Source organism: Micropterus salmoides, unplaced genomic scaffold (genome assembly GCF_014851395.1).
Source record: "Micropterus salmoides isolate LMB-PRFRI ecotype aquatic unplaced genomic scaffold, ASM1485139v1 Ms_hic_scaffold_21, whole genome shotgun sequence".
NCBI lineage: Eukaryota > Metazoa > Chordata > Actinopteri > Centrarchiformes > Centrarchidae > Micropterus > Micropterus salmoides.
The window spans coordinates 5,358,383-5,501,949 of record NW_024041262.1 but is presented as its reverse complement, the minus strand read 5'-3'; the positions used below and the strand labels follow the sequence as shown (position 1 = coordinate 5,501,949).

General features: G+C 41.4%; 6 protein-coding genes and 1 long non-coding RNA gene across 11 annotated transcripts in view; 3 read left to right on the top strand and 4 right to left on the bottom strand.

Annotated features, from left to right (window-relative positions):
• The window catches only part of LOC119915714, a 7,193-nt gene extending 3,895 nt beyond the window's left edge, over positions 1-3,298 (bottom strand). For 2 of the 3 annotated variants that reach the window (XR_005446992.1, XR_005446994.1), the window contains exon 1: positions 1-3,298. This exon is cut by the window's left edge. This is a non-coding gene — a long non-coding RNA (uncharacterized LOC119915714). The other variant, XR_005446993.1, reaches the window with a different exon arrangement.
• A 114-nt stretch (positions 3,299-3,412) lies between these two features.
• On the top strand, positions 3,413-6,306 carry LOC119915713 (sulfotransferase 2B1-like). Its single transcript, XM_038735419.1, has 6 exons — positions 3,413-3,637; positions 4,201-4,412; positions 4,518-4,644; positions 4,872-4,966; positions 5,080-5,260; positions 5,489-6,306. The coding sequence occupies exons 1-6, from the start codon at positions 3,499-3,501 to the stop codon at positions 5,596-5,598; spliced, it is 864 nt and encodes a 287-aa protein (XP_038591347.1). The 5' UTR covers positions 3,413-3,498; the 3' UTR covers positions 5,599-6,306.
• A 2,229-nt stretch (positions 6,307-8,535) lies between these two features.
• Positions 8,536-9,614, bottom strand: LOC119915712 (leucine-rich repeat extensin-like protein 5). The gene is made up of 3 exons (XM_038735418.1): positions 9,504-9,614; positions 9,234-9,296; positions 8,536-8,954 (listed from the first exon to the last, which is right to left on the bottom strand). The coding sequence occupies exons 1-3, from the start codon at positions 9,556-9,558 to the stop codon at positions 8,623-8,625; spliced, it is 450 nt and encodes a 149-aa protein (XP_038591346.1). The 5' UTR covers positions 9,559-9,614; the 3' UTR covers positions 8,536-8,622.
• Positions 9,615-23,388: 13,774 nt separating this feature from the next.
• On the top strand, positions 23,389-67,428 carry wu:fj29h11 (protein NO VEIN). Its single transcript, XM_038735417.1, has 47 exons — positions 23,389-23,409; positions 27,199-28,517; positions 29,653-29,848; positions 29,937-30,316; positions 31,589-31,714; positions 31,799-31,996; positions 32,853-32,993; positions 33,569-33,829; positions 34,789-34,972; positions 35,078-35,244; positions 36,181-36,324; positions 36,441-36,619; positions 36,757-36,926; positions 37,210-37,434; positions 37,596-37,705; positions 38,399-38,614; positions 40,514-40,640; positions 40,749-40,962; positions 41,095-41,242; positions 41,653-41,827; positions 41,979-42,156; positions 43,051-43,177; positions 43,331-43,450; positions 43,912-44,062; positions 44,161-44,273; positions 45,685-45,835; positions 46,036-46,284; positions 46,867-47,079; positions 50,133-50,314; positions 50,498-50,681; positions 53,569-53,711; positions 54,826-55,007; positions 57,498-57,757; positions 57,835-58,072; positions 58,168-58,348; positions 58,958-59,084; positions 59,274-59,360; positions 59,993-60,178; positions 60,315-60,598; positions 60,824-60,969; positions 62,498-62,582; positions 63,564-63,678; positions 64,627-64,758; positions 64,838-65,053; positions 66,136-66,277; positions 66,413-66,569; positions 66,652-67,428. The coding sequence occupies exons 2-47, from the start codon at positions 27,210-27,212 to the stop codon at positions 67,063-67,065; spliced, it is 9,432 nt and encodes a 3,143-aa protein (XP_038591345.1). The 5' UTR covers positions 23,389-23,409; positions 27,199-27,209; the 3' UTR covers positions 67,066-67,428.
• Positions 67,429-70,701: 3,273 nt separating this feature from the next.
• bsk146 (brain specific kinase 146) lies at positions 70,702-87,129 on the top strand. The gene is made up of 5 exons (XM_038736665.1): positions 70,702-70,984; positions 79,935-80,202; positions 80,306-80,508; positions 82,000-82,191; positions 82,272-87,129. The coding sequence occupies exons 2-5, from the start codon at positions 80,031-80,033 to the stop codon at positions 83,010-83,012; spliced, it is 1,308 nt and encodes a 435-aa protein (XP_038592593.1). The 5' UTR covers positions 70,702-70,984; positions 79,935-80,030; the 3' UTR covers positions 83,013-87,129.
• A 7,031-nt stretch (positions 87,130-94,160) lies between these two features.
• Positions 94,161-103,939, bottom strand: si:dkey-94l16.4 (retinoic acid-induced protein 1). Of its 2 annotated transcripts, none has more exons than XM_038735594.1 (6): positions 103,711-103,939; positions 99,958-102,503; positions 98,519-98,612; positions 98,062-98,111; positions 97,841-97,912; positions 94,161-96,856 (listed from the first exon to the last, which is right to left on the bottom strand). In XM_038735594.1, exons 2-5 carry the CDS (start codon positions 102,496-102,498, stop codon positions 97,865-97,867), a joined length of 2,733 nt encoding a protein of 910 aa, XP_038591522.1. In that variant the 5' UTR covers positions 102,499-102,503; positions 103,711-103,939; the 3' UTR covers positions 94,161-96,856; positions 97,841-97,864. The 2 variants fall into 2 exon arrangements, with proteins under 2 accessions (XP_038591522.1, XP_038591523.1); XM_038735595.1 differs by having other exon boundaries at positions 103,854-103,938.
• A 1,614-nt stretch (positions 103,940-105,553) lies between these two features.
• LOC119915641 (myosin phosphatase Rho interacting protein) lies at positions 105,554-134,686 on the bottom strand. 2 transcript variants are annotated; one of them, XM_038735264.1, is made up of 21 exons: positions 134,545-134,686; positions 134,371-134,455; positions 134,087-134,259; positions 133,481-133,925; positions 129,247-129,370; positions 128,166-128,270; positions 123,547-123,603; positions 122,892-122,960; positions 122,696-122,785; positions 121,886-121,995; positions 120,872-121,439; positions 119,296-119,433; positions 117,504-117,563; positions 111,656-111,803; positions 111,331-111,448; positions 110,284-110,443; positions 109,969-110,082; positions 109,730-109,816; positions 109,443-109,605; positions 108,758-108,843; positions 105,554-106,541 (listed from the first exon to the last, which is right to left on the bottom strand). In XM_038735264.1, exons 1-21 carry the CDS (start codon positions 134,546-134,548, stop codon positions 106,470-106,472), a joined length of 2,976 nt encoding a protein of 991 aa, XP_038591192.1. In that variant the 5' UTR covers positions 134,549-134,686; the 3' UTR covers positions 105,554-106,469. The 2 variants fall into 2 exon arrangements, with proteins under 2 accessions (XP_038591192.1, XP_038591193.1); XM_038735265.1 differs by lacking the exon at positions 117,504-117,563.
• Positions 134,687-143,567: the final 8,881 nt, after the last annotated feature.

Below are 143,567 nucleotides of genomic sequence, written 5' to 3'. Positions count from 1 at the left end.
TGTATCAGTCAAAATTATCACAATTACACATTTTTCAAAATTGCTCAGCCCTAATAACAGTATAATTACTTACAGTGGGTTTATTTCAGCAAGAATGTCTTGGGAGTGACCAAAAGGTAGCCTTGAATGAAGTATGACACCTGTGGCACGTAGTCATTGAGATCCTCTGGTTTCACCAACAGACATGTAGTAGGACTTTTCCTCACAAGATGGTAACTCCGTAGATGCTCCACATAGTACGATGTAAAACACTACTATACCCATAAATCTTGATATGTTCAGTCTTGCACAGTAAAGCTAGGTAGATTGATGAAAGTGATGACTTACATCTTCTTGGCAAATTGGCAAGAGTCCAATACACACCACAGACTTTGTGTTTTTTCCTGGAGGTCCCCAAGGGATTACAAATTTCAAAGTCGTCAATGTACAAGGTTATGCATAAACTAAAATCTTGACCTGAGAGAACTGGATTACTTTTAAAGTAGTCACCATCCAGACATGACCTGTAGTGACCAGACTGTTCAACTGGTTTGTTTACTCTCAATACATGCAGTATTTCTTCTCTTTTGAGTAGATCAGAAAGTAATTTTAGAATAGGGACATAAACAGTATGAGACCTTTGTGTACTCAAAACATATTCAACAGATTCAATGACAGAAAAGTTTTGTCTATAAAATGACTGCCTTTTATATTCTGTGCCTAGAGGTCCCTCTCTTGAAAGCAAAGTGAGTGGGTTTGAACTCTGTAATGCTTCAGTCAACGATGATGTCAATTCCTCAGATGTGCAATTATGCACTGTCAAAATATTTTCAATTGCCTGCCTTGTTATTTGTCCAGCACCTTCACGAATATCAAGTAAGTCATCCACAATTTCTTGAATTGCTGACTTTGACACATGAAGGACTGCTTGCAGCCTAATTAAAAGGAATGCAATCCGCCTATGAATGGACTTTTGTACAGGCTGAAATACAGGTTCTGGCAACAGTAAATCTGGTGACACTAAATCATCCCCTTCATCGTTTACAAATGACTGACGGTCTGAATGACAGTCTCTCGATTTCTCAAATGTCTCTTTAGATGAAGAAAATATTGCTTGATATTGGTTGGAGCTGAAAAAGTACAAAGTTCACAGTGTATTTTAGCAACAGGATTTGATCCTTTTTTGTGCTCCTTTATATGTTTTGCAAAATCCACATGGGATTGGAGGACTGTCAGACAGTTTGGGTAAATGCAGCTCAAGCCCCGTCTTTCACGTCCACGACTGTCTTTGTAGTGACTCACTACTGTTTTACTGCCAAAACATACAGTACATTAACTGAATAAAGTGTTAAAGCCTTAGCCATTTGAACTCAAAACATGACGAAAACAATCTGTACACAATTATACGAAAAAGGTACTCCTATTTAGGAGAGGTTATAACACAACTTCAACACACACTTCTACCACCTTTCACAAACATAGACAAGGCAAATATTGACAATTTCTTGATATTACAAACATTAATTGTGCATTTTCTTTTTAACCTATCATTTGATGCTTTGGCGATTTATTTTTTATGTGATCGATTTTGATTTTTACCTTCACCAAGGAGGTTATGTTTTCATGCCTGACCCTGTCCATCTGTTAGTTTGCAGAACTATGCAAAAACTAATAAACAGATTATCATTTTTAGGGGACTGGTATCTATGCCTGTAAAATCTAGCTAGGCTCCTTACATGCTTGCTAATAACTGTTTAAGCTGGGTCTCCAACACTGATTTGTGCAGCTGTGTTCATGAGGGAAAGGGAGCAAGAATGTGCTGCGCCAATGCAATCAAATTTTAGATTTTAAATAGGCCTAGTAAAAAAAATTAACGATTATCAATATGTGGCAGTCTGCGTTGATATTGTGGCGCCACAAATAAATTACATATGGGAAACACTGATTTAACAACTCGCCACTGCCTGTTAAAACAGATGCGGCAGATCAGAGGCTGCGGTTTTAACGTCACCGCACTCTTTCAAAAAAAGGTCAAAATCAACTAATACAGATATCTTCACCTGCTCAGCTCTCTCTCTGCTCTTCTCACAGCGCGTCTAATTCCACAGTCCTACTTCACAGTGAGATCGTGAAACACACGATGGCGCCAGTAAAGTTTACCTTCCTCCCGCTGTTTTTTTTTTTTTTTTTTTAATTGGCAGGTTAAGCTGGAGCTGAGTATAAAGTCACTAATAAGCGAATAACATTGCAAAAGAAACTCGTCACAGATTAGCTAATAATGTTAAGAATGCCCAAATCCTCTTAATTTTGCTGAAGCAGCTAACATTAAGTTAAGTAGCAACTCACCTGGTCAAGGCTAATTTCTGAAATGCCGACGCTTCTCCACCCACATCGTTGGATCAGGCCATGTCTAATTACTGAAACAACGTTGGTAACGTTACGAGCCACGGCTAATTACTGAAACGTCGACTCCACTCCACACATCGTTGGCACGGGCCAAGTTAATTACTGACACTCTATAAAGCAGCTAACTCAAACATTCAAACAACTACCAAGCGCCATAACTGTCCTTTTTTTGAGGGGTGAATGTCATAAAAGATTCTGCTTGTGTTTCTTCTTAATAAAAGTAAAAAGTGACATTCGGACTAACATTTACGTTAAACACTGTAAAGTTGGGTTCACTGCTCAACACTAACGTTACATGCATTAATAAGCTGCTCTGAACTATCCTGTGTTCAGAAAGTTTCATGACAGCGATTCGTTTCTTCATAACTAACGTTAAGTTAATTGACTCATTGAATTGGGTTACAATTATTATAAATGACAGACTCACCTTGCTTCTCTTGCTCCAATCCGAAAAGACCCGCTTTTCCGCTGCCAAATCTCATCCAGATCTTTCTGGAAAAAACGTATTCATCCGCTGCTTACCTGCTCACCATTGTCAGTAGGCTTAATTTGCGTTCCTCTTCTTCTCTCAATGGGGAATTGCAATTGGGTGGTACGCCTCATTAATGTGTTACAAAAATCAATCAGCATAGATATTAGTCGTATATCAGATCAAGATAAAATATTCAGGACTATTTGCACCGCGCATTAATACTGTCGCCACACCGGGGTCATGGTCACTTTTTAAGAGATCCGGTTACCATATTCCAACTCACACTTATAAATTAAACTGACACATTGAAATTTACATTTCACTGAACTGGCTTACAAACCTGAGTTGAAATAGTGATAACTCATTAAATTAAGTTGAAATTTCATAACTTATTATGTTAAGTGATGGTAAATTATAGAAAGAAGTTTCTATAACTTATTGATCCAATCCTTTTTTACAGTGTATCACATTCCTTACTATTACAAAATCTGTGCCTCCAGGGCAAGAGAGAGAGAGCGAGGGAGGGAGGGAGAGAGAAAGAGACCGGAAGAGAGCAGAGGATCCAATCAGAAAGTCAAGTCGAGGTCCAACAGCTCAGTTGGAAGTTGGAGCTGCTGGAATTCTGCTCATTGCTTTGAACTATGACTGAGGCAGAGTTGTACACGCGGTACAAGGGGGTCTATGTGCCTTCAGGTCTGCACCCTCCACAGAGCCTGAAATACTACGAGGAGTTCACTTTTCGCCCAGATGATACTCTCATCGCGACGTATCCCAAGTCAGGTGAGTCCTTGTTCTACGTGCGCACCAGTATTGAACATACAAACATCTTGAATAGGGAGGGGTCTCACACACAGTCTTGATGTTAAAGAATATTAAAGATACCACCCGGGGCCGTCCAAACGGCGCTGGACGTGCGCGGTGATTTCCCTCTTAACTTTAGTAGGCGTGCCTTTTTTCCCCTTTTTTTTTTTAAAGAAATGCAATTGCGTAATTTGAACACAAGCTCTGTTGCCCCCTTTATATCCACGGTTTAGACTATACGCCTATCTGATGGTTTTTTTTGTCCCAACAACCTACACTTTCACTTTCACTTTCATTGATTTAAAAAAAATTATCACATAAGTTGTTTTATTTTGTCCTAAAACCACCTCTATTATAGCAGGGAAAACACATCATGGCAGCTGATAATGTTACTGTCATACTTTCCCCCTGTGTTCAATAAGAAAGGAAGCTCACACGTGTCACATTCTTATTGCAGACTTGTGGAAGTGCTGTGGTTTTCAGCCTGCCTAGTCATTAGTGTAATTTTACATTTAAGAGAACCTCTTATGTCCGTTGTTTAGGTACGACCTGGCTGCAGGAGATTGTTCCTCTGATCATGAGTGGAGGAGATCCAGCTTCCGTTGAGACTCTTCATAACTGGGACCGCGTTCCCTGGCTGGAGGAGAGCCGGGCCTGCATCCTCAACCTTGAAGCGAGACCGTCACCCCGTATTTTTACGACACACTTCCACTACAACATGATGCCACCATCCTTCTTTGAAGTAAAGCCAAAGGTAAATCTGCCATATAGTCTAAAGGAATCATGTCTTCAAACAAACAGTATATTTCGAAGACCGAAAAGGGTTGAATGATTAATGGATGTCATGTCATCACTGCAGGTCATCTACGTCATGAGGAACCCCAAAGATGTGTTTACATCCTCCTTTCACTATTATGGGATAACAAACTTCCTGGTACACCCCGGCCCACAGAGCGACTTCCTCCACAAGTTCCTTGATGGAGACGGTATATCTAATGTTTACACCTATGCAGTATACAGTATTTATTCCTAATACAAAACACATCACAGAAAGTGACAGGAACCCTCAACTGAACTGTATTTTATGAAACAGCTGTGGTCACACAGCTGGACAGACCATGAGGTTTAATGCAAAGAATTAACCTTATTAACCTTACTTACATTATATGTAAAGTTATAATGTATGATAAAGGAAACTGTGTTTTGCTTCTAGTTATTTTTGGCTCTTGGTTTGACCATGTGAAGAGTTGGCTGAATGCTGAAGATAAAGAGCGCATACTGTACATCTCCTATGAAGAGCTGATAATGGTGAGACCTCCTAAAATCGCTTTTTCCAAACAATTCTGACCTGACAAGAATACACAGTCACACTGTGAGAATCACTGTATGTATGAGATAGTCTGTGTTTCTCTCTTGTGCAGGACCTGAAGGACTCTGTGGCCAGAATCGCTCAGTTCTTGGAGAAATCACTGGACACTGAGGTGATAGAGAAGATAGCAGACCGGTGTTTGTTCAAGAACATGAAGCAGAACAAAATGTCAAACTACTCCGCAGTTCCTTCTGAATTCATGGACCAGACAAAGTCAGAATTTCTCAGGAAAGGTCAGTTTACAACAATAACACAGTACACGTTAAATTCCACTGTTACTGGATGCAATCTATAGAGCCAAACGACATTTACTGGGAATGACCGCCTATAGAATATTACTGTACACACACTATACAGTGTAACACATTACTATATTTCTAGTGAGCAAAGTCATCATTTAAAATTGGGCCAGCTTTCCTTCAAATGTAATCTGATTCCTCTTTTTGCGTGCTGTGTTTCAGGAATTGCCGGAGACTGGAAAAACCAACTAACAGCGGCAGAAGCACAGCACTTTGATGCTGTTTACAAAGACAGAATGAAAGATGTCAAATATAAGTTTGCATGGGATTAAAATAAATTCACTGAAAATTCTTAATGGAAATCATCCCACCATACTGTGATGTAGTGTTGTAGTACTCGAGACCGGTCTTGGTCTTAAGACCACATATTGATGGTCTTGTCTCAGTCTCGGACATTGAGGACTCGGGATTTTATTTCAAGACCATAACTTTGGGAATATCAATAAATTGCTTTTGACTATCTGATATGTTAACAACCTAACTTTGATTGGAAGTAAAACAAATTGCTTCAAATGCAACCAATAACCCTAATTAACGACGTCACCCCTCCCTGCGATGCTTACGTTGATTTCAGCTCTTAGTGTTTGTATGTGGGTGTTTTAATGGGAATGTGGATCTTTCAGATCAATTTGTGAAGTACCTATGATCTCGTTCCACATTGTATTGCATGCCATGCAATGCCCTCCCTCGGTCTTGGTCTTGGATCAGTCTCAGCCCCTAAAAGTCTCGTATTGGTCTCGATAAACTCTGGCCTTGGTCTTGACTACAACACTACTGTGATGCACAGAAACCTCTGAAGATGCAGTTGATTTACTTCAATTTAAAGGCCATAATGATCTTATTATCAATAACTATAACAGTAACTGGTATACATATATATATATATACCAGACGTTGTGTATCACATACTCACGAGTACAGAAAGAGCATACTAACACATGTTAATAAATAAACAAATAAATAAACAGTTGACCTTTTTACTCTTCCTGAAACAACATTCCCGAAAGGGTCATTCTTTGTTACACCATGAACACATTCATCTAGCTGAGCTTGGAAGTTTATGTTTTAATCAACTACTCTGTTATATGTTGAAAAAAACCCAGGATTTATAAGCATCCTGATTTTTCTTTTTTTTCCTGTCGACCCAACAACCTACAGAACCTCTTACATTATGTTAAGTATTTTTTATTTGCAGTCCAGTGGAGAGTGCTGTCAGTCAGTTTTATTTAAATAGGGTGTGTGCGCTACACCTATTACATACAGTATAAAACCCTGAAAGCACATTTTAAACATAACAGAACCTGTATTATGCATGTACGATAAATAACCTGATAACTTAATAAATGTTATAACTCTGCACTGAAATGATTGGACTGTTTTAGTTAAGTTCGTCAAAGTGTCATCCCAACAGTCCCGTGTTTCACAGTTTAAAAGGCCAAAAGAAGCAGCAAGGGAAGCCCCTCAAAAGAAATTAGTTAATTAACACAAGACAATCTCTATTTGTAGTTTGTTTTCAAAAAGCTATTCCCTATGGTTCCTTAATAGAGGACGTAGCAGCATTGTTGGCCATTTGTTCAAATGGTTAATTTGCTCAAAGTTAATTTGAATTCCAAAGTAAGCACGCTTTCCGATGAAAATGGAAATTCAATTTTCAACAAACATCAAATTGTACTATCCATATTGAGAACAGGGATGGACAAGAGCAGGACCCATATCTCTGGCTTCCCAACGAACTGAAGTCCAGTTTCAGCTCTGTGTTGGTCTCAACCGGCTCCTCAGAAAAATATATCTGGTTCGATCTCTGATGTCTCACAATCAAATTAAGTTTACTTACTTGCCTTATAAATTGAAATTTGGCAATTTATAGTTCCCAGATTGTTACACCGTTATCCCTTAACTTCACATCATGTTCCCTTGTAACGGCCCATGCTGTACTGGTACTCTATTAGTATAAAAAAAAGGCAATATAAATTGGGAAGAATAAAGCGTTACCCAGATACCAACTACTCGACAAGCAGAACAAAGCCAAATTAAAATTGTTCCTTTGTATTTTTCAACCATAGTTGGTCAAAAGGAGTACTTTTTACTGTTTGTTTTTGGCTGTGCGCCTTTTGCTTTTAAACAGAAGATAATTTCAGCCTTCAGCTTGAGGGTGAATGTTTCATCAACAGTGTAAGAAATAACAGCTAAACTGATCTCAAATGTAGCCTACAGCCCCAGTTGCACCTGTTGTCACAGGACTATAATTTCAGAATGACATGTGCACAAGGGCATCAATTTGTGTTAAAAAGTGGTGGGACATAACGGCTCAGATTAGAGGTGTGATGATACACTTGGATCAAGAGATGCGACGAAGCGCGAGAAGATTTTTAACACCATTTTGAAGAAATAGTAAATGCTGAAATAAATGAGCGGGGGTTCTGGGTGTCCTCCCCCAGAAAGTTGTAGCATTAAACACTTCATTTCCTTCAGTCTGACATTCTGTTCCAGTTTATGGTGGAAATGTCTTTATATAAGAGGGAAACAAAATTCAGCTGGCAGGCAGCATTTTCATAAATATAACGCAGTACTTACCAGCTTTATTTTAGCTCAAGTCACTTTTTTGGGACAGTGCACATTTGTTTTGTCTACAGACAACATAATGGGTGCTAGTAGGCTACTACGCATGTGACAATGATTTGATATTAGCAGCTTTTGGCTTTGCTCAGGTCGCAGTTATTTGTGACGTGTGTGGATCGGCGTTGACATTTGGACTGAGCATCCACCCCCCCCACACCTTAACTAATCATTTCATCTGGTAAAGACCTGTGGCCATACGGTCATTTCTTCTGCGTTTGTCTCGCTCTCTTCTCCCTTGAGAAGCAGCTGTCAGAAACTAAACCTTGCAGGTGCAGTAATGTCACAGCAAGCAACATGTGTGATAGAGAAGCAATAGGCAGACTGGAAACTCGCCAGCTCAGTCAGTTAGCGTCCAAAATACAAGCTGATCAACATGAGCTAATCAGACAAGGATTTAACGGCACCTGCCATATTAGTAGTCTTCTGAAACTTTGTGGTTAGTATCCTGGCAGCAGCAACCCTTTGAGCTGAATTTATGCAATTGGCTAAATTCAGAAAGCTCTCCTGGTTTAAACAGGGATTTGTTGGAAACCATAGGCTGTTGTCAGTGAGCCTTTTCATTAAATCTCTGAAAAATAAGGAAACAAAAATCAAGTTCATAGTTTTATTTAAAGCAGAGGCAAAAAGCAAAACCTTGGATGCAAGTGAACTCCTGCATGGTTCCTAGTCCCATACTTTTATGGCTTCTTGATGAGAGGCCACCAGATGCCCTTTTTGGCCCAGCTTGGCAGAGTCGCCGGCTCCGCAGTGGGCCCGCCCGGCGTGGTCGTCGCCGGCTCCACAGTGGGCCCGCCCGGCGTGGTCGTCGCCGGCTCCACAGTGGGCCCGCCCGGCGTGGTCGTCGCCGGCTCCACAGTGGGCCCGCCCGGCGTGGTCGTCGCCGGCTCCACAGTGGGCCCGCCCGGCGTGGTCGTCGCCGGCTCCACAGTGGGCCCGCCCGGCGTGGTCGTCGCCGGCTCCACAGTGGGCCCGCCCGGCGTGGTCGTCGCCGGCTCCACAGCGGCCCTGGCTTTATTGCAATATGACAGAATATGCAACTGACTGCATCCATGATGTTCTAGTATGTACATATTTTATTTGCATGACTGATGTAGACAGCCATTCTAGACGTCACATGGTGTGCTCAGATTAACTACATTGAGATTATGAACTAAGGCGCTACACCAACATGCATTTTACCAGTAGGGTTTCGTAGAATCTTCTCCTGTAACATCTCACTGCAACAACTCTGTAGTACAAAGCAGTTACTGTCAGCCTGACGCTCTGAATATATCACAAGTGTTCTTACCTCTTACTCTCCTCTGCAGCCCATCATGTCTTTCATTTGGGCCACCAACTGGCAAACAAGAGCCTATGGACAGTGCACTCACTGTTAATTTATGTTTGTGCCGTTTCAAAACACAGATCAATTTGTCACAGTAACATTTCAGGAATGAACAAACTTTTAGAAGTTACAGCAAGGCATTGGCTTCTCATAGCAAAAACATTTTGGCTCAAACATAACTTTACAACTACCAATTTCTTCAACACATGCTTCAAACAGAAGGAATATAAAAACCTTTAGCAAGAAAAACAGTCAGCACGCAAATAACCAAGACCTGAACAGCTCCCATTGCTTCAGTCACCAAGAGGAAATGCTACCTGTGCCACATGTGAGGGTTAAAAAGCCCATCATGCTGGTGACACAGCTGTTGCTGATCAGCTCTAATTGGCTCTCACCTCAGAGGAGTCAGTGGGCCTGTCTCACTTCATCAGCAACATGTGAACCTGTACAAAGTGCATATAGGGTACGTGGGGACTTTGCTGTTGCTGCTCTAGAAACAACATCTAGTGATATTGAAAAGTCAGCAGGCGTTTCTCATTTCTCAGTGTGTACCTCCTCTCTTGGCCTCGGCTGTGTGCCTTTTGCCTGTGAACAGGAGATCATTTCAGCCCTCAGCTTGATGAGGGTGAACGTTTCATCATCATCAACAGCAAAAGTTGATCTCAATAACTTATAATATAAATTATGAATAAATTATAATAATAACAATAATAACTTTTGTTCAGAGAAGATGACTTTCAGAGATTGTTTACCATAAATATTAATGGTGGCATATGTTGACATCAATTTAAGAATATATCAGTCCAGATAACTGGATTGCTCCTTTGGACCAGCTGCAACTCATGTTAAACATCAACAGGTTGTTCATCAAACAGGCAGGCAGGAGAGTCTTAATATATTTGACATTTTACAACAAACCTGGACCACACAAATGAAATATTATTTTGATCCTTTACAAGTACATCCCTTACCGATGACCTTGCTCTTGTTTCCTTTCTGAGTGGAGGGATAGAAGCTAAAAAAATACTTTGATATGACTAACTTGAAATTCTAGCTCAAGAGGACTGTGGATACTTTCCTAAGTTAATATGTGAGGAGAGAAAGATTTTTCAGCCAGGAGGAATGATTAGAGCCACCAAAAACAAACATAGCTGATTGATTTTAAATAGACTCTGAAATGAATTCAGCAAAAAAAACAACAAAAGAAAGTTGTGCCACATAGATGTGCACGTCAAGTTAGTTACAGCTAATGGGAACAGGCGGCATTTATTTAATTCAAACTGGCCAAAATGGCAAGCATGTTTATACTGTTAAATAATAAATGTAAATGCTATAGCGCCTTTCTAGTCTTTTGATTGATGGCTGGGAGCCTAAGTCAACTGCACATCAGCAAGGAAATAACAAGCAAGTTGCATAGCAAGTTGGGGTTCAGTGTCTTGCCCAAGGACACTTCAACATGCAGCCTTGGTGAAGCCGGGGATTAAACCGCCGACATTCTGGTTAGCGGACGACTGCTCTACCCACGAGCCACAGCTGTCCCAATATGGTGATGGTGATGTTTATGTTCTCCTGATTTTCCTCCCCAGCCAGCCACTGAAAGCTTTCCAGATATACTGTGAATGTTTTCAAACAAGAATTGATGTACATAATTGGGAGGAAGTAAAAATCATAACATGTTTTGTGATGCAGATCGAAGCACATTATGAAATCTGAAAAGGCACATGTTTGGGGTCGCTCTCCTCTGTGACTCCTGAATGTAGCCTCATGCTAATACATGAGGCTACATTCAGGAGTCACATAGGTCTCTGAAAGATAATTAACTGTTTAACCTGGTGTGACTGAATACCTCAGATGCTGTACAGGCACAACCTCATTTACCAGATAAGCAGCCATTATTGGTTTATTTTAATTTGATGCTGTTTCTTATTTAAGTAAAATTGACAAGAGAATGCTCCATTATGAGCAAAGCATTAAAATTTTACTTCAAGATACAATATGTAACATTTACACATTAAAATGTCCAAAAACGAGTGGAGCTATAGGATCAAAACTCTTTAGTTTATATATAAAGAACCTTTCTGAATCATGTTCTGGGGTTGGTCACCAGATCTACGTTGATGATACAGTCATATACACTTATGGAAAAACAGATTACAGTTATAGACCAGTTGTTTTAGCACCTAGAAGCAATAGCTGTTGGCTTGAAAATTCATGTTTGACAGTGGGGAGAGAGAAGTATACATGACATTCCATCAAACTAATTTTGACAGCTACTACCGGTCCCGCCCCCATACCGGATACGTGTATGGAGGAGGTTTTTCCATTGATTTAAAGACTTTATTGAGTAATAAAACTTGAATGAATTAACTAGTAGGTGTTTATGGCAATAAATTTATCATTAAAAAAGTATAGCAGTGAGTTATAAGTAAAGGAAGAATCTCCGGGGCCAGCAAAGGATCAGTAGAAGGTTTCTTTGGAATCAAGTCAGTCTTTATTATTATACAAGTGAAGAATAAATTGAAATAATGACAGTAAATCAGTAAAATGGTATAACGGTGAGTAAAAAGTAAACAGCATTATAAATTACCTTCAACAGCATGCAGCAAAATAAGAGAGAGTTCCAAAATTAAACTTAAGTTAAACTAAAGTAAAATCTTTGCTAAAGCTTTGTGTGACAAATTTACCATCATTAAAGAACTAAAGAATAAATTTAAATAATTACAGTAAAGCAGTAAAATGGTATAACGGTGAGTAAAAAGTAAACAGTATTATAAATTACCTTCAACAGCATGCAGCAAAATAAGAGAGTGTTCCAAATTAATTTGCTAGTGTTTTGTCTTACAAACTTGCCATCATTATCACTCCAAAGCTGTAGCCTAGTCTTAAACTTGTGAGTCTTAAAACTTTAATCCTTCTAGAGTCTGTGTCTCCTCTTCTCTGTCCTCTCTCTTTCTGGTGTAGCATAGGCTGTGCAGGGTGAATTGAGGAATGTGCTCCACCCCCCGCACCTTCCATCCCTCCCCTCCCTCTCTTTTCTCAATGAGCCACATCAAGTTGTGTGTTTAACTGTCATCCTCAGGTAATCTTGTAGACCAGTTATTAACTATGGTTATCTATAACCCAGACTCCGGATGTTAAAAAACGGTCTGGTTTTATCAGACAGAGTTCGTTTTTGAAACAGGAACCTATTTCTATCAGCCGGAGACAAGAGTTTGGAACTACATAATAATCTGGTTGTACCAGAAGTAACGGCCCCAACCCCTCATCAGTTATCTCCCACATGCCGTCACATACAAATAAGGGGGTGGGCAGAGTTTCCGTGAGCCAGTGATAAGAGACTAGGAGGGGTTACCATAGACCAATGATGGGAGTCTGTGAAAATAAAAGGAGTCCATATAGTCATTCAGAAACATAACAAAACTATTCCAAAACAACCTAAACATGAGCAAGAGAGCAGCCAATTCGAAGATGATCAGCCAGACACCTGTAACGGGTTATCAAAACTCAACCCCGGGAGGAGCCCCAAAGAAACGAGTGTTGTATTTGAGTCGGATCCAGACGCCGCCCCCCGATACACTTCATGAGGAATGGAATTTAGATTCAGGACGTGTCTGGGGGTATGCGTTCAATTATGATGTAAACGAACTTTGTTTTTACCAGTTGGAGAAAGGTGAAACATTTGGACCCCTCACAGCAAAGGCAACGCTCACATCAACGGACTGTGCTGACTCTGTTGGTTTTAAACAATCTCAAAGCCGCGACGTCCGAGGAACCTGCTACAAAAGACAAGCAGACTCAAACAACTGTGAGAATCAAGCAGGAAGTTCCACTCGTGTTTGTTCCTAAAAAAATTGTTTCCTGTAGTGTTTGGGAGACAAAAAGCTCAGCTTCCGGCAGATGGTTCTACTGTGCAAGCCATCAGAAGAGTGAAGGAGATGAAGCCTTGGATGAATTTGTCTTGCAGTATTTCAATACTGAATGTGGCGTGTTTCAGACTTCATTAAGGATACCTGTCGAGGTTTGGATGGAAATGATGTTTGAAAAAGCAGAAAAGCTAAAAGTTCTCTTCAAAAAAAGTCAGACCTGTATACTTCTCTCTCTGTGGGGAAATTGCGGTTTGCAACAGCTAAGACAAGAGCAGAGATAGATAAGTGTACAAAGTAGCATAAACAAGTGTCAGACAAGAAAGTACCGTTCTTACAGTAAATAAAAAACAAAAAACAAAGTTACTGTACATTAAATAAGACTGAAGGACTATGCCTTACAGTCTCCTGCGGCATAAATAAATACTGGTAGTATAAAAGTGTTGTAGAAGGGCAATGCACATAAGTCAGATATAGCAAACTGTATTATACAATAATTGCACATTAGTAAAATGCATATTAGTAAAATTGCACAAATGAAAATTATGCACAGATGTAATAATGGCACATGGGATATATTGCACAGAGTCAACGGTGTTCATTGTACAGTCTGATGGCCGCTGGAAGGAAAGATCTGCGGTATCTGTCCTTCTGACTGACAGGGTGTAGTGCAGGGGGTGTGACTCATGGTCCATCATAGCTGTCAGTTTAGCCAGGACCCTTCTGTCTCCCACCTCCCTCACTGAGTCCATAGGACAGCCCAGGACAGAGCTGGATTTCTTTATCACCTTGTCCAACTTTTCTGTCCCTCTCAGTGATGCTGCTGCTCCAGCAGACCACAGTGTAGAGGATGGCTGATGCGACCACAGAGTCATAAAAAGTCTTTAGGAGGGGGCCTGTCACTCCAAAGGACCTCAAGGAAGTACAGCCTGCTCTGACCCCTCTTGTATAGAGCATCTGTGTTGTGCCGTGTCTGAGTGTGAAGATGAAGGGGGCCAGGACAGTCCCCTGGGGGGGCACTACACATGAGACGGTCAGACACACCGTCACGTGCTCTCACAAACTGTGGCCGGTTCGTGAGATAGTTGAACTGTGTCAGTCTTAACACATTTAGATTAATCAGAGACTTTTGAGAAGAAGTAGCTGCCATAAAATGGGCCTCATCTTTCTTCAACACTTGGTATAGTCAGACAGAGATGTCAACAAGTAACAGCATATCACACATACATGTTATGTGGCAAATTAAAACGGAGCAGACTGATGACTCATGTATTCAAACACACAGTATGTTTTGTAGACGGAACAGGGTTGAGTGTTCAAAGTTCCATGAATGAATAATAGTTATCACGTCATCACTGCAGGTCATCTATGTCATGAGGAACCCCAAAGATGTGTTTTTAATATAGTATAATCATTCGCAAAATGTGCTTGTGTATAAAGAAAAAAAAGGGGGTGGGGTTATATAACAAGCACTTGGTTTACATAACATTTTCAAATTTTTTTTTTTCTTCTTTCATTTCTCTGTTGGCTATATAAACAGCTGTTTTAAGAGGAAGCCCTACACATGCGTATTTATAGGACTACCATATGAGCCCTGAATTTGTTCTATTTAAGTTTTTTTTTTTTATTCTATTAATGCTCGAAACACATTAATTCCTAAAATGCATCTCAAGAGGGGAAAGAAATTGAGGAGGTACAAACTGAGAAAGGCCTAAAGGACCTCCCACAGATTCAAAAGTAGAGGTCTCTTCTCAGATTGTAGCCTACCTCCTCAATTCCGCTTAGCCTTGGTTGTGTACCTTTTATCTTTAAAACAGATCATTTCAGCGAAAGCCTCAAACGTAGCCTACAGCTCCAGTTCAATTCAATTTTATTTATATAGCGCCAAATCACAACAACAGTTATCTCACAGCTCTTTTCATAAAAGAGCAGGTCTAGACCGTACTCTGTGACGTTATTTACAGAAGCCCAACAGTTCCCACCAAGAGCAAGCACTAGGCGACAGAGACAAGGAAAAACTTCCTTTTAAGAGGCAGAAACCGCGAGCAGAACCATGGCTCAGGGTGGGCGGCCATCTGCCTCGACCGGTTGGGGTGAAGGAGAGAGAGAGAGAGGCAGCCTACACAATATACACACACACACACACAGAGGTACAGACAGTGAAGGTGATGTTGCTATAGACTAAATGAAATATGGTACAGATATTTATAGTAGTGTTAATGGTAACAATTGTAATGTTAATGATTATAACAACAATAAGACTAGCAACAATAGTCGTTGCAGCAGAGGGTGTCGAGCAGGAACACGGGGGCAGCAGGTGACCCGCAACCACAGATCCAGAAACACCTGCAGGAAGTGATAGGAGGAGAGAGACGAGAAAGCACAAGACTACCAGAAAGGGGAGAAGTTGTGTTAGTAACATGCAATAATGGGATGAGGTTGCATACAGAGGGAGAGAAAGTAGAGGAGAGAGGAGCTCAGTGCATCATGGGAAATCCCGGCAGTCTAGGCCTATAGCAGCATAACTAAGGGATGGTTCAGGACTCACCTGAGCCAGCCCTAACTATAAGCTTTATCAAAGAGGAAAGTCTTAAGCCTACTCTTAAATGTGGAGATGGTGTCTGCCTCCTGAACCCAAACTGGAACCTGGTTCCACAGGAGAGGAGCTTGATAGCTGAACGCTCTGGCTCCTAGTCTACTTTTGGAGACTCTAGGAACCACAAGTAACCCTGCATTCTGGGAGCGCAGTGCTCTGGTGGGGTAGTAAGGTACTATGAGCTCTTTAAGATAAGATGGTGCCTGACCATTAAGAGCTTTGTAGGTAAGAAGGATGATTTTAAATTCTATTCTGGATTTTACTGGAAGCCAATTCAAAGAATCTAAAACAGGGGAAATGTGATCTCTTTTCCTGGTTCCTGTCAGAACACGTGCTGCAGCATTCTGGATCAGCTGAAGAGTCTTAACGGACTTTTTCGAGCAGCCTGATAAGGAATTGCAGTAATCCAGCCTAGAAGTAACAAATGCATGGACTAGTTTTTCCTGCATCATTTTTAGACAGGATGTGCCACCTGCGGTCACAGGACTATACTTTTGGAATGACATGTGCCGACCACATAATGGGTGCTATGAGGATGCTCATTGTAATAGCCCAATAATGACATTAGCTGCTGTTTGCACTTGTCTAGTCACAATAAGAATTTGATGTGTGAATCTGCTTGGACATTTTGGAACCTGCATGTAGACTGGGCAATCACCAGAACTAGTTTTACCTGCAACTGCACAGTCATTTCTTTATCAGCGCATGTGATTTCGATGTGTATTGCATTCATGCATTTAACAGTTTACTTTGAGAGGCTGCTTTCAGTAATTGAAAGTGCTGCAGACCGTAGTGAAGCAGCAAAAGGCCTACTACAAATTGTAGCCTATAAACGTGACAGGGCAGACTGGAAACTTGCCAGCTGAAACGAGTCAACATTTAGCTTCTAAAACACAAGCTGATCAAAATTAGCTAATCAGACAAGGATTTAACAGCACCTGAAACTGCATCTTTGTGATTAGTATCCTGGCAGCAGCAACCCTTTGAGCTGAATTTATGCAATTGGCTAAACTCAGAAAGCTCTCCTGGTTTAAACAGCCAATACAGGGATTTGTTGGAAACCATAGGCTATTGTCAGTGAGCCTTTTCATTAAATCTCTGAAAAATAAGGAAACAAAAATAAAGTTCATAGTTTTATTTAAAGCAGAGGCAAAAAGCAAAACCTTGGATGCAAGTGAACTCCTGCATGGTTCCTAGTCCCATACTTTTATGGCTTCTTGATGAAAGGCCACCAGATGCCCTTTTTGGCCCAGCTTGGCAGAGTCGCCGGCCCCACAGATTAACTACATTGAGATTATGAACTAAGGCGCTACACCAACATGCATTTTACCAGTAGGGTTTCGTAGAATCTTCTCCTGTAACATCTCACTGCAACAACTCTGTAGTACAAAGCAGTTACTGTCAGCCTGACGCTCTGAATATATCACAAGTGTTCTTACCTCTTACTCTCCTCTGCAGCCCATCATGTCTTTCATTTGGGCCACCAACTGGCAAACAAGAGCCTATGGACAGTGCACTCACTGTTAATTTATGTTTGTGCCATTTCAAAACACAGATCAATTTGTCACAGTAACATTTCAGGAATGAACAAACTGTTACAGCAAGGCATTGGCTTCTCATAGCAAAAACATTTTGGCTCAAACATAACTTTACAACTACCAATTTCTTCAACACATGCTTCAAACAGAAGGAATATAAAAACCTTTAGCAAGAAAAACAGTCAGCACGCAAATAACCAAGACCTGAACAGCTCCCATTGCTTCAGTCACCAAGAGGAAATGCTACCTGTGCCACATGTGAGGGTTAAAAAGCCCATCATGCTGGTGACACAGCTGTTGCTGATCAGCTCTAATTGGCTCTCACCTCAGAGGAGTCAGTGGGCCTGTCTCACTTCATCAGCAACATGTGAACCTGTACAAAGTGCATATAGGGTACGTGGGGACTTTGCTGTTGCTGCTCTAGAAACAACATCTAGTGATATTGAAAAGTCAGCAGGCGTTTCTCATTTCTCAGTGTGTACCTCCTCTCTTGGCCTCGGCTGTGTGCCTTTTGCCTGTGAACAGGAGATCATTTCAGGCCTCAGCTTGATGAGGGTGAACGTTTCATCATCATCAACAGCAAAAGTTGATCTCAATAACTTATAATATAAATTATGAATAAATTATAATAATAACAATAATAACTTTTGTTCAGAGAAGATGACTTTCAGAGATTGTTTATTTTATATATATATATATATATATATATATATATATTTATTGTGTGTGTGTACGTCTTGTGTCAAGTGAAAAAAGAAATTGTTTGGCCTGTGGGTATATAAAACATACTTTTCTTAGCCGAAAAGGGTTGAGTCGAGGGCAACTGGACTTGGTTGAAGAAGCTTGAAGATTTTTCACCTCTCATCCAATGGGCATCTTCAGTTCTAAATGACTGGTGGGAGTTCCAGGCATTTTAGCTCTATGGGGTTGTAATCAAAATCATTGATACTAATTAGTGGTTGGTGATCCTGGCTATTGTAACAATGGTCATTAGGGTCCATGTTGTCAACTGACGCCAAGTGTAAACAACAGTCTTCGGAATTTTCAGGAGGCCAAATATGACCAGTTGTTAAATCTTCTAGGAAGATATGAAAAGACAGCATTATATATGGGGGATAAGTGGTGTCATATATCCTCCCCTGTTGTGAGATGGTTTCTCTATTCTGGTGTAAATATCATCCTTCACTCCTCTTTCAAACCATCTGTCTTACCTATCCAACAGTAATGGAATCACAATGTTGTTGCATTTTTCCTCCTTGTCTTTACCTCTCATGTGAAAGATCCAAGAACAACATCATGGCTTATTTGGAGTGTGGCATTCACATTGAAGAGGGCAGGAACCTCCACATTGGAGTATCCAGGAAACCCACACACACAGACCTACCAGTACTTACTTAATACCATCACTAACCACTGGAGCACAAGCAAGGAGTTGTCAAAACTCTGCACCACCAAGTTGATAATGTACCAACAAGTGCCCAGGCCCTAGAGAAGGAGCACAAATAACTGAATGATGCACTTAATTGTGGATACTCTTACTGGACCCTTGTGAAAACAGCCACAAGATCCAGGAGGAACTCTAACACTGTGGTTGGTGAAGAAACGAAGGAAAAATATAACAGCGTCATTCATACGTGTCAGGAGTATCTGAGAAACTCCACATCCCTGTGTTTTTCAAACCCAGCAACACACTAAGATAGAAACTGGTCCACCTGAAAGACTCCACCCCCAAAGACAAGAAAAGCACAGCGTATACCGTCCAGTGCAGTGAGGAATGCACAGATTTGTATATTGGGGAAACCAAACCACCATTAATCAAATGCATGACTCAACACAGGAAGGGTAACTCCTCAGTTTAAGACTCAGCAGTTTACCTAAACCTGGAGAATAAGGCACACTCTTTTGAAGACAACAACATACATATTTTGGATAGAGAGGACAGATAGTTTTAAAGAGGAATGAAGGAGGCTATCTAGTTCAAAGTAGAGAAACCATCTCTCAAGAAAGGAGGATGTCTACCAAACTTATCCCTACATATGATGTTGTCCTTCATCTCTTTGCCAAGAGATTGTAGGAGTGAAAAGTTTGTTTACATTTGGCCTCAGCTGACTCCATGGACCCAAACTACCGTTAGGGTTGTACATTTAAAGTCTCCAACAAATTACTTTTAACATGTTTTTTTGGTAACAGGGTTGACACAATGAGCTCGTCCCCCTCCGTGAGACATTACGAAACTCCAAACAAATCCATTAAAGGAGGTGACAATTACTTGTCTTTTACCATAAACTTCATTAAAAGGCAGGTGATGTCACTTCCTGGAAATTATGCAACTTTTGGAATAGTCCATTAGCTTTAAAGGGTTGTTTTCATTAAAAGTAACAGGGTTGACAGCAACATGGGGACCCGACTAAGTTGTTGTTGGCAATATTTTACACATTAAGAATAAAACCCATTCATGAATAATGAAACAACAAATGAGGCTTTATATAGGTTTAAGTTTCTGTATGATAGTTTTTTGGCCTCAATAGCTAGAAGTAGAAAAGTCATACTGAGGGACAGGCCATTTTCAAAAGTTCTGCAAGATGCTTTGCACAAAAATGAGATAAAAATCCTTTAAAAACAAAAGAAACAGAAATTAATTTCCTCTTACATTATGGAAATTCAATTATAAAATTTTGTTTTATGGCTTATTAAGATTTACAGAGCTTTTTTTTCCCCCTCCCAGAGGGACACAAAATGGCACGTTTTCGTATAATGACCCAAGCAGGTATCTGGAAAGGCCCCAGTCTACACACACACACACACACCGTTTTCTGGCTGCCAAGTCAAGTTTTACATGTTAATATTGTTAAACGCTGAGCCTCATACTGTCCTCACTGTAGTTGGGAAACTTCTGTGTGTCAACTGAGCTGGGTGTGTCAGTAGTCAAGTGTCATAATTTCCTTTAAAGACATTTTCTGTTCCAGTTTATGGGGGAAATTTCTTTATATAAAAAGGGAAACAATTCAGCTGGCATTCTAAATATAACAGTACTCACCAGCTGTTTTTTTTAAGCTCAAGTCACTTTATGGGACAGTGCACATTTGTTTTGTCTATAGTTAAGTTGCATTTTTTATTATTGTGCATATAAACCTCTCAAAGCATTTATTTGTCATTTAACATTTCTTGGTGCAAGCCATTTTCCGAACATTTAACGGGCTTTCCAAACGTGACTGGGACAAAAGTCAGCAGATTTAGAGTGGTGGGGACATGTCCCCAGCCTAAGTGACACAGATGCATGTGCAGGTTACATAATGGGTGCCATTAGGCTACTATGACAATGATTTGATTAGCCGCCGTTTGCGCTTCTCAGGTCACAATATTTGATGTGCAGACATTTGGAATCTGCATGCGGACTGGGCATCCATCACCCACCCGAAATCATTTCATCTGGTACAGACCTGCGAGTGCACGGACATTTCTATCGGTTCCTGTAGGCGATAGTGTTTTGTCTTGATGCGGCTGCTGTCAGTAACTAACATTGCAGGTGCAGTAATGTCACAGCAAGCAGCAGTAGGCACGTACTACAAACTAGCCAGCTGAAACAACATTTAGCTTCTAAGATACAAGCTGATCAAAGTTAGCTAATCAGACAAGGATTTAACGGGACCTGCCATATTAGTCTTCTGAAACTGCATCTTTGTGGTTAGTATCTGCAGCAGCAACCCTTTGAGCTGAATTGATGCAATTGGCTAAACTCCGAAAGCTCTCCTGGTTTAAACAGCCAATACAGGGATTTGTTGGAAACCATAGGCTGTTGTCAGTCATTAAGTCTCCGAAAAATAAGGAAACAAAATCAAGTTCATGGTTTTATTTACAGCAGAGGCAAAAAGCAAAACCTTGGATGCAAGTGAACTCCTGCATGGTTCCTAGTCCCATACTTTTATGGCTTCTTGATGGACCACATCAGATGCCCTTTCTGGCTGTGTTGGTCATGTCAGCTGGCTACTGGGGGTCTTGCGGGGCCTCAGAGGTCATCAGCTGCAGAGGAGAAAGCACATTTGTGATATTTTCAGGGCTTAATTCTGACACCAATTGCTTTGTACTACAGCAGGTGAGCAGATTTGATGAAACCCTACTGCAGTCGCTGGTGGTCCCCGCCGTTGGGGCCTCGCTGGTGGTCCCAGCTTTATTGCAAAATTACAGCATAAAAATTCAGCTTTGACTGAGTCTGTGATGATGTATGTCGGCATTTTATTTGCATGACTGACGTAAACAGCCATTGTAGACGTCACATGGTGTGCTCAGATTAACTACATTGAGATTATCAACTAAGGCCCTACACCAACATGCATTTTACCAGTAGGGTTTCATAGAATCTTCTCCTGTAACAACTCTGTAGTACAAAGCAGTTACTGTCAGCCTGACGCTCTGAATATATCACAAGTGTTCTTACCTCTTACTCTCCTCTGCAGCCCATCAGGTCTTTCATTTGGGCCACCAACTGGCAAACAAGAGCCATCATCAACAGCAAAAGTTGATCTCAATAACTTTTAATAATAATAATAATAATAATAATAACTTTTGTTCAGAGAAGATGACTTTCAGAGATTGTTTATTATATATAATGTGTGTGTATGTCTAGTATGTTAATGTAAATATTGGTTGCTTACTTTTATGCTATCATTTGCTAATTAGCACTAAACAGTATTTCTTTTTTTTTTTACATTTTCGGGTATTTTGGTCATAAATCAAAGTAATGGTCAAGTGGAAAATTAGACTAGAAATTCACCAGGGACCACCAATGACAGTAGGGTTGTTTCTGTGGGATCTATAATATGCTAAATATAGTATATTTTACTACAACAACTAAATGGAAAAACAAACTAACAGCAGCAGAATTGTAGTGCTTTGACGCTGTTTAGAAAGACAAAATGAAAAATGACAAAGATAAATTTGTATGAGATTAAAATGCTGCAGCAGTGCTATCATTGGTTTGTGTGACGGCTAAACTGATCTTATGACCTTATGACCTTTATTACTTCAATTAAGTTTGATCTAGACATCTTTGTATTATTACAAACTTGATCGCAGTATTACCATGTTTGTGCATGTTTATCAATAAATAAATCTTTCTTAGACTCTAAGTTTCTGAGTCCTAAGCTACAGTTTGCCTATTATTCTTTCCTTCAGAGTTTACTTTGACACTTTAATTGGTCTACTTTGCAATGCACCATAAAGATGGATTGTGAAGCTGAGACTTTTGAAATTCAGTTCAACAGCTGAAATTACAATTCGATAATATTATATGTGCATATGTTAAGTGAGCTGAGTTTTAAATTAAATGCATTAACTATGTTGATAATTAGGGTGAATCTCAGATTTTTCTTTTTGACTTTTGTTGTTTATTTTTTTACACTTTAAAAGACTCACGACTCCAGCATTGATGTTACTAAAATGTGCTCCTCTGTTTCCTGTGTATTGTATTGTGTATTGTGTCTCTACAGGTGAGAAAAAACGTCTGTCATCTGCACTTAGATCTCTCTGAAACCTGTAAACTCGAAAATTTAGTTGTCTATTTGTGTGCAACAAATCTGCTGTTTCACACTGAAAAATGTAATTGTTAATGGGTGATGTGGATTGACAGATATACATTTCTCTCTTACTATTTGCGATAAACATTCACACAAAAATAAGGGACACGACACAACCCTAAATCTCATTCAGCGAAATACCAACAGAAAGCTGGGGCAAACAACATTTTCTTTGAGTAGAAGGTTCGTATTTACTATCTTTTTCGTATAACTTGAACACAACACAACGTTAGCTCAGTAGCCGTCTAGCAGTAGCAAACAATATGAACATATAATGAGTTTCGTTTCTTGATTTCGTACACTATGGCACTTAATTGCAACAATATTAAGCATCGAAATACCAATACGGCGACACAGGGCATTTTACCGTTCGTTATTGATTGACTAATGTGATTAATTTAAAGTTATATCACTATACTATGGTATTATTTGCTAACGTTAGCCAGCCTAGCATTTCCGCTAGCTAAAGTAAACTGTCCCATTGGTTTTATTATTGCCATGGTTATTTCCTCCAGCACAGACTGAGGATGTAGGCATCCCCCCCCCCCCAACTGTCTGGCACAATAAGAGGTAACGTTATCTGGAAAGGCAGTGGGCCATACTTAACCAGCTATCTTAGTTGGTGCTCCTACTGAGTTTTGAAGTAGTCTTGGCACGTCACTTTGGTTTAGTTGGTGTAAGTGTGTCGGCAGCAGGTATCTCTCCCGGTTGCACACGCTTTCCTGCCAAGATGTTAACGTTAGCGACATTACAGTACCGTCTGACCGGAGTCTGTAGCTGTTAACGTTAACTAAAGTCTGTTAACTAATGCTAGTTGTTATAAAACTATCAGGTTTGCTCCCATGACTGCCAAAACACTTTGTGCCATCTTTTCTTTTCCTTGTTCCAAAATGCACATTGTTGTAACATCCTCCTTCGTTTTACTGAATGCATCATGTTATACGTGGGGAATTACATGTCATTTTAGTTATTAATGGAAGAGATATGTAACGTGTGAATTTGAGGGGCATTTTCCACATTTATCTCAGACTAAGCATAAGATTGATGGCTGTCTATAACTGGCCGCTAAGTCAAATTTGTTTTAACGTTACATGTTAATATTGTTAAACGCTGAGCCTCATACTGTCCTCACTGTAGTTGGGAAACTTCTGTGTGTCAGCTTAGCTGGGTGTGTCAGTAGTCAAGTGTCATGAGCCTGAGTTGTAACACAAAACCTGCATAGGTTTAACGGGTTACATAACCCTGTGGTAGGATGTTTTGCCCGATGAGTTTTGACTCGGCACAGATACATTACCTACTAAATGTGGCCTGTTACTCTTCATCATCACTGTTCTCTCTTGCTTTCTTGTCTTCATCATTATTTGCAGTGCTGTACGCTACAGCCGTAAGATATGATGCACTGACCAATCCAAGGTATGTTGTCGGTGGCTTGTTTTTACCTGTAGTACTTTAAGGTGGACACAGCTGCACAGAGTGCACTTATTGCAAACCCTTCCTAGAGTGTGGGTCAGAGAGAAAGTGCTGTGCCTTGTAATTTATTTCAAATTTGTGTTAAACATTTGATTTAGAATGACAGCAGCTATCAACAGCCCCACTGCCATCTAGTTGAATTTTTGAAGTTAAAAGGAGATGAAGAAGTGTAATTTTGTTGTCTAAGATCGATGCTGTTTTATGCTAATGCAGAGATACTAATTAAGAAGTAGTCTGTAAAGGAGAACTGCTCAAATTTTACACGTCAAAGTCAGTTTGGTCTTGTAGAGTACAGAAAAAAAAAGTTGTACAAATCTCCAGAGGGAGCTGTGGGAAGTCTGATAAATGGTCTCAAGTGATGTCACTTGGGTCAGTGTCGGTTGGGGCTGAAGACTACAAGTTTGAAAATTAAAAATAGCGTGGGGGTGTGGAGTTAGAAAGAAATTAGCTACCCAGACCTGTTTTTCGTGTGAGAATATTTTACTGAAAGTTTTATTGTACTGACTCAAAACGCCACTGAACTGATTGTGTGAAGATATATATTTATAAAGACAGATAGTGCTGTAAATTCCACAGTGGTTGCTAGTCATTCCGGTTAGGTGGGAAACAGGAACAAGACGATTATTAAAAGAGGTGGGGTGATAGATGTGCTACCACGTTACTTTGTTGATATAAATATCCACCCAGTTATCCAGGAATCCACAGTGCCAATGTTGCATTTTTAACTAGCGTTTCGTTTCCTTAGGTACACACTTGTTTTCACAAGTGACACACTGTTTGGGCATTAACAGTATTATTAGGTAACAGCAAGCCAGGAATGTGAAACTTAAGGCCACATCTCCTGTCCCCTCCCTTTCTCTGTGACATAACCACCACATGCTGCTACTGTTTTGTTTTCCCTTCTGTTTGTCACTGACATCCCCTTACAGACTAATTGTCATTTTTTCATTACCATATCATCTGGTAAATACGGTATCATTAATGTTGTGTCTAAGCAGATATCATTTGAATATAAAAACAGAACTTTAAATGAATTAGTGCCTCAGACAAATAGGCTCTCTATGTCAAAAACATATGCTGCTCTACTGCAACTCCAGCATTTGTTTGCCTCATGGTCCCTGACTTTTTGTAGTGCTTTATATGTGTATGGTGAGGCTAACCATTTCCTAGAATATGAGAGTGTGGCTCAAGCCATAGACTTGAATGAGCATGTCAGTTACTTTCAGTTTCATTTCACTCTGGCTTTCCTCAGAATGAAACACCATATCTGAGGAGGAGGAGGAGGCTGGGAGGGAGGACAGTTATAAGCTGAAACATGAAGGTTGCGGGTTTATACACTGTTGTTCAAGTTCTGAGGGAGATGAACTGCCGATCTTGTCATTTGAAAGAATAGGTAAGATAGACCCTATCTCTGCTCTGTGCTTATTCTTGTCACTTTGTGCTGATCAGTCTAGTTTATCCATGTGCTTCTGTATACAGTATTTGGAAATCTCATTCTATGGTTTAACAAATTAAAAGAAATACAGTATATGAATTTTATTTTTGGCAAGCTGGGGTTGTGTCACAGATGGGCTGATAAGTGTAAGCCATTTCAACTTTATGTCGTGCCACACTCTCAGCTGTGTGTCTGTAGTCATAAAGAAACACTAGTGGGACATGGGGTGTGCCTCTGTTGGAGGATCTGTTGGAAAATTATCCACCTTATTTATTATTGTGCTTAAATTACCACTGTGTTGGCTACTTGATTTCAAAGAGTGACAGTTTAATCTGGTAAAGGGGAAGGATTTGGTGATTTGAGCCTTCTGATGCAACATTTTAGTATTTGTCAATATTGACAAGAATATTTACCAGCGCTCGGTATTGAATTACAGTTCTTCCAGGGTACTGACCAAAGTGTGAAGTATGGACATATGAGTAAGGTCATATAAGGTCAAATGCTTGGACAGTTTGTCAGTCTTATTTTTTCATCACAACTAGGCTAAATCAGGAAATAAGGATACTTTGCTTGTGATAGACAGTATTTTATTTAAACAACTTATTGTTCAACTGCTTTTCATTGTTAAATTTTTTCTATTTAACATTGATGCACTGAGACTTGACATGTTTTTGTTAATAATCATAATAAGTATTCTTGTTTTAGAAAAAAACATGTTTACCATTAGACCTGCAATAGCAGCTTGTTTGGTCACTTGTAGGCAACAGCCTGTAAACCAACACTGACATATTAGGTGCGTTTGACTTCATGCGGTTCTTCATAGCGCTGACTTAACGTGTTGCATGCTGGACTTAACATAAATTTCTATCCAGCATGCAAGACGTCACTATGTCACAAGACATTAAAACCTTGTGGGAGCAAGGCGGCTGCAGTTGCTTTTATCCGGCTGCACAAAGTTGGTACCACCTTTTGCCTGATCTCCATGCCTGAGATCACTCATTGTTCTAAGCTCACAGCTCACACACTCTGCTGGAGTTAGAATGTGTCCGACTTGATGGCTGTGTTTTAATACCCCATCACTGCAGTTGCCTGCAGCCCACGTTTTGGTGAAAGTCAGACGCAGTCACTTTGAACGAACCTATTGACATATCACCATGCAAAAAGGGCTTTACACATCGAGCAGATATGGAGCAATATTGGGATTAATGCAGAGTTTCGTTTTTGGCAACCTTATGAATGTATTTCCAATATTCACTCTCCTCGTTTCCAGTATAAGGGTATCTTCCTCTTTTTCTTCCCTTATAGTGTTAAGGATTCTCTGTTGGATATTTGTGTGTGTGTGTGTGTGTGTGTGTGTGTGTTAAAGCACATTACTTATTTATATAGCTTATTAGTGAGAGCACAGACTATTTGCTGTGTTTATCTGTAATGGTATTCTCTGTTTCCTATGATAGCATTACTCAAGATGGAGAAGGTTCTGGGGAATATAGTGGCCATGGTGAGGCAGCACCCGGCTGGGATCCCCCTGAAAAAGCTGGCTGTATTATACAGCCAGACGTACCACAAGAACCTGACTTTATCCTCCATTGGCTTCGACTCAATGGCTACCCTGGTAGCCTCTCTGGATCGTTATCTGGTTGTGGAAGGTGAAATGGTGTTTCACAAATCCCACCGCTTGGCGAAGCGGACTGGAGCTGGGGCATCCACAAAAGCTACAGAGGAAAGTGAGAATGTGGAGACAGTTCTGGGGAATATAGTGGCCATGGTGAGGCAGCACCCAGCTGGGATCCCCCTGAAAAAGCTGGCTGTATTATACAGCCAGACGTACCACAAGAACCTGACTTTATCCTCCATTGGCTTCGACTCAATGGCTACCCTGGTAGCCTCTCTGGATCGTTATCTGGTTGTGGAAGGTGAAATGGTGTTTCACAAATCCCACAGCTGTGCGAAGGGGGTTGGAGCTGGGGCATCCACAAAAGCTGCAGAGGACAGCGAGAATGTGGAGGAGGTTCTGGAGAATATAGTGGCCATGGTGAGACAGCACCCGGCTGGGATCCCTCTGAAAAAGCTGGCTGTATTCTACGGACAGACATACCATAAAAACCTGACTTTATCCTCCTTGGGCCACGGATCCATGGCTAGCCTATTGACCTCTCTGGATAGTGATCTGGTTGTGGAGGGAGGACTGGTGTTTGATAAGGACCATCAACATGAAAGTAGAGCTGGAGCTGCTGCTGGGGCATCAGCAAAAGTTACAGAAGACAACGAGAGGAATGAGAACGTTCTGGAAAATATTGTGGCCCTGATGAAAGAACATCCAGACGGGATTCCTCTGAAGAAGGTGGCTATAGTCTACAGCCAGAAATACCACCACAACCTGGCCTTGGCCTCTTTGGGTTTCAAAACTATTTCCTGCCTGGTAGAATCACTAAAAGGAGATCTAGTTGTGAGCGGGGATGTGGTGTTCCATAAGATCCACCAGCCTGTAGCTGGGAAGTCAGGAAAAGCTACAGAGGACAGCAGGCCTGCAACACCACAGAGAAATGAATCACTTGTTGGGAAGAGTAGCGCTACTAGTGTTACCATGCCACAGCTGGATTTCAGCTCTCACTATGTGCCTCCCACTCAGGCAGGAATTAACTTTTTAGGTCCTTCTTTGATTTCTACTGACTCTTTATTCTCCACTGTCTGTCTTCCTGTTAACCCACTCTTTACTGAGTCCAAGCCAGCTGAGAAACTGACCCAACCGCACCTGTACCAGAGGATTATGGAGGTCAGTTACTGTATATCCACAGATATATAGACCAATATTTTTCAGTTAGGTGTTTACTCTGTTAGCATGTGTTTATAATGTACATTTGACTGTGAAGCAACAATTCTTCCTAGTTGTGACTTGGACTGTGCATGTTTTATCTAAACATGATGCAAATTACCCAACATTATCCAATGCACCATGACAGAAAGGGAAGTAGACTTAACATATAAATATTTCACATAGGTTAGACATGGGGTTACGAATCCGCAGTGCTACCGACGCTGGTGCTAGCATGTTAGCAAGGCACCACACATCCCGCAAACCAGTTTTAAAGTTTAAAACATGCTTGTCACTCTTAAATGAATTGAACGGTCTTTGAGTACATGGACATCAGAAAGCCACTAAATCTAAAAATACTTCTAAAACCTTATTTGTGTCAAAAAAAAACCACCAGCCTCCTTTGCCTATTGCTTCACCATAATCCCAGTACATGCAAACAAGGCGTATCATTTAATTGGTCTAATGCCACCAAGCTATGCACGGAACCTCCCTGACAGACTGTGAGGAATGGAGGTTAATAGTTGCCCAATAGCAAATATGTTTGCCCTAAAACCCTGCTAGCAGGTTAATTTGACTATGAGTAATGTAAACAGTGGAGCCGCTTGTGAATAGTTCAGTCACTTAAAGCTTTAAATAAGACATTAAGACATAAGAGAAGTAGTGTTGGTGCTCAGCCCACTGCTTTGAAATATTGTGAAACCTTTGGAACGTAAGTCTTAAATGTCTCAAGTCAAAACAGTTCACTTTTATTTTTAAATTGCCAACTATGTCAGACATGGACATACTAATGGTGGGGGCATGGTGTTGATACTAGTTTTGTGTTTGCAGTCAACTTTGGCTGATAGAAAGTCAAGGTACAAGGTTGTGTCTGATTTCAGTGAAAAACCTTATAGTCAAAACTGACCTAAACAGATCTTCAAAAGCATTAAAAGGTATAAAGCTAATAACTTTGGTATAGCTGTAGTTTGAATTTGGATGTTGGATTGTGCTTTTATGGTACTAATCCAAAAACTGACCTTTGATACCACATAAAGTTAAACCTTTGTACTGTATGGAAACCACCCTGTCAGTAAAATCTTCTGATGTGTTCCAGGTGATGAAGAAGTACCAGTTGAGTGCTCCATCAATGGACCAGCTCCAAACCTGCTATTTTCAGATGTTTGGTGAACAGCTTCCTCTCAAACAGTACATGTCTCTGTATGACAACTGGGAAGCTGGCGCCAAGAAGTTGCCAACTCAATCTGAACCAGCAACAGATCCCAAGACTGTTGCATTGCGAACAACTGCAGGTACCCTAACATGACGACAATCAGTTTCATGCACAGAAAACAAAGATTGTCACTTCTCCATACTTACGAAACAAATATGTGTTGCCAGGTCCTTCCACAGCCGTACAGGATCTTACAAGAGAGCCTGAAAAAGATCAGCTGCAACAGCCCGTGGCGTCCAACTTCCTCTCTGGCTCTGACTTTCCAGTGCTGGGGGCAGATGTGAGCTTGATGAAAGAGCAGAAGAGCAAAATGAGAAATGTAACCAAGAGAGAGGACAGTTCCCCCGTGTTCAGGGAAGCATATCATGCCCAGCTGAGAGAGGTCCATGGAGGTAATATGCGAGCAGTAGAGGCTATCGAGGAGGATGAGGAGGATCTGAAAGGGAGGAGGAGGCACAGGGTCCTGGATCAGGATACCGTCAACAGTCTGGTGGAAGATGTGATACGAGACATCGCTGCAGAAGGAGACCTGGTCACCAAAGAGAAGGTGAGGAGGAAGAGCACAGAGTTTGAATAGTTCAACATTTTGGATTTCACTCAAATCTGTATGGTAAATATGAAGCTAGAGACAGCAGGATTATCTTTACTTAGAACATTGACTGTATGTAAAGATGATGACATGACAGCTCCCCAAAAGTGAAGCCAGAACATCTTAAACTCGTAAACTCATAAACTCATAAACTCATAAACTCCACCTCCAACTTTTTACACTCCTGTTTGTATAAACCCTCCTGTAAACCCTTCATATTTAGCAGACAGATGTGAGAATGGCATTGATCTTCACATCTACGCCTTTGCAAAACAGCAAGTAAGCGTATTTCCCAAAATGTCAAACTGTTCTTTTAGAGTGAAAAATATTGAATATGAACTTGCAAGTCCAGATTAAAGGCTTTACTACTATGAGAAGGTTTAGTTTATCACAGTAGCCACCAAGTGTCCTCCATCTTGATGATGTCTGTGAGGTAAGCAACAATAGCACAATGCTATTGTGCTACACCAGTAGGTATTCCTAAACCTGGTATGCATGCATGCACATGTTACTTACTTACAACTTAAATGGGGTGGGATAACTCGCAGGGTGTGGGATGCCTCCCACAGGTGTCTACGACACACGGTTTATGAGTTATGAAAGGGGGCTTGGCAAAATGGTATGTGTGTATGTGTATGTCCGTCTGTGTTTGTGTGCATTTGTCTTTCTACAAAGTTTGGTCATGTTACGTGAATCTGTTAACAAGTTTTGCAACTTTTTGTTATACACTACTCCCACAACCACACCCCTGGTGTACCAGTTGGCATGGACAGTTAATCAGCTGTCCTTTGGCTCATGACCAACCTTTCCACAAAATATTGTGCAAGTCTGTGATTCTATTGGCGAGTTACGTGCCTTTTTGCAATATGCTACTACATTGCCATAGCCTCTTTTAGCAAATTGGCATGAACACACACTCTTTACCTCCATGCCAAATTTAAGCCTCCTAGGTTGAAAACTGTGGTGGAAAAATGGGTGGTGAATATTTGTGGACTGACTGACAGACCACAGATAAAAATCCTCTTAAAACACTACAATCCCCATTCATCACCAACTGTCATAAAGGCTGTCTATCCCATGGGAGGCATACATATAAATGTATCGATTAGCCAACCAAATTACAATTGCGCAAAACAACTAGCCCATGGGTCGATTTTATCATCAAGTGTTACATTTATGAATTTATAAAACTAACTTATGTTCTGTATTTCATTTCGTCATTGTCCTCAGGTGATATCCAGGGTTTGTGGGCTGATGCAGATTCCTTCCTTGGAAGCAGGAAGGATAAAGCCCTGGATGATTCCGGCTCTCAAAGACCTTCAGTACATCATAAGAGAGGTCAACATGTTCATAGAGGTTAGCAAACATGCATTTGCTAATACTAGTTTTAATCTGGATGTTTTTGGTGGCTACTAAAGTCTTTTTTTCTCGTTCTGTCAGTCTACTGAAGCAGTGACATCCATCTGTACCCTGTATGAGCTGGGCCAGTCACTGGCTGGCCTGAAGGACAAGAAGCACTACGAAGAGCTGAACCTGGGGCCCCTCTGCAAACTCCCAATCATCCACCGCATGTTCAAGATTGACAGTAATACTAAAGATGATGATATCCACCAGATCGAGACACTAGACATCTTGAAGGTATGACTGACATGGGAAATGACACAGGGATCTATGTGATGAAACTGGTACTAAATATTCACAAACAAAGTGTAGATGATATTTTTTGTTTTTAGTTTTGTAGATTGAGCTTTGTATTCAAGCTCTACAGTTTTATGTCAGATAATTGGAGTCATTTTTTTGTTTGGACTGTTAACTGTTGAACCAGAAATTTTTCTTTTAATCACTCGTTCCCTGCTGGAAAATGTGTTTCTTCTAAAAGGCATTGACCTGTGGTTCACGGGTATGTTTGCAGATGATGGAATATTAAGGGACCTTTTATATTCTTTTATTAATTTTTTTTTTAACATTTCATTAAAGCCACTAGGAACCAGATTTCATTTTCTCCTAATTTGTATTTATTGGTAATGTACAGTGCAAAGCATCTGAGGTTACACAAAACATACTACATATTTCTGGAGAAAGCCCAGAGGAATCCCACAGCCGCAGACTTCATGTTTAAGCCACATGAATCTGGGCTGAAAATGCTACAGAGCAGCCTAGTTAGTGCTATATGCTGATCATTATCAACACACCTGAGAAAACATCACCAAATCAGGTAAACCTAACAATGCAAAACACACAACGACAACAGCAAAACAAAGACCAGGAAAGAGCAGTGTTCCATATTTTAGGCTTTGCCTCTCTGTCATGAGATCTGTTCAAAACAAAGCAACAGGGAAGTGTCGCTGATGACGTTTCTGTTATGTGATGACAGGAACATCCACACAGTTTTTACTTATTTACCTACAAAGTCAGTTTCCTGTAGCTTTAGGTATGTGTGTTCTGTCAAACCTCAATTTTAATTATTGCATGTATTTCTCTTTCCGTTATTTAGCAACTTCGCATTTTTAGGAGGAAGCAGAGCAAGCCAAAAGTAGACTTGGCTGAGTTCATGAAGTATCTGGCTGACCACTACAACTGTGAATCTCCTTACGAGCTGGGAATCAGGATACATAGCGTTGGGCTGCCCATAGCGGTAAGAGACAAGACCTACTGCAACACATACATGCTAATATGAATCTCCACATTTTAAAGTGTTACCTAGTCAAATCTCAGTTTCCTCTAATGGGAAGTGTGATACTATATTGGCAAAACAGATAAATAAAATGATCCATTGAAATAATCCATAGTTTCGACCTAGCATTGCCTGACCTTGTCTGTGTACAGAGACAACAGTCTAAAACCATTTTTACAGCTCCTAGACAGTGCACAAATTACCTCACCCTGCCACTATGGTGTGCATAAAAAATTGGCTCGTGTCAGCACCTGTAAGGAACCTTCTCTTACCTGATAAATGTGTGTATACTGCTAGTCCACCACTGTGTACACTATGGTGAAAACATCATGAGGAGTCATCACATCTATGAGTATTGGCACACAGTTTGTTGTTGGATTTACTTTAGTAGAAATTAATGTTGAATGTGACTATTAACTGAAAAGGGCTGTGAATGCAATGCTGAAACCTCAGCAAATCATAGTTAATTATCTGGTGGACATACAGGGGTACAGCTGATGAAAAATATATAATTCTATAATAACACTCCTTTTCAGACCCTAATGAAAGTGAGTCGTGGTGAATACGCCATCTTGGAGCAAGCCAGGGAGGTCATCCAGAAAGAGCTGGAGGAGGAGACCTACGAGCGTCTGAGAAAGATAAAGAAGAGCGTGTTGGACCCAATGCAAGGAGCAGATTACTTCTCCAACGCAGGCAGCCTGGACCTCCGGAAAAAGTACATTTCCATGGCAGCAGCCGAGGTAGCGCTGGAAGTCTTCTCAAACGCAGAGGGGGTGTTCAGTCCCAAAATGGCTAAGGTGGGCGCTACACACTGCAAATGTATTCTGTTAATGAATCCGATGCTTCCTCAGATACAGATGCATCAAAAGAGCTTGTCCACATTTTTGGGAGCTCAGTGGTTATGACACCCTGTTTGTATGTTTTGCTGCTTCAGACTGCTGGGTGCTTCTCACCATGAGCCATCATGGTGGACAACAGAGCTGCTCTCCATTTCTGAGTTCATTAACAAAATGTCCCCCTTTATAAAATCCTAATCCCCAATAAAGGCATCAGAAAAGAGTTACTTTTAGCTGATGAATACTGGCTAAACTTAGATTTGTGGCTTAACTCATCTTGACAGCCGCCTACATGTTCCGGGCCCATCTTTGTCCTGGAGAATTTCTCCTACTCATTATAAAACCAGGTCAGCATGCTATCATGAACACCTCCATTCACTTATCCCTCCTCTGTCTGTCTTCAAACATCATCATGTCCTCAGATGGAAAGTTGGAGCACACAATTGTGGCCACATCATTGTATGTGAGTTCCCTTAATTAGAGCATTAAACCATAAAGAACAGCCTCAGACCAAAAGTACACACAAATATTGGACAGGGGTGCAAAGATTTGCATAACCCAAAATCACAGCGATAAGATAAGTTCCCAACTCCTTCTTCATAGCCCAAAAGAAGGACAACAAAGACAGTACTGTGCGCCAGTCCAAATTGGGAGAAAAAGGGTTAAGACGTTTAAAAAGGTTTCAGGTTTCACACTTGCTGAATTTTGCAGAAGAGCTTTTAGTGAAGTCTGCGCAGTAAAGCTTAAAAACCTTGTTATATGTTTATACATTAACACTAATTAAATGTAATGAAAGCTAGAGGCTTTTGCCAGAGAAACACCCTGTGCTCATTTTATCTCAGTTCTCAATAGTCATTTGTGATGTCATGTCAGTGATTACAGTGTCTCTGATACATACGTTTGTTTCATTTCTAATCCAGCACATTCAGTGCTTCCTGCTGCAGGTGTCAGGTAACCGGCTGGCAAAGGCTCTGTTTCAGCTGGCCATCTGTGGAGGCTCCCTGGCTGTCCCACAGGACCTGGTTCTCAAAGACAAGGCATCCAAAACCACCGAACAAACTACCAAAGAGGACACACTCACCACCTCACCCCTCCCCAGTGAAGGTATTGATGCTGTGTTTCTACCACACACTGATAATGTCTTTTTAATGATGTATCCAGTCTGTGTCAGTCTATGATATACACACATTTCTGTTCCGTGTCTCTCAGCCAAAGTAAAGCAGTTCCTTAAAGACAGCCTGTCCTCCCAGAACTCAACCATCACTTTGGCCCACATGGCCTCTTTGGAAAAGAAGTTGACCAAACACTTCCAGGTCAAAGATTTCCCGTCTTTAGAGCAAGGCAACTTTCTGGAGTTCCTGGTTAAACACACTCAGGTACATGTTCTTTCATCTCTAAAACCTTTTATTTTACTGTTAATTCTCTGGATTCTCTGTCTGGACGAGTGTGATATATATAGATATAGAGCGGTGGTCACCAATAGGCGGACCGCGGTCCAGACCCAGCCGCTGTCACTGTCCGGACCGCCATTCTACAGCCGATTTATTATTGAGACTTACTACCTTGTGACAGAGCATTTCTATTTTAACCCGCACAGCTTTTCTAGCATTTACTGTACTGGTTTAGCGGCCAAGGAAACTCACAGACCAATTGCATGTGCTCCAATCGTCTCCTGTGACGCTGCTCAGCCAATCAAATCTGTGCATTCCGATGCTTGCGAGGCGAGTCCGCGAGATTCACCAGAGACGTTTTGGAAACACACACGAATTGAGGAGAGATTTCAAAAGGCTTTTAATCAAGAATGTACAGATTCTTACATGTACATTCCTCCCACGTGCAGAATATCTCATAGAACTCCAATGCTAGCTGGCAGGAGAAACTAGAGGTCACGTTTCTCACTGAACAAGAGAAAGTAGAAAAGTGGTAGCTCTGTAAGAGGGAATGAAAGAGAAGAGGAGGTTGGCATTACAGTATTACAGCTGTTCATGTGTTATGAGTGTTTATTATAAAATTGGTTAAGACTACACTTCATCACTTCAAGCTACACTTTTTATTTAATTCTTTCTAAAAAATTAGGCACTTTATTTTAGTTTACTTAAATTTAGAATTTATTATTAGAGTAGTTATTATTTATTATCCCTCCAGTTTGATGTGAAAACTGACTTGATTTGACAGTCCTGAATGATAAGTTAGGCGTTTTGATGTTCCGGACCTTTGCTTCTCTAACTGCACCTCTTTGAATTCTAATCGAATACCCCTGATATAGAGAATAGTACACTGTTTTCAAACAGTTTGTCTCTGGTTGTGTGCAGCTGCTGCAGGACACACTGGGGTCTGCTTTGATTTTGGGCAGTGGCAGCATGGAACTTGCCAGCAGTGGCTTCAGACCCACCAGACAAGACGTGTTTGAGTTCATCAACCAGTGTGGCGACATAACCTCCACTGATCCAGATGATGTGAGTGCTTTAAAGACACACACAAAGTTTTCACAAAGTGTTAAAATTCTTTCTCTGTGAAAAAATCTTCTACATGGTGACAGGAAAATGAACATCCAACTGTCCTTTTTTTCCAGCTCTCACATATTGAGTCAGCACTGAGGTCCCACTACAGGGTCCGGGACAGTCGTGACCTGGGCTATGGGACTCTGCAAATGCTGGCTGGCCTGGTCCAACGCCAGAGAGGGCTGGCTGGAGGAGGACTAAGCCCGGTCTACTACGAGTCAGCCCTGTATGCCAAACATAGCAAATCAAGGTTAGCAGTGTATTGTCAGTTACAGATATTAAGCCCAATATAACCCTGATGAGATACACTAATTTGGAAAGCTCCATCATTTCCTAGCCTCTATTTCATCTCTGCTTTCTTGTCTACATCATCACTCCCGTGAACAGTGCTGAAGGTGGGTGTGAGGCAGTGGGGCGCCTAGGCGAGATGTCCAAGGCCCAGGCTCTGGCCAGCTTGCTCTCCTGCCCTCTGCTGGAAGATTTAAGTGAGTGGAGCCAATGGGAACTGATCTTTAAACCCCTTGGCTCCCTCAAAGACTTCATCGAAAGAAACGCAGGTAGGAGTCAGCCACAAAGAGTTTATGTATGGCTAGATAATTTGTAGATAGATGTACTACCCCTCTTCTTCTGCTGTAAATTCTGCTCAGTTTTTCTCAAACATGCCTATTACTTAATTTATACAGATAAAATTGTTGTAAATTAAACTTTTAATGTCTTTGTGGGGAAATGTGATTGTTTCAGCAACAAATGGTAGGTTAGAGCTGTGGGTTGTGTACTTAACATTGCCAAATAATAATATCTGATTATTATTATTATTATTATTATTTACTTACAACACAGCTAATACAGGCCTAGCAGCGTTGGAGGTGAGGCCAGGTTTGCTGCTCAGGATCACCACACACACAGGAGACAAGCATTTCTCCAGTGCTGCCATGACCCTGGACCCCGTCGGCACAGCCGGCCACCTTGTGTCCATGGTGGTGGCTGATGGGCTTGTCAATGCTCCCACCGCCCTCCTGGCCAATCACATGCAGAGCTCCCTGGCAGCAGCTGTGGCTAAAGAAGGTAGTGATGGATCGGGGCTGGGAGATTTAAGTTCACTTCTGATTCCTATCTATCCTATTTACTTCATAGCGAGGAGATATTAACAACTGGAATAATGCATTGTGTTGCAAATCCCAGCATGATTGTGTCCTCTGTGCTAAAATAAGATGTGTGTTCTTTAGATTTGTCCCAGGCTGAAGAGAACGTGTCTTGTTACAGCAGAGTGGCCAAATTCCTCTTGGCGTGTTTGACACGAATCCCCACCAGAACGTGCCAGGCTCTTTTGCAGCAGGTCAGTATCACTGCATTGCCCAAATCATACATCTTCTGTTACGTTGAAGCCTTGTTTGGATTTTAGTGTAAAACACAGTGAACGCAAACAGTCGAAGTGGAGTCGAAGAAGACCAGGAGGCGTATAGCATCATTAGATGTCATGCTCAGCGATTAAAAAAACAGACTTTGTGTGTGTAAAGAGTATAGATATTGATGTTTAGATTTCTTTTGAATGTGGTGTTTAATCAGGAAATATTCTGCCCCAGCAAAGAGATGGAGCACAGCTTTAAATAAACAAAACACAAAAAGCTGTAACACCATTTCAGTGTCTCCTCAACCAAAAGAGTGGGCAGCTTTAGCCTGTGAATTTAATCTGCTCACCTAAATTGCTGAGGAGGTGGTAGTTATCAGTCTTACAGTTGTCATGCCAACTGCAGACTTTTCCATCAAGCCAGCCTGGTCAGATAGATGCAGAATCTTCCTGGCTTGTTGGACATTTTAGACTTGCTACAGTTTGTGATAAAACTTTCTTCTTTACATTAGACGCAGGATTTAAGCAATCATTGTATCCCATTTTCACCTGTTTGGTTTTGCAGCAATTATTACAATAAAGTTTGAATAAAAAAATGTCAAGTGGTGTGATGACAGAATGAAGTGCACTTCTGGTGAAACTGATAAAAAAATGTTGTGTATTTTCCTACGTGACCTTCAGGTGTTTTTGGAGCCTTTCTCCCGTGTCTTGGGCCAGGCCAAATCTAAACAGGTCCTGATCACTGTGGCCCAGTCTGACTCGAGGGACATAAACTGCCTGCATCGGCTGGGCATCCTCCTTGGCATCACAGACTGGGTCAAAGACTACCAGAAAAAGCTGAACCCACCACAGAACCAAATCTGCAACTCGCACTCAGCGCATGTGGAACCAGCCAAGGTCAGAATACAAGTCAGAAAAATAGAAAAAAACAGTATTCAGAGCAGATTGGATGAGTCATATTTGAAACTGACAATCAACACAAGTGCTTTTAAATGTGTGGACCTTGGACACATAATATTTAATATTTTAAACTTTCTTTGTATCTGCAAGAATTGTGTTCTTTTTTACATTTTGAGCAGAAGCATCTGTGAAATAAACAGAAGGAACTGGTCACAGTGTAATTGACAAGTGATCTCAGGGTAGTGTAATGCCAGAACACTAATGCCAAGACCATACAGCGCTTACAACTACAGGCAGCCACTCAAAACTGTTTCTGAGCCTTATTTATAACTTAGGTTTGCTAACCTTAATAGATTCAAGTAAACTTAATTTATATTGCGCCAATTCATAAAAAGAAATAAGCACTTGGTGACATTGGCAATGTAAAACTCCTTTTTAGCAGGTAGAAACCTCAAGCAGAACCTAGACTCAGAGTAGGCGGTCATCTACCTCTACCTGTTGGGTTGAGAGAGGGGGTGTGAGAGAGATAGAGAAATGGGGAAGAATGAGTGAGAGAGAGAGAGAAAGTGCAGGTGGAAAGAGAGCACACAGTAGCCCAACACAGGGATTGCAGGTGTCGAGCAGGAACTAGGGGGCAGTAGGTGGCTTGTAACCAGCAGTCCAGATCCAGGGAGAGAGGGAAGAAGTTGAGTTAGTAACATGCATTAAATGGATAAAAATGCATAAAGATGGAAAGGGAGCGGAGGAGAGAGAAGCTGATTGCATCAAGGGAACACAAACACACATACACTCAAAACCTGCACAAGCACTTGTCTACACCATAAGCTACAGACCTTTAGGCTATATGTAATAAATTTGCACTACAAACATAGTTATATTTTTCTTTATATTTACTTTTCTGTGTGTGTGTGTGTGTGTGTGTGTGTGTGTGTGTGTGTATATATATATATATATATATAAATGTATATATATGTTCTTGACAATAAATCTGAGCTTGAACTTGGAAGTCCCCTGGCAGTCTAGGCCTATAGCATCATAATTAAGGATGGTTCAGGGCTCACCTGGGCCAGCCCTAACTAATATGCTTTATCAAAGAGGAAAGTCTTAAACTGGGACCTGGTTCCACAGGAGAAGAGCTTGAGAGCTGAAGGCTCTGGCTCCCATTTTACTTTTGGGGACTTTAAGAACCACAAGTAACCCTGCATTCTGGGAGCGCAGTGTTATAGTGGGGTAATAGAGTACTATGAGCTCTTTAAGATAGGATGGTGCTCGACTGATAAGAGCTTTGTAGGTGAGGAGAAGGATTTTAAATTCTATATTCGATTTTACAGGAAGACAATGAAGAGAAATTAAAGCGGGAGAATTATGACCGGTTTTCTTAGTTCTTGTCAGTACACGTGCTGCAGTATTCTGGATCAGCTGGAGAGTCTTAAGGGACTTATTCAGACAGCCTGATAATAGGAGTTGAAATAATCAAGCCTAGAAGTAACAAATGCGTGGACTTGTTTTTCTGCATCATTTGAGGCAGGATGTGCCTGATTTTGTACATGGATTTGATAAGTAGATTCAATACTGAAATCTGATTCAGTAAGCAGATTTGATACTGGATTCAGATTAGACAGAATGCTGTCAAACCCCAATGCACTAGGCATTCCTGTCCTCTGCTAGGTCAGCACCCTGCAACACATATAATGTTAAAAAACTGTATTTATGTTTTGTTTGTTTTTCTATTACTGTGCCCATAGAACTTAGGGGCATAGGTGTGTTCAGACCTGATACATACAGTACATATTTGGGTAACCATGTTGTATAGCTGTAAATTCACTGTGTTCCTCGGTCTTGTCTCTGTTATGGTCCTGGCAAACTTGGCTTCTGATTTATTTTTATTTTTTTCAGTCTAATTTGATAGATTCTGAGAGTAGCAGTCTGTCAGGTCTAAATATGAGTGAAGATGAGTATCTTGAGGATAACATCATGGACACCAGCTTTGCCTCCTCCCATCTCAACCAGAGCCTACAACAAGGTGATTGAAAGTAGTACTATATTTTTATTTCATACTAAATAAATACATAATAAAGGTCTGTGCCAGTTTCCTTTTCTTATTTTGTAATTGCAAAATGTTTTCCTTTAGTCAATGGTGAGCGAGACGAGGAGGGAGAGGATGAAGAGGAGCTGTATGAACTGGCCTCACTTCGTAACGGAGAAACATCAGAAGTCAGCAGTGAAGCTGAGGGAGGCCAGGGCGAGGAACAGTCAGTATCGTCTGATTCTAACGAAAAGGATGCTGCCAGCTGCCAAGCAGAGACCACAGTAGATCTTCAAAGAGCCGTAATTGAGGACATCAGGTTTGTCCTCATACGTCCAGCCTTTACAATTACCTACACTATGTCCCTTAAAGTATCATGCTTTTGTTTTGGCAAATGTGGTTCCTTAAAAGTATTGCTGATCTATACTTCTGTCTCTTCCATTTCTGACAGGAAGAGCGAGTTTGGGATTGGTGTGGAATTGAACGCTGAAGGCCAGAAACTGATGCAGGTCCACCAGGACAGGCTGGGCCGCAGCTTGGACCGCCTCTCCACCGAACTCTACAGCAAAGACACGCACTTTGTCCTGGAACTCATTCAGGTGGCTTCTATAATATTTAGACCCTAAAAGATGAAGCTAAATCTTGATTCAGTGATGAAATAAAATCATCACAAATACTCAGTTATTATGAAACATAGTTAACATAGTTATTTCTTCTGACATTATGACTTTGGACATTTACCTCACTGTCATTCTTTTTTGTTAATTTATTGTAGTTCAAAGCATTGCACCACTCCAAGAAAAAATCTTATCAAACATGTTTTTGAGCTAAAAAGAACTGAAGAATTATGTTATTCATAATAGTGATTTATTTGGGTCCTTTATATTATGATCAGGTGTGATTAATATTCTGTAAAAGTAAAAAGCAACTCGAGATTTTGACTTACTGTGTCATGTCTTATAGTTCAATTACTGTGACGTGTTCTAACCTCTTTTATTCTATTTTTCAGAATGCTGACGACAACAGTTACCCAGAGGATGGTCTTGTTCCAGCTCTGGCCTTTTGGGTGGAGAGAGACTGCATCACCGTTCTCAACAATGAGGACGGCTTCCAGGAGAGGAACATTAGGGCCATCTGTGATGTGGGTCGCAGCACCAAGGGCAAACATAAATATGGATACATAGGTAAGTATGTGCATGTGATCAGAAATTATAAGTCGAGGTTCATGTGCCTAGGCTTTTGTCACCTGAGGATATACAGAATGTGTGATGTTTGTAAATTTGACCTTGTCTTAACATGGTCTCTCATTGATTGTGATTGCTCCACTCATCACAGGACAAAAGGGAATCGGCTTCAAGTCCGTGTTTAAAGTCACAGACTGTCCTGAGATTCACTCCAATGGTTTCCACTTGCGCTTTGACAAGACCTGTGGCCCCATGGGATACATCCTCCCCCACTGGGCTGAAGATGAGAGGCTTCTGGACACACAGCTTCTGGACATAAATCAGCACAGGTTGGATGTTTAAGAGACAATATGCATGATAGTATGATTTGTCAGAGTAGGAAAAGCAAAGGTGTTACTAATATTGTATCATTAACTATGGCTACGTTTCAGTCGTGTGTCCCAGTAAGGCGTGAGCCAGCAAGCACAATCCCAAATCCAAACCATGTATAATCTATGTATAAACTAAAACAGTTTAATTGTTATGTTAGTAAATATACCTCAAATAAAAAGTACATGGCCAGACTAATTGGTATAAACATTTGAAAGCCTGTTTCTTCCATGACAGCAAAGTTAAAGCATCCCCATAAGGAAGTTTGCATTTAAGTTTCCTGTGTCCGAAGTAAAAAACTATTAAAGCAGCAGTGTCAAACACAAGAGTAACGTGATATCACAGTATAATGTTGATGGTTTGTGGGTAAACAGTTGCCTATTTACACATCCAGCGGACAAGACGCAACATTAGCAGCTAGTTTAAGCTCTGTTTTGGTCTCCACTTACTTCTGAAATCCCTGCTAAAAGCTCCACTATGTTAACCAGCTAGTCGTTAACCTTGTCTGTCACTTGGTGTGGAGCAGGTAGTGTACAGTGGGTTGTGTGAGCTATTTGGATGGAAACTGGTTGTTTGGAGCAGTGAGACTGAACCAAAGATGCTAAAATTCTTCATAGAGCCTGATGGGAACTACAGAGTTGGTTGACCCCTTTCAACGCGCAGTTGATATTTTGATTAGTGCAGCTTGAAAATGATTTTAGGAAGTATATAACTACCTGAGCTTCTTGCTGCCAGTATATAGACGTGATGTTCTAGGTGAGCGGAAGAAGGAATTTATTTATTTTTAAAGCTGCATGTTTGATATTCGAACCACCAGTTTTCTAAATACCTAACTGTGTTAATTCTCTCATCAGCTGGACCACTAAGATCAGCCTTCCTCTGCGCTCTGAGAGCCATCAGACCAGAAACCTGTTTCATGACGTGCACCCCTCCCTGCTGCTCTTTCTGCACCGCTTGCGCTCTATCATCATCTACAATCAGGTAGCTGTCTCACTAATCATTCGCTCACATTAATGCAAGCACACACAGCTGACTTACCTACCTTTAACATACCTTTACCTTGACATACCTTTAAACCTGAACTATCAACTGTTTTCTATACAACCTCTACCCGCTGCGTCTGTCTCCCTGCAGAGTGAGAAGCGGCTTGTGACAATGACTCGTAAAGACCTGAGTCACAATGTGTTAGAGGTGGAGCACACAGAGGGCATTGAACGCTGGCTAGTGGTCAAAACTATGGTGCAGCCCAAGAAGGTAATGCAAACACTCTAACATTCAAATCTCATTTTGTTGCTTCACTGTCAGGCAAATGTATCATATCTAGATCTAACTTTGCATTTTTCTGACTTGCTCCTGTGTTTGCACTATATAACTGTTCCTCTTTCTGCACAAGTCTTGCCAGAGTTCTCACTCTATAGGCAGTCTTTCTGTTCCCACATCAAGCAGGAATACATGACAAAAATAATCCAGACACACATACAAGCACATAAACACCACCTAAAGTTCCCTGCTACTCTTTATTCTTCAGTTAACCTTCTTCCATTTCCCAGAGGCAGCTACCCCGCTACCTGCAGTAAGGTTATATAAGAGAAGAAATGGAGCTGAGTGAGAGAAAATATGCTGAGACATTCTGTGCTCCAGTTTCCAAACAGTCATTAAACAAACACCAAGATACATTTCTGCAAGAAGTCAGCTTTGATCTGTTTCTCCTTCAGATCAAAGAGGATGTTGAGTCCACCGAGCTTGCCCTTGCTTTCCAGCTTGACAGCAACATCACAGAAAGTGGCGTTGTATGCCAGCCACAGAAACAGCCAGTGTTTGCCTACCTGCCCCTGCGTAGCTTCGGCTTCCGTTTCATCATCCAAGGTGAGAATGGAGTTTAAAATGATAGAGCCACCCATTCATGGACACACAGTTCGCCTCATGAGGAAGAGATCTGACTGTTACTTGATATTCTTCTCCAGGTGACTTCGACATACCTTCCTCACGTGAAGACGTTGACAGAGACAGCTCATGGAACCAGTGGCTTCGATCTGAGATCCCACAACTTTTCCTCAAGGCCATGGATGTCTTCACTGTAAGACAAAATTTCACTTAAATGGCAAATAAGATATTACTTTATTGATCCCTGCAAGGAAATGATCATGAATTGCAACTGACCAGGACAAGGCGAGAGGACATAGAAATAGAGCATAATAATGAAAGTATAGTAGATGAATCTGGGCAAGACGTTTCATTGATGGCAGCTTAACAGCAAGAGAAAAATGACATAATGGAGAAATAATTAGTAAATGAAAACAGTATTTTAGTTAGACAGACTCAAAATGTCACATTGGCAGGTACGACATGACTCTGTTGTACTGATGGAATTGATGTTGTCAAATGTATAAAACTGAATTTTTCAAGGCTGCAGGCAAATGTGGTCAAAGTGTCAACAGAAAGGAGCAGAAAACAGGGAGGCATCGTATTAAAAAATTACTTGTAAAACAGGAAATTAGAAATACATTACAAATATGCCTGATTCCAAAGCTACTACTAAAGATTATTTGCATATTGATTAATCACTTAACATCTTATAAAAAAATAGTTGAAAAAAGCCAATACCAGATTTGCGGTGCCCAAAGTGAAATCGTCAAATGTCTTGTTTTGTCTGAGCAAAAGGTCCAAGGCTGCATTCGAAAAGTCTTTTTTGCTTAGGAAGGTTCCTAACTGAGTGAAGTGAACCAGAAGTATTTTCCGTGGCAGCCAAGATAAGAGCTGATCGAATTCTCTAAAAGCTTTCATATTTCCTTTAGCATAGGGTACACCGGACCATCCTTTACCAAAGGAAAGGAGAGAATGCCGTCCCACAATTCCTTGCGGCGGCAAAATTTAAAGCAGCCCACATTCTAAATCTCAAACGATGAAATCCATTGACCACATTTAGCAAAATCCTTGCCATACAGACTCACATTATGATACTTCAGTAAGACTCACAATTACCTTCTTTCTTTTGGTTTGTTTTCTTTTGGATTTTTTGTAACCTAATACTGTTTCAACACCGTTTTATGTTTCGGGTTGTTGAAATAAGCCATAAGCCGTCCTCTTTTCCTAAGTCCTTACGGATTCTCCTTCACATCTTTCCTTGACCTCATGAAGTTTTCCATTGAGGGCAAGGAAAGGTGATTAGGAAAGGAGAATTCTTTGACTTTTCGGATGCAGCTCAAGTTATTCAGTTTATTATTACACATGACAAAGAGAAGCAGCAACTCCTGCCATTTTAGAAGCTGGAACCACAACTTTTTTTCCACAACTTTTGCTTGAAAAATTATGGAAATGATTATTTGATTATCATATAGTTGACAATTATTTTTCTTGTCAATCAACTAATTGTTTCCGTTCTACCTGATTCTCTTTGCAGCTGACGTAAATAAAGGCTTTGGCCACTGTTGGAGAATTTTTGATATATGAAGAAAAAGAAATAACAACCTGTTTTCTGCCTATTCTAGGATCACCCAGAGTTCAGGGGGCTGAAGGGCCTCAGCCAGTTCCTGCAGTTTATCCCCCTGCCTGACGAGATTTTGGACTTCTTCAAGCCGGTTGCTGGGCAGATTATTCAGCTGCTTAAGGGCAAGGCCTTCCTACCCACTCTCAGTTCAGGTATTACACAGACCAACACAGGCTGCACATGTTTAAAATGTAAAATCTTAAAATCACACAAAAATAACATAAACAAAAATATTTCTAGTAATACTGTACTGTATTTCACAGTAATACTGTGAGCTCAGAATTGGCATACTAGAAACTGAAAACATTTTATCTAACCCTGGAAACGTTCCTCTCTGTGCTTTTTTTACCAGATGGTAAGGTTGTGTACAAGCTGCCGTCCCAAGTGGCCGTCTGTCAGGACGCTGTGATCCGCGACGTGATTGGTGGAGACGAGCTAGAAAAGCATCTGTCTCTGTCTTATCTCCATCCGGGTTTGGGCCATGCCCCACCCACCTCCCTGCTGACTCACCTAGGTGTCCGATACCTGCGGGGATCTGATGTTACCACGGTAACCACAGCCATGGCCAAGGAGCTGATGAGAGTTGAAGGCATCCATTCAGGTGTGTTTAGTTAGTGTGTGTGTGTGGAAGGGAGGAAGAGGGAGAAATTTGTTTGAAGGCCCTATACATCTATGTTATGCTCAGATACTATTTGCTGCAAGACATCCCAAATACACAGTATATATGTGATGATAAATACATGTAACTCAACTCCCTCTTGTTTTTACAGATTAATGGCAAAATGATTCATGAAAGTAATTTAGATCTTTATCAGTCATTCTTTTAAAAATGTAAAAGTTATCTGGTATGCACAGTGTGTGCATTCATTGGGTAAATGTAAATACTCTGTATTTGTTTAGCGCCTTTCTAGTTTTTGTGACCACTCAAAGCGCTTTTTACACTACATCACATTCACCATTCACACACATTCATGCACTGAGCCTAAGTGCTCAAACAGAAACTAACATTCACACACATTCATGCACTGGTGGAACAGCCAGCACGGGCAATTCAGGGTTCAGTATCTTGCCCAAGGACACTTCGATAAGCAGCCTGCCCAGAAATTCATGAAATGAAAGCTTGACTAATTTCTATGGGATGTAAAATTCAATATATTTTTGACACGAACACACTGTCTCCTAGACGGCGGCCTGCATCAGCTGGCCAGGCTGCTGGTTTGCAACTTCCGAGCTCTGGAGCATGGCTACGGAGAGGCAGACTCCATCCTGCAAACCCTAAGGGATCTACCCATAATCCCCCTGGCTGACGGACGTGTGGTGGCGCTAAGCGGGGAGGGAGTGTTCTTTCCAATGGATGAAACCAAAAACAAGAAAAAGAAAGCTCAAGCCCAGACAGGTAATTTCACTTCAGCATGTACTTTATTTATATTATATGCATTATAGACACAATATATGTACATATATGTATTCTATAGTTATTTATATTATATACATATATACATATATATTTATATATTTTATATAACACTATTCTTATTTATTCCAAGTATTAAATGTCAGAATATTTTATTATAGTTAGTAGTAGGTAGTGGTAATCCAAGATACTACCACTACGGTAGTATCTTGGATATCATGAATCTGAACACTGTTTTGTTCCCAGTTCTTCTTTAAATGGTCTACCTCAAGAATGGTGAGGGTGTGAGTATACTGGTATACATTTTGTGTATGTGTAAGTACACATTTACTGTAAAACTACAGGGTATTATAATTTAGGGTTTATTTTCTAATGTTTTTCTGAGATCTCAGTAAACTGCGACATCACTAAAAATAGGTCCAGTATACAGAATACGGGGCATGTAGGGTTAAAAAAGAATTTGAAAAGAGACAGCTGTGTGTGTGTGTGTGTGTGTGTGTGTATTTTTGTCATTTTGGCAGAACATTAGTACCTTCCACCTGCAAAGAATGTGTGGATGTGTATGTGCCTCCTTATTGCAGTCCTAAATCAACAATGACAACAATTAAACACAGAGGAAGGAGCGCAGCCAGAATATAGGGCAGTACAGTTTCACAGGTTCACTGTTTCCAAAAATGCAATAAACCAATGAAGAAAAACCAGAATAGATAAATATGTGTCACCTTTGCGATGGTGAGAGGTGCACATGTAACACTTTCCATCTGTGCTCATAAAGCTCAACAGTGAAATACTCGCAGAACTGAAAATTATGGTGTGAATTCATGAGATTAATAAAAATAGCACATTGAATTATTTGGTACATTTAGACCCAGATACTGAGATAAACTGACATGGTAATTCAGGCTCTGAAACAGATAAAAAAGTTTATTTTCTGATGTCTGAGAAGTTATAGAAACAAAGCCTGTGTTGTTTGTGAAAGACTCTGAACCCTGTAAAGGACCTGCGTCAACAGCAGCTGTGTCTGCTCTCTTAGAACTCAGCACATTCACAGACATTGAGGCCAGCGAAGTAGGTGTATGACACGACTTCACCCCTCTCTAAGAATAAGCAGACGTAAAGCCACTCGCATCAGAGCATCCACACAGAAAAGCGGAGGCACGCCACCCGTGTTGTGCGTCATCACATTCAAAAATGGCACCCAAAGCAGAGGTTTAGAATGACGAGCATGAATAATTGATGTTCACACTCTGATGTAAGCATCCTGCCACTGCAGTTTGCTGGATTTAATAATCATGTAGTCTTAGGGGTTTGGTGTCTTTATAAACAACTCAGAGTTCTTATAGTCTTAAAATTGATCCTGCTTTACCTTTTTGAGTGTTGTGCCTCTACGCCCCTTGTAATCTCGCTTCAGTGCTACACATGAGCAGTGTGAATGCCAGAAATCAGTATAAAACATGAGGTCATATAAGTAATCTGGCATTACATCACTATGTTACTTTAATTAGCTTACCATAAAAGGTCAGTGGTGAGTCAGTGATCAGTGTGAGGGCTGCAGCTGACTTGTTTCTGACAAAACTTGTCTTGAATCATTTAGTGCACAACATGTCAGAAAATAGGGAAAAATTGTCGCACCGTACCAGAGGGTATGATCTTCATGCTGCTTGTTTTTCTGACCAACAGTCGCACCGCCCATAGATACTATAACCTGAAACTGAGAAAAGACACAAATCCTCACATTAACTGTATCTATAATAATCAAAATTGTTGACAAACAAGCTGCTGTTGATAAATCATGACCTAATCGTGTCAGTACTGAACAAAATCAACGTGTTTGATTGGATCTTTACAACAAGAAACCTCAGGCTAGTTTTTCCATTTAGATTTCTCCTTGAGATGGATTTCTGTAAAAAAGATTTCAGACAGCTAAAGTGTGACAGCAGAGCAGTGGGATGAATGGGCAGATCAGTAGATGTAGGACTTTGTCCTCATCTTAAGAATATACATATCAAACATCTAAACAAATTAAAAGTCTACTAAAACTACCAAACTGTGGGCATGGAGTAAGAAAGGCTTTTACAAGGCAGGGAGGATGTAACAAAAAAGATAGTTATTTGTTGTATTATGGGAAATTTAGGATTCAGTGTTTTTTTGGAGCTTGACCCATACTAGGACTAAAAGTCAGGATATCTTGGCTTGTGCTGTGTTAATTTGGTCCATTTTTTTCCTGGTGCGTCTCTTGTGAGCCCTCTAACTTTATGGAAGTACATCCCGGGAGCTATGCAAGATCAAGAACAGTAAAGATTCCCAAATTCTCTGTTAGGGCAGCACGTAAATTTCAGCCCTTAATATTAAAAAAAATGACAGTGAAGCCTTGAGCAAACCTTGTGCAGCGCAAAACCTCAGGCTCTGCTTAAATGTGAAGTCAAGTGGACAGAGATGTGTGTGATAGCTTCAGAGAGACAGCTGAGTTAAACACAGTGTTCTTCTGAAATATTGAGCAGTACAGAGATCAGTGGGGAAACGTTCCTTCAGATGCCAGTCTCAGAAAGCGGAAAAGTAGGTCACTGGAGGTTTTCGGATACCCATATTTAGGTAAATTTAGCTTAAAATTCTCAATTCTCATTAAGAAATGCAAGAAATTCAGACTCAACACAAACTATATTTCCCAAATAAAAAGGAGACTAGGACTGTTATGACTAAAAATATCTTCCACAAAACGCCAGTCTTCTGCTTCTCTTAACATCTATTGCTAGATAATCCCTTAAAGGGATGTACCGTGTGAAATGAACTGGAAAAATTGAAACAGTATTTGGCATGAAAACTCAATATTGTAACTGAAATGTTCTCCCCTAAAAGTTCTTGACCTTAAATTTGGATGATATAACCTACCATTCAATCCTATTTAGAACAGTAACCCATATGGCATTTGTTAAGTCCAGGTTTAATGTTTGATGTCGCTGGGAGGGTTGCTTCATTTCCATATAGGCTGTGGTGGTGTTAATCCAGCTTTCCTCTCATTCATTGTCTTTTCATAGGACCTCTGTCTGCATTGTACAAGGATGTAAATGTAGTTCACCCTTCTCTGCTGACCTGTGTGGAGCCTCTGGAAAGTCAGCAGGTTCGGGAGCTGCTGAAAAGACTCGGAGTTCACGAACTGGAGCCTCAAGAGCTACTGGAGCAACACATCTACCCGTCAATACAGAACAACAAATGGAAGGTACCATGCTGTTTATCCTGGCACAGAAGTGTGCCAAAAATCATTTTATGCTAATTTACATAGCAAGTTTATGCTTAAAAAAGTATTGCTCGTTATATTTGGCTTAAATGTCTCTCTTTCTTTCTCTTATCGCCCTCTTTTTCCTTCTGCGACCCTATCGTTCTCCACTGATTCCACCACCAGTCGAAGCCTGAGGCTGTGGTGGTGAGTTACTTGGTTTTCATCAAGCGGCATTCTTCCTCCAGTCAAGAGTACTCAGATTATGCAGTACCCGTCCTCACCAGCAGGGGTCTGCTGTGCCCAGCCAATGAAAGGGTGCACTTTTCTGAAGAGTACGGGAACATCAACCTGCCAAAGAAACTGCCCGGTACGGAGACACTCACAGTTCTTAATACTGACACACGCACACGCGCTGTGTCTGTAAAAAGGTTCATGCAATTGAACATGAATCTTCTCCATCTAGCTATGTTGGCTAAACTACTATCACCAAGATTTGTTTTTTAGTGTCCCTAGCTGCCTCTCTTTTCTTCAAACCTGTATTTGCTTTTGTGCGTATATGGATTTGTATGTGTGTGTGTGTGTGTGTATTTTCTTTTGTGAGGAAAGCAGTTTGTGATTGGGTGAGGGTTTGCCTCTATAGTTAGGGTTAAAGACAGCATGAAAACACTGGGAGTATTGAACAGTGGTGTGTGTGTGTGTGTGTGTGTTATGTAAGTTGTAGTGAAGTATGGATCAGAACACTTGGCCTGCAAATCAGAGGGGGGCTGATTTCACAAACTGACGTTCTCTTTCCTGTGTTTCTGCTCTTCTGCCCATTTGAACACATCAGTTGGAACCTTTTTAAACTAATAATAAATATTTTACATCACCTTGGGTTCATTGCCACTTTACCGCTTTAATAGTATAATTAGTAGGGCTGGGCATATTAACGCATTAATTAATTAACGCCGACAATTTTTTTATCGCACGTTAACGCAGTTTTTATTATTATTATTTTGAAAGTCCATTGCTCACTGAATACACATACAGTCAAACCATGGGTCACAGCATGCAAATCAGCCACCCAAACAAGCAGCGGATGGAGGCTTCGGCAGACTACGCTGGATGCAGCGTGTGGGAGAAGTAGATAAACAAAAGCAAGACAAGCAATCAAATGCCCTAGCTAAGTGGATAGTTACACACTGTATGCTGATTAGTATTGGGGAAGATTTCAGTCTTAGGAACGTTCTTAAAATCAAAACGTAGTCGCTTCGTCCCGGGCGGGTTTGCTCTTTGCTTCGGTGATCAGACAGGGAGACAGCGCTCCGTGAGTAAACAGCGGGCGCTCTATTGAGAGTAACCATGGTAACCGCTTCTGTGCGCTACACAACTGTAGCCTATTTAACTTAAGTTAAAATTATAGGCTACATAACGTTACCTGCCTTTTTGCGTTGATGCTCTGCCGTGTGAATTCCCTCCTGTTGATTCTGGAAACTCACAAACAGCGAGGATCAGTCTCTCTTCCAATGATTTGTGCTGCGTGTCGTGTACAAAATGTTCTAGACAAGTCAACTCTGGCAGCGGGCGTGAGGCGAGCACGACCGCGGCAGTTTCATGGGAAAGCGCTTGTCGCTACGCCTTGTGCTCGACCACTTCCCCTCACTCTAACAGGGACACGTGCTACTGAACATAGACTGTTTATGCTGCTCCCTGATGAAATTCAGAGAATCCTGCTGGAAAAAAGCACCTTATGTGTTCAAAGTGTTTGCAAACCACATGTTATTGCACTTTTGTCTGTATTAAAAGTGTGCAATACAGTTCTTTAGAATTCATTCTTCAATTGTGGCATTACTATGCGATTAGTCTCGATTAAAGATTTTAATCATTGCCCAGCACTAATAATTAGCAAGTAGAGACACCCTGAAAATATCTTTGTTCACATTTGATGTTGAGTATGTGCCAATAACTATTCTAATTCAATACTTAAGCTAGAGTGCGGGCCTTTTACATATAAATAAACATCCATTACATACAAGCACTTGCTAACCGAGTTCACACAATGCCGATTAAGCTTAGCACCACCAGGTAAATCACTCTGTACTCGTACCTGAGTTTTTAAATCTGGTGTCTGTGGTGATGTTCCTATGCTGGTGAACCAGTAGTGAACCAATCCTTGCCAACCAGCAATGATTGGTTTGAATGAAGAGGGGAGCCAACGTAGCAACAGCAACAACTGAGTATAAGCCCGTGTCATTTAAGCATGCACTGTTAAATAACATTTAAAATAATAAGTCTCATTTTGTAAAGTTAAATATGTTAGTACTCACTTTAAAGTTGCTGCCTTCATCATACTTAGACATGGTTACTTTCATTTCCCATCAAACTAACAGCAGCCATTTTAGGTGTTTGCTGATAATGTTGTTTATTACATGCTGTGTATAACCGCTGATCAACGGTAACAAAGCTGCTACTAGTCAGTTAAGGACTGCTAGTTACTGGCTAATGATAATTTTCATTATTGTTTAGTTTTCTATACAGTCAACAAAAACAGTTAAATAGCCTTCATAGTCTCCAAGAGCCAAAAGTGACAACTCCAGATGTCAATCCAACAATCCAAATCCCAACTCTATTCAGTTTATGATCACAAAAGACTAAGAAAAACAGAGTAATTATTTTTGCTGTTTTTGCTTTAAATGATCAAATTGATTATAAAAATAGATGCTATCAGTAAGATAGAATACACCCTGATCAGTGCTAATTCCAGTCTTTTAGATAGCCTTGGGAGATCCCTTCCATAAACAGATGAGGCCATGGGGCCAGCCTATCACACATCACTGGTATTATTATTAAATATTTCCCATAAAGCTAGCCGATTCCCACCTCCAAGAAGATGATTGCTTTTTTTGCCTCATTTTGTATTCTATTAGGCTTTACTGAGGAAGATGTTTTGCTAGTGATTTTTCCCCCTCGAGTTTTGGCTCTTTTTACCATCCAGCATTGCCAGAAACTCTGAAAGCTGTGGCCATAAAGTATTACTTCCATAGTGCAGCAGACTCCCTGTGAGATTTGACTAATTACACTAATGTTTCACCTGGTTTCAGAGATAACTGATATCAAAAGGTAAACATGGCCTTTCTATTTGTGATTTTCTCTTCTCTTTTACCTGTTTGCTGTTCCACTGGACGTCAGATTAAAGTGTCTTTTACAGTATTTCTTTGTTGTTCTTCCACCCGTAAACAAATATCCTGCTGCCTGTCTACCTTTTTCTCCACCAGGCTGTGATTGGGTCTTGCTGAGTCCATGCTACGTGCAGACAGACAGCGATGTGGAAGGATGGAGAGAGCTGTTCAGCAGATTGGGAGTCAGAGACGGTCTCATCATCCGCAAAGAGAGACAAACGCTCACTGCTAAAGAACTGGTGAGGAGGACATCCCTGAACTGTTTAGGAACCATTTAGGAATCACTCTCCACTCATGCTGCAAAAATGCAATTATATTGGCACAAAAGACCACGGCCCTGACAGCGCCTCCTGTGAGCCCAGACGATACAGGGCCATGGATATGTTGTGTAAGCACAAAATATTTACTGGTTGCATGGACACCAGAGGCAGAACAGAAACTTCCTGAAACACGCTGCATTACAAACTAGCTGTGACTCAACATGATGAATAAGGTAGTGATTAAAGGATGAAAATATTAACCATTATGAGTCACTCTAGGACTAGAGAGATCAATAGCTGCTTTGAGGATGAGCAGAAAAAGCAGGTGTCTAATGGGATGCGTCACAGACAGCTGAGGCTGCGCAGGTCAGACATTCCTGATGCCTGTTTTAGCCTGGACTACAGCGAGCAGGGAGAGTATGTGGATTTGTTATAATGCCATCGGTCATTGTGTGACTGTGCTGCCATCATGTAATACGGGAAAGATGGTACTGCCTAAAAATACTGTACATATCAGGTACTTGGGAATGAACTGTCATCAGTCACTTTGTCATTAAATCTTTTAAAAGGTGGGCTGAGTGATTCTAGTCCAACACATGTCTTTTTGCCAATTAGCTCCATTAGCTGTCCGTTCTGTGCGTGCGCTGAAAGACAATCTAGTGTTTCCAGCCATGATTTGTGTGTAAGCTTATATTAAATAACTTGCCCACAGACATTCAGCTTGCTTTTCTAGTTCACTAAGATGTGCTGTTGTTGTGGCCAGCTAGTAGTTATTACTGACAAGTCCAGCAAGAAGGCCCGGCACCTGTCCTGCATCCTTTTAGCACTTTTCACTTACGCCAACGAGTAAAAGCCACTTGTCCAGTCCCTTGCTCGGTCACTCTCTCTTTCTCTTCAGAGATTCTGCCTTGACATCCATACGGAGAATACAGAGCTAGCTTCTTCCAAAGAACTTACACTGTACATTATATACTTTTTGATTCTTCGTATAGCTTTCTTGCCAAAGAGTCATGTTGGTGCTGTAAAGCATTACACCACAGTGATAAATGCCCTGCCCAGGTTTGTTTAATCCTTACTGTTTTCGTTCCTCCAGGCCTCTAGTCCCTGGTCAGTGGAAAGTGCAACTTGGCATCAAAATCCAGGGGAAGGCTTTGTGCTTGATGACTACCCCTGTGAAGAGTTTCATGCCCTGGCCACAGCCCAGCTTCCTGACTCCCTCCTCCTGCAGCAGAGGATGGCCTTGCTGGAACTCCTAGCGACCAACTGGGATACTGGGTAACACTCACACACGTGGACACACACTTGCTTATATGTTTCTCCTCAGATGTCATGTTCATTCGAGTGACAATTGTCCCGTTTGAGAAGCAGTCGCAGCTCCACTCACTGGGTGTCTCTTATAATGGCTAGGTTTTGGCTTTAGGGTTAGTCAAGGTCAGGTAGTAATTCCCATCATTTCTGCCGTTAGCTATTAAGCGATTACTGAGGTAAAGTGGGGACATTATTTGACACTTTAATGTTATTTTCTCCCTGAGAGAAAAGCGGTGACACATCAGCCTGTTGTGTGGGTTTGAGGTCGCCAGAGAGATCAGTCGGGGGATTAATTCATCTGGATTTAGTTGCTCTTAGCTCTGCCCCATCTCATCAGCTACTGTTCTAGATGTGTGTGAGTAGAGGACAGCAGTTCGGGTGAGGAGGTTACCCAAGCTCACAAACTCAGACTACGAGGGGGGAGGGTTGAATCACAGTAGGTCATGAGAACCTGTTATATCGCAGTTGAGTGAATAATTTTTGCATCATTTATTATTTATTCTTTACATGACTGACGACCACTTCCCAAAGCATGGGTAGATCATTCAAATCAGTTTCAGCTGCCTTAACATCGAATGATGACATAAGAGACACAGAAAAATATCCATATTTTTCACGTGACAGATTGCATATCTCAAGCTGAATTTTTCATACTTTACTAAAAGGAATGGAAACTATTGGCTGAAATTTACTTATTAATTTACTTAGTATTGATAAACAACCAACATCACTGATGCACTAATTAAGGTATAATACAATAATAATATAATATTATTTGCAAGACTTGACACACGCTGTGCATGTCTGGAAAGCAATGTAGTTTTCTGCTGCTGAACTTCCAATATTATTGAAGTGAAGACACTTTTGAATCTGCATCTGTGTATTCATCCTGCAAGAGAAATATTGGTTAAATAAAGCATGATGTCATCAACAAAATAAAATGATCAGTGACAGGGCACACAGAAATGAAGAAACAGTCACATTCAGACCCAAGGGCAATTTAGACTCATCAATTAACCTATCCTGCATGTCTTTGGACGGTGGAAGGAAACCGCACAGAAAGGTCTGGGACAGCCACCCTTCTTGCTGTGAAGCGACAGTGTTAACCACAAAAGAAACAGCAATGTTTTGAGCAAATCACTATTATAGACTCTAATGTTGAGAACAAAATAAACAGCTATTTACTGCAAAAGAAAATAGAGTGGTATAGCAGCACTTTCACTTTAACAAAAAAGTTGCAAAATCTTTAAATGATTAAAGTGATTGCATTTATAAACCACCCATAGTTAAACCATCAGCTGGCTAATGGTTACTTTTAATCATGAACCCATGTTTGCATAATTTAGTTAACTCCATGTGTGGGCTCTAGGCTGCTAGCATACATACCTGACATAGATGGGGAAACGAGAGATGAACTACAAGCTAGGGAGTCCTAAACTGCATTATTCTGCCTGTATATGATGCACTTTCGATAAATGTTTGAACAGATTGCTCGCATTTTCACGAGCTGGGTCTGTAGCGTGTGAGAGAGAAGAAGAGTGATTTCTCTTCTGGATAGGGAATGCATCATGGATGATTGTCTTAATCTTATTACAAATTAGACATGGTTGGTGAGGGGAAAAAAATGCAAGATAATGTTTATGTAGCGATAATAAATAGGAAATGTATTTTCTTACTTTCTCCAGTAGCAAAAGCAGAACCGTTAATGTCGGAGCTTATCGACACTACTGTCTTTCATAATTTAGCCCCAGGGCCCGTTTAATACCGGGTTTCGTTACCCATCTCTATCTCTGGGTGTCAGATAATACAGTGCTGCAGAATTTGCACCTTTTCCCCCAGATGTAAAACTTAGACACAAAACATGGAAATAATCTGCATACAAAAACATTGTTAGTTACTATGAACTTTGAGTGACCTTGCTTTGTAACAAAAACAATATATAGATTCTTAATGTTTATACCTGCTCTTACTTACAGGGTAATACATTAGACTAAAGGGAGGTAAACTCTGAAATGCATTGCTTGTCTATTACAGCACAAATGGAAATGGAAATGACTTCTTAACTACCATAACTCTGTAGGCGCGTGTGGAGCACAACTGTCATCTATTACAATGGTCAAAATGACACAAGTAGATTTTTCTTTAGTGCGTAGATTAAAATTTCTCGGCGCATTTAACACATTAAGCACGTGCAGTGCTGCTGAGTGCTGTAGATTCTGCTGAGGAATTGGGTCACACAGTTCTGCCACTTTGCTGAGCTGCCACTGAAGAGGCTGTCATCCATGCACTGTAATCATAGGGTCTCTGAAGTTATATGATATTAAATGTATCTTGTCAAAGAAACATTGCCATTGTGTACTGACATCTATCTTTTACTTCCACTGTGGACAGGGATTTTAAAGTTTGTATTAATCTGTTTCGTATATTTTTTATAATCACTGTATCCCATTCTTCCAGACACCGCTACTGTCAGTACCTCACGGCTCATGTGATTGACAGCGATGGGCGAGAAATCAGAAGCACCAAGTCCTCCTTCTACCTCTTCCTGTGCCGTCTTGAATGGGTGCCAGCGTATCGCCCGCTGGAAGGAGAACAGCGAGAGAGAAAGTACCTCTGTCCAAACTCAGTCTACCTGACCTCGCCTGAGATCACCAGCCTGCTGGGGACTCATGTGTTTTATGTGGAAATTGACCCCAGCGAGTTTAGCAGAGCTCTAGGTAAACCTGAGTAAGCTATAGTGTAGATCTCTTTTCCCCATAGCTGTAGTCTGTCATTGACTTTCCCCCTCTTTTAGGAATGAGACAAAGTATCTCAGTGGATGCTCTGATTAACTACCTGAAGAAGTGGTGTGTCAGAGCAGAAGCAGATAACCAGGAGCAGAGACTACCTGAGGATGAGTTGGAGGGGGCGAATTTCACTACCACAGTTCAGCACATCCACAACGTCTACACCTATCTGCATAATAACTGTCCCCAGAGCAGCCTGAAGGAGCTGTTCCAGCATACCCCTGCTGTATTCATAGAGTACAACAGGTACACCATTAGCTGTAGCAGAACACTTTTTTCTAAATTAAGTCACCTGAGGCCACAAATCAAACTTTGAGTCATGGTTCTGCCTCCTCCCGCAGGCGAAATGACTGGTGTTCGGGGCGTTTCTACCACCTGAAGGAGGTGTGCTGGAGTGATCCGACGTGGATGTTCCAACGCTACAAACAGCTGACTCACGGGCCAGACAGCCCTGTCCAGGAGCCCAAAGTCCTGGCTCCCTTCTACAACCCGCTGGAAGGCATGAAAGTCTTCTTCACAAGAGTACGCTCTTCTGTTACAGTTTTCCAGAAAAGATCCTATGTCTCAGTTTCTTTCTGTGACAAATCGTTTCTCTGCATGTATAAATGTTTCTTGAGTTTTGGTTTTAAAGTTAGTTAGTTATTTATGTGCTTCTTGGCCTTGGATGTAACACTCAGGTACTACTGTTGGTAGTAAACGTCTTATGTAAGCGTTAACAGCTTACATTTGATAGACAAATTGTTTAACTTTTTTTAGTTGTTGAACAAAAAAAAACTTCCCCTCCACTGAGTCTCTCACTTACTAGGACCCCATGCACAACAACATGCGGAGATATCAAAAGCTTGACAGGCCTGCTGTGTCTAATCACAGCTACAAGCATCTATTTGACAGTCGCTGTTCAGGAGAGGCGTTTAATGGTGGTCACTTACATCTGTAAATGTAACGAGTCTGTCACCTTTCATTTATATTCAGATATCAAGGCAATGATGGGGATGCAGGTTTGGGGATTTTACTATAAAGGCATTTTGCTGTGTCTATTGTTTTAATAACAACCTACTGTTTGTAGTCGATTCTAAGTCCACCATTACTAATGTACACTGCATGTTTCTGTGTTATATATGTTATGTATAGCTGCTGAATGTGGATTCCAGTCCCAATATGAATCAGTACGTTGGATTGTTGGAGCTGATCTGTTCATCGTCTCCCATACCAACTGCTGAAGTGCTACAGGATGTGTCGGTGCTCTATGCCAGACTTGGTAAGGACAATCAGATGTGGTGATGTGTTTTGTATCATAGATTTTCTCGCGTTCAGTTGCTCACACATTTCCTTACTCTTTATGTCCCATCTGTCAGCCGCTCATTATCTCTCTGCTCAACAACTGTTATGTTTCCCCCTCGACTCGCTTGACTGTAGATAAAATGTAATAACTTTCTATCCTAAACAGCTCAAAAGTGTACAATTCCAGTATCTGGTGACCAGGAAACCATCCCTCAGCCCAAACTCAATCACAGTTACTGTTCCACCTTGAAGGGTGAGTAATGTATACACATTCATGTTGCAAACCCATTACCTCTTCGATCTGTGTGTATGTTAGGCTTCCTATTTGCCTGACTACTTACTGCAAAGCATTTGCAGCAAACAAGCATCATCTACCATCTGTTATTGCGGCACGTTTTAAAAGCAGCTGGGGAGGAGTTTGTTGCTACAGTCTAGAATTACTTTACACTGCAGACTGAAATGTGTCTGTTATCTAACTGTACTGTCTGCAGTGTGAGTGTTTGGAGGTGTGGCAGCAGCAGAGTGAAATACAATACTAATGCAATCAGACTTTAGGAAACATCGTCTGAAGGTGTGTGAGTTCTCACAGATAGGATTCCTCAACTTTAGTTCTTTTAGTGATTTCCAGTGGATGTCCAGCCTTGAATGGTGGGGGGGGGGGGGTACAGCTGAAAAGATACAGCCGAAAAATAAACTACAGCGCTAAATTACCTCAAACATATCTTACATATAACACAACCAAAACTATTTAATTTGCAGCCAAGGAAGCTAAACCACGACCATAGTTCACAGTGATTCAGCGAAGTTAGAGATTTTGTGTAACTTTTTCATTTGATGAAAATAAATGTCACCTGACTCTGGCTGTGTTTTTTGCCTTGTCTCCAGGTATGGTGTCTGATAAGAGGGTCTTCCCCACCAAGGAAAACACCTGGGTGAGTCTGGCACGAAAACCCATGATTGCTGACAACAAAGAGCTGGAAAAGGTCTTTAAACCCCACAAGGCGATCTGTCTGCTCAACCTGCCGCCAGCAGAGAAGAAGAATGCTCCCAGGAGCAAGACTGGGAACTCTGGTATGCTGCTGCTTCATTTTTTTCTACATTTAGTTGTCAGTGTTAGATTAGTACATTACTTTTGACCGTACTCAATAGGAACTGTGCCCCAAACTCCACAAATATATCTGACTATTGTTGTATAACGTCCTGCCAGGTCAGACAGTGCCGAGAGAACGAGCTAACACCGCACCTACCTTCAAAGAGGAGGACCGATCTTTGTTTCTGGAGATCTGCGGGATCCGTCAGCTGTCCAAGTGCGTCAAGACTGAGCCTCAGACTGAGAACTGGAGACCCTGTCCGCCCATGCAGGCCATGGTGCGCTCTGTGATACCCTACATCCAGAGGTTCCTCTACCACCACGACGAGCTGGCTGAAGTCTACTCTGAGCTGATTGACAACAACATTGGAGAGAAAATCAAGCGACTTTGCTTTGGACAGGTCAGAAGATCAGGCCTAGTTGGTTTAGAGCAGTCTGAGGCCTTCTTGAGGGAGAATCCACTCTTCATCATTACCATAGAACACACACTAAAGTGTAAACAGGATACAGCAATAATTAAATACACAGTTTTGGCCTCATGTGTCTGACAGTGAGGAGTAAAGCACAAACATAATGTCATCTGCAGCCTACTGTATATACATTTGAAGTTGTCTGATTGTTTACAGGTGGGTAAGCTGTACATTCGCTACCAGCTGGATGTTGCTGACAGTAACGAAGTGGTGGAGGTGCAGGACGTTATCTGCTTGCTGAAGGACGAGAAGGAGCTTTGCATCCAGAAGGATCATCTCTCAGCCAAGCTGGACATCTGCAGGTTTGTGTGCACTCATGCCGCACATGCCTTTTTACCCACATTGCTTTTATACAGTCACACCTGAGAGCTCCATTGGAGCAGTTGGGTGTTAGAAGTAGCAGTGTGTATAGTATTTTAATTTCCTACTGTTGCAATACATTTATTGTGAATTGTCCCCATAAATAAGTGCACATACCTTTGAATATTTCTAAATGCATATTTGCATAATACATCAGATTCATTGATGTTAATTCAATTTGTAATATTTTCCTTTTGAAAATGAAATTGTATTCACCAACACATGATTACACACTCTTTCTGATGACAAAATGTGCTTAAATTGTAAAACACAGAATAAAAAAAAATTAAAACGGAAAACGTATTCGTAACATGCCCCCCTGTGACACTAGTAGTTTCACCGACCGCCCTGAAAAAAATCCTAGGGGCAACACTGGAAGTACTGATCAAAAGTATTTACTTTTTCAGTGGGATTCCAACAGGCAACTGTATGGACCCAAGTAATTTTCTGAACTCTACAGCAGCTTCAATTTTCTTCTTGTTGCAAGTTTATATAAAACTGTAATTAATTAGAAGAAAGGTGAATGAATTTCCATGATCAGCTCCATGGTTTATATTCCATATAAAGGAATAGAAAATAGGAGATTTTCACCACTTATGTTTCACCAAATCATCAGTTCCTACATTGGTTGTTGGGTATGGTTACATTTTTAGGACTAGAGTTAAAATATTACAAGTATTGAGAGTCATACATAGCAGCAATGACAACAACTATACACTAATACCAAGGCTTGGTGTCTTGGTACTTTTTTGTTAGAGACATAAGTGTGTCTGTAAAGTTCTCTGTACTGAAAGTTGGCATTGAATGTCTGGTCAGTCATAATCTTGTTTTCTATAATTAGATAGTTCCCACAGCACTGTCGACACAAGCTTATGACTTATAGGCTCTGCCATACTGAGTTGCTTCCTACTTCAAAAACTCACGTGGGAACGTCACCACAGACGCCAGATTTAAAACCTCTGGTACAATGCAAGTACGGGGAGATTTACCTGGCGTGATAGGCTTAATCAGAAAATTTGTTTGGCAAGGACTTGAATGTAATGGACGTTCATTTACAGTCTCGCACAGCAGCTTTAAATCAAAGTTTTGCCAATTTTAGCAAATTTTATTGAGGAAAATTCGAAAAACCATAGACAATATTTAATATTTGCACACTAGGAACTAAGTCTCATCGTGAGGTACCCTGATGGCACATTTTTAGAAGGGGGGTCGATACCAAGTTTTCCCCAGGTCTCATTGTACTAAAACTGATCATAAATGAATATCAACATTTTTAAATAAAACCCAGTCCTATGACTGATATGGGCCTGTCAGTAAGAAATAAAACATTATAAAGCATGAACAAAGGAATTGTGATAAAATGCATTTGATACTTAATCCTATATGTGTTATGTGTGCCTGTGCTTGAATCTGCATGCACACAAGCAATGCATTGTTAACCCTGTGTGTGTTTGTGTGCGTGTGTTTCAGGGAGCTGGTGAAACTGTTCTGCACAGAGAGCAGCCACAGGAAAGAGCTGATGGCTTTCGTGAGCGGCCTGATAACCTCACTCAGTGTAAGTGCAATATGATCCCTTCGAACATTGATCATTAATCCATATCCAGTAAAAAGGGTCTTTGCTCGCACACGGTCCTTTCACGCTGTCATCCTCTGTCTTTCCTATCACACACACACCGCCGCCACCACAGAGCTGATCATAGCTAGAACTAATAGGCTATTTCCCTAGAGGGAGTCACGCTTGCATTGCATGGCAACTTGCTCTGCAGAGCATTGCAGCAGCAGAGACTCTGTAACGTCAGAGAGTTGAAAGGTGAACAAGCCTCACATCAGGCCTCAACTTTGATCCTTCTCTGTTGAATATCCTATCTTGTGTTTGCAGCAGCGTTATTGAGACATTCGGCAGGACTGGGCTGCATTATATAATCGATATTGAAATCGGGATAAGACACAGCAGACTATTGTATGTATAGATTTGCCAAAGTAAATAAAATGGAACTTTTGACTGTTTGATTAAAGGTTTTAATGATGTGATTCTGGAGCATAACACCCATTTGATACACTGGAGCCAGACAGAAGCAGATATGAGAGGCTTAGGGGAAAATACGAACAGATCTGCTGCTCGACTTATTATATCCGCTTATTACTTTAACTCTTATATTATTCCAGGGAATTGATCAAACAGTCACTGGCAGCACATCTTAATTAGGTCATCAACAATTTAACGAGACGAGACGCCTCTGAAGCAACAAGGGTGGGAACGTCTGCCACTTCCTCTGTTGGCAAGAGAATCTGAAAGGAAAAAACCCAAATCTACTCAGCTTCAGGCATTCAGTCATTCTTTATGGAAATCCTGAATGGATCAGTGCTGCATGTTAATCCTCAGTTTCTGTACGCACTGCTGCGTTATAGACTGAATAATGGCATTCCTCTATTCTCTGGAAATAAATTCTTTAATACACAACTAATGTAAAATCCTACATCAAGAGTAGATCTCGACTCGGCTGCGTGTTGGCATTAATTGTGTTTTTGTCTGCAGGACGCAGCGTCTCTGAGGAGATTCTTGCTCAAGGAGGACATCAGAGAGCTGCCCGCTGAGGAGGAGCTGTGGGAGGTCCCAGAGCCTCCCAAACCAGATATTTACCTGGACAGAGGTACGGAGGGCGCTTACACAGATGTTGTTAAAGAACGTCACTTCTGACGTTAAAATCATCAGTAGGAACCGGTGGTCTTGGGGCTGAGTGGAACAGACTCGGGGAGGGAAGTCAAAAACTATTGAGAGATGGACTAAGACCTTGTTGGTTGCATTTGTTTTGAAAATAAGAAAAACATAGAATATCACCAGCTTTATCTTTTAAGCACTGGTTTAATTTTCAAAGTGAAATCGTCTTGTGGAAAAATGGAGAACTTAAATATCCATCAGTGTTCTTAGTTAACTATCAGGCGGCTGTTCTGGTGGAGTTGCAGCGTCCTCATTAAGATGTCTTTGCCGTTCTTAAAGTGTACAGAATGGAAATGTCTGCAGCGCGGCGTTAACGTGTGAGAGAATCACCGTTTGATGCAGAACATCAGCATGTAGCTCGCTGCTAACTGGAGCATGAGATGAATTCTAACGACACTGTGCTGCTTTTTCTCAGTCAGAGTTAGTGACATCTTACATCTGCAGTTTCTCCAACTCTCGCTGTGACTCTTGCCCCGTTTTCCATTATCATTTCCTAATATTCAAAGTCATACACACACACACACAAGCGCACACACAGATAGCTGGTGTGTTTCTCACATATGCTAATCTGGGTTTATTCACTGTTGTGTGTGGCAACATGAAAGAGCAGCTGTTGCCATGGCTCAAAGAACGAGAGGAGCAGATCCCTCACTGCAGCAAAGAGCACATGCACACTTGCTCTTTCTCTCTCACACACACACACACACACACACACACTCACATCTATAAGGATTAATATGATCAAAAGACTTCATCACAGATCTGTTTTTATGGCATGCCAGCACTGAAACTGGCTTATAAATGATCAGTGTTTTACAGCTTTTATCCAACCTTCCCTTCTTCTCTGTTGGTTTTAACTTTTGAAAATGTTGTGCTTCAGTGAATTCAAGGAGTTACTCCTCCATCAGCACCCCAGAGGAGCCATCTCGGCCTTCACAAGAGGATGGAGAACAGACGTTGATCTGCTGGCCTCCTCGAGCATCTATACAGAATACAGGAGCCAGTCACGCAGGTACACTGAGGAGGAGATTTTTAGCATGGTGATCACTTCACATTAGGACACTCCATTTCTCAATTCCCACAATTCCCAGCAGGTCATGCAGATGTCGGCGCGGTAGAAGCCGTCATGAAGATGTGGCCGCCTCCCGCTGGGCCTAAAGACAGAGACCCAGAGAAGGACCTCGCCCCCAGAGGAAGCAGCCATGTTGTCCCCAGCAGCAGACCTGCAGAGCAGCCCGGCCTTCAGAGAGTCCTCAGCCATCCAGCCAACCCTGCTGCTGTGACCTCCAGCACACCACAACCTGCAGGTTACACATTAAAGAAACTTCTGTTTCCCACTGCCGCTGTTCATACTGATTTAGAGTTAAATCCTATGATTATATTGACTTTAAAGTTGCACCAATCAATATTTTGTATTTGCAATGGATCAAATTACTATGGGAGGGGGTCCCTCTTACTGACTAACACACAGAGAATTACCACCCAGCTCTGCAGCTCTATGGAACCTTTTAGCCTCTATTAGCTCAGTGTTTTGGTTTGCTGGTCAACAAACTCAACAGGTTTGTTTCCAGCCACAGCAGACAGGTGCTTTTAGTGAAAAAGCAAGTTAGCAACTAGCTGATGGAGATAGTGGGACATTTAGTAGCAACAGAGCCATATATTTCTCTCAGGTGTTAGCGAAGAGTTAATATTGAACGTGTTGTAGTGTTATGTTGCTCTTGCTGAATGTGTAAAAAATGCAATAGTTTGCTAATATGCTAGCCGTAACAGCTTAATTAAGTGTTAAGTATGTCGATGTTTTTTTTTTTATATTGCCTGCAAGTGGCCAAAAAATGAATTAGTGCAGCTTTAACTCTCATGTTCAATTGTTTTAGCTACATACCTTTTACATATGAGAAAGTCATCCAGCAGATAATAAAGAAATAGCTAAGAGCTAACTAGCTAACTCGCCGCTAATGAAAGTACAGAGCTTCTAGTGTATGCATAGGAAACATTGGTGGTTAGTAGTAGGTTAAGATATGCTCTATGAAACGAGATAACCACCAGTCCCACACTATGTTGAACTTTCAGGAGTTTGGTGGATATTATTAGCTTAATTCTGTCTTTGGTGTGGCAGCATTTTAAAACGAGCTACAGCTACAGGTGAAAATTATTCACCTGTAGCTGTAGTAAATCATTCCACCAAAACAAGGCTTTTTTCTTTATCTGAGCATGTCGTATTCAATAGTTTTTCTGCTTATTTAATACTACATGTACAATTTGGATATTTGGACTGTGAGACAGAGAGGTGCTATAATCACACTAAAATTGTGCACGTAGTGACTTTATTCCTCATATTCAGAATATCCTTTGTTAAATCCTTCCATTTGGTCTCGTCTGTCGCTGACAGAACGCAGGCAGCAGAGTGAGACCACTGGGTCTGACAGAGCTGAGAACGTAGAGGAAAACCTCGCAGCTCCCAGACCAACACAGAGTCGACCATCTGCACAGCCTGCTGAGACAGCCAGAGACCAGCCTGCTCCAAACAGCCTGTAGGCTTCTTCTCCTCGTGCCCAAAAATCTAAAAAATTTATGTAGAAAACTAATGTTGATTTTTGAGGTTACTCAACACTAATTCCTTCTTTTTCTCCCTCTCTTAACTGATTCTCCCGTTGTCGGTCTATCAGCGTCGTCCCTGAGGCCGTGGTGCTTTCCAGTATGTTTCAGGGGGCTGCAGAGTCTCAGCGTCCTCCTCTGAACCTGGACTTCCCTCTCTGGAACAAAGACCAGCCTCCACAGGCCACACTAGAGGACATGGAGCTCACCTGCCAGAGACCCACCACTGTCAGTACATTCACCACATGTGCTGCTTTCTGAGCGGTTGAGTCAGGTGCAAGATTTTCTAAATTGTGCTATGCTTGCATAGGTGGTGTTATCAGACGACCTGATGGACGTGGCAGTGATTGGCGAGTGGGGGGAGCAGCTGGTCAACTCCTTCCTGTGCCACTGGAGAGACAGCAGCGACCCCGGACGACCCGCCCACGTCCTGTGGTGCAATCAGGGCGGAGAAAGCGGCCAGCCCTACGACTTCAAGCTCACTTTTGAAGCTGCAGGAGGGCCGGGGGTGGTGTATGTGGAAGTGAAGTCAACCATAAAGAAAGAGAAGTCGTTCATCCACCTCTCTGCCAACGAGCTGGACTTTGCACTGAAGGAGAAGGAGCGCTATCACATATTCAGAGTGTACAGCGCAGGAGACGCCCAGAACGTTCGCCTGTGTCGCATTCAGAACCTGGCGCAGCATCTCCACACCAAGGATCTGGCACTATATCTGTTTGTATAAATCCTTTGTAAGTTTGTGGAAATATTTGCACTCACACCCCATCTAAAAGCATTTTATAGGCTTTTTTAAGTTTAGCCTGCACTGATTTTAGTTATTTTAATTGTTAATTGTTATTAATTGTTCCTCGTGTATGTTTTATTTTCCATGTATTATTTTGCCAGCTAATGAAAAAAACTGCACATTCCTTTTTCATTTGTGTGTCCAAAATTTTTGTATTGCCAACAAACTGTGTGTTTTCTAGTATGTGTACAATTTCACTTTACAAAGTTATCAGTAGACATACTGAATGTTTTTAATGTTTCTTTATTCCCCTACCTCACCTTTACTCTCGGATTCCTTTGGAATTAAATTCTTTTTCTGTCACTTTGACTCATGGTCCTGTATGTGAACACATGCCCAACCTGTTTTTAGTCCTTAAACAAACCTACAGACGTTCTTAAGTTAAGTTAAATCAAGTGGAAGCGGAGCATGCTGGACAGGTCTCTCTCATGCTCCTATTATTCCTGGTAATTACGCTGTCACAGGGAACAGGCTGTACACAGAACATCCATATGATGCTCACAGAGCTCCTACACTTATCTTTAATCACTTACACGGCTCTTCTTGATACAATTATTATTCTTTAAAGAAGAGGCCAGCTGACATTCTGCCTAGTTCAAGGCTGAACCACAGAACTGCAGCGCCAACCTGCCAACTCATTATTACAGGAAAAGCTGGTCTCTCATCATTCCAAAGGATCCCTGGTGGTCCCTGAACCTCACTATTAGAGCTTCAGTCTGTGTACTGGCTGTAGGATGGTAATCCTTACAAAATAGGACACTTATTACCCATGTGATGAGTGTTGCTGGAGAGATCAGAAACAGCCTCCGGGGACAGCACCTCCCTATTTCCATCCTGTGATGCAACCTCTTGGTAACCAGAGGGCTGTTTTCTTCAAAGAACCAGTCATGGGTAATGTGTCACTGAGAGGGAAATGTACAAAATGAGCCACATGCAGCATGTTTTTGATCAGAACGAAGGTCATTTGGTGTAAAGCTCATGAACAACAACTACAGGCTATTCGTTTAAAAGGCAGAACGGTACCTTACGATGCTTTTCACAGGACTAGTAAAATACAATGCACTAACAGAGAAAATGTACAAACATCATCAAGTAAGATATCCGTCACTGTTAGGGCTGAACCTTTTGGGAAAAAATATGTCATTGCTATTTGTTTGACTGATATTGCAATACAATTGACGATATTTGAGCAAACAATAATTATTGCATCATTATTCTCATTTTACATGAAAAAGAGTTTTTCTCCAGGACATCTCTGCAGTCCCACAATACTTAATTCTGAATGACACATATTTAGCCTTCGACAAATATTGTTGCTCCTGTTATTTGGATATTGCACTAGTCCATATTGCCCTTTCGATAAAGTTCAGCTTGATTGTTTAGAACTAATCAATGTTAACTGACAGCACTGTTGTGGCCCACAGAGTTGAATATTGTACTAATGTGTTGTTAGAGATACAGATACTTATATTGAGCCACAGTCATGAGACAGCAGAGATGACTACCAGGTGATGTTTGTTTTTTCCCCATAAAAAACACATTTATATTAGACATGGGACTGTTGCACTGCCATAAGATGCCTGATGAGGCATTCAAGTGCAGCTTGTAAACTCAAACTTCAAAGCTTGTTAGTCAAAAATGAGAGCTAAAATTTGATTTTACATTTAAAAAACAACAAAGTCAAACCAGTGACACAGCAGTTATTTGGTGATGGTAGTTAGGGTAGTTGCGTGTAAAAAAGGTATTCATCTGGTTTATTTGTCTTAAAATTGTGTGATTTTTTTTCTCACCTTTATTTAAGTCTCACTGAAGTTGAAAACCTTATGAAAGGGAGACCAGGCCAAGACAGCAGCTTAAAAATAGATATTAATCCTAAAATAAGACTAGAGGTAGGCTTGACAGACACAATTATGTGTTGGTCATTTACCAAACACGATCAGCCATAACATTATGTTAAAATTACGTAGGTCCCCCTTTTGCCACCAAAACAGCCATGACCCATCAAGTCTGGGACTCCGCAACACTAGACCTCTGAAGGTGTGCTGTGGTATCTGGCACCAAGACTTTAACAGCAGATCCTTTAAGTCCAGTAAGTTGCGAGTTGGGGCCTCCATGTATCTGACTCATCAGACCAGGCCACCTTCTTCCATTGCTCTGTTCTGATGCCCATTGTAGGAGCTTTCAACAGTGGACAGGAGTCAGCATGGGTACTCTGACTGGACTGCGTCTACGCAGCCCCAAACTCACACAAACTGTCACACACTGTGTTCTGACACCTTTCTATCAGAACTAGCATTAACTTTCTCAGCAATTTGACCTACAGTAGCTCATCTGTTGGATCGGACCACACATGCATCAATGAGCCATGGCCTTGTCGCAGGTTCACCGCTTTTCCTTACTTTCCACTTTTGATACGTACTGCAGACCGGGAACACCCATCAGGAGCTGCAGTTTTTCAGATGCTCTGACACAGTCATCTAGCCATCACAAGTTGGACCTTCTCCTTACGCTTGCCCCATTTTTTCTGCTTCACTTATGAGGACACAATGTTCACTTGCTGTCTAATATATGCCACCCACTGACAGGTGCCATGGTAACAAGACAATCAGTGTCATTCATTTCACCTGTCAGTGGTCATAATGTTATGACTGATTGGTATAAAGTTTGCGATCTTCTTCAATTGTGTTAGAGAAATCAGATTCACCAATTTAAAGTCCTTTTGCAGAATGTGCAAAGTAACTGGCGTAAAACACATGAAGGCTTTCTTCATATCCGTCTGCGCATAAGCGACAGACAGCAGATACCCTTGGATGTCTTGTGATCAGAGATAACTGTGAGATGAGATTTTCAGAGATATGATCGTACTTTTCTCAGAATAATAGATGAGTCTGCTGAGATTCCAAAATATTAAAGGTAGACTAGATTATAAAGCACGTCTACACAGCTATACAAAACTGCATCATCTGCATAACAAGGAATGTTAGTATTATTCGCAGTAGCCTACCAAATACAACACCTAACTTATTTATAGAGACCACTGATTGTTGAGGCATGACAGTTAAACAGTTGTTTTCAACAGCATTTTTAATTTCATAATAAATCTACTACTAACTATTTTTTTCCGACAGTGGACACAATTAAATTATTTACTGTCTATAAACATCATAACTCAGCAATTCAAGATGAATTTCTCACTTCTATGGATGGCAAATGGGTACAAGCAGGGTGAGTTGCCATTCTTTAGCTTAAAGGATTTGCTTAATATGATTTGGTTGTTTTTGAGCACTATGATAAAATTAATGAATTTGTGCGCTTCTAAATGATCTGCTGATCTTCAGTCATTGTTTTCCACGCTTTCCAAGTCTAGTCACTGTAACTGAATGATGGTGTAGCCTACAAGTTTAGAATTTTACGACCTGACTTCCCTGCAACTGTTTTGTTCCGACTGCCCCTGAAGGTAACATAGTCTGTACGGAGACAGCGAGCAGCGGCGGCTCCCGGTGGAGCGGCGCTGCGATTGGCCAGAGCGGAGAGGAGGGGGAGGGCTTTTGCCCCCCTTCACCGCCCCTCCTCGCCTCACTACTGGCGCTCCGCTCCTCCGCTGCCTCCCCTCTCCTCTCATCCTGGAGGACAGAGCGATGCGGAGACAATAGGACGCAGAACCGGAGGAGGCTGCAGGATGCTCGGCGCTACATCCACCGTCACACGGCTGCACGGAGGCTTCTCACAGGACACCGAGATCAGGCGTTTCTCCCGGCTCACCTGGCCTTAGTATGCGCTTAGATCATCCCGTGTGTTCACCAGCATCCTGGGCTGACAAGGCGGGCTCCACGGCCCCCATATGGGAACCTACTGAAGGGTGAGTAGCGGACTAAACCCGGATGGACGCTTCAGTTATCCACACCTGCACCCTGAGTCACTGAATTATACAGCAATCACTATAATAACTGGGATGTATTACACGGTGTTTTATTGGATTCAGGATCGATTGGGCCAAATCTGTGCAGCAGCACACTGAAAACAATGCTGAGATTGGCCCTTAATGGTGTGTGTGTGTGTGTGTGTGTGTGTGTGTGTGTGTTGCTGTTATTCCATTTATCTCCAACAAAAATCCTACTAGCATTTTAGATTGTTTAAAATCTCTAGTGGTATTTGTGTTATTGATCACAACACAACCTCCTGCATCCCTCCCTCACCCACCATCACCCCCTCCACCCTGCATCCTGTAGGCTATGTTGGGGGCAGCCAGGTAACTGCATCAGCTCGGGCGCGCACGCGCTCGTGTGTGTTTGCCTGTCACTCAGCTCTGAGCTCTGTTACACTAAGTGACAGTGATTTTCTTCAGAGTCAGTGCAGTCCGAGGGCACACTGCAGGTGGGATCCAACATGACGTAGCCCCTCAGAATGCTGAAGCTGAGGATGTCTGGAGATTAATAAGAGACCGTAATGTTTACATCCTGCCTGTCTCTGTCCACATGCTGGTTTCAGTGCTCGCTGGGCAAAAAGTGCGCTGATACACTTCCTCATAAGAATTAAGAGTTGTAACAAATACTTTGCACCCATTATGTTGCACTAATGTCATCCAGAAAACATAGTCGGCTATTCATTAAAGTCTCTATTAAGTACTGTAGGAGTGAACAACATTGTAATTGATTGCTCTTTTAAACTAATCTGCTATGTCTTTAGTGTCTTCCGAGCCACAGTAGGAGGTTGTCTGGTTGCATGCATGTGTGCATTGTGTGTGTTAAGCTCAAGACACAGCTGATCAAAGTGGGTTTAAGCTCCTTGGTGGCACGTAAAAGCAGACACACACGCAAGTTACACTCCAGCCTGATGAGTCACAGATCACAATGTAGGTCACATAGATGAACAGTCCTCGCCAACAGGCATCTCGCTGGCAGCGGTGGTAACTTTGACAGGGCTTGTCCTCATCATGTCAAAATACAGCTTTGGTAGGAAAATGGGATGATGCCGCTTATATACAGAGAAGCGGTGATGTTCGATGTGTAGGTGCAGCCTCATTGGTTAAAACCTGCTGTCTGAGCACCATCCTTGCTGTTGGGTAATATGGAAGGATATTTTGGAGTACACGTGACAATATGGCAAATGTATGCAAGATCACATTAATAGTCAAATGGATGTGTAAAGGGATGCACTCTTGTGTTTCACTTTTATGCAGTATATACTCTAAACCTATGTAAAAGAAAACCTTATACCAATAACTCATTCGTCATGTTTCTGAATAGAACAGCTTGCTCGAGTCATTCATGTGAACAATATTTGTAGAAAGTTAACATGATGGGGTTTCAGTATCATCATCCATAGGTAATAATAACAGCCCTACTGTTAAAGAGAAATTTTGCTTTCTTGCCGAGAGCTAGATGAGAAGATCAATACCAATCTGTAGATGAACGTAGGGCCAGGAGGCGATTAGCTTAGCTTAGCTTAAAGACTGGAAGCAGGGGGAAACAGTTAGCCTAGTTCTGTCAAGTGACAAAGTCCACCTACCAACACCTCTATAGCTCACTAATCACACACTGGGAACACCAACTGTAAGGCAAAAAAACGACAGCATGGGATGTGGTATCAACCTTCTCGTCTGACTCTCGGCATGACTGTAGATGAGCTAATTTCCTAAAATGTAGAACTATTCCTTTAAGAAGGTGCTTAGTGATGCTGTAGACATATTGACGCTAGCTCTCTTCATTCATCCAGGCATTTTAGAAATACTGTAATTCTACTTTAAACATTACAGCTTAAAGGGGCTCCAGTGATTTTGGTACCCCGCACTTCCATAAATTTGGGGGACTGAAGATTGTTGACCCTAAAGCTGCTGGTCTTACAGTTACATAGTTAAATAGCCTAAAAGAGCTAGTTTTTGCGATGTTACATATTTGCTTACAAATGAAAGCAGATACAAACAGCTCCATTTGGATAAGAATGATTCTCTCTTTTATTGACATGATGTAACTGCCAACAATGGAGGCTTTGCAGCCATTTTGCCATTGGTTTGTTTACACTTATGTAGTCCTTTTCACCAGCTATCGTCGCTGTCAGAAATTCCCAATGCCTCGAACTCCAATCTAATCTTTCAAACGCCATGCCTCCAGTTTGCAACGTTACACACTTGTCTCCAAGTCCATGATGAGATAACTGTGATGACGAAGCTCCTCCAGAACCACAGAAGACATTATATTTTCATGTATAAACATCGGTAGAGTGCCCCCTTAAAGCCAGAATGTGGAACTTTCATCTTGTTAATGAGAAAGGTTAGGTCTTGGGCTGTAAAGGACATCAGAGGTCAGTCACAAAAGGGAGGAGGTCTGAATTATTATTTTTCTGACCTTCAGCATTAAACTGTAATTGTGGTAAAAAAAATCTGCTACACCGGGGATTTGAGTTGTTATTATGTTAGTAGCTGCTGTTGGCTAGTGGTGCAGGGAGATTGGCCACCGCACTCTTCATCTGTCTCCACACACACACTTGCTGGTCTTTTGCTACTCAACGGCCCTTGTCATCATGTGCTACTCTCCCTCTCTTTCCCCTCTCATTATTTTGTCTCCCCTGTCAATGCCTGGTCACAGTCAGTCAGATCATGCCAGCTTTTTGAAAGCAGAAGACAAATTCTATGTGGGCAAACAATGGATGGCTTAACGTGTGTGTCGCTGATGCTCCTCGCATGAGAAACAGGAATGTGTGTGTTTGCGGCTTGTGCATCAGGTAAACTGACAGGCCATTTAAATGGGAAAAAGATGAAGATGGCGTTGCTGTAATTGTTGGAGGGCAGTGTGGGGCGTGGCTGCGATCGTTGCCTTGGCTCGCCGAATGTGCTCGGCCGGTCAGCTCTGCCCGCTGGTTGCATAAGCAGTCTGGGATTTAGTCAGCTGCGGCCCCTGGGCGCTTCTCTGTTTCCACAGAGTGTTGAACCTGGTGGCACAGAGTGTCAGCGTTGCGAGAGGAACACGGGTGGGGGGGGGGTTGTGCTCACTGGAAAGGAACATGGTGTATTTTTTGCCTGTTCACAATATGTTGCATTGGAAAGCCTGAGGGAGTGCACAGGTGATGTCCTGAGGAGGAGAGTGAGATTGTCATGACATGCTTAGATGCAAGCAAATCATTGCTACATACATTTTTACACAGTACAGTTTGCAACTGACAATTATTTTTATCATCGATTAATCTACAGAGTTGTGGGGCTGACCCTGAATAGGTGAAGAATTGATGCTTCAATGGAAGGAGACAGATATGACTAACAATCTCACAGTTGAATCTTCACAGAGGCGTTATGAAACGAGGATCACGCCATTTTGGCTGCTCAGTGTCTGATTTTACATAGAACTACCGTTTTTCTCCCAGTAACTTAATATACAGCCTATTATGATGTAAGTATATAAGCATATAATGGTGTACATAAAAATGTGACAAGAAAGACTCTTTTAATAAATCTTAAGTGCTTGAATAAATCCAAAATTGTAACCCTAACACCCCGCCTACACGATCAGTCAACTATAGGCAAGAGTTGACAATTCTGATTCCACTATGTAAATCCTTGGTCGGGGACAGCCCTACAACGTTGATGGATTTTTGGACTAATCAGTTATTTGTTTCATCTATAAAATGTCCAAAACTACTAAAACATGCTCATCACAATTTACCACTTCACAAGTGACACCTTCCTCTCTGCTTGTGTATAAAACAATCATATAAAACAGATTAAAGCAGCAAATCCTCATGTTAAAGAGGGCAGAACCAGAATGTGCTTGGCATTTGATTGATGAATAATTTAATCAATGAATCAATTAAATTCAATCAAAATTATTGGTGATAAATTTAAACTAGTCAACGAATCGCTTCAGCACTAACTATTACAAATGAGGCCAAAATGCTCTTTACCTTTTGATACGGAGGATAATCTCATTAATTGCTGCGTTATTAAAAAAATATATATTTGGCCGCCTGGGGGCAGAGGAACTACAAACCAAGCTCAAAGTACAACACTGACATATCACCTTTAAAGTTATGATGAACGTGTTAGTAGAATTGCGTGTTTCTGGACATTTGATAAATGTAAGCCCAATATTCCCTCTCCTGTTAGCTTTGCATTTGGTCTCCACCTACTCCTGAGGGAAAGTTGTTAATACTACTTTTCTAGTATTTGTAATTTCATCCAGTCAGATTTTAGTCCCAGCCAGGATGCTGTCTAATCCCTGGCTACGTGTTGTTTCTACCAAGGATGTGAAATGCCGCTAGTTATGGATTGAGTTACAGCTATTGTTAACAATAAGCCTATGTGACGCCGCGCACACACACACGCACACACACACAGACACACACACGCACCGATAGAGATAGCAGACTTCCTCTCCACATGAAGAGCCGACATTTGTCCTGACCTGATGACTCATTCCGCTATCAGTCTGCTTCTTTATAAATACAGATGCAGATCTCTTTGTGGTAAACAAACACACACACACACACACACATACACACAGGCTGACACACACATGGATGTTCTTCTGAGCTGTCAACACAGAGCTGAGAGCATAGAGATTAGGAGAGAGGATGTGTGATGTCTGCTGAGAGTGTCTGTTCTAGACACACACGCAAGCAGCAGCAGGTCTGAATGCTCAACATTTAATGATGTAGAATCTCCTAAAGATTGTTATTTCACTTTACAGAACTCACCACAGACACAATTGCAGTAAAATTATTTGTAACATTTTACCATCATATGCAGATACATTTTTGACATTTAAATAATAAGATAGCAGCTACATATTACTATAACAGTAGTGTCCAACTTGAATCTGATTGGACCAGCCAACTTAATGCCTGCATTAATCAAAAATATGGGTCGTTCCTTTCTGGTCTTATATGGTTTTTCACCTCGGTGAAAGTCCTGTTTGTTGTCCTGCCTGGTTTTGCTTGATGATGTTTTCACTGTCGTGTGCGCACAGTAACAGATAAATGTAAGACAAAAATTCCCTCTCCTTTTAGCTCTGCTTTTGGTCTCCACCAACTCCTGAGGGGAACGTGTTTCCCTTTAGCTGCTAGCTGTTCAACTTAAGCCAGTCGCCAACTTTTTCTGTCTACTATTTGGTGCCGGTCATGTAGAGGACAGTGGGTTTACCAGAGCTTTTCAGCTGAAAACAGCTGCCTGTTGTGTGGAAACAAGATGAATGAAAGTGGAAGTTCATTTGAATCATGACGAACAAATTAGCACTTAATTTTTCTATTAAGATATTTATTTTGTTGAGGAAAAAAGGATTTTATCATAATTGTTTTGAATGTTCTACCTCAGATTTGTGAATGGATCCACTGTTTGGCATCAAGTGTTTGTCACACTCTGACCACACAATTAACCATCATCATCTTCATGATTTTGATTGATTTTCACTCAGAAACAAAAATCAGCCTTTAAACTTGAAAGAAATAATGATTTAACATTTATCGTGATAATTATCAATATCGAATGGTATTAAATGTTTTTACCGTAATAACATTTCTGGCCATATCGCCCAGCCCTAGCTAAAACTAAACACAACAGTAAGGACTCATTATACAACCCTAAAAAAGTGTACAAAGTATAAAAGACAAGAATACAGTTTGCTGGTTGGTGTTCTTTGGTCCTGATGTGAGACAGAATGACTGAACTGAGGTTGAAGAAGTTGAAACATACCACATGTTGCACCTATAAGTGATAGTAATTATTTAGAAACATGGCATCAAAAAAGAAATTCAGAGATATTATTTAGACTGTGTACCTCCATAGAAGCAACTGTTACACACACACACACACAGTGCTGCATGTGCCCTGCAGTGCTACAGTAAGCACGTCTGACCCCGATCAGAAACAAATGTCCTTCTCTGTTTACTCTGTTACTCCCTGCCCTCCCTCCTGTGCATGTGTGTGTTTTTCGCATGTGTCCCAGGGATATTATTTAAGGGGCAGAGAGAGAGAGCTAGCAGTACATTCTCTCCGCGCTGCCATTAATCACCCAAACTGACTCATCCCTCCTCACCTGTTGGTGTCAACTGCTCTCTTCTTGTCTGCATCACGCAAAAAAAACATTGCACTCCCACAGAGGAACACAGAGGCCTGCGGAGGGGATGACAAGGTACATTATTGTGCTGCTGTGTGTGCGCGTGTGTGTGTGTGCATTTTGTCACATAGCTGGTGACTTAACATGTGATGAAGCAGGTTATGACGGCTTGCAGCTGCTCAGTCCGTCAGAATGTCATCATCTGCGTCCCGAAGAGAGGTTTAACTCTTCAAAAGATTTAGGGACAATGCAAGATAAATGTCAGTTGTGTATAGATTTGTGTCGAGGATGAAGAAGGAGCTGTAAACAAGACAGCAGTCCAAGCGCTTGCTGCTTTTCCTGTGAGTGACGACAGGAAGGCAGATTCACAAGTGTCTGCTCAGGGATGGAGAGAGGCTGCTTTCCAGCATTTCAGGTTATGTAATGAGTGTGTGAGTCTGTGTGTATTTGTGTGTGTGTGTGTGTGTGAGTGTGTGTGTGTGTGTGTATGTGTACACGTGCCAACTCCTATATTACTTCTACATGTGCCTGGATCTATAGAGTAAGGGTCAGAACTTGGCAGATCTCTCTGTTCTGGAAGAAAAAAAGAAGGCGATCACTAAGAATAATCACACTGCAGCAGGCAATGCATTTGCTCGAAAGGACTGTTATTGGCTCTGTGTGCATGTGCATGTGCATGTGTGTGTGTGTGTGTGTGCTTGCGCTATGTGTGTGTGTGTGACTCAGCTAACAGCTCAGCTCTGGCACCCCCCTTGGCGAGTAGCATTTAGAATTACTTAAGCCTTCACTGCAGATAATTAGCATTTTTAGGGACTATCACACTGCAGATCAGAGCAGCAGACTGTGTGCTGCAACTTCGAACGGCTTGTCCATCGCTGACCTTGAAAACAGAACAGAAAGGTCACAAACACGCTCTCCTAACAGCACGTGTGTTAGTTCATGTGTCCATACCTTTATAGACAACTCGTTTTACTATACAATGAAAAGAGGGATACTAATGGAGCTGCCTGCTCTCCAACACTCATGACCAACAAGGACAAACATAATCCTGTCAAACACACGTGTAATCTTTAGTCTTTGTCTTCAATATTCACTGTTTATTGTGTATTAATTATCATATTTCACATGTGAAATGTTGGAAAACCACTAATGCCTCAATGTGTACTTTAAATTGTAAATTGCAAGAAATGTCACAAATCTTCCACATAAGTATTTATTCATTCACATTTGATATTTTATTGATCTTTTGCAATTTACAACAACTGCTAATAATAATGACAGAAATTATGATTTATAGTTACATGTGTATTTATATGTATGTAAATACACTGAACAAAATTAGAAATGCAACACTTTTGTTTTTGCCCCCATTCATCATGAGCTGAACTCAAAGATCTAAGACTTTCTCTATGTACACAAAAAGCGTATTTCTCTCAAATATTGTTCAAATATTGCACAAGTGTGCCTTAGGATGGCCTCAATAAAAGGCCACTCGAAAATGTGCAGTTCCATGACACAGCACAATGCCACAGATGTCGCAAGTTTTGAGGGAGAGTGCAATTGGCATGCTGACTGCAGGAATGTCCACCAGAGCTGTTGCCCGTGAATTGAATGTTCATTTTTCTACCATAAGCCGTCTCCAAAGGCGTTTCAGAGAATTTGGCAGTACATCCAACCGGCCTCACAACCGCAGACCACGTGTAACCACACCAGCCCAGGACCTCCACATCCAGCATCTTCACCTCCAAGATCGTCTGAGACCAGCCACCCGGACAGCTGCTGCAACAGTTGGTTTGCATAACCAAAGAATTTCTACACAAACTGTCAGGAACCGTCTCAGGGAAGCTCATCTGCATGCTCCTCGTCCTCATCAGGGGCCCCGACCTGACTGCAACTTTGCAAAGCCATTGAATAGGAGTGGACCAAAATTCCAAAGGCCACAATCAACAACCTGATCAACTCTATGCAAAGGAGATGTGTTGACTGGTACTGACTGGTTTCTGGAGACCCCCTGCCCCCCCAATACAGTGAAGCTTCACATTTTCGAGTGGCCTTTTATTGTGGCCAGCCTAAGGCACACCTGTGCAATACCCATGCTGTTTGATCAGCATCTTGATATGCCACACCTGTGAGGTGGACAGATTATCTCGGCAAAGCAGAAGTGCTCACTAACACAGATTTTGACAGATTTGTGAACAATATTTGAGAGAAATAGGCCTTTTGTGTGCATAGAGAAAGTCTTAGATCTTTGAGTTTAGCTCATGATGAATGGGGGCAAAAACAAAAGTGTTGTGTTTATAATTTTGTCCAGTGTATGTTGTGGAATTATTATTTTTAACTATAATTAGACATTTGTTGTTTAAAGTATTTATTATTGTAGGTTTGTTGCATACATATCAAATAAAGGTATATTAAAATATGTAATATAATCTAAAATAATCAAATTCTAAAACAACAGCAATAATAATAATAATAGTTGTTGTTGTTATGTAGAATGTGCATTTTCTGGAGAAAACCGCTGTTTCGCTGGCTACAAACTTTCCCCTTTATAGAACCTTGTCTAATTGATGCTGAAAACTGATAGGCTGACTAAGTGTTAAGAGAAAGTTACAGCATTGAACCAGAATAAATCATGCAAAATATTAAGAAAACTGTGACCACAGAATTATAGACATTTACTTGTGTATTTTTACTTTAGCACCCCCACATGTGAAATTCCATCAAACTGTATAATAAGAACGTGTGTCCTCTCTTGTTTCTGTACAGTGACACCAGGTTTTAGCTGCTGCTGCTCTTGTCCTGCCTGAGCATCCGTTCCCCAGCTTTTCTTCCCCAGTCTGTCCCCTGAAGTGATTCCCCAGCATGAGTTCCTCTCCGCTCGTGTCTCGAGCCAACATGGACATCCTGGACGAGCTGCAGCTGATTGCGGCCCAGAATCTGGAGAGGCTGGAGGTCAACAAGTACTACGAAGTGATCAGGGAGCTGGGCAAAGGCACCTACGGCAAGGTGGACCTGGTCATCCACAAGATCAGAGGTGAGGGGACACGTAAACATGCAAATATACATACAAACAGCAATAACCTGCTGCAAAAACACCAGTGTCTACAGTTTCTTTTTATTCCGTATCTCCCCAAAAGGTACAAAAATGGCACTGAAGTTCTTGAAGAAGAAGACTACCAAGCTGAAGTCGTTCCTGCGGGAGTACAGCATCTCACTCTACCTGTCTCCCTGCCCTTTTATCATCAACATGTTCGGCATCGCCTTCGAGACAGACGAATACTATGTGTTTGCACAGGAGTACGCTCTGGCAGGGGACCTCTTCGATATTATTCCTCCACAGGTGCTCCCTCTCATTATTATTCTGATTATCGCTTTTGGGTCAAGTATTGTTGCAAAAATATCTTTCTCGACATGTTTTTGAGAAGTTAAAACACGTGTTTTATGTCATTATGTCACTTCATTGACAGAGTGCATCACTTAAAGGTCCAGAGTGTAATATTTAGGAGGATCTATTGACTTAAACTATGTTTTTAGTGGTGTATAATGACCTTACATAATGAACAATTAGGTTTTTATTACCTTAGAATGAGCCATTTCTATCTACATACACCGCAGGTCCTCTTAGAACATCCTCTTGGAAGTCGCCATGTTTCTACAGTGGCCCAAACGAACAAACTGCTCTACAGAGCGCGTTTTGTTATTATGTTGAATACGTGCAAAGAAGAAAAAATAGTAGTAGTAATAGTTGTAGTAGTCGTCGACCGGTTTACTAGAAGTAAGAAAAGAACTGAAATTTGGACAAATGGAGGACCACGCGTGTTATTTAGCACAACGTAGCTTCTTCTACATGCTTGCAAGGGGAGGAGTGAGCGGTGACCATAGACTGTATATAAAAAGGTGGTGACTGAGCCATTGGTTGCAATTCGCAGCCCTCACCACTAGATGCCACTAAAACTTACAAACTGAAGCTTTTATTGAATACCGCTAATGTAAAATTTCCCACTTTGGCGGCCCGAGTGGTAGCATCAATGAAAAACGCATATTTTCACCAGGATGCTCTGGTCACATTCTACACAATCAAATCAAAAATCTAAAAATTTGATTTTAAAGAAATGCAGATCAAGAGACTCTTCTTGTACAAGGAAACATATACAGTTTAAAAGCAAAAGACTGTAGTGTTATGGAGCAGAGTGCAAAGGAGGCTGGAATAAATATAAATATTTCCCAGTATGCGGGTGATGCGGGTGGTGCAGTGGTCAGCACTGTTGCCTCACAGCAAGAAGGTCATGGGTTCAAACCCCAGTCAGCCTGGCCTTTTATTGTGGAATTTGCATGTTCTCCCTGTCAAGTTAAGTGTGAGTGGTTGTTCGTCTATGTGTGGCCCTGTGATGGGCTGGCGACCTGTCCAGGGTGTACGCTGCTTTTCGCCCAATGTAAGCTGGGATTGGCTCCAGCTCCCCGTGACCCTGTATGCAGGATAAGCGGTTATGGATGGATGGATGGATTTCTCAGCATAATACTATATCTTGAAATGGAATGGTTAAAAAACTATTTAGTTTCAGTAGCATATCTAGAGACAGTAGCATCAAGGAATTGACCATTTAAAGCTCCTAGTTTTTAAGGGAGCTCTCAAACATCCAAACTGTTTGACTGGACGCTACTGGTCAGCTGCTAGACCCAGCTGCAATCAATGTAATCATAGACAAGTCAAATAAAATTTTTTTATCACACACAGTGATGTGCAGTACAGTACAGTGATGCAGGTTTTATTGGTGCAGATACCGTATGTATTGTGTGTTACACTCCAATTTCCCTCTTTCCATCCCTTCAGGTTGGTCTTCCAGAGGCAGTGGCAAAGCGCTGTGTGCACCAAGTAGCCATCGCCCTGGACTACCTGCATTGCAAGAAGCTGGTCCACAGGGACATCAAGCCTGAAAACATCCTCATTTTTGACAGAGAGTGCCGCAAGGTCAAGCTGTCCGACTTCGGCATGACCCGCAGAGCTGGCTCGCCTGTGAAAAGAGTGAGTAACAATTCTGTTTCTGACCTCCAGTCCTCTCTTGTTTTCCACAATGGTGTTGACCTGTTGGGTTTCCCCTCCAGGTGAGTGGCACCATCCCCTACACGGCCCCGGAGCTCTGCGACGTGTCCCGCCACGAGGGTTTCTGCGTGGACTACAGCACTGATGTCTGGGCCTTCGGTGTGCTGCTCTTCTGTATGCTGACCGGCAACTTCCCCTGGGAGAAGGCGCTACCCTCCGACTCCTTCTACCAGGAGTTCATCCGCTGGCAGAGGAGGAGGACGAACACGGTGCCGTCCCAGTGGAGGCGCTTCACTGAGCAGGCTCTGCGCATGTTCCGCCGGTTGCTCTCCGTGGAACAGGACCGCCGTTGCTCCGTCAAAGAGGTCTTCGGGTACTTCAGCCACTCCTGGATGCTGGATGCGGAGAACAACAACAACAACGGCAACAGCGGAAATGGCGGAGAGAGGGTTGGCGGCGGAGGGGGTGGAGGAGGGGGACGGGGAGAGGTGGACGGCACTATCTCGTCATCTTCATCCGGGGAGGAAGACGAGGAGGTCCTCGTGGAGAGGATGAAGCAGCAGACTTTATCTCCTCTCTCCCCGCTGTCACCGCTCTCTCCCATGTCTCCGGTGGCGGTGGAGAGGGGGAACGGCGGCGGGGCTAAGGGCGGGATGATGGAACCGGGCGGTGGGCACCATTTCGTGTCCGTCTCCACCAACAGCTCCGTGTCGTCCACCAACAGTTACGACCGAATGCCGCGAGAAAACAGTTCGCCGGGTGGCCGCATGCTGGTGGCTACGCCCATTGAAATCTGCGTCTGAGTGCGCCAGAACGTTGATGTTGTCACAAACTCACAAAGCGGTACACACTTTTATACCTCTCATCCGACCACGTAGATGTGCATGCATGGAAAAAGAAACAAACAGACAATGAGTACTAACACATATCCTGTTTTAATCATCCTGGGATAGGAAGAGCACACGCATGGAAAGTATTTGTAGAATGCATACATTCCTCATGAGGTTGGGTTTTTGGTCAGATTGGAGTCATGAAGCACCAATTTACAATTTGATTTCACTGATGTGTGCAAATGCAGTTTTGTGAAACCCAGAGGAAAAATGAAAAATTGCTTCCATTAGAGATTCTGTCACTAAAAGAAGACCAAAATGTATTTCTTAAAGCAATACTTCCAGCAAAAAAGAAAAAGAAAACAAGAAGCAAGCAGAGACACAGAAGACGCAGAGTGCTGTGTGATCTCTTCAGGGTGTGACCGGGTGTAATTTCTGAATGAAGCCAAGGGACAAAGGATTTGTATTTTTGAAGAAGACTAAAACAGAGTTCCAAGGAAATACCTTGCAGGATAAAAAAAGAACGGTGGTTTTAAATGTTTGTGTGTTTGTTGTATCACTGTTCCGTATGTATGAATCCAAATGAAGTGGATTTATTTTGCTTTGAGAATTTTATTGTTTACTTGAACCTAAAAAGAACATCACACTATTTTTTCTATTACTTTTTTTTTGTAAAGCAGCTTTCTTTGTCTTTCATTCAACTTCACATTGTGATTTGGTGTTCTGGCCTAGCTGTATCTGCCAACACATTTGGTTGGCAGCTGTACATATTGGTTTGAACCGTTATGTATATTCTGTACGAGGTTTGACCAACGGCTTTCAGACGGAATATTTTACCGTCCATGACGTCAGACTGGACTGAGAGAAGGCTTATGATGTCTCTGTCAAACATGTCTACTTCACTGTTCAAAGACTATTTTCTACTCACTCTCCAAATTCTGCTTCTATAGATTCTGTTTTCTTTGAAAAGTTTTTCCCCCCAAAATCTGTTTGTATTGCTTATGTTTTCTTCGAAACTATTAGGGAAATGTATTGTCTGAAAAGATGAGAAAAATAATCACTAATCATTTTTAATTCAACCTGAAGAAGAAGAAAAAAATCCCAGAAGATGTTAAAGAGTCACCTTTTATAAAATTGCATGACGAGTAGCTCAAACATACCTTTACGACAAATTTGAACCGGATTTACAAAAAAAAAGCGGAAAAACAGGATAAAAAGAAACGTAAAATGTTGTGATGTGGAATTTTTGCCGTAGCACAATTTCTTGCATTATGTCCCAGAGTGAATATTGCCGTCATGATCTCCTGAGACATCCTAGGGCTAAAAAATCCAAACAATAATTAGTTTCTATTCAGTGTGTTGTATTTGTATTGCTATTAATGACATGTACATCGTACCACCTTCAGCAACAGAAAAAAGCAAAGCATGAAGACATAGAGCAAGAGGCTTGAGTTTAAATCACAGGTAGGGAGAGTTTTCCTTCTAAATTGCCAATTTTAGTAAAGTAGTGTGGCGTACACGTGTTTTTTTCTCTACCAACTTAAAATTAACAGCAAAAAAAGTGATCCCTTCCTTTTCTTTGACTCATGATGAATATTACCTAAATAATTTGAAGGAGAAAAAAAAGTATTGGATCGAGCACAGGAATGGGCGTTTTGTGTGTTGCTTTCCAGACATAAATCTGCATGAACTTGTATGTGCTGAAGCTCTGTTGTGAAAACCTGCTCCGTGTTTCGCCGCTCACAAGCTGTCGTACCCTGTAAATGTAGTATATCTGCAAACAACATGTTTCTTTATCTTGTGAGAGTCAGTAGCCTCAGCTTGGATCCACCCTGAGGATCAGCTAAACTCAGTTCAGCCCTAACGTTAACCCTGTTTGGATCATGTTCGCCAAAGCTGCTCCCGGATCAGCGAGTGAGTATGCAAATGACTACATCTTGTGACAATCTCTGACCTCATCCGGCAGCCTTCTGACTCGGAACAAAGGACGGTCCTGATACAGACACTGTAGCCGTGCTGTTTTCTCCATCAGCCAGCTGCAAGCAGCTCTGGCTCTGCAGCGTTTACTGTGTAAGCTCCAGCACTTGAGATTCAACTGGTGAGGCCTCACACATGACCGTATGAAGAAGAGATTACACGGGCCTGTTCATTACCTCATCGTGTCATTCTTTCTCTGCAGAATACCTCCTCAAACCACCCTTCAACTTCTCCTCAGCACTTCCCAGATGTATCTATAGTGTATCAAACATCCATTCTAATCTAACAAACCGTTTATTCTTTTTACAAGTCAAGTGAGAAATTGTGTAAAACTGGTAGTGGCGGAGCCAAGGGGTGGGCACTTTGGAAAAAAATTAAATAAAGGAATGACTACTATCAGGTGAATTGTTCAAATTATCTGGAATGCAACCCACATTACAAAATATGCTGCAGAATTGACATTTGGTCATTTGCTCTGCCTCCACTGCCTTAGTGAGAGTCAAGCTAACGTTTGTTGTGGTGGTAATGCTAACGCAGGCTTTTGCGTTTTGAAAAGTCAGTAAACAGCTTCACCTTATCTACGATTTTTCCATCTGTGGTGTCAGATCCAAAATACTTCCACACATTACTTCTCACATGATTTGGTGTCATGATTACCTGTTGAGCACAGCTTGCTAGTTACCTCCATTTTGCATTAGTGAAGACAACAAGATTTTACATTACATTTTTTGTATGTGTTTAAATGGTGGTTAAAATTTCGATTAAAAAATGTACAGCCCTAGTGGGCAGAATAGAGACTAAAGCCTGGCCACACCATTGGCCACCACACACAGCATCACTACCCTGCTCTTTCATTTGCAGAATCTTTCCCTGTTAATCGCTACATGAGCCAGCAAACGTTTTCACACGCTGTGCAGGAGTGATATTAAAAGGTGCCTCTTTGGAAGTGTCATGTAAAACAAACACGATGTTGGCACATTGCTGCATTGCCTCTATGAGTGTTGTTGCCAACATCTGTCATCAGAATAGCCTAACGGCAGGATGTGAGTTGCGCTTCTTGGATGTGTGAGCATGTGCGTCCATGTACACACATGAGGTCCCACTCGTAAAAACATTGCTCATAGTGCTTGTGGTCAAACAATCCACAGCATACATTTAACTTAACAGATTGGAGACGCAAAATATTTGCACCTGCACTGTCAACGTAGTTTAATACAAAGTGATCTGAAATCCTCTTGTATTTACCCAGTTTTTGGCTCCTTTTTTTTTTTAAACGGCAAGATTCAGCATTATTTCAGCCCACAAGACCATTAGGAGCTCATTTAGACAACAAAGCCAAATTTTGGTCATAAACAAACATCCACTAAACTGTTTACAACAGCCTATTAAATGTGACCTCTAAAGGCGTACTGTAAGCTTGGTGCTCACTTAGCAGTGTTGCCTCGATGACTGAACAACAGTAACTATTTGACCTGTGGCACTGTGCCATGCAGAAAAACTGAAAAAGACACAGATTTGTTTCAGCCACCTGGATGAAGATGTGTTTGGCTCCGCCACTAAAGTCTGGGTGAGATAATTCTACTTGTTGCTATGCAGATTCGTTAGTTTCGGGGATTTCTGAGACATAAAATGTTCAACAAGGCAACACAGATTAGACTGACGGATTCCTGAAACTAAAGAAACAAGTTGATTTTCAGGATATTCTTAATCTCATCACAGTAATCATTTGAATTGTGATGCAACTATAAGCAACAGAATGTAATGAAGAACTAAAGTCAAGTTAGAATGGATATGTTACGTTCAGGTCCAGTATCCGCTGCAGCTGAGGACAAACTACACATTAAGGGATACGTCACCTTCCCTTTTCTTCCTCGCCACGCCTGAATCAGTCGCTGCTGCCTCTTCACCTCATCCATAGCGTAAAGTGTTGTAATGGAGTTCCAGTGTCTTTCTGTCCAGTGACACGTTTCAAAGCATCATGATTTTGGTGTTGGAGTTTTAGTGAGTAGATGACCACAGCACTAGAACTCGTATCCGGTTCTGTCTTTGCAATACAACTGTCTTCCTGTAAGCTAAGATTTAGTCAATAAAATGAGAATTCTTGTTGGAGTGATCTTTGGTATCAGGACTTTTTTTGTCTTCTTGCTCGCAGGAGTCCTCGGTGACGCAACAGGACAAAGCAGGACACACGTGGACTTGATTCATAGTACAAGTAGAGGTTTGTATGTACAGTAGTGTGTAAGCTACAGAATACAATGAATTTGTAGCGGCATGTTCACATCAGAGGCCTATAGATTTGGATAGATAATTTTATATCAAAGAGAACATGAAAGAAAATAAGATCTTAATTTGTCAAACTTTGAAGTGGTTCATTTTAATAAATAAGAAATTGAATAATATGAATACTTTGTTTACAATATATTAACTTAAAATGCTGTCATTAGTATTTTGAATTTATGTCATAATAGAATTGTCGTCCATTCACTCCGATCACATGGTCCCTGCAAGTTCAACAGCTGCTACCAAATGTAGCCAACTAGCTCCTGTTAGCTAGAGCAACAACAGCACTACAGCACTTGTGAATCAACCAAATTAGCTGCTGATCTAAAGAAATACAGTGTACAGACACCAGAACTAACTTATTTTACTTTTCTTTAGAAGGCTACTGATGCTACCAAGCTAGCCGGCTAATTAGCCAGGTTGGCTTGTGAGCTGGGATTATTGCTTAGCATCTAAGTTAAGAAGCCAGCTGGGTACCTCAGCAGCGCAGTGATTCTAAAGATGTTACTCAGATGAAGACACAAAGAGAAAACAAGATAACTTTTCTTTGTCTTGGTTGCTCTGAGCTATATCAAGGTGTCTTATCATAAAAAGGGCATTATGCCCACTTCCAAATAAGCTATAAACACTGATATATTATCCCCTTACTGAGTTGTTGGGACGAACATGTTAACAAACTGCTGCCTATTCTCACATCCAGCAGACACACACATTAGCATTTGTTTGGAGTTGTGTTTCTGGCTACCTGATAAATCCAGTCCATAAGTCCAATATAAGTCCAATATTCTCCCCCCCTTTTTAAACTGCGTTCGGTGTCTTTTTTATTTTTTTATTTTTTTAATCGCTTTGGTGCCATTATTGCAAGTATGTGGTAAAATTTCACATTACTAAACTCCAAACTCATCACACTTACATAACACTGCCAGCCTTTCATTCAAAAGATTCTGAAAACTTGCCATTGTGCATTCATTTGGATTGTAAACATGTCTCGTCACACAGCCTTTGATTCAAAAGATAAGTTTCTCATGAAAAGTCATGAGAACATATGGTTTAATCACCAAAACACAAAATAAGGATATCTTTTCATTTTAGTTGTAACAATCAGTGAATCCATTGATAAACAATGCAAGATACATGTTTCAAATCACCTTAAGTGCTGAAAATATTATGCTACAGTACCGTAAATAACAGATTATAGTTTTCACATTAGGCAATACACTGTCATTAATCAAGATTTACAGTATATATCATTTCCATGATATATATCCTATTTGTAAGTTAAGTCAAAATCAAGTGTCAAATTAGGTATACTCTCTAAAAGCAAATGTACAGTTACAGTAAATAAAATAAATTAATGTAAAGCCAGCTTCATCAACAAAATGTACTGTGGTGTGATGGTTCACATCAACATCAAGTCCCATCACACTCTAAAAAATATATTTTGGTTAGTTCTTTTTACAGTAATACAGTATATAGTGTTGAACCTGAACATATTCAGCCCTCAGCTGTTTCACCCGGTCATTGTTTCTCTCAAAAGGCATTGGGTATATTTGTTGTCCATTGATACCTGCTGCCTCTTCATAAGCCAGGCTACTGTTGGTTGGCTGATGGATGCCACGCTGGCAAAGGTTTCATTTTTCTCCTCGATTGCTTTCTTAATTCCTGGCCCTTACTATTGGTGTGCAGCACATTCATGCAGCACAACCTGGACACACCACCGCTCACTGAACAGATCTCTGCCTCACTGCCACAAACAACTGTCTCCACCTGCTGGCATGTAAAGCCGCTGTTCCAAAGACTTCTATTCCTGTCATCATCACGCATAGACCAGTAAACCCAAATGTGCACATCCCACACAGAAATAATAGTAATCTCTTAAGGATTAGGACAACTGCACCAACTCCAGCACCCACAACAAACTCATTTAAAATGGCTCTCTTCAATGTGAGATCACTTTCAAGTAAGACTTTTATCTTAAATGATTTTATCTTGTCTGCTTGTATGTTTTTAACTGAATCCTGGTTGCAAATGAATGACTATAGCCAGCTAGCTGAACTGTGTCCACCTCAATATGATTGTTTTAGTCAACCGAGCGTCAGTGGTCGTGGTGGTGGGCTAGTGAGCGTGTATAGGAAAACTTTTAAATGTCATCAAGTACGCTGTGATGAATTTAACTCCTTTGAAGTTCTCACTCTTAAAGTTGGAGGGCTGCAACCTATCATATTTGTTATAATTTTTCGCCCCCCAAAACCGCCTGGAGGATTTTTATCAGAACTTCCTGAATTTTTATCTACTCTGGTTTTAAATTATGACAGAATTTTTTCTTTGTGGCGATTTTAATATTCATGTTGATGACCCCAACAATGTTAATGCAACTGACTTTTTAAATATGGCCACTTCTTTTAACTTCAAACAACATGTCAAAGGGCAAACACATAACCGTGGTCATACACTGGACTTGGTTTTTACCCTGGGTGTCAGCATTTCCTCTGTGGAATTAGTGGACATGACCATATCTGACCACAGATGTATTGTTTTTAGCTGCGATTCGCCTGTTACTCATGCCGCCTCACCAAGCTCCGTGTGTTCTCGCTTCTTTAATGAACAAAGTGTTTCAAAGTTTTGCGCATTCTTTCAGAGCCAAAGCCAACACCTGTCTAATTCCAACACCAACAATCTGGTCGTTCACTTCAATCATATCTGCTTGTCGTCACTAAATATTACTGCTCCTCTAAAGGTTAGGCCTACGTCTAAAGCTAGTAAGCAACCCTGGATAAATGACAGCATTCGCATCCTAAAAAGGGAATGCAGGAAAGCACAGCGCAGATGGAAAAAATCCAGTCTCCAAGTCCATTACCTCAGTCTGAAGGATTTATTAATTAACTACAATAACTTGGTTAAGGATGCGAGAACACACTATTTTTCTGAACTCATTATTACACATAAACACAATCCCAGGTTTCTGTTTAAGACTGTGGATCAGCTGGTAAACCCAACCCCTCCTTGTGCCTCAGCTGGAAGTAATGATGACTGTGAATTGTTTTATCTTATTTACCAATAAGGTGGTGTCAATCAGAGCCTCTATTACCCCCGTGGCCTCTTACTCAGAGGTTCCTCACCAGCAACAAGAGAGTTTTAACCAGTTTTATCCCATCGACTTGTCTGAGCTTTTAAAAACAGTATCACAAATGAGAGTGTCCTCCAGCCCACTTGATGTAATACCTACAAAGTTTTTACTGAAAGTAATAGATTCTGTTGGGCCCCATTTGATCTCTGTTTTCAACAGCTCCCTATCTACTGGTTGTGTCCCTGATTATTTTAAAACGGCTTGCGTGAACCCACTTTTAAAGAAAGCTGGTTTAGATCCCTCCCTCCCACATAATTTTAGACCAATTTCAAAACTGCCTTTTATTGCAAAGATTCTAGAAAGAATTGTGTCCAAACAGCTGCTCACTGTACTGGAAAATAACAAAATATTTGAAAAGTTTCAGTCTGGTTTTAGGAAGTACCACAGCACTGAGACTGCCCTGCTTAAAGTCACCAATGACCTTTTAATGTCTGCTGATGAAGGCATGTGCTCAGTCCTGGTACTCCTGGACCTTAGCGCTGCTTTTGACACCATTGATCACAACATCATGTTAGACAGACTGAGGCACTGGGTGGGGATCTCTGGTACTGCCCTAGAATGGTTTTCATCCTACCGGTCAAATAGGAAGTTTTGCGTGTCTGTAAACAACTATGTCTCCTCGTTCTGTCCAGTTAAATATGGTGTGCCTCAGGGGATGGAAAATGGATGTCAAATAATTTCCTCCAGCTGAACTCAGACAAAACAGAAATCCTGGTCATCGGGTCCCAGCAGATGGCAAAACAAATACTGCCATCTGCTGGTTCCCTAGTAAATCACATTAAGCCTGTGGCAAAGAACCTTGGTGTTTGGTTTGATAGTAATTTAAATTTCGAGCAGCACACCACAAAGCTTGTTCAATCATGTTTTTATCAACTTAGAAATATAGCAAAAATTCAATCTATGTTAACTTTTAAGGACACCGAGACCATTTTACACGCCTTCATCTCATCACGCCTGGATTATTGCAACAGCCTTTTCACCTGTTTATCCCAAAAATCTATTGATCGACTCCAGACTGTCCAGAACTCAGCTGCCAGGCTTTTAACCAGAACAAAGAAATATGACCACATTACTCCTATTTTAGCTTCATTACACTGGCTCCCAGTATGTTTTAGAATTGACTTTAAAGTTCTATTGATCACTTTTAAAGCTCTTCATGGCCTCTCACCTTGTTATATTTCTGACCTTTTAGTCCCATACGCACCAGCACGTACCTTGAGATCCTCGGGCAGAGGTCTGTTGTCTGTTCCAGAGTCTCGACTGAAAACTAAAGGGGACAGAGCGTTTGCTGTCAGGGCCCCGAGGCTCTGGAACAGCCTGCCCGAGGAAATCAGGTCAGCTGAGTCAGTGAACTCTTTTAAGTCCCTTCTTAAAACATACTTTTATAGGAGAGCCTTTCCCGATTCTATTTTACTTATTTTATATTTATCTGTATTTTAGTCTTTTCAATGTTTTCATGCTTTTATCTTTTATTGTTTTTATATTATTGTCTCTTGGGTATTATTGTCTTTACACTTGTTAAAGCACTTTGTAACTTGTTTTTGAAAAGTGCTCTACAAATAAAGATTATTATTATTATTATTATTATTTCCACCCCTGCAAACTCCTGCTGGTTGGTCAGCACATGGCCACGGGCACAACTGCGGGGTCAATTCTTAGCATAGAAAAGAATATACTGTTGATAGATCATACTGTAACATGTTGAATGAATTTGAATTTGAAGAGGAATTTACATGCATTACAATTTACAGTACTGTAAATCTAAAGCACAGAACACATCCTCCAGACTTACCGGTTTTCTTGCTGAAAAGTGCAAATGGTTTAATTGACAGATGATCGTTTTAGATTTGGCTCAACAAATCTGGCAGCCTCTGCCATAGTAAGGCCTCGGTTCACCACATGATGAAGCCCATACTTCATTAGAGACAACAGGTCTGACGACCAACCATTCAACAGGCCCTTTCCCCACCTCTCTGACCTCTCAGTTGTTGCTCATGCACACCTCTCTGATGGATCCCTTGTCCTTTAGCTCTTCCTCTTCCTTGCTGTCTATTCTGCTCCATATTGAAAGAAATTGCCAATTTACCAATTGTGGTTACGAGATGAAACCAGTCAGCAATAATGAGTATTCATGTGTTAGGTAAGGTTACATGTAATTTAGATGTTCACACAAACACAGATTTTATACAGGTGACAAACCCATTTAAAATCTATAGGTTAACCAAACGGTTCAGTGGTTAACCATTAAGATCAGTTGGACTAAGTGTTGGTCAAATGTATTTATTCTAATCAGAAGAGAAGCATATGAAAGGTATTGTGATCATTGCATTGTGAAAGACAATTACTTCAAATGAAAGGTATTTCTTTGATGACACACTAATTAGTTGTGGTGAAAAAGTTACTGTGTAATTTCGTGAGTTGGACTTAGTCAATTGAATTTGTGATTCCATGTTTGAACATACAGCCTTCTTGATTGATCTGCTTTGAGTTTTGCACTAAGAGTTGTGAAATATTACCCCAATAATAAAAGTAGTAAGTAATAAAAAGCAATCAAAAAAAAACTGTAATACAATCTATGGTCTCAACCAACTCCTGAGGGAGGGAAGGCTCTTTAACGTTAGCTGCTCAATGCTCCACTATGTTCATCAGCTAGACACTTGTGCACACGTGCTGGGACAGTAGAGGACAGTGACTTCATTATACTGTAGCACTTTTTACTGCTTCTGTAAACAGGGCTGATGAGAGCGGTGAGGCTGAACCACAACAGTTCAGTTGTGGGCTATAACACCAAAACAATGAGCTGAAAGATGCTAAATAGCTCTGTAGAGCTGAGAGGGACTGCAGAGTCGGGTGATAATAGGGCTGCGGTTGAAAATTGTTTTTGCTTAGGAAGGTTCCTAACTGTGAAGTGACCCGGAAGTACTGAAGAGGCGGCCATAACAAGAGCTGGTTGAATTCTCTAAAAGTTAAGGAAAGGTGCTTCAGTGCTTCCTTTCTTATCTCCTTTAGCATAGTGTACACTGGCACAGGTCAAAGATCAGCCTTTTGTGGTCCATCTTTAGAACATTGTACTTTCACCACGGCCGGTCACGACAGCAACATCAGCCGTCACATAATTACGGAGCCTAGATAAGTGCAGTTGGATTCTCTTAGTCCTGTGGTTGTCTTTTCTAAGGGAACACATTTTCACCTCCCACAGTAGAAAAAGCACAGGTGTAAATAACAAATTGAATGTAGCTTTATTCCATTTTGCTGTTTCAGTTTCAGGGTCCTGTCATAGTGGCGTAGGACACCTGAATATAACGGAGGGTCATCATTAATCTTATTAGCATTACCTGAGCTTTTCCTGCAATACCATTCAAAATGTCTGCTGGGGAAAAAGGCCTTTTCTCTTTGGGTTTGTCGCAAGCACTCACAAGCACTTAGTCATTTGATTGTTAATCAATCAGACTGCTAATTAAAAAATATGAGCTAGTGCCGCATTAAACAGTTACAATCAAATTATCACAATTCAATATTTCACAAGCTGAGCTGGAGTTTTAATAAGCTTCTGTATGATTTTACAATTAATTGGTTCATGTATTTACATGCATTACTAGTCATGTATTTTATTTTTTCATATTGTCTTATTTAATATTGGTCATTTGGGAGTTCTATTTTATGACAATATAAAATCTACATATTTTCATCAGGTGACCATGTCAACCCATCTAAAACACAAATCTCGTACAGAAAACCACAATGTTGAACAAAATATTTATTTTTGACAATTACACGACCTCTGATGGTCCGAGAGGTGACCAAGACGGCACAAAAAGTTGCCATAAAATAAAGACCATGAAGAAAGTGACACGAGTTGGCAGTCCTAGTCCCATGTTAAACCTAAAAACACCACAGCACAGACAGACACATGGAGGAGGCGTTGGAATGTGATGAGTAGTGTGTAGAAGGACAGGCTTTGCATCTGTAGAGATAACCACGTCCTGCTACATGTATCATTACTCCAGTTAATGTGGGGTGGGGTTAAGACAATGTGCCCGGAAAACAAAAATAAAGTTCAAATCTGAATATCTGAGATTCAGCCCTGAGATTAACACACGGACAATTTTTTTTTTTTTTAAATCCAAACTTTGTAAGAATAAAACATATTCTAAAAGCTGTATTTGGTACAATGCAAACATCCGCCTGTAATTGAAAAAAAACAAAACATTGCAATGAACATTTCAGTCTTGCTGACACAACTGCTCGTTAAAAATCATTTCACTGCAACAAAACATAAAAACACATAACAAAGGATGGCACAAACGAAACAGACGTGTTGTTCCAGGATAAGGGGATTTGGGTGTGTGTGTGTGTGTGTGTGTGTGTGTGTGTGTGTGTGTGTGTGTGTGTGTGTGTGTGTGTGTGTGTGTGTGTGTGTGTGTGTATCCTGCTGCTGCTGCTGCTGCTGGTGAGAGACTAAGCAGCAAAGTCCTTCGGCTGCCTCTGTGTGGATATCAGTTACCATGGAGCCATGGCTTAATGAACCTCTCACACTCTGACTGCACAACGCTGCCCCTAATGGCGCTATGTGAAAGTACATAGACGTTATAGCAACACTGATCACATAAAGACTTCTCTCTAAAACAAACAGGCAGGCTGACAGGCCAAAGCCCTGACCTCATCACCTGATTCAACAAGTACTAATACACCAGGAACTAATCTCAATACACGGTTCACACAAGTCCCAGACAGTCAGTATTTACCTGCGTGGTTGGAGGCTTCCTCAGGAAATGGCCTACCATGCCCCTGGTATTGATAACAACAGAGTTTGCAGCAGAAAAGTGCATGCAAGCTGCCTTCAGTCATCAGGATGTCCAAAGGAAGGTGATGTACATCCACTGATTTGTCGTTGCAACACAAGCGATTGAGAACTAGAAAAAATGTTTACCTCTTGTATGTCAGATAAGGCCTTTTCAGAGAGGTTCTGGTGTGAATTCACCATTCGCAGTACACTACCAGAATCTTAACACTAGCACTGTCAGTCCTACTGAAATGAATATTGATGTAAACTAAATATTCTCAATGTCAGCATAAAAATCTGCAGACACACATCCTTCTTAAACTTTAGTGACACTGGTGAAGCAGAATAGTCCTTTATGTCCCAAGGAGGATTTGTTGAGGTCCACTTAAAACGACGTGAATAATGTGCTGCAAAATTCAGAAAATGAAACTGAAAGAATTGATTGCAGCACCAACTGGAGAAATCCAAGTAAACAGCAGGTGCCTTGCATTGAAAGGAATCCCTTTACTTCTAAGGAAAAACTAAGCCTGCTTAATTAATTATCCCTAAACAGGGCTCTCAAATTGATTTCAAATTCCATTACTATACCAACTGATTTAAGGGCCGTGCAGACAAACAACCCGTGTACTTTTCAACTCTGCAGAGCCAAAGTGCTTTAAGCCAAATAAAATCACATGGACTCATCCTGGTGGTTAGATGGGTCTCTTGTTAAAGTTCACAGAATGACCTGTGAATCTCGAAGCGCTACGTGAGTGAGCCTGAACCAAACAATACGACGGCGAGGGAAGAAGGTTATGCTCAAGACCAGACATGTTCAGTGCCACTCCAAAGTGCTTCCTGCAAAAACCCCATCACATGGGGAGGATACATTCAAACACACGGTCCCCTCCATAACAACCACCAGGCTCAACATTCAGTGCAAGTGTCGTTTGGCTGTAGCTGAGACATGCGTTTGTGCACCCCTCTTTGTAAAACAAACTGTAATGCCATGTGTCATGATAATCCAAATAAAAAATTAAAAAAAAGGTGTCGTGTTTAATATGGAACCCTGTTGTGTTGACAGCGTCCATTCGGGTACTTTCCTCTGAGAGTGTATTATCTCGACCGCCCAGCCCTTGCTCTGTCCCATCTTTTTAATAAAACCAGTATCTCCATGACTGGCTTGATAATCCAACACTGAACTGCTTTAGCAATAACTTAAAAACACACAATCTAACCTCTTTGACAACTGCTAAAGATGCCAATTAGAAAATTCCAGTAATAAATAAACCAAATATAATCAAATACTTACAAAATCTTTAAAATTAAATATCTTTGATTGTTATTTGTATTTAATCCAGGAGAAAATAAAAATCCATATAAATAACTACAAAGTCAACACAAATGACAAATTCAGCAAGTTACTTTCTGTGAAGTTGAGAGTAGGTGTCCTCAGTCTGCAGGTCTCTGAGGAGTACCGTCAGACTGGACTGAGGGAGGTCTGGGCTCCTCCAGTCACAGTGTCTGGGGTTAACAGTGCAGTTGAAGAGCAGAGGTTGAAGTTAAGGTTTACGGGTGCTAGCTGTCAGTCAGAAGAACCCCGGTCCACGGGCGCCATGGTTACCTGCAGACTGGGAAGAAGAGCCCCTGCGGGATGTTGCAGGTGAGCGTCTGGATGAATAAATGAAAAAACAAAAACACGTTTCAAAGTGATGAAATCCATCTGAGCACATTTTCTTCTTGTTCTGGAGGAAAAGCCCCACCTCACAGGCAATACTTGCTGATTTGTAAAGCAAATCTGTGCCACATATAGAGTGAGAACACACCTCACATTTTTGTAAATATCTGATTTTATATATATATATATATATATATATATTCACGTGACAACATCTAACATCCACCATAATGTTGTCATGGAGGAGTGGAAGACGACTCCAGTGGCAACCTGTGAAGCTCTGGTGAACTCCATGCCCAAGAGGGTTAAGGCAGTGCTGGAAAATAATGCTGGCCACACAAAATATTGACACTTTGGTCCCCTTTTTGGACATTTTCACTTAGGGGTGTACTCACTTTTGTTGCCAGCAGTTTAGACATTTATGGCTGTTTTGAGGGGACAGCAAATTTACACTGTTATACAAGCTGTCCACTCTACTTTACATTGTAGCAAAGTGTCATTTCTTCAGTGTTGTCACGTGAAAAGATATAATCAAATATATTATTTAAGTGTGGGGGGTGTACTCACTTTTGTGAGATACTGTACAGTACGTTGTTTCTGTAAGGTCACGGTCACTACCAGCAAATCAGAGACTCGGCAAGTAAAGCTAACGTGTTCACATCAGTGCTGACAAAAACGATTCACTTAGAGCTCCGTTTAAAACACTAGCCACCTGTCGCACCAGCAATGTTCATGTTCAACGTAGCTTAAATCGAAATTAGTCCCAATATGGGCTGAGCGTAATGCAACTCATTTGCATCTTTCATTAGACCTCCACGCCCCCAGTTTAGAAGGCAAGCAATGTGCCGTCTCCAACTTGGCTTGGGTTTCGACAACAGTCTGACACTTGCTTTGGAGACTGATGAGTCATTTTCTCAAACTTGACACAACTTCCTCCAGAGCCGCAGGGACTTGAATCAGAGCAGGTATTTACTAACCTCATGAGGTTTCTGCTAACTTTGTCACCTGTCATCCCATCGCTTCCCTGGAGGGGCTTTGAACGTCTTGTTCTGGGGGGGGAGGAATCACAGAAGTTAATATTTAGTTAATAATAAAGCCTTCTAGAACAGCAGAAACACCTAATTCTCTAGATTGTCTGAAACTTCACGAACATTTTCAATAGTCTGGGACATTTGAAAGTGCAGTTCTTTCTGCTCACCTTGTGCTTTTTACACTTCATGGAGAAATTTGCTTCAATGAGTACACACTCTGCAAGAACAAGAAGAGAACAGGAGCTGAAGACGCAACACTGATTCTTCCTAAACTTTCAGCCGCCTACACGGGCAAGTTCGGACTCAGCGAAGTGACAACAGCTGACTGCGCTTCACAAAAGAGCTATTTCCACACCAGCACACACACAAAGCACCAGCAGCAGGTGGATTCAACAATAGTTTGATAGGTACAATGTTGATCATCAGAATCTAAACCTGGACAAACAAAACCAAGACACTGCTAAAAATCCATTGGGTTAACTGACCCTTTAAGATTAAAGACAAAACCAGTTGAAAATCCCAATGCACACTGTACCTGTTAACACACATACAAGGGTAAGGAGCTGTACTTTGTTTACTTGTGATGTGTGGAGATGAGGGGGGAGGGCAGAGTGCAGCTCTTACCTGACTCCAGAGCACACCTGTAGTGGTACTTGTTGGGACAGCACTTGAAGAAGCAGCCCAGTGTAGCACCTGGCTCACGGCACGCTGAACATGTCTAAAAACACAGCAGAAAAAAGGGTCAAGTCAAGACGATGAAGATGTCTGCTTCGATACAAGATGCACCGTCTGCAATATATTGTACGTTAAACCTTAAAAACACAAAAAGAAGGGGAGCAATAAGGGTTATTAGTGTTCATTGTTTACATACTGCAGGTAGCATTTACAAATTAGGAGAAAATGTTCTGATTTATGATCAGAACTCGAGTTCTCACTAGAAAAGCAGCACAAAAGGGAAGCTCCTTTGAAATCTTGAAGGCTGTATTTATTAGTGATCATGCAGTTTTATGGCCTTGGAGTGAGCTAATTTAATTCAGTGTTTTAAGAAATTGTGGACACCTTATTAACACTATCTGTTCTTCACAGTTGCATAGAAATGTCCTGCGTTTGTCCCGAGCACGGTCCATGTTAGCAACATCAGCTGAGCACGGCTCAAAGTTTTCTCTTAACAATTTAACAGTTCTATTTAACAGACAGTGTGACAGCCAGCCAGTATAACTCACACATTATAAATCATGCCTTTCGTAAGAAACACACATCTTCCCTTCAGATGCTGCAGAAAATATTTTGGATTGTCAACAGTGAGGAGTCTATGATGTCAAACACGAGAAGCCTTTAAGCCTTCACAGTACGTGTCGGCAAACTAAGAGTACTTCTGGCATACTCTGTGGTGACTAAAGGAAAACATGACTAAGTCTACTGCAGCTTGAAGTACCCATAATTAATCACACATGTTATCCCGCTGGGATCATGAATATGGCAAATGTCCTGGAATTTTGCCCGATATGCTTGCGCATAAGACATTTTGTGTGGAAAGCGGTCATTTGAGTCTGAGCGTGTTGCAAAATTTAAAGGATCTGTCGTGATTTGCACTGTATGCTTGTGTACACTTGTGGGGTGAGTGTGAAGCAAGTAGTAATTAAATGATTAGCTGATTGGCAGAAAGCTAATCAGGAACTATTTGAATTATCAAGTAATCATTTAAGTAATTTTTTGCCCAATAACTGACTGATTCCAGCCTCTCAAACCTGTGAAAATCTACCGGCTTTCAACAGCGTCTTGCTGTCTTCCTCTGGCGATTCGCAGCAGGCAGCATGTGAGCTAAGAATGGAAGTTTTATCATGTGATAACAAGTCCTTGTATAAACACATTACAACACCTTATGCCCCCAAAATCTATTAGTATCCTACAGGCCTAGAAAACAAGTCAGTAAACAGGTAGGCTGTTAATGCATTATCTTCCTTAATGTTTTGTTCATTTGCAGCTCCATCATATTAAGCACATCTGCATGTGGAAGTGTGTAAACAATATATTCGCATTAGAGGCTTAAAGAGCAGCTTTACCGTCTCCTGGGCCACCTTGACAGCCTCCTCCAGTCCGTACACTTTGCCCTTCACAAGGAACACGCCTGCGGACCAGATGCCGCAGTCTTCGTGGAGCCAGTATTCGCAGGGCTCCAGAGGTACCACAGGGGGGCTGTACCAGTCCTCCACGTCGGCAGAGCCCGCGTCTGAACGAGCACGCTTAGCTGCAGGGCTGCCTGTACAGTCAGCGGCCCACCGGTGGCTCCCCGTGAGGCCCTTCTCATTTAGCCGAGCTCCTGGCCTGGGGTGGCGTGGTGCAGGTGGAATGGCGCCCTTCCTCCCCCTGCCCCTGATACTGCAGGACGAAGAGTCCGAATCGCTGAAGTCTTCCTCTTTGAGGCCCGACATACTCGCTGGTGTTTTGGTGCTTAGCTGGTACCCTTCGGGGTAATAAGGGCCGTGGAGGTCCCCCAAGTCCATGGCGTTGGCAGACAGCCCGCACAAGCAGCAGACCAGATAGCGCTGGTGCTGGCTGTGCATGGATGCTCGGCCCAGCTGCAGACAGGAAGTGCTGGGTACAACTGCGGAAACAAATCCACCAGGGTGAGCCTGCTGCTGCTGGCCCTTCTTGTGTTGTGTCCTTACCTCCTCGGGGTAGTTGATTACAGTACACAGTGATGGCGATGACTGCTGGCACTCCACACGGACGAATGGAGAGAAACGGTCTAACCTCGGGTCCCTTCTCTCCTCCTTGTAACTGACGTACCTCAACTTGATCTCTGGCTCCCTGGGGGAGAACATGGAGGACGACTTGATCTGTTGAAGTTTCTTTCGCCTCCTCTTGGGAGTGCGAACCCCCTTCGTCTTGGCAGTAGGAGATGTTTTGCTACCAGTTGCCTTGCCTTTGGCTTTGCCCGGGCTTTTCTTTGGAGATTTTGGTGGCAGTGATGGGGGGGGGGACCTCTTCGCATGAAGATCCAGTGAGGGGTCAGGGTGAGATAGATGCTCCGGCTCCTTCTTTGAGTTTTTGTGCACAGCAGACTGAGGGCTTTTTGGAGGTGTGCTGCTGTGTGACATTTTAGAATGATTGATTTCAGAATCAGAGGTAGAGTCTTTGCAACTGTCAGTGTTAATGTTATTAGTTTGACCCCTTTTCATTGGAATTACTGCTTTTTGTTTGATTGTTTTAACTGAGAAAGACGCCTTCGCTCTGCTTTTCCGTTTTCCTACGGACAGGGTGTCCTTCCTCTTAGGACTGGCTAACTTAGAATCACTAGCTGCCGATTTGGGAGCATTTGCTTTCTTACTGGTGCGTATGCATCCTGACACTTTGTACCTGCTTGAATTTATGTTCATAACTATAGCCTCTAACCGTGTCCCTCTGCCGGAACGCACTGGCAGTTTCTTTTCTGTTAAAGTTCTCTGTAATGCCTTTGCATTGCCGTTCATGTGAGGAATGACGGTCCTTGGTTTGTTTTCCGAAACATCTGACACACAAACGTCACCTGTCAAGTCAATCAAAGGCTGCAACACTGCCTTCCCTGTGTGGACAGGCTGCTTATTTTCTTCGCTTGAATCTAACCTTGTGGCGCTATCTCTAATGCCAGAGCCTGGCTGAAGGGCCCCTTCTGTACTCAGGGCCTCCCACACAACCTCCTCAGTTGTCTCTAGATAAGAGTTGTTGCCGCTGGGCGAGCTGGAGGCCTGAGGCAGGATGAACACGTCCTCCACATCGTCCTGTGAGGTAGCTGATGGGGAGACTGGGTCCTCCAGAGGACTGATGTACTCCCTGCTCCGTGAACACTGGTCTATAGCAGCCACGCTATCCGGGTCGAGCACTGGGTCCTGTTTCTTAGACATGACAAAGAGCACCTCAGAGCCCCCCCTCTCCTCATCCTCCCCGCTCGACCAGCCATGACCCTGACCATTCTCCAAACCGTTTCTGTTTTCCCGAGAGCGGATGTGTCCCTCTTCACCTTGTACATGCTTAGCCACATTGCCATCGCTGGAAATGACTCCACCATTTAACTCACGAGGCGCCGGTGTTAGACGCAGTCCCCTATTGTTCTCTGGTCCCACCTGAGACTGGAAAAGTTCTGTCTCCGTGGCGAGGTGCACGGGCCCCTCCACCTGCTCCAAGCAATGCTGGTTGAACGCACAGCCAGTTTCCCCAAGCCCTTTATCTGAGTCACAAGGAGGGTGGAGAGACAATTTGCTAATAGGCGGCACACCGTACAGAGGTGAATGCCGAGTCAGGGAGTCGTGAGTGGTGAAGACGTGAGACCTGCTCACGTAGGAGAGGGTGACTGTAGTGTGGGAGAAGGCATTGTCTGGTTGAATTTGATCCCCTGATTGGAGTGTGATGTCCGAGGAGCCGGTCTCTGATAAGGGTAATCCTGGGTTGCTTGTCCCAGAGTTTGGGTACCAGACGGGGCTCTTGACCATCCGTAGAGCATCGCGGGACGTGGTGTTGACGACACATTCCTCGCCTTTCCTTGTCAGGTCAATCACTGAGGGGACGCTGGAGGTGGAGAGGTCTTGAGGCCGTAGATCATCTAAGCTCCCAGGTGGCTGCTCCATAACAACTGCAATCGATGGAGAGGAGAAAAGAAAGAGATGTAACTTATGAGTTGTGTATAGGAGGAACAACATCATTTATCATCACTCCCCCCCCCCCATTGGTCAACAATTCTTTTTAATCTAACCAGAGTAGATACACTGAGCACAATAGCTAACCCTCGAGGTCATAGTGGAACTAATTCTGACCACTAAGCTACATCACTTTGCCTCATCACGTTGTTTGTGTTGTTCAATCAGTTTTAAGTTTCATTTTATTTTTCATTCATTTTATTAAAATTTCAAGCAGAAAGTTAAACCACAAGCCCTCAAGGCTGTTCATAACGTTGACATTAGCATGGGCACTGACGTGTGCTTGAATTTAATTCACGTTGAAGAACATAGTGGGATTGACTGACAATTTACGTTTTGGCTTATTTCCAATTTATCATAATATTGTTGAATGTTTATAAAATAAAAGGTGTTAGTTTCACTGGATAATGTCTTTCCAGACAGTCGGCTGACTTTTTAGCTATCAACGTTGACAGGTCAGGTTTGCTAACGATATTTAGCCTAGCCTAGTCACCACCAACGTTGACAGTTCAGAGTTGCTACTAGCTTCTCTTAGTTTAGCCTAGCCTAGCCACAGCTAGCGTTAGCTAGCTAGGCCCGGCGTAGCTTCAGTGACGTCGCTGTAAGCCGAACCACATTAAATATCTGGCAGCTTAAACTGATTTTCCTTAAAGAGAGAAAGTCATATACCACCGAACGTGCAGTTACAACTTCTGCAGATCGATAGCGAACACGCCTCTTTTCGGCGAAGTCTAATTCCCCGAAACGTTATTAAATAAAATTTTATTTAGATAAAATGCCAACTTGTATAGATTAGCGGTTTGCGTTGTTCATTATTGCCCAATAACACCTCTTCGTAACTTTGTTGCTAGAACAACGAAAAAAACTGTTTTACAACGTTAAATCGTGTTCGTTGGTGTATTACACGAATTCCGAATTAAAGAGTGGATATTGGTGGTTCACAGAAGTATGCTTTGCTTTCTACTAGATAATAAAAATCAACAATAAACGAGACATTATTAAATTGCGCAATACTTTTCATGGAGTTTGGCGACACGTTCTCTCCATTAAGAGCACGGCAGGCACCGGGGCAAGGCCCGGCTGTATGAAACAAAGACAGAGCGGAGGTAACGTTAATGCGCTGCGCCGCTGCCCAAAACTTACCCGGACGGGAAAGATTGTTGCCTTTTTAAATGTCCAGTTAAGAATTCGTCCCACCCTGCATCTCTTTCAACAGCCCACCTACTCTAACGAATTATAATAACACTACGGTGAGACAAAGCCCCAAATTAAATAAAGATCCTCACACTTTCCAGGAACACACTACTCTGATGGCAGCAGCAATGTCAAGTTTAGAGTATAATCTCAAACTTCCGGATGCACCCTTCACAATAAAACAATAAGTGGTGCCTTTCAGTGTTTTTGTTTCTTTTAATTGACATAATAATACGAATAAAAAGTACAATTAAACCATTCATTAAAGGTGTGGAAATTACTAAACACATAACTCCTCTAAAGGTTAGCAGGAAAGCAGCATTTTTCAGTTCAGTCAGAATAATAATTGGCCCTTGATCCAACTGTTGCATGTGGGCTGTCAAAGATTTAGAAACCTTAAACCAGGCCAGCCAACCCGGCATGAGGTACTATCTTTATTCTTTGTTCTTGGAGTGACATGATTACTGGGCATTACTTTCAGCTGCGGGCTGTCTAATTCTGGGTGGCTTGACAAGTGAAACCCTCAGCCATCCCTCACCAATGAAAGAGTTGTCACTCAGCTGTGGAACAGAGGCATTATGGGAGCAAAGTGGTAAGACCTGTTCCACTCCAACTTATTGAGCCTCAAAGAGTATTTGGTGTCATTGTCTTTTAGAGTTTATTTAATAACTTGAATGAAGGTACTTTTTGAATTATAAAGGTGCCACATGAGATTAAAGGGCTATTTCAGCAACTTAGTATTCCCCTTCCATTAAGTTGGGGCACTTGTGAGAGACATATTAGAGGGGGAAAAAACTTCCAACATCGAAGCAGCAGAGGCTGAGAAATCTTGATTTTTAGTGCCTAGTATGGGCCAGGCTCCAAAAACAGTGGTTCCTATACATCCCATGATGGCACTTTGCCATGACAAGTAGCTTAAAGTGATCTTGATATGTAGAAATTGGTGGGGAGTTCCGTTAAAAACTAAAATTAAGTAAACACAAAAGTAACTTTATACAAACTACTTATAAATTTAACAGTAAACCGAGCATAAGCAGTACCGAGCAGTAAATTGAAATGCCCCATTGAGTACCATAAAAACCCCCTTTTAACTTTTTCCCAGTGAAAAACCAAAACTATTAACTGTAATTGCACATTTTGAGAGACACTAACAGTTATGGATGACTATCTTATTTGACATGCAAGGATCACTTGATGATGCTTATTTGTTGTGCCTCATTAGTATTAGAGACAAATCAGAATGGTATGTACTTGCATAGTGCCTTTCTATCATTTATCTTAAAACCACTCTGCTTTTACGCAACATCACATTCACCCATACATACACATTTTCGGCAGAGGGTAAGGTGCCAACAGCTCATCAAAAACAGGGGTTTCAGTATCTTGCTCAAGGACACTTAAACTGGCACAAATGCGCATACTATTTAGCATAAAACTGCAGTGTGCAGAATGTCTTTCTCCAGTGACAGTAAGATTAAAAAATAAAAACACTCACATGAAATGCAATCAACTAAACACACTGACTGTAATTGATTATTAGCATGGCCCTGTAGATGCACATTTGTTGCGGTGAAGTCACAACACGTGATGCATTTTATGCGACAGTTCACTTCAGAGAGGCAACAGTTGGTGTAGCATTTAAACAATGAGCTCCATGCCGTCTTAGGGTCGATATTTGTGCTCTATAGCAAATCAATTACAAACTGAACTGCCATCACTTTCTTGTGTTATTTATATTTGTTTACTGTGTTTTTAAAAGCACACAAACATTTCAAAGCAGTCACACAACAAAAAGGGTGCAAAAATATTTATTGCTAATAAACCTGTAGTCAGTTGGTGTATATTTGCTTTTATATTTACAATAATAGAGTACAGAGGAATGGGAATGTGAAAGAAAAATCCCAACCATTTCAATAAATACAAAGGGACTGCCACTGAACAAGACTACAAACATAACCAACTCCAACAGCTCCTCTACAGCTGGACCGATGATTGCAGTGAGAAAAAAAAAAACTATATAAATTTTCATATATATATTTAAATTATAATCAGTGAATCCCATCCATGTGCATTCGGCTGTTGCCTTTCCACTGGCATCTCCGATTGATCCAAGGATTGCAGAGAACATCTATGATGTTAGTTTAGAAGTGAGGCGATGAAGTAACATGGTAGGGGTTTGTTTTCTAATGCGGACAAGCACTTTTGTTTCATAGCTTGTTTACTGAGTAACATTTCCATTTGTGCTGGAATGATAACAGAGTGGTGGAGCGTCAACGTGCAGACCTGAATGCCAGACTCATTCCTATGTTGTTGTTTTTTTTTTTTTAAATGCAAGTATTACTCACTCATCAATATGTAGTTGTATTTAGCCATAAAACATCACATTTATGCTTTTGGCTAGCAACAGTCTAGGGAGTTAAAACAGTAGCTTACACAGTCATAGTTTTAGTGTATGCATGACATATGCTTAATTAAAAACAGTATTTACAATAAGACATGGCAGCAAAAAATAAACGATACAAAAAATAGTCACAGTTAACTGAAGTGCATGGAATGCAAAATCTAGACATGAAATTCAAACTTCATACCATGTTTTTTTAATATGATCTGTGTTTTGTGACCAGTGTGTAGTGTTACTAAATAAGTAATTACAGAGCTAAAATATAGTGGGCTTCTAAACATGCAGCAAGGTAGATGACATGACACTGTCAGAACTCCTTAGTGTCTTTATTTTCAAACAGGTGGAGTCTCTGCTCAGCTGTCAGCCCTTCCTTTAGACTCTGGAGGGATGAAGAGAGAAAAAGGACATGTTAATAATGACTACGATAAACAGAACCTTATCTGGACAGGTGTGCTGTTCCTGAGCAGGCAGTGTTTCCAGTCAGTGTAAATTTCTTGTCACCCAGTGATGAAATATTTAAAAAGGGAATCATGAGAGCCCACACACCACATTACAGTTCATGCAGACCCTTCTACGCTCTGTGTGATATAGAGCCCCGAAACTGAGAAAAGGCAGTAAAAGGTTATTAGGAGTCAAAAATACAACTGAATACACCAATAAATAATACAGTTAGTTCAATCATTAAAGTTGTGCGTAAAAAGAAATATACATTTATGTATGGTTTTCCTTTAATATCCAATCATTTTACAGTTTATTTTACTTTCCCATTTATCTTTAACTAGCTCATTTTAGTTATCTAACCATCTCTATTTCCCTAAAGCAAATTTTCACATTTTCCTCACCACAGTTTTCCTTTTGCATATATAACAGTCAAGTGTGTCCAGGATAGTAAAGGTCAAGGATAGGAGTAAACACTAGTAACTAACACAGAGCACTGCTCTTTCAGCTAGCGATTGAGCTGCAGTTAACTTTCAACCTAACTCTACCATTACAGGTACTGTTAATTTTCCATATATAATGGACTGATCATATTTTGTAAATTATATTGATATATCATGTATAAACTCTTGTAACCGTAGCCAAATCACTTTGATACTTTGAAACTTTGAGCACCCCGATATGTCTTTCACTTCATGGTGTCATCGTTGACATTTTGGAGCTGTGATTTAATGTTTCCTTTGTCAAACCCAACTAAAGACAGAGAGTTAGTGTTAGCTCGCTGGCTAAAAAGTCCTAGCTACTGTTACAAGCGTTTATACAGTGATGCTACAGCAGTGCAGAGTATATGAATGATCAACATCACCTGCACGGTAGTTTTTTGCCAACTAAAAAAGGCTGGGGCTCTATGTGCTAGCTACAAGTTAGCCACATCGCAACAGTCTGTATTCCCAAACACCCACTGTGGACCAATCCCTGTGCTGGACATTAACAAATAAGCATAATGAAAACTGAAATGAAATGAAAAATGGTAGATGTTGCGTGGGGAAAATAAATAATAGATTAATGATTAAATATGTGTTAAGACAAAAAAAGCTAGCTTGAGATTAAAATAGTTTTAAAATTGTCAATCAATTGAATGGAGGTTAAGGGAATATCTAAAGCTTTATATTTATTTTTACACTAACAGCACTATTGATAGGTGTAGTCAGTTATATATCACTCTCGACTGATGTCTGTAAACAACTCATTCACAAAATCTGACCATTAATGTGAAAGACACACAGATCAGTTATTTAAAAAACCCCAGTGACATCTCAGACAGTGACGTCATTTGTTCTTCACCATCATGCGTCTGTAGAGTGGGATATTTATGGATATTAATGTGAAGTAGTGACTCAGATCTATTGAGTGCTTTAGAGGTGGAGGACAAGAGGATGTGCTTAAACCACCCGTGGGTGCGTCTGGTTTACCTAAAAGGAGAATGGGAAGGAGGCCTACACGTCCTCAGCAGCCCTAACTGTCCCAGGGCATGTCACGACTCACAGACTGAGGACAGAAGGGGGAAAACACACCAGCAAGTGCGCGTTAGACTACTCTGGTGTTTAATTTGCATCACAATCCCAAGACCACTGTTTTGATGGGAGTCACAAAATGGATAAAGAAATTGCAGCCCAGCTGGAACACTGCCAGTAATAAACAGCAGGCATGCAATGTTACATGAAACTTGGCAGGTGTCCAGTAGATGGCAGTAAGTCACTTGAAACTAATTCTCATTGAAACTGACTCCTTATCTCTTGTAGACAGTTTTGTTTCAATTCTGAAGGATATGGAGCAGGTGGATACTGGTCAGTGTCTTTGTTTGTAAAATTGTATTTTGCCTTTTTCAGCGAACTAAGACGCATGTGTGTATTTATGTATGTGAAACTGCTGTCCTGTTTAAAACTTATGTATGTTCTTTTATGTTGCTTCTTGGCCAGGTCTCTCTTGCAAAAGAGATTTTAATGTCAATAAGACTCACCTGGTTAAATAAGGGTTAAATAAAATTTAAAAAAATTGCTGATTAGGCAATATGACACAACGGGGGATACAGTTCCATGAAAAATCCTGAAAAAACACACCAGGGATGAAGGACTGGCCAATTAACAGGAGACCCACCTTTGACCTCATGGTGCGCTCTGAGCGTTTGGCTGCAGCAGCCGCCATCTTGAGGATGTCAGGGTTGCTTTTGGACTTCATGATATCTATGAGGGAAAAGGTTAAAGATATTAAATAAAGGAGGAAAAACAGTCCTCGGTTGTACTGAATGCTAATTTAGCTGACATGCAACGGCCGACATGCAAGAACCACACAAACTAACAGATTCATTATCATGAGTGATTTTAGAGAGCTTGTGAAATTCACGCATCTTCTTTTGCACACAAACTAAATTGCGGTCCACAACTGTGCAGATAGTCTGCCGTTACCACGGGGGGGTGCACTTGTTTGACTTGAATGATATATTGCCATGGGAGCTTCCTTGGTGCTTAGAGATGACCATGAACGGCAACGCCTGCACATTGAAACCAGCTAAGGACCTTTGTTGTTGTCGTTTCCTCCCTCATTTCCTGTCATCTCTCCACTATCGCTATCTAATAAAGGCTTAAAATCCCCCCAAAATAAATTCAACCAACAAAACAAAACAAAAAAAAGAATAATAATGCTTATTAACACATCTCTCCAATGCACACCTCCTCATGAAAATAATCTGATATACTACATGTTTGTGCAGTTTAGAAAGTTTTAGGATAAGAACACAAACTTGTTCTTGCATGAGGTCCACTGTGTTTCTATTTGATCATACCATAACCTCCCCGCTCCACCTCCTCCAGCGACGGCTCCCCGAGTGCCTCGTGAGCCAGCTGCAGCTGGTCTCTGAGCCGGCCCAGATCCCGCTCTGCTTTGGCCTTAACGATGCTCAGCTCTGTGTAAATGTCCTTGTACTTATCTGTTGCATATTTCTTGTCCTGGAAATACAGTGTTTGTGTCAGATAAAAGTTATTCATATTGTCACTCAGCTACACATTCATGGATGGCCCCAGTTAAAAGGGCTTCCAAGTGATAACCTAAAAAAGGGGGGGGGGCACATACTCTTTGGGCAGATTGGAGTTCCTCTTTCAGGGAGTTGATTTCCTGCTTCAGGTACTGGACCTCTGACTCCTTCACCCTTAGCATCACCTGGAAAATGAAAAAAAAGAAAGAAAGTGAAGCAGCCCTTTTGTAAGAACCTGCCTTAGGAGCACCAGCTGCTATCTGAAAGCTCACTAGTCCAGACTTGATTTTCTGAACTTTTTATAAGTTATTGCTTTGATCTTTTGCTTGAACCTTACCTCTAACTCATAGAGCTCTTTCCCCTGTATTGTGGTGTTTGTGTCTCCTACTCCGTCCTCAGACGTCATAGAGCGCATCTTTGTGATCTCTGCTGCGAGACGGTTGTTCAGCTCCTACAAACAAATCAGAGTTAGCTTTATTGGCAAAGTATATGTATACATACAAGGAATTTGACTCCGGTTTTTCCATTGCTGTCAATGTACTGAATCAGACGCAGAATATGCAGAGCTGGACGTGCCACAAAGCAGAAGCTTAGAAGAGTCTAGCAGAACAGGTGTGTACCAGTGATTGTGTATTACAGTGTGTGTCTGCACCTGGTTGTGTGCATTGAGCTCCTGGTTCTCTCTCTGACACTGCCTGAGGGCCTGCCTCTCGGCCTCCAGCGCCTGGGCCAGGTGGGCGTTTTCTAGGCACTTCTGGGAATACTGCTCCGACAACACCTCGATCTCCCGCTGGAACGAACACAGCTCCTCCCTGAAACATAACACAATCCTACACTGAGAGAAAATCTAATACCACCAGCCTGGGATCAGGAGTAAACCAAAAACAAACAACCCAAACACTCTCTAGAGGGCCTTTGCGTATTTCGCGGCCAGCTTAGGTTCTCCTCCAGGCTTGGAAGGGGAGGGTGAGGCTAGGGGTGTTCAGTTGGTTGTAATCTGCAACCTCACCAGTAGATGTCACTAAATCTTACACACTGGTCCTATAATGAAATGTGCAATTTGATTTACTGTCAACACCTGCACTTCCACACGTCACCAAGTTCAGTGTTACAGCATGCTGAAGACAGGCAGGTGAGCCTGAACACAGTATCTCAACACATGTCCCAGCAAGTCTTGAGCGACAGCTGCAAAATCTGATACATCTGCACTTTATTAGTACCCAGATCAAATAAAACCTTGTTTAATCAAGCACAGTCAGAATAGTCTTAAAAAGCACAGAAAGAACTGACATTTCAGAGTGTGGGTCCATCGATAACATGAAAAGGCCACGCTGACACCAAAGTGAGGCATCATGGGAAACCAAAAATGAGCAGAATGACGTCAATTCTACAATGTAGTTTAGGATTATGTTACGTTCATGTCATATAGGAGTGGTCATGTCAACATCCAAGATGTAGTTACAAGTGGGAAACCAAGTCTGGGAAACCTTTCTGAAAGAACTGATATACCCGACATGGTGCTTAATAATACTGTCAGGCACTGAAAACAAACACGGACGTCTCACATCAGCCAAAGTCTGTCATTTACTGTGATTAAACACAATTTTAATGAATATAGAGCTATACTGTCAGAGCAAATTCAAATTTAGAGGTCCTTGGTTAACATCAGCCTGGTTCTAAAGACCATTCTGCATCTTACTCATGCTGTCTGCGGATCTCCTCTATGTCTGCATTTTCTGTGTTGTTGTTGGCCTTGCGAGCCTTGTCCAGCTCCTTCTCCAACTCTGTCCGGTGGGCGTTTTTCATTGCTTCAATTGCTAAAGAAACAGACAAAAAGGCTTTATTAGAGTGGAACATTTATACTTTGTTCTGTAACTGTATTATTATTAATGTAGGTTAAGCTAAACATATGACACAAACAACAGCTCTGTGCTTTCTCTGGTTTCTGGAGAAATCTAACATGTTTAAAGAGAGACTTTTATTTTGTCAGGTCAAAGATTCTTTGATAGAGGATGCCATTTTACCAGCGATAGTGGCTGCCGTCTCCTCTGCCAACAGTCGCTCTTTCTCCTCCTGCAGGTTCTCCAGCTCTCTCTGGTGTTTCCTCTGCAGCTCATCTATCACCTTCTGATGAGACTCCTCCATGGCAGCAAAGCCCCTCTCACAGGTGGCCTATGAGACAAGAAAAAATTATACAACTGTGAGTCCATGGGTCACCTGGACATGGGCCAAGGGGTCCCCCCTGATCATAGAAACTGAGCAGGAAAAACCCCTGGACCATAAAGTATACGCCAGTGCAGATCATCATCGGCATTTATTTCCATCAAATAACTTGCAAGCTACAGCCTGTTAACCATGAGCAAGTTGAGCCTGTGTGAGTACAAGAAGGGTTAAGAGGAATGACAGGATACGCAGTACAGTGAAGGAATGCACAGACGACGAGAGACGAGGGTGCAAGAAAGCATATGCCGTCCTTTCCTATCCATAGCAAAACATCCACTGATGCTTATAAAAGCCTGACTCCAAACTGGGCTCATGTTGTTCAATAGTGGCTCTAGTCTGCAGCTAATGTGCAAATCCTAATCTGCCTATGGGCCAAATCTTTGATGGAATGTAGGGTTAAGCTTATAGCCAAATACAATCATGAATAGCTGGGCGTCTGAGACACTGCAGGTAAATATGTGGTGGTAATATTTAGAAAGAGCCACTTCACTGCTATTTTAACTACAGTGCAAGTTTCCACAAGAGGGGATTTCAATGGCTTTTCCACCAGCCCAACTAAAAACCTCGTCCTGCTTCCGTCCTCTATTCAGTGCCACTAATCTGAGGACTCAGTCGATGGCTGGGCCGTGGCCTGCGCCCCTCTCTCTGACTCAGTTTAACTCCAGCCAAACAGAGGAAATGGAGGTCCAGTGTGTTTTTACAGGGATAAAACCCCCTTAGAGCTAAAGCTAACCCCCCTCCCCAAAGAGCAAATGTAAACTTCCTGCTCGGACACCAGCTTTATTCAGAAGCAAGTTATGTATCTTGTGTGTAAATATATCATAGATCATGACGGGGGCATGGACTCACTACTCAGACACAGCACTGAGTATTTAGTTCGCTAAGACATAAGCAGACAATCTGAGCATCCAACACACGTTCACTCTACCACAAGTACAACCCACTTTCCAAAAGAAAGTCAAAGATTGAACTGAATTCTTGGACACCTTCCAAATTAGTAATAAAACTTTTATTTAAAAAGCACAATGCTGGAGATATTCTATATTTTTCTTACTGTCAACAAATCCCATGAATCCTTCTGATAAGCAGCATGTGTGTATCCAAAGACTAAGACTACTAAAGTTCCAAAAAATCCCATCTTTGAGCCACACTGTTGCACTGGCTGACATGTTCCATCACTACCATGAGCACAAGCACACATTGGAGTTTATTTTGAGTCAAGCTAACATACACTATCCCGATGCGTAAAATACTCACAAGGCTGCTAAATGAATTTTGATCTGCGGCTGAAAATGGTCCCAAACAACGTACTATTTCCTCCTGTTTCAGTAACATTTGTTAAAAACAGTTCCTAGTGGTTTTAAAGGAATTAATCTGACTTTTTAGAAATTAAACTATATATATATATTTTTATAATCAGTTTTGCCCATTTTTGCCCCAAACCATTGGGCTTGGGGCAAATAGCCACAGACAGGGTGAGGAAGTGAGAAAGTTGCTGCTTTTGGTCTTTTCAAGAGAGTTGTTGACAGTAAGAAAATTGAGAACAACACCAGCCTTACCCTTTAATGCAAAAAATAAGCTAATAAACATTTTAAACTAAAAGTCTAAGTTGGTTCAGTGTTTTCCTTGTGGAGTCTAGCCGTGCAGATGCAGTTTTAGTTTGCAGAGGTTATGAGATGCACACTTCTGGAATGTCCACAACTATTCTGTTTAGGGGCACCTGCGCTTGTGTCTTTATTTATCTATTTTGTATCTAACTGTCATTTTTCTATCTTATTGCTGTATGTCATTAATTGTTTGGCCTGTTTTAATTTTATCTGTTTTTATTTTTTACGTCTTCTTCTGTATAACTTGTCCAGCACTTTGGTGCTTTATAAATAAACTTGACTTGAACTACCCCAATAAAATGTCATGACAATATAATATCATCTGTGGCACACAAAGCATTAAAACTGTCAACAGTAACAAGCTATTCCAGAAACAACAATGCTATGAACACTGTTTTACCATACCATAGCCAGGGCTGTGGAGTATCATAGAGAAATCAAGATGTTGTTATTGGAAAGAGACATTTCAATTGAGTTTTATTTTTTTGCTGGTTTGATTAATTTCACCTCCATTGTGTTGGGTACACCTCCACAAATAAAACCAAAACTATCTGCTTAGCAAAATACCATTTGGGTATTTATTATATATTTTAGGCAGTTGGGTGAACTGACTGCCACGACAAGAAATACAAATCCTAAACTACATAAACTACAGTTTATTCTTGACCTTGTGACTAGTAGCCAACAAAACAAAAATCAATCAAAACCTGCTTACTAGCTTTTCTCCAGAGCTTTAGACCACATATCATATCCAGCAAATGAAGTTATTGGCATATATATATATATATATATATATATATTTTTTTTTATCTCCACTTCTTAACCCTTAACCAAAGATCATGTTTGGGGTCACGTCATCACAACTGAGCCAACAACTCCATTTGCTGCTGACGACTGCGGGATGCAGATGAGAGCTCCAGTAAGTAGACCTTGAGTTAAAATGTTAGAAAGAGAAAGTAGAAACTAAAATTAAACTGTTAGTAGGAACAGCTAAAGGAAAAGAGATCAGACCCATACAAATTGAGCTCATAGCAGAATCATTTGAAATGATAATTGGCTATTTTAATTGGAAATATTCATAAGTTCAAAAGTGTTAAAAAGGGTCAACTCTTCACCTATAACAATGTAAAATGCTGCACAGCTGAGTCAGGGGGTTAGGTTAGTAAGCACATTAAACTACAGCCAGAGGAACTCATTTCAGAGGACAAGAGTTAAGGTGGTAGCATGAAACAATCAAATTTTTTTGCCAAGGCTATTCTAATTCCAATTACTCAAAGTTACTCCAACTGATGGTGATGCAACTTCAACAAAATGGGTTCCTCAGTACACAACTACTGCAGCTGATCTCATAAACCAACAGTAAGGTTAGTTTTCATGCAACACAGAAGAAAAGTGGTTTACAGAACAAAGAGCCGGGTGAATGGGGTAAGGAAGGGGAGTAGGGGTTGGGGAAGGAAGGGGGATCTGGGAATGCCACAAAGAACACAAGGCATCACAGATGGACGACGACAAGGACAAGGAGCGCTTCCACCTTCAGGTTTTCCAGGTCTTTCTCGTATTTCAGCCGCAGAGTCGTGATGTCTCCCTGCTCTTCGCGCCGTCTCATCTCTTCGGTCATGACTGAAACTTGCGTCACCAGCTCTTGAATGCGCTCCTTCAGGGTGGATGTAGGGGCCGAGGCATGATGCGACGGCCTGTCCTCGTCTGTCGAGTTCTCGTCGGGGTTTGCCGGACTCATCATGCTTCTCAGCTCTTCCATTTCCCGGTCAAACCTCTCCACGAGGTTTGCCATCTCCATCTCGTGCTGCTTCTTCAGGTTCTCCATGCATTTTGTCAGTGAGTCGATCTCTCTCACATTTTCTTCCGAACGCAGATGCAGTGTCTCGCTGGCCATAGCGATTTCCTGCCTCAACTTTTCAGCTTCCTGCTCATAGCTGTCTTTGACCTCTCTTAGTTCCTTCCTATGCATGGCTGTCATGTCATGAAGCTCATTGTATTTATCCAATGAGTCTATGGGCTCTCCTTCGATCTGGATCAAAGTTTGTGACCCTGTGGCGGTTTTCAAAGAAGATAGTTGACTCTGAAGATCTGCCAGCTTGGACTTGAGATCTCTGGTAGCTTCTCTCAATATAGGACAATTTGAACAATCTAAGCTGCCATTCTGACCTTCAGTCTGATTTTCTCTCTCGTGTTGGACTTCCAGCCTCATGATCACATACGATACGTAGGCTTCTTTAAGGGCATCAAACAGATATTCAGAGAACGGTTTCTGTTCTCGACCAAAATCAAAGCTCGCTTCAGCCAAAGACAGAAGCTTGTCATCTTTGGCCAACTTCACACTGGAAGCAATCTGCTTCAAAACATTTGACTTTGCCTTCAAGGTCTTTGTTAACTCTTTAAGAATCAGAGCGCTTGTTTCATTATCAAGCCATCTGTACATGGCTGCAAAATCTGGCTCTGCCACTACCTCACTCTCAACTTTTGCTTGTGGACAATTCCTCCTAATCAGGAGCATCAATCTTTTCTGTGCCAACATCTGTTCTGCAACACCTCTTTCACAGCTGTGTCCGTCTTCCTCTGGTTTTATTTTGGATGTACCCAACAGCTGGATCCAGAACTCTCCCTCTATCACCAAACTCATGTCTTTCTGACTCAAACAGAGTGGCTCTTCTTTCGAAGAACTGAATAAAGCGCCTTTTAAATCACTGAGCATTTTCTCTACATTAACATCTACCTTTGCTAACATCTCTAAAACCTGATTCATCGCCTCACACTTCATCTCAAGCTCTCCTACTACTTGCTTTATAAGTCCTTTATCTTCAACCTGCTTGTCTCCTGCTTCAACACACTCGCTAACTGTCTTTTCAACTCTACCTGTTGTCATTTCTAACTTCTCTCGTAGCATTCTTAGTTCGTTTTCTGCTTCTCTTAGCTTCTCTCTACTGTCTTTCTCAGATTCCTGGTTCCTGGCTTCAAGTTCCGAACAGCGCTGCTCTGCACACTGAAAGTTGGCCTCCATCTCAAATAACTTTGCTTGTGAGGCTTCAAGTAGCTCTTTGAGTTGCTCTCTCTCCAGGTGTAACTCCTCATCCTCATAATCTGCTCGAAAGCCCAGACCTTTCAGTGTGGCCTCTTTCAACTGCAGCTTCTTCTCAGTGTCTTTTAGGGTGTTACCAAGCTCCTCCAACGTAACCAGCGCTTCATGAAGTCTCAAGGATTTCTCATTCAGCTCTCTTTCGTAATACTCCCTATCTATAGCAATCGCCTGGTTTTCAGCCAGTTCAGCCTTCAGTCTTTTCAGCTCCTCCATGACCAGATGATGCTGTTTGCCGCCCTGCTGGCTGATCAGCTCGGCCTTCAGTCTATCTATTTCTCTGTCAGCTTCAGTCAGCTGGTTAACTATCTCCTGGCATCGTTGTTTCAATGCCCCATTTTCACTAGTTAAAAGTTCAACCCTCTGAGAGAGCAACCCAATCGACATATCGTTTGTCTCTGAATGGTTTTCAATTTCTGAGAGGGGGCCGTAGGGGCTTTTCAGGCTTTCAAAACTTTGCTTCTGAACCTTCCCCACCAAATCCTCCATGGTTAGAAGACGGGCTTCGTATTCACGAATGCATTTTCCTGCCATGGCTAAACTCTTTTTTAATGTTTCATTTTCTACCTCCTGCTGGTACTTCCAGGTCTCCAAGAGCTTCTGAAGTTGATGTTTCTCTGCTCTCTCTTGATTACAACTATGGGATCTCAACAACTGTTCAAGCTCCTTTAGGGTCATAGGTTTATCAGTTATCAAGTCTTCGAGTTCTTGAATTGCCTCTGTGCTGTCTTGAAGCAAGAAGCTAACAGTTTTTTTCACAGGTTCAGGGGGAGGGCTTTCCAGAATGGATGGTTTTAGGGGTTCGGAAAAGTAAGGTTCCTTGACGGGGAGGTGAGAAAGCGAGAGGCCAAGCTGTGCCTGCATGTTACGCTTTTTCAGCTCTTGCTGCTTCAGGAGCTCTTTGGTCTCCTGGTACTTCTTTGTTAAACTCTGCGCTTGAGAACTAACCAGTTCAGGCCTCTTCGTCTGGGGCATCACATCAGCCTCCAGACCCAAAGGGTGCTCCAGCTTGGAAAAGGGGACCAGACATTTGATTAACACACAGCAGGGGAGATACAAAGCTTGCTAACAATTTTCAGCGTTAACTACCAATTATTTTGCTCTAATTTCGACAAGTGACATTACAATTATCTTTCCCACATGATAATCCCAAATAATGTAAATTAACAGTGCTTCAAAACAAATTCAAATTCCCTTAGGTTTTAATGGTGTCAAAGCAAAGGAAAGGGATTAAATGGCCAGGGTTAGTTAATCACAACATATCATGCACATTAAATGGGTTAAAGTTACTTCATGTGGTAAGTAATGCAATATTAGTTTCAGCTAGATGGTTTACTCAAGGATGAAGGAATACCAGGTCCTACAAACACATTTCTGAGGTTCTCTGGTCCAAGCTCATGTCTTGCACCAAAGCAATTCTTTTCTGAGTGGAGATAGTGAACAGAATTATCCAACTAAAATCTAAAGTTCAAATTTAAACTTTCTCCATAATTCACTGCAAGTCACTTAAGTGTTCTTTTTCAAAAACAAAAAGCAACACAAAAACTGCATACACTAAAATCGAAATATCGCAGCAGTGCCAAACTTAAATTCAACCATAATCAAACTGAATAATCTAGAAAAGTAGCTTAATCATTCAGCCTTAGTCTGGGAAATCCATCCATACACCAACATATAAGTTCAGAAATTCATCCAGCATCACACATTTTTGCCATTACATAGCCATCTACAACGTTTGTTAACAGAACAACAAATGGATGGTCTGTATAGCAGTTAATAGAAGATGAGTTTGATGTCCATGCAAACATTTAGAAAACAAGCCAAGGGGTTATTATTCATACATGTTGAGCCAAACATTTCAGCAAGTAGAGCTACTGTGGCAGTGACCGGTGGAGGATAATATCACTATGTTTAGTCCAGTACTAGAAAGAATCAGGCTATAATTTAGGATTACCAAGAATGTCTGAAATTGATATTGTCAAAAATTTATTTAAAAAATGAATAAATATAAGAACCTAAATTAGAAAAACATTAAAATCTGAAAATGTCAATGGAAAATTATAAAAATATAAATGGAAATTGGCCTCTAGTACAAAATTCACTCTTCCATTTTAATTTTCATATTTTGAACAGTATGTAAATGATGGGGCATGGTTGATTAGAAGATGACAAAAGGTGCGATTCCATCCACATCCGCGCTAGAAATTAAAAAAGCCTTTATCAAAATATTGCTCAGTTGAAGTGAAAAAATTCTTGCAGTTGAGTTTATTTAATTTATTTACATATTCCTCGCTTTTTCATTTAGAGTGAAATAATCCTTAGAAAGCCACATAAGCAACCGCAACTCTTGTGTTCCTTGGTCCACAATCAACACAACACTAAAGTAACCGACAGCATGAGTTCAGATACAGTACAGACCTATAACACAGAGACAGGAGATTAACTAGTAGAAGCCAATGTAGTAATAAGATCTCAATGTTTTTTTTGTTTTTTTTTACATGCAATGAACCCATGCAAAGGCACATATCTGTAGCCATTTTGTTGCTTTGATGTCAGTTTGTTTGATGTTTTCTTACAATAAAATACAAAAAAACATGCAAAGAATGTTAAAAAAAAAAAGGAGGAGAGAATGTAGCTCAATTGACAATATATGCATGAAATCTACAACAGGTTTTCCCACCATAGCAGAATAACATACAGTGCAACAATGCAGCTGCACACTGAATACACAGAGACTCACCGGAGAGATGTAACCTGTCCGGACGTCCTGCTCTCTTGCCAGTGCCGTTCTCAGCTGGAGCTCCAGCTCCTGTTTGTGCTTGTTTGAGTCGAGGAGCTGCTGGTGACAGCTCTCCAACTGTGCCTTCAGGTCCTCTATCTGCAGCAGGGCCAGGGAGAACGTTTGGAACAGTTAAAATGTGTGTTATGAAATGGTTTCTGTTCAGCCACTGGTGTGTTTTAGGCCTAAACAATCAATAGGCTTGCTGTCACAATTTGATTTGATTGAGAGCATTTTTCAGATCATAGGAGATTTTAATCAGGCTATGACTCACATTATTAGCAGTGTCTTAACAACCTATAGCAAAGGCAAAGTTTAGGTTGACAAACTTATGTTGGGAAATGTAGTCAGCTGTTAAATAGTATAGTATAAATAGTTTTCCTTTGGTGAGTTCGGGTACCTATAAAACTGAAACTCTGTTTATGTATTTTGCCAAATCTGTTTATGGTTAAAGAAACACCATTATCCATCAGTTTGATGTTTGTAATAATAAGGAATGGGCTGTGTCTTTTTGCCGTTCTTGAAACACCAAAATAGTGGAAAGTCTCTTTTTTACATAAACAATCTGCCTCCCGTTCATTTCAGAGAAGAAGCTAGCAGGTATAGCTTAAATAACTGATAAAATAGCTTAAATAGCTGAAGGTTGTCAGAAACTTAGTTAGCACCATATTATTATGATCTAGTGAATACCAGGCACGTTTACGTACAGTTAAATGCCTAAAAAAAAATTAGTAGCAGCATTATTTTATCAGATTTTGTCCATGCAGAAACAAGATAAATATGGTATTATTCTTCATACGATAATAATTTGCATTTTGTGATTCAACGTAGACCACAAGTACAAACCTGTACTTTTGAAATTAACAGTCACAATATTGATCAGAGAAATCACCGTTACATATTTTCTTCACATCACTAAGCCCAAGATGAATTGATTAAATTGAATTCAATGTATTTGTTTTGTTTTAATACTTTACAGTCGGAAATCACATTACCGGCTGGAACCCACCCAATGTGCCGCCCTGATGAAGGAATTTAGCCCAAATGAAACGGCTAAAATGGGCTAAATGTTATTTCAGCACCTAAACACACTCACACGCGCTCTCTGAAGAGGAACAAGGATCGTTTTTCAAGCAAATATGTCAAACATGAGCTTCTAAATTTTTAAAAGGATTTGCTGCTTTTCTTTGTCATTTATGATAGGAAAGTAAGAGTCTTTGGGTTTTGGACTGCTGTTTGCACAGAAGAAGCAATTTGAAGGGGTCACTTTGGGCTCTGGGAAACAGATAAGCATTTCTCACAATTTTAATTTTATAGACAAACAATATTGAAAATAACTGACAGAGATAAGTTAGCTGCAGCCTTATTGAACATACAATAAAAATGTTATGTGGCACAATCATGGGACAGGATTTAATATAATTTCCTGTTCTGCTTATTCTTCCTCTGGTTTGCAACGTGCTGTGTGTACTTACTAAATCTGACATGCACTGAATAGACAGGGAGAAAACCCACTACACATAATGAGTAAACATACCCCTTGCTTGTAATTCTCTAGTAGCCGCTCCAGCTCTGCAGTCTCTCCGGATTGCACTGTGGTGGGCAAAGGTACCCTCCTCTCCTCCCGTATGGGTGTCTTCTCCACCTGTTGCCAGTGTTGTTCAATCACCTCCTCCACCCTCTGCTGCGTCTCCAAAGACACGGGACCTGGTGAATGGGGTCGTCCGGCTCCCTCTCCACTCTCACAGTCTGTCCTCCCTCCTTCTTTAACGGATATATCCCCTGCCGATGAGCTGGTCACAGACTCATACCTCTTCCGCCTCTCCTCTCTTCTCCGACTGCGCTCGAGCTCTCCCAGGTCCGCCTGGAGGCTCTCAGCCTCCTGTGCTCGCTGCTGAGCCAGAGCCTGAGCGATGGGCCTGAACTCTGCCCAGTCAAAGGTCTTAGAGCGGCCTTCTCGTCTGCGTTCACGCGCCCGGCTCTTTATGACACCCGGTACGGATTCTCTCTCCACAGACGAGGCCTCAGAGGAGAGAGATTCCTGGGTGACGTCTGGCCTTACCAGAGCCTCCAAAGAAGAAAAGGAGCCATGATCCTCAGTTGAGCTGAAAGGCAGTGGAAAAGGCAGGCAAGAAAGCTTTAGCTTCAAAATGCTCATTGCCCATTTCCCAAAAGATGCTACCAACAATCCTTGTGTTGCAGTTGCCGGAGACAATCTGCTACCATGTGCTAATGTCCACTGTTGGCCCTTCTTTTCACTCCACCATCTTCACCATGTCTGTCTCATGGGCAATTTGTCTCTGAAGTGTGACATTTACTTTTGAATGTATGTAAAGGTCTATATCTATAGACAGTTGAAACCTTTAATTATTGACTTCATCTTTGCATACACACTGTATAACTAGTTAAACTTCTCCAACATTTTCAGTTTCTTTCTGCAATATAAAGACATTGATAACCAGGGTCAGTTTCCAGTTTAAACCAGAGGACGAATTATTCACTATTATGGTTGAAAAATGTGTGCAGTAATTGCTGACGTGAGTGTACTGACCTTGCCACATCAGGGGCAGTGGAGGGTCTGACGTTCTTCATGACTGCCTGGATCCAGTTCCTGCGTATACCTGCTGTCATGGCCGACAGAGTGTGCACTCCCTCCTGGGTCTAAACATTCAGAGGCACCACAAAATACACACAATGACACACACGCAATAAAAATACAAAGGTCTATAATGTTACACAACAGGTCTGCAATAAATACTGATTTATTTTAAAAGTTCTGTTTTGTTTACACTAAGAGTTGGATGATAACAGTGTCTACCATGAGATTATAGCAATGTGTCTACCGTCAGACATTATTGTAACTTGATTGTGTTTTATTTGATGATGATTGTATTTATATAATAATGCACCTTATTTCTCAGGTATTTTGTTCACTGGACTAGCCAAATTCCTATCCGGTTGTTTGATCCATAAAATGTTTCCTCACAGATGTTCCATAATATTTACTGTATTACATAATTTGGGATATGGGATAATTCCACCCTTTATTTAGACTACTACTTGAGTTGTTTGTTTGTTGACAACTTTAAAGTACATTTTGAGGCTGTAGTTTGTGGTTATGTTGTATTGAACTGCATCCTGAGAAGGGTTTCTAGTATTTTGGTTATCTTATTTCCGTACAAGGAGACGCAAAAACATTAGAGTGACTAAACTATAACCCGTTGTATTGAATCACAGTATTATGTATAAAGGGCATTTACTTTATTAAAAAAGGGCACTTTTCCTATGCTAATATAACTGCCTGAATAAATGATTATTCATAGTAAAAATGTGTCCCTTGTTAGAAGGCAAAGCCTCTTACATGTATTTGGAAACCATAGTTGCGTTGAGCCTGGTATTCAGTTACATTGCAGCAAGTAGACAGGTCAATCTCCCCATCCAGGTCAGAGGCCTGCAGTAACACAAAGATGAAGAAAGACGAAGGGTAAACATGAAACACAACAACTGTTAAACATAAAAATATGCAATAAGTATTGACATAGAACGACTGAGCTTACCTCCTCTGCAATTGAATCCTTGTAGTATCTCAGGCTGTGATCAGTCAAAACAAACCAGTATTTCTTCCACTACGACATGGACGGGAAAAAACAGACAAAGTTGGGCTACAAAAAAGTTCTGTCCAGCAGCCACTTACATCTGCAGTGCATGTTACGGTAATAAGATATAAAGAAGTAGTCACATATTGAACGTCCAGTCAGTCAAAAACACCTGCTTTGCCTCTCTGTGTTTCATATAAAGTTGTATCATAAAGCCTTCAGGCTCCACCCTGGTCTTTTAAGTCTATTGAAGATACAACATCAAAGTCTGACCACACCTCTGTAAAGGCCATAGAATGCTACGGAGTGCTTTACGCGGACAGTTCGGATGCTGTTTGAACTGGCTTTTAATTCCCTTACTGATGACGTAATCAGTCTTTTTTATAAAAGAAACCCTCAGGGTGAAACTATCATATAAAGACAACATTACAGTAATATTTACTGCACTGTCACTCTTTCTGGGTGATTTGAAGTTAGATACGTTTTTTCAATTTTTACTAGCAAATTGTTTTAGCAAACAAAAACACTGATTTCTTTTACTCTGTTTGGCACTTTTATTCTCTTTTTTCATGACTGCTTCTTACAGACAAAGGCAGATTAACAGTTCAGAAAGTACCTGGCCTTGCTCGTCCAGCTTCACCATCCAACCTTTCTTGAAATTCAGCAAATCCGGCTGCAAAAAAAAGGACAAAAAAATATACAGAATTGAGAAAACTTCTGTACTAAAAGAAAGGTGGTTTAAAAAATGCTGAACATGCAAGATGACATCAATAGCAGTCAAATACAAATATAAACCATGTCATTTTCTTTGTCAAAGTGCTGTAGTTTACGACCACTTAACATAAAGGAGACTACAAATGACAAACCCAAAAAGTAGACAAAGACAATTCTTATATGACTCTGTTGTATCGTCAAATTCAAGTACAAAATCATATTGTCAATATTCAAAAAAACATGCTCAGTCAGTCAGCTGAGGGTAGAAGTTGACCCTACCAATGGATTGGACAAATTAAAATCAGATATGGGATTGTTTAAATGTGGACCATGGCCAGGGGCAACTTCTGCCAGATTTCTTGCCGGTCTGTGCTACTCCAGCTGAGGAGGCAGAACGCAGTGCTCAGTACTGTTGTAGTCTGCTGTGATTCCACACAGGAAGAAAGAAACACACACGTGTGCACGGTGACCTCAGGAAGCAGTGGTTAAGTTGGACACTCTCACACATAAACAGGCAGGCACCTGTCTCACTCCTCCAGCCAACAGAAATATAATGACATATAACAAACATGGATACACACAGAGGGCAAAATCTGCACACAGAGGGAGCAGTAAGAGGAGTATAACCTGGAGAGGAGAGGGAGAGGAGGGGGCTGCATTGCCCCCTGCAGCATGGAGGTTTGGCCTACAACATCCACACCCTCGCACCACCACACCAATGCCAAAAAACATTAGGAAAAAGGCAATTTTATTCATCACAGAAATAGGACTGGGCTATATATCAAATATATTCAAATATTAATTAATGTGCGATATATAATATAGCAGATGACCATATCATATTTGAGTTTTCAGTATTTCTGCTGGTCGCTGCTGAGGGGTGATTCCGTTACTTTAGTCAGCCATAAAGTGTATAGATAAGCTCAGGTTGCAGTATAATAGTTAGCCAATGTCTGCTTTTAACAGCTGAGGCGGGAAAGCCAATTGTGTGGTTCCACTGACGATAGGTCAGTTCTACCTTTTTTATATACAGTCTATTGTGTCTATTGTATCATTTCCACTGGGGATGCTGGGGACATGTCCCCACCACTCTTTGAAATGGCTGATTATGTCCCCACCAGGACAATTTGTTAAAAATGAAAATGCCTTTAGAAAGGTTTATTTGCACATTAAGAAAACATGCAATGCAATTAAAATATAGAAGAAACAAATGTGCACTGTTCAAAAAAACCCCGCAAAAACGTGAACTTTAACAACTTCTTGACAGTTTCTTTTTTGCCCCTTTTCTCTCCCTGTGAACATGACAAAAGAGGAGAGAAGACTAAATCATGCCAAAATATGTGTTGCCTCAGGGATGATATTACATGAGAAAAGTTGATCTACAGGAGAAACAGATCTGAAAGCAACACAGAATGCCTGAGAGCTGCACTGACTTAGATTCTGTTATATTTATATATTTTGAAATGTAATGTGCTATCTGAATTTTGTGTTTGGTGCAGAAACTTTCACCAGAATGCAGGAAATTTTTCTGGGGGTGGTCCTCCCACACCCCCTGCTCCTATATCTCAGCACTGAGGATATCTTTAAAACTGTTTAAGGATCGTTTTGCATCATTCTCATGAACCTAATATTGCTTATTGTGATGTCTCGCGAGCTAAGTGTCTCACACCCCTAATCTGAGCCCTTATGTCCCCACCACTTTTCATCACAAAGTGACGCCCTTGGTACTACCACGCATGCGCAGTAGAAGTAAAACGAGTGGGAAACATTTTTGGGGCAAAGTCACCAAACTGTTTCAGCAATTTTTATGTCCAGGTGACCAGTAAAGTGCAGTTATGGCTCCTTCTTCATTCATTTAGATAGGAGCCGGGTCTTAAAAGGTATGTTCGAAATAACTGTATGGAGGCGTTACTAAGATGGCTGCCGAGTTGAATTGAACTTTATTTTCTGTGGCAGCAAACACAACACACAGCCTTTCAGTAACTATTAAACTGCTGGGCTTATCTACACAATTTACGGCTGACTAAAGTAACTACCCCTCACACACCAGGAAAGACTCGCTTTCACAACAAACCCGCAAGACTCCATCACACACACACAGGTTACCCACAAAGCAAGCTTCCTTAAAAGGGGAAGGTTCAGCCGGTAATTAATTAATATCACTGCTGCATTAATGTGCATGTTGCATTTTACTGCTGTAGATGTTTAAGGTTGAGCTCATTTTAACTACTTAATATACTGTTGGGTGTTGTAACCTACAACAATGCATCATATTTTACAAGATCATCATGTTTACACTATTTCAGAATGTACAGTATGTTATACTAGACAAAGTATATAGTGTTTATTGAGATATATATTGTGTATCGCAATATAGCCTAAAAATTCTGCTATATTTATGAGCAATTTCACCCAGCCCTACAGAGAAATTACATACCGATGTCAGGTTGAAATGGGATCTAAGAGAGAGGAGAAATGCGCTTTTCTTTTACCCAACCTAATTGAGAGGTCAAAGGTCAGAGTCACTTAAAAGAAACATGGATGAGTGGATGGATTAAACAGGCCAATGTGTGAGTTCTCCTTAAACTCACAATACTGCAGTACATAGAGCTCTGTGGGTATCATAAATACTGTTTTCCCATGACATTTAGCAATTTTCCCAGTTGAAAAATCCGTTTTCTAAGCAAAGCTGTTACGCTCTTGGCGTTACCCACAGAGATCTTTCTCAATTTTTAATTCTCCTAACTCTGTTACCTAACTGAATCCAGCCACTCTGCTCCAACAACAACAACAACAACAACAACAACCCAGTGACCTCTCTCCACACAGCTGAAGAGCTGGCACTGATGCTGTGCAGTACGGAGAGGCTTTGTCTGGGAGACCAGAGACGCTGAAACACACTGGTCTTCAGAAGGAAGGAAGTATTGGGTTAATGTCAAAGCAATCAGAACAAATTTGATCTTCAGCTGAATAGGGCTAGACCCGAATATTCGGTCGTTGGATACGGATTCGATTTTCAATTTTGAGATTTGAATATTTAATTATATTGAACTGTAGAATTACAGTTTACTGATTAACTGTAGAAAATACAATTTATCAGTAAACTGGAAACACACAAACAACAACATAATGAACATATCAAAATAATTATATTAGGCCAATTGTAGAAGAAGAATAATAAAAGTTAAAAGTGAATTATGCATAATAACATTGTTAAGTTCTGCTAGCGATAATCCCGTCTGCTTTCTGGATCCCCACTCGTCTAAACTAATCCCGGATTCTGCTCTGGACCTGTTCGGATCAGACTCTCCTACTCTGGACTCTCAGCTACGGTTCCCCCTGGAGCAACGATTATTTGCTTTTAATAACTATTGAAGCTTTGAAGCTCAAACTGCATCTAGCTATCTTTCTTCTACAAGTGAACTAGCTGGTTTAAAGCTCATGTGCAGGCTTTCTATTAGTACTGTGGGACAAAACAAACAGCCAATGGGTAGATTAAAACACTGGTTTCAGGTGTAGAGCTGAAACGATCAGTCAATAAACTGGGACAGAAAATTGATTGAGAAAGTAAATTTTCATATTTAGAGAGCAGGACCGACTGCAGAGTGGGGTACAGATTGTCAGATGTGATGTCATTCAACTGCATTATTCTCTACAGTATAACAATATATGTAACGCTATCCAGAAATGTTTTTAGATTAGATGTGCTGTCATGATGCTGATTATGCCAGATATCAGTCCATCACTAGCTAAAAGGCAATTATTTTTACATTTTATAGACAAGATTAATAATCAAGAAAATAATTGGCAAAAGAATTGTTGGTTGAACCCTTATATCAATATTAAACTTGCATTGATCAACAATATTTGTAATACTAACACTGAATCAAATTACTATGCATAATATGGAAAGGCTTGCTTGTAGCGACAACAACCACAGAGAATAATCAGCTGACTCTGCAGCTCTACAAAGCTTTCTAACCGATTTTAGCTGCCTGTTATGGCCCACATACTGTGTGGTTCTTACTATTCGCAACAACTCCTGCTGACAGCCAAGAAACAAGCCCTGATAAACTTACTGTACAATATCTGCCTAGTGAAGAAAGTCAAGCTTTTAGCATCTAGCAATTCAGATAGATCCCGAGGCAAACACCGAACTAAAAGGAGAGTGAAGGTTGGACTCATCACATGACGAAGTAGGCAACTTTACCAACATTTTAGCCATAGTGAATGTCTAAGCCAGGGATATGATGATGGCTGTGTATCTTTTAGCTTTTGATGATCTGGCCTGCTTAATGTAGCTTCCATGAGTCCTGTCATTTATAAACAAGACGTAGAATATAATCTACTGGTTAAACCAAGAACACTGTGGTCATGATGGAAAGTCATATCCTTCATAAGAACATTTGGTTGCCTGGTAGTTATATGCATAACAACCTCTGATAGTCACAGAAGATGTGTTAGAAATGAACCTTAGACCTTGATGAGGAAGTTTTACCCAAGAGAACAGTAAACACTCACCGTCATGACTGACTCTGTGGTCCTTCTGTCCAGGGACTTGGCTCTCCTCAGAGGCGGCATGGTGGAGGGAAAATCCAGACCCTGGCCCACGCCATGCCTTTGCTCCTAAACAACACACACATAAACGCATGCAAGATTTTCTACATTGTTTTTGTACCTGTGTAAGGTACATTAACTTTCATAGTTAAAAATCCACAAAATAGAACAGAAATACTAAAGAATGACACTTTTTGAGAGACAACATACAAAATTGAAAATTCACAGATTATTTATAATCTAACTAATTTGGTCTGTTTGGATGGGCATTAATGTGCTGTGAAGAAATGTCATGACAACCGCTCCTTATTTGTCAAACCCTCATATCAACTCTGCACAAACAGAAAAACACACTGATAGCGTGAGGCTAAACTTGCAAACTCTAAATCAGTGTGTGTATTGTTTGAAAGCAACGGTAATAACAGCAGATAGCTTATGTGTGCGTGGAGAACAAAGCACAGAGCAGTTTTGGCATCGCTATCTGTATATGTACGTGATATTTTCATCCGTGCAAGACTGACAAAGATCTACTTCCAGAACAAAAAAACCCAAGTGTTTCACAGTGTCTGACCGTGACTCTGCGCGTCAGTGTTTTGGGTCTCTGTGTTCCTAAAGTTGGGTTTTGAGCGGCTCTAGTCGAGCACAGAGGGCCAGGGTGGGAAAGGAAAGCATAATCACCAGGGGAATCCCACCACAGAATGGAAACTGGAAATGAATACAGCATACACTGCTGACCTCTGAACTACAACCAAAACAAAGACAGGACAGAGAGAGGGAAAGATGGAGGGAAGAAGGCGAGGGTGAAGGGAAAAGACAGAGTGGGGGGAGGTGCTGGGACAGAAAAAAAAAAAAAAAAAAAAAAAAACCCACGCTGGTATACCCAATGCTGAGCTCACATCTGTACTGCCATGTGATGTTGTTTAACAACGGTGTTTACAAGTCTTAGCGTATCTATTGTAAACTGCTGCACAATCTTGGCACTGCTTGATGAAATATGCAAGGGTGCGTGCCTTCTCACTCACACTCACGCACACAGTGGTGTTACCTCTCTGTGGAAGCGTCTGTGCTCACTTCGGCCCTGTCTGGCGTTCCTCCCCGACTCCTCCACCTCCATTTTCTCTGGATTCTCCAGCTCCAAAGCCTCCAACTTCTCAATAACACCGGAGCGACTGCAAATCAACCCACAGGGAGAAAAAATAAAAATAAATCAATTTAGTATTACTTGTATAGTATTATTTTTTCCTTTTCCCTGTAGTCACTGAAAGGCACTAAGGTCTGTGGGACATGGCATCAGACTTGTCTTAATCCCCCTTTTAACTAAATAGTTCCAGTATCTAAACTCGGGATCTAAATTAACTAAAAGTCCCCATCTGAACTCTTTCTTGTTTGTGCTTCCTCAGCATCTTAAGAACTGTGAAGAGGCAAATCAATTTAAAAACTATTTAAAAATCATCCCACACTGTTGTTCCTTATTTACTGTGACAAAAGTTTCAATTGATCTAGTGTATGGATAGAAATGTGACATTCAGGGGAGAAAAAGGAGCCATTCATTGAGGTGGCACACACGGCAAGAAAATGTGAAAAATGTGTTGTAAAATGTGAATGCAAGGATCCATGAGAGAATTACAAGTTTTTGTAATACAGAATAAGAGTTAAGTCACCGGTTCACAAAGTTGTTGACAGCTAAAGGCCGATTTATATTACAGTGTCAAATCTACCTCCCTAAAAACGTAACTACATGCTGTGATTGGTTGGCTTGGTAGCATCGTATTTCCTCCAAGCCTCCAGGAAGTGCCCCATGCACTGAAGCCACAGGGCTTTTAACTGGCTGGGAACGGCGGCTAATTAGTTTTTTAGCGTCACAACCCCCACGAAATGACTCGTTTCACTATTAGAATTTGATCCATTCAGTCTAACAACATTTCTTTCAAAGTCTAGAAGAGGCCATGATTAATGTTTTAGCTTCATTCAAGTTAGCGGAGTGCTAAACTGGAGTTAGCCAGCGGAAGTCAACACAGAGGAACAAGAAGTAGCGTTTTGGCGGTGTAATAGAGTGACACAGACACCAACGCACAAATGTAAATGCTCACAACGGCGTGGCTATGTGCGTAGCGGACACCGTAGGCTCAGATGTAGACTTGATGCAGAAGTACAAATTGGCCTTTCGAAATCAGTGCAACGTTGAGAGGGGCCCTGTATGAAACATTGTGTTAGAAAGATCTATCTGAGGGCCAGCCCCAGCTCACTGGTGTCCATCTGGAACCTTCCTCAAACTGTGACACAGTATACTGCCAACTCTGACACGTTCCCACACAAGCCTTTTGTCCAATGAGGTTTTTGGAAAGCGGAATCTGCATTAGAGAGAGGAAGAGGCTGAGAGGCAGTGGGAAATATTATATTACTCTTTAGCCTAAATGTTGCCCTTATTTGGGGACTCTTGGGCCAAAGCTGCAGTCCTTAAAAGGAAATGAAGCAGAGGGAAGGAGGACAAGGACAGTGTGAGGCCAAACACCCACCATATGACATTTTCCATATGACTCAAGTGAAATTGTCGGGATATATATTTGACAGGGCCCCATCACAAACTCTGATATGCAAAAAGTCGGGAGGCAACGGTCCCTTAACAATGAAAGTCTTGTTTGTATCAAACGTGTTTGCCAATAATTTTTTTCTGGCCTGTGTTGCCACCATTGTACACTAGTGCTCACTAGCAGTGATGTTGAGTGTTATATGCAGCTACTTTTAAATAAAGTTAAGTTTCAGTTTCGTTTTTCTCTTTCCCCTTCTTGCGAGACAAATCAAACCTGAATCAAATCATAAATGATTTTTTAACAAGCATCTACATGTGCAAACAACTCCAACCACCCATTTTGCTCATTGTCCTTAACTTCTGTGTGAGTGTCTATTTCAGGGTTTAAGATATTTATTGAGTTTGGCAGATAGGACATGACATCAGATGAAAATATTACAACTATCTAATGAATCTTTTCAGACGTGGAACATGTGACATTGCTGGCATCATGTCATTCAGATGTAGGTGCCCGTGACGTTAATCTTCCTTACAGCTTGAGTAAGACATTACATTTACAGAAAGAGCCATGGAAGTCTGAATGACATTTAGTGTGTTCAAGCTAAACGGGCCGTGAAGTTGCTTTTTAATTAATGTAAGCATCACTCTCTTCTCACAGTGAATCAAATTCTTAATTTCATCATTTATTAAGTAGCAAATTCTATATGGCTAGTTTCTAACATTCAACAATGCACAAGGACAGAATGCCGTCTGTAAAGCATTGAGCAGGATATTCATAATTTCCTTCATGCAATTGGATGTGACCGAATGTCAAACGTGAAGAGAGGAAGACATGGTTGTACAAGTTTGTTTTCTTTGGGGTGCTGTTTCTATGTCTTAATTAGATGGGAAATGGGGACGGGAGAGATGGGGAATGAGATGCAACAAAGGTCCCTGGCCAGATGCAAACCAGGGACATTGTGATTCATGGTTGGGGCACCAGGACGTCCCGGGTTGTGTGTTTGTTTTAAAAAAAATCTTGTTTGGACTAGATTAACAGCCTCTCTGGCTAGTTGTATGTGCCTGTCTGTACAGAGAGAGTCTGCTTCACTTAAACCCCAAACTGGCTCAAGTGGCCCAGTAATGTGTTTATGGGGCAGTATGTAGGCACTCCTATTTTCCTCTCCTCCTTTTCCTTTCACGCCTGGCATGGATGGGGCATGAAACTGGTCGTGGGAGGAAAAAGATGACCCCCACCTCACCTACTTGGTTTGTTTGAAATGTTGCTGTCTCTGGTGTGTGTGTGTATGTGTGTTAGACCTGTGACCCCCTTCAGCACCAGATTACTGAGTGGAAAGTACAGAGGCTGTGTGTTTATAATGTCTATGCTTTAAGTTAGTTTTATACTTTTTCTATCGGCAGTATTACTGACAGGGAGGGTGATTATTAAGTAACAGATTTTCTCAGAAACACACGCACAAACATAACAAGGATATTCAAACTGAACACAAATCCCAGTAAGTCATCATTTCACCAAATACAGCCCTTTTCCCCTCTGTTCCATTAAAACCACAACACTAGTTCTGAGAGTGTGTGTGTGCACATCAAAAGCTTTGGAAGTACGTCACTGGGCTTTTTGTGTCTGTGTGTTTACATGCCTTTAAAAGGATAAGCCAAAGGCTCAAGTATTTCCAGACCACAGCATCTGTGGCATGGAGCTGAGATTCCAAGAAAGCAGTCCACTAACCTGGTTCATCAGGTCAAACCAGAGGCTGATTTAATACCTGACCTTTCAGCAAGGACAGCAAGATGTAATCAGAAGCATGTCACTTCCTCTTGAGTCACACCTGCGTGTTAATGTGTCATTCTTGTTTCATTTAAGTCACTTTCAGCAAAAGAAATGACATCCTGGTTCTGTGAAAGTGAGTCTCTCTCCTCGTGTTCCGTCGTATCTACTGGATTGCCTAAATGTGGGTGGGCGAATCACACCAGTACTTCACAACACCGCCATTCACAGGTTAGATGAAGCTGAGCTTTATCTCAGTTATGTACTGTAGATTTAGTGAGCTATGCATCCTCTGGAATGGCACAACAGACAAAAAAAAGACTGCAGAGCAACTTGTCACTATCCAAGATTGAGTTTTAAAGGGGCACTCCACTGATTCTACACCTTGAGATGTGGCCTGTGAAAATATAAGTATAGCTGTATAAGGCCTTCTGTCATCATCTCTGCTTGGAACTAAAAACGAAAAAATCTGTCTATTGAGTTGTAGGATTCAGCTTTTATGGTGTTTAAGGTCATGATATTTATTTAGACCATTCTGTTTTAATCCACCTCTTGTCAGACATTCCAACTTCACAGAAGTACAAACTAAATTGCTGGAGGACACTATTAAAAGCAGAGATTGGAAATACTATTCTATTTATAAGAAATGTTCAAACTGCCCTTATCTGCAGCCAGTAACTGATGTGTCTAAACCTGTACTTCAGTACAGTTTTTTGGGATGAACAGTCAAATTTAAAATGTTTTAAAAAATTATCACAATGTCAGCTGTAAGCAGGTTCAGTCTGAAAATACTTGTTTCTGCCTTCAACAAGTGATGTTCACCACATGTAGCATGTCTTTCTCTAAAAGTTTACAACTTTGCTTCTTTTACCCAAATGTCTGGGAACCACTGAGATAAAGAAAGGCAGGATGACTTTAAGGGCACCGTTCTGGATTAACACTGTTACTGAACAACAGCAGGAGACAGAAGGAGCAGACACTGACCTCCTCTCGGGGCTGAGGACGGCCTCCCTCTCCTGCCTGTCAGGGCTCCTAAAGCGGCTCCTCTTCTCTGCCTTTCTGGCCTCGGCCTCCAGCCGCCGGGATCGCGGCGTGTCGTGGTGGCTGTAGGTGTGGCTGCCCCTCTGGTTGGCCGGGTGGCTGTCGGTGCTGGTCACCGTGCTGCCGCTGGCGTCCGAGTCCAGAGAGCTTACCGAGCCGCTAATGTGGGAGCCGTTAGAGAGCAGGGAGCTGCCGGAGGGGAAGGGGTCACTGGGGGCTGGGGAGAGGCAACGCGGGACCCCCCCCAAGCTGGAGCATGAGCCTGTCGGGGAGAGCAGGTCACTGGGGGGCTGGGGAGCAGAGCCATGCAGTGGCAGGCTGCCTCTGTCCACCTCGTCGCCATTCACTGAGCCTGCGTCAGAACCCTGTGCTAGAGGCACACAGTCACCTAGACGAGAGGAACAGAGGAAGCCACCGCACATCTTAATACCTTTATAACAAAAAATAACAATTTCCAGAATATCCACAACATTTGTTTCACTTTTTAAAATTATCTTGTGTGAATGACGTTTGCTTTCATTTATATTTCAAAGAGATATTCCTCCTTACTCGCGAGGGGCAGCGGGGATCCTGGAGGCAGGTCAGCAGGGGCCCAGACAGCAGCCCCCTCCGCTTCTCTCTGGTTCAGCTCCTCCTGCCAGATAATGGAGCTCGAGTCTGGAACCTTCTCCGCCTCAGGGATACCAGAGCCGGTCACTGCTACCTTGGCTGGGCCTTGGCTCCTGGACACGAGCACATGAAACCATCAAAACAATGAAACGAAAAGGAAGAAAAGTGGAATATGATATCAAGCTGTGTCATGTGCTCTTTGCGTACCGTGTAAGGAGTATTACCTGGGAGGTCGTAGGCTCCACTTTGCGTTTCTTCTTCTGGTTCTGCTTATTGGTCCGGGGGTACACCACCAGCTGTTCACTCCACCTGGAGACGGACGGAAGAGTGTTTTAGACATTTGTGTGTGCACATCCTATCCTGCACAACCCATCTGCAGACACATCAGGACAACTTACCCATTAATGATCTCTTTATTCTCTCCTCTGATGAAGTACTCCTGGTCCGGGGTGATAATGCACAGAGAGTTCTTCTGGCCCGTCTTGGGCTCAGCGTCTATGACGTCTGTACACAGGTTCATGTTCACCGTGCCCTGAGGCAGCGTGCTTGGCTGGAGGAGACACAACATGATATATTAGCCTGTTTATTAGCCTTAATGATTAGGGTTGGGTACTGAAACACGGTACAGGTACTATTCACAGCAGTCCCTCAACGAAAGGCTCTAAGCAGACAGCCGGTTTCGTTCGGTCTCTATTAATGCTGCAACGCTACAGCATACCGTGCGCCAGCAGCCTACGTCAAAGAAACAAACCTGGCTCAACAGCAAGCTGCACGTTGTAACTTCTCTCGCTTTTCACCCTCTCTGTCCCGAGGCTAACACACACACTCCCCCAGGCTAGCAGGAACAACAACAACTGCCCCCCTCAACGCTCTGCCAATCGCAGGTAGGAAAATAAATGATTGACAGACTTCTACGCATATTACACATTCGCCGACAGCCATGACACGGACCTCCTGGAAACACTGGAGAACACAGCAACTACAATGAACAGCCCTTTCTGCCCAAATACAACAGCCATAAACATATTTAGGGTTGAAGCTGGTTTGTAGCACATGAATACCAAATCAAAATTTATTTTGCCATATTTAGTGTTAAATTACTGTATTTGGGTTGGTTTTGTAAATTTGTTTTGTATTTACTTATATTATATCGGTTCAGGCACAGTTTAAGCACCAGAACCATTTTAATATAGTACTGATTTGGCACCGGAATCCTAAAGAAATCCAAACAATACCCAACGATTTATGTGACTGAACCTTTGGATTAAATGACAACTAGAATGCTGGAGCAGACAACTGAATATAATAAAGGAAATAACTGAAGAGCAGTTTACACATAAACCAACAAAGTATTAGAATACTAACTGTATATAATGTGCAAAATATTAGCAGTGGAACATAAAATGACAAATGTGGAAAAAATTTAAATGGGATGCTTGAGTCACTAGTTTGTTTCCATATCGGATGGGTGACCGCCCGACTAAACACTGATATCATCGGTATCGCATTTCAAATAGTTCAAAACTCAACAGAGAAGATCTGAGGCAAAACATGCATCAGTGCTGCACAGTGTTTCAGACTTGGCTCAGCAGGTTTCACATTTAGTCTCTTCCAATCCCTCATTCCTCACCTGCCTCTCTTTTTAAGAAGCAGATGGCCTGTACTGTATGGACACTCCACTGTTATCACCAGCTCTCCATGGTAACTAGGCGAATCCTTTCTCTTGTAGCACAAACTGAGCGAAAAGGGGAGATGACAGCAATGAGATGCCAGACTAAAGCTGCTTTGTGTGTGAGACCAGTGAAGAACGTAGAGCTGTGTCTGCTTTGTAAACTTACCATCAATATATGCAACAAATACACTGACTGAAGTTTCCTGTATGTTTCGCATGACAGAATATTGCATGTATTGTCATTTGAACCTGATAACTTGTCTTGATAACATCAGACTCAAGAAATCCCCTTCCTCTCCAACCTTCTCTGTCTCCTCTGATTCCTGCGGCTGTGTTATCAGCCTTTGCTGGGCTATGCCTGCTACAGATGTAAAACAGGTGCTGGGTCTCTTTCCAGCTCCTTTTAAGGCCACTGAAAACAGATCCAGCTTTATTAAGATCTGCCTGTAAACCCCCAGGGGCTGCCAAATATGGCAACTACACTGCGTCGCACTTTAAAACTCAGAGAAAGAATTTCCTCCACTAGAAAGAAACCATCATGTTTGAGAATAAGTAGCGGCGTGGAAATGTGTGGAATCCTGCAGTGTGCTAAAACTGCCACATCGGTATGGTAAGGGTTGGGCGATATGACGGTAGATCCTAAAAATGTGTCCACCGGTAAAGATCGGTCAATACTTTGATACTGTAAATACAAAGCAGGTGGATTTGATTTATTTGTATTGAAGTTCCAAATAAAGAAGAAAATAAACCATTAATTGAAATAATAAAAACCATTTATTGAATTTACAGAACAATTACTGTATCGTAATATATACAGTTACCGTGACATAAAATTACATATACCAGCGTGATAGGAGATTTTATTGCCAACCCCTAGTATGGTAGTGATACTTTCTAAGGTGAGACTGGAAACATACATGCAGAGATAAAATGCACTCTATAAATCTGTAACCACTAACATCTGTATGTTGTATGTAATGTGGTGCGGCTCATGTCTCCAAAGTAGATGATCTGCTGATTGTTTTTTTCTGTCTGATTTAGTATATAAAGTATATGTAGGGCAGGGAGATATGGCCAAAAATAAAAACATTTCATATCATTCGATATTGATAATCATCACAACATATATCAAATCATTACTTCTTTCAAATTTAAAGGCTGATTTTTGCTCCTAAGTATAAACTGAAGAAACCAGAAGGTTAATTATATGGTTTAAACTTTTCTTTATGGTCAGAATGTGACAAACACTTGATGCCAAACAGTGGATCACTACACAAATCTGAGGTAGAACATTCAAAACTATGATCATAAAATCAAATATGATTAGTAAATCTTTTTTCAGTCCCACTTTCCTCAACAAAATAAATATTTTAATAGAAAAGTTAAGTGCTAATTTGTTTGCGATTCAAATGAATTAAACCAAATATTTATTGACGATATATTGAACATTTATTATATTGTTGTTATTGAGGAAAATGATTGCGATAATTATCATTATTGTTTTATCGCCCAGCCACCATCATTCCTGTACCTCGTAAACGTCTGCAGTGTCTAGTCTGAACGACTACCATCCTGTGGCTCTCACCCCCATTCTGATGAAGTGCTTTGAGAAACTGGTTCTTCAGCACATAAAGAAGAACATCACAGCCAGCCTGGACCCTCACCAGTTTGCTTTCAGAACAACAGATCCACAGAGGATGCCATCTCCACTGCCCTCCACTGAGCCCTCACACACCTTGAGAAAAACCAACAGCTACATCAGAATGCTGTTTGTGGATTTCAGCTCAGCATTCAACACAATCTCCCCACGAAGCCCGATCGGCAAACTCTGGGCTTGAGTACCACGCTCTGCAACTGAATATTGGACTTCCTCACAAACAGACCCCCAGACAGTTTGGATTGGCACACTCACCTCCTCCACTTAGTGTTCAACACGGGAGCCCCCCCCAGGGCCGTGTGCTCAGCCCCCTCCTGTTCACGCTGTACACCCACGACTGCATCCCCCGACATGAAGAGAACTCTGTTGTGAAGTTTGTAGACGACACCACCGTCATCGGCCGGATTTCGATGAGACTTCATATCGGGAGGAAATTGATAATCTTGCAGAGTGGTGCTCAGAGAACAACCTACTGCTCAACATCAGCAAAACCAAGGAGCTGATGGTTGACTTTAGGAAAAAGGAGGTAAAGACACACACTCCTGTCTACATCAGTGGTGCTGAGGTGGAGCAGGTGAACAGTTTCAGGTTCCTGGGAATCAGCATCACAGAGAATCTGACATGGTCGTCTCACATCTCCAGGCCGGTGAAGAAAGCTCAGAAACAACTGAATTCCTTGAGAAAGAAGGCCAAATTCCTGTGCCAGGTTCTTGTCAGCTTTAACAGAAGAGAAATAGAAAGCATCCTGACTGGAAACATCACACACTGGCATGGGATGTGCAGCGGGTGATTAAAACTGCTCAGAAGATCATTGGTGCCCATCTCCCGAGCATCAGTGATATCAGTGAGGTGAGGTGCCCACGCAGAGCCCAAAGGATACTAAAGGACAGTACCCACCCAGCCACAGTCTGTTCACCCTGCTGCCTTCTGGGAAGAGATATAGACGTTTCTGCTGCCGCACCACCAGACTGCAGAGCAGCCTTTTCCCCCAAACTATCAGACTCTTAAACTTAAAATTCATTCTCGTCACTGCTCCATTGGTCAATGAATACTGTTTAATTCTATTTACCATTTTTATGATTGCTTTTGTATAAATGTATATTGTCTGTTTTGTAGCAGAAGGGAGTTACAAAACTCAATTTCATTGTATAACCTGTTATATTTTGACAAATGACAAAACATTTGCAGGTTCCAGCTTCTTAAAATGTAAGGATTTGCTGCTTTTTTTGTAATTTTTGCTTGAAATATTACTGAAATGACAAATAGATCATTAAAATAGATGGCAAAAAAAGTGGGATCGACTAATTCATTAATCAGGTCATAAACTCAATATCTTGCTTGGACAAAACCTTAGAAAATAGTGACACGCATGTTTCATCATAACCCTGACATTTAATAACTCCAACAGTTTATCACCTGATCAAAAAAATAAGCGACAGACTTTCATGGGACCTTTAAGAAATGAAAACATTTTAAAACTGTAAAGCTGTAGCTAAAATAAATAAAAGTCTAGATTGATCCAACAACTACCTGGGAGCATGGGAAACTTCACACTGTCCATCCACATGGTCAGTGTTTCAGATCAGGCAGTGATGAAGGGACACTCACAGTGCCTGAAGGCGAGTTTTTTGTTATTTGTTGCTGTTATGTGGAGTCTGGGTTTCTAAAGCCACGTTGATCTTGTTCTTGAAAGTATAAACTCAACTTGTTGCTTAGAAACTGCCCTCTGCTGCTGGCACCAAAACAAAGGAGAAATATCTGCCAAAGCTACCATTCAAACGCGAGTGAATTGTCATGGGTTTGAGTTCTACACAACTGGGCCAATTCATATCCTTCAATTGTCTCTGCCTTCTGTGGGGATGACTATTTTTAGCTTTGCAATGGAATATTATTAAAACCAACGACTTTCTCACAGACTCCTCGAGATGTCTGTCACTCTGGCGAACATGTCACGAAGGGCTATAAAACACGCCAAGGCAACAAAAGAGAAACAGCCTAACCCACACGGGACTGACAAGTGAATTGCTTTATAGTAAAAAAAGGCATGTGTCTATGGAGATAATTACCCTGTGCTAAAATCTTTATTTTTTTATTGAAGTCTGGTCCAAAACTAAAGTTTTCAAAAAATAAAAGCTGTAAAAATGGCATGAAAAAACAGCAGCGCAAGCTTTAAAATCAAGTGGAGTTAACTCACTCCATAACTAATAATAAATCCTCCAAGAGGCTTTTACAGGCCGAGCCAAAGGCCAGTCCGCTACAGCTGGCTGTGGTGAGGAGACTGCTGTTTTATGTGTGCCTCGAGACAGCACCCTCCACCGAAACTCTTAACAGATAGGAACTGCCAATCTAGCTTCTTTTAACACAGTCAAAGCTACGCCTGCCATGATGGAAATACATTCAGAAAATCCACAACGGTTAATACAAAACAGAGCATTCACTGGGTTACTCCGACTAAAATGAATACAAGTGACAGAACTGGTTCTAATTTTCAGAAATATGATGTAGGACAGACACAGCTCCGGAGCAAAGTGGTCCCCTCCTGACCCCTCCTTCAAGCATGTTCTCATGGTCATTGGCCTTTTAACCTTAAACCTTTCAGGGTGGTCTCATTATATTTCAATCCTTTCCCCATAACAGTCCATCTCACTATCTATCCATTCAGTCTTCATCTTTATTTTAAACTATCCCTCTAACTGTTCAACTATCTGATGCATTTCCAGCGCCAGCATCAGCACAGCTGGGTGCTTGCTGTGGCAGGCCGTGTGGAATGTCTGGGTCTAAGGCATATCTGACGTTTCCTCTGTGGCTTTTAGGGGCTGCAGCTCCTTTTCTCTTGCTCGCTGTGGTCCCGGGCTGCGAGCTCACTGCAGTTCACCAAATAAGGGCATTGGAGGAGGAATGCTGCTTTAGATGGGAGAGCATCTTCCCCTCTGCTTCTCATGAAAATAGTACAGCTTTAAGAGGCCACTGCTTCAGATAGCACCCTGCTGTTGATTGGCCGAAAAATAGCAGATGATGTCATCATTCCCAGGACCTTCAGATGTTCGCAGCATCAATATGGGAAAAAGGCTCAATTCAGCCACTTTTGTTATTATCATAGTGACATATGTCTGTCTAAGCATACACCTAGAATGACTAAACACACCGAAATACCAAAAAGTGATGAACACCATCCTTCTAAAGTAGGAATGACGCAAATTGGTAACCTCACTACTCACCTTGGCTGATCCAAATAAGTAAGGAGCTGATAACAAGCTTATTTTAAGTCAAGTTGACAACCATATTGGAATTCAAAAGGGCAGACCTTAAAGCACAAACTGTGTAAACCTTATTCAAAGGCTTTATGTTTTCATCTCATCAATATGTGGGGGGATGTTCAGGAGAACACCACAAATTACTTTTATTAATTTTACGGTGGACACACACACACACACACACGTAAGTAACTAGCCTAGCTTACAGCTATTGTCTGTCCACTTGGGAATAAACAAAGACTCCAAAAAACAAACAAGCACACTCAACCAACACAAGAAAAAAAAAAAAACGCTTTGCATTTGGTGTGAACAATAGGAAATTGCAATATGGCCAAGTATAATATTCAACTTGCAGGAGCTGCAATTTTTTGATATAGGTAAGATATGTCACAACGTAGGGCTGTGCAAATTATCGAATATTATTTTCAATTACGATTTGGCTTTTGGCATTTTATCTTGTGTTATACACCAAGTGACCACTTTCCATTACTTTGGTAGGTACAAGCAAAGTTGATTTACAAGTTGTGTTACAAGTGCTATAACCGGTTAGTCAACATTATTAGCTTAAGCCTACAACATCTGCATAAATTAGCCTAGGGCTAGCAGATTTTCTCTCTAACAAGTTACTCATAGCTAAACAAATTACATTTTATTTATACTTTACTTACTCACTCACAATTGGTTAACAACTGCATCTCCAAACATCTAATACTTAAGTAAGAACTGTTGTCAACACAGTAGCTCACCTGACACCTGCTCTGCTCCACTCCTTGTACACACACACACACACACACACACACCATAAGCAGTCAACCTAGAGGAAACACTGCTGTTTAAATTTAATAATTTTGGATTACTATTTGTTTTTATATGGTTTATTTGGGATTCTGGGGGTAATGCATACATAAAAAAATGCAAAAATTACTATTAGAATTTGCAATATCTGTCATAAAAGCTTTTTTTGCATATAGTTCAGCCATACTAAACACACCCAAAACGCTGAAACGCAGAGATTGACAGGGCAATTTATCCAAAAAGTCACTGATCCGTGCCAAGCAATAATCCTCCATGAAACCCCACTCTGAAATTTTTACACATATTTTTGTACAGATTAAAGCACAAAATATGATTTCTTGTGCCGGAAGGCTCATTTTACGGTTACCTTTGGACAGAGCTAGGCTAGCTGCTTCAGGCCGATCGGCTGCTGGCTTTGGTATGTGGGCGGTATTGATCTTCTCACCTATCTATTAACAAGTAAGCATTCAGCAGAACTGTCAAACTAAGAAAAAAGAATAATGGCATGAACTTCCTTGGTATGAGAGGTCTGTTGATGAACAGCAATAGAGATAATGTGATCAAAAGAGTCATAAGACAAAGGATGGGTGGGTGTGGACTCTCTCCACTACATAAAAGCCACATGAGAGGAATGGGTAATAAAACTGTAAATCTCAACCCTGACACAACAAATAATATCTGCCCTCCACTGGTGGCTTGGGCCATTGGGTAAACAATGATGAGCTTGATGAGATCAAGACCATTAATGTGTTGTTACCAGCTCCAAGGTTTTGGAGTTATATCCTCAGGGTACAGAGTACAAAGCAGCCATTTCCATGACCCAGTTTTCCTGGATTGTGGAGCACATGAAAAGACCAAAGGACAATGAAGCAGACAGTTTTGGAATCACTGTTACAATGAGAGGAAAACACAAGCGCACACCAGCCTGGGTGTCACTGAAAACACATTACACAGTGGAAACACACACACGCACTCACGCAAACACAACCAAGTTTCCTCCCATTGTCATCAGTGCAACACAAAAAGATTCACCAAATGTGACTTTTTTGTCTTTGTTTTGTTTGTTTTTTTTAAACACAGCCAGCGCATCTCCCCTCACTGTCCTACTCACTCAGGCCTGTTTACACCTGGCATTAACATGTGATCCCATCACAAGTGGACAGCTCAAAGGACGTCACTTCCCCACTCTATATGCAAATAAACACATACAACACTTCCGTTTGCAAAGACCAACGCGTTGTTGTATTTAAATTTTAATTTTGTTCAGGTACACTGGGCATTCATGTGCTGGTGTAAACATGAAGCAGATTGTCTACTCCGCAGCTGCAGAAGATTTGGCAAAAGAATAAGGCAATACAGACAATGAGGTGGAACTGTTACTGGGAGTAACACGGGAGTCCAAAGCGAGTGTGGTGGCGGAAAACAGACTGGAAGTAATCGCAAAGTAAATACGGCCACATGCACAGTACAAGTGTAGGATATAAGTGTTATTTTCACAGTACAAAATATTTATTAAAAATACCAAAACTAAAACTCAGTATTGTGTTTTTGCTTTGCATGACCCAATCAGAAAGCCAAATGAGAGTGTCTGCGTCATCATTTTTAAAAGTTCTCTGTTTTAGTCTGGACAGGAGATGCAAACGTAGCAAAAGGACGTAGTAGTGTATATGGGGCCTCAGTGTGTCTTCGGTGCATTCACACTTGCGGTCCACTTGTGATCTGATTACCTAAAGCCTAGTTCACACTACACAATTTTTAGCCCGACTGGCTGTGATTGGGCGGTCGGTCATTATGTGTGAACTACACAATGACGCATGAAAACGGCTCCCTGAGACATTTCTGATACATCGCCGACGTCTGCCAGATATCTAGCATGCCAAATATCTGGAGGAGTCGGCTGACTCGACATCCACATCCAGCCAATGAGAGCAGGCAGCTGGCAGAGCAGGCAGCTACTTTTTTCGCCACAAAACACTTTTTACTCACCTCCAGCTCTCTCTGTAGCTCAGACAATCCCTTCTACCTGCGTGTGCTGATCCATCC

What these genes read in the sequence shown, in the direction of transcription:
- LOC119915713 (XM_038735419.1), top strand. Translation starts at nt 3,499, where the DNA reads ATGACTGAGGCAGAGTTGTACACGCGGTACAAGGGGGTCTATGTGCCT. An exon ending in CAAGTTCCTTGATGGAGACG is followed by an intron (nt 4,645 to 4,871) that starts GTATATCTAATG and finishes TTTTGCTTCTAG; the next exon opens with TTATTTTTGGCTCTTGGTTT. An exon ending in CCTATGAAGAGCTGATAATG is followed by an intron (nt 4,967 to 5,079) that starts GTGAGACCTCCT and finishes TCTCTTGTGCAG; the next exon opens with GACCTGAAGGACTCTGTGGC.
- LOC119915712 (XM_038735418.1), bottom strand. Translation starts at nt 9,558, where the DNA reads ATGGGAGCTGTTCAGGTCTTGGTTATTTGCGTGCTGACTGTTTTTCTT. An exon ending in GACTGTTTTTCTTGCTAAAG is followed by an intron (nt 9,297 to 9,503) that starts GTTTTTATATTC and finishes CACTGTCCATAG; the next exon opens with GCTCTTGTTTGCCAGTTGGT. An exon ending in GCTGCAGAGGAGAGTAAGAG is followed by an intron (nt 8,955 to 9,233) that starts GTAAGAACACTT and finishes ATTGCAATAAAG; the next exon opens with CCAGGGCCGCTGTGGAGCCG.
- wu:fj29h11 (XM_038735417.1), top strand. Translation starts at nt 27,210, where the DNA reads ATGGAGAAGGTTCTGGGGAATATAGTGGCCATGGTGAGGCAGCACCCG. An exon ending in CTTCCGTTTCATCATCCAAG is followed by an intron (nt 44,063 to 44,160) that starts GTGAGAATGGAG and finishes ATTCTTCTCCAG; the next exon opens with GTGACTTCGACATACCTTCC. An exon ending in CAGCACACCACAACCTGCAG is followed by an intron (nt 65,054 to 66,135) that starts GTTACACATTAA and finishes TGTCGCTGACAG; the next exon opens with AACGCAGGCAGCAGAGTGAG.
- bsk146 (XM_038736665.1), top strand. Translation starts at nt 80,031, where the DNA reads ATGAGTTCCTCTCCGCTCGTGTCTCGAGCCAACATGGACATCCTGGAC. An exon ending in TCGATATTATTCCTCCACAG is followed by an intron (nt 80,509 to 81,999) that starts GTGCTCCCTCTC and finishes CCATCCCTTCAG; the next exon opens with GTTGGTCTTCCAGAGGCAGT. An exon ending in CTGGCTCGCCTGTGAAAAGA is followed by an intron (nt 82,192 to 82,271) that starts GTGAGTAACAAT and finishes TTTCCCCTCCAG; the next exon opens with GTGAGTGGCACCATCCCCTA.
- si:dkey-94l16.4 (XM_038735594.1), bottom strand. Translation starts at nt 102,498, where the DNA reads ATGGAGCAGCCACCTGGGAGCTTAGATGATCTACGGCCTCAAGACCTC. An exon ending in TCAAGGTGGCCCAGGAGACG is followed by an intron (nt 98,613 to 99,957) that starts GTAAAGCTGCTC and finishes CTGTGTTTTTAG; the next exon opens with ACATGTTCAGCGTGCCGTGA. An exon ending in TGAAGTGTAAAAAGCACAAG is followed by an intron (nt 97,913 to 98,061) that starts GTGAGCAGAAAG and finishes CTCCCCCCCCAG; the next exon opens with AACAAGACGTTCAAAGCCCC.
- LOC119915641 (XM_038735264.1), bottom strand. An exon ending in ACTATGGTTTCCAAATACAT is followed by an intron (nt 121,996 to 122,695) that starts GTAAGAGGCTTT and finishes CTGAATGTTTAG; the next exon opens with ACCCAGGAGGGAGTGCACAC. An exon ending in AAGAGCTCTATGAGTTAGAG is followed by an intron (nt 109,817 to 109,968) that starts GTAAGGTTCAAG and finishes TTCATTTTCCAG; the next exon opens with GTGATGCTAAGGGTGAAGGA.